Genomic DNA, 125,404 nt, shown 5'->3' with positions numbered 1-125,404 from the left:
GGGAAAAGATATGTAACTCAGTGTGAGGAAAAGAAAATGAGCTCTGCGTTGAGTGTGGGATGGTGAATCTGCAAGGAGCCGGAGAGCGACGGCTCCCTCAGCAGCTCACTCTGCAGTCTGCAAACATTTCACGGCAAGTCTGGCTTAACTGGCTGGCATTACAGCTTGCCTAGCCCACTAGGGAGCAAATGTGCTGCTCCCTTCCTCCAGGATGATAGAAGAGTGTAAGACATAAAGAGCCACAATTATCATGGGTTTAAGTATTGGGAACCAGAAGCAAAGGCTCCATCACCACCTCAAAAGTTCTGAGGAGAAGAGACCCATTTTTCAGGGGAGCTGAGGGTCTCATAGAGCTCACTGATGTCAAGGAATGATGTATGGGGCAAATCTTTCTGGGTAAAGAAGACTGCCTGTATGCAGCTTTTGGCGTTGGGACACTTTCCTTCATTATTTTAGCTATAGAGACCTCCAATAAAATCATTTAATCGGATTTATCACCTACGGGTGGCATTGGAAAGAAACTTTCCCAGCTGTGTACAGATTTTGCGTTTAAACTGCCCTCATGCTCTTCAAGGCATATCCTCAAGGACAGCAACCTAACAACTGCATTTCCTAAAAACAGAGGCCTGGTTTTGAGTATAAAAAAATTCCACAATGCCAAAGCCCATTTGAAGAGCAGCACGCACAGAGCAGCTTTGCTGGTGGAATGCAGCCACATTGCACCCCAAACATCCTGATGAGGATGGTGTGAGGGGCTGGGTAGGGAGCAGCTGGAGCCCACTGCTGTGGCTGGATGCAGGGATGTTCCCAAAGCATGGGGACAATATGCATGCATAAGGCAAATGCAGCCCTGTCCTTATTTCCCTCCATAGACCACAGCAAATTTCCTCATTACCACGCCACACCTGGGACCTAAGATGGCCCAAGAGACACCAGACATGGTACCTTTGCCCTGCTTATGCCAAAAAGACATGACCCATTATTTGGGCTCACTGAAAAGATGCTCTTTGCCTCATGTGGGGTAGAAATCATTCCACTGCTGCTCAGAATTTCAGTCTGGATCAGAAAGGCTCCTTCCTTGCTGGCAGCCTTTGCAGTTGCACTGTCAGTGCCATAGAATCTCATCTCCTCCAGAAGCCTCTGAGAAAGTGAGAATTGTCAGGATTTTTACTGGAAGTTTCAGCTTTTATGATTACTGAGAATATCTATAAAATGGCATTAGAGCAGGCCTTAAAGCTTCAGAAAACAAAATATAAATAAAGATCAATCCCAATTTATTATTTTTGAAGTCTAAACCCTGTTGATAATTTTAGTGGCCCTAACTCATGGTTTGTGAATGTCTTGATGTGTTGTTACTGCTCCTGACATGAAATAACCCTATACCGGCTTTGTTTACAGGCAAGGATTTCCTTCCCTAATAAATGATTGAAAGTGTTCAGTCAATTAACTCTCCAGAGTTGTTAATTTAGTAGTTTCCTGATCATTAACAACCAGTTCTTGAAAAGCATTAACACCAAACTACCCCAAGAGCGGGAATTTGTGGTTTAGACCTATGAAGACCTAACATCAGTTTTCTAATGCTGCATTGTTTAACTGAGCAGTATTCCTTTTCTCTCTGTAGTCTCTTTGCTCTTTGCTCTCAGATGGAGAGATATGGAAGGGAGATATGGAAATTTACTGCTTCAGACACATATTGATATGAATGTTAAGGTAGGCTTATATACTTCATATAAAATATGTAATATAAATAATGATTTTTATATAGAGATATACATGTGTTTTAGGTACATGTAGCACAGCTTGTGTACAAGGCTTCAGTCACAATTGCCAGTAGTGATGCAGCTGGTCCCCTGAATGTACTGACAGCCAGCTTTTTGTTCTCCATGCATGGATTATCCAATTTCACAATTAACTGGGAAAGGGTACCAAAGCCCCTGCACAGAAAATTGCCCGTAATCGCAGACTCACCTCTGTCCCAGTGACAAAATTCTGTTTCTCCAGTTGCTCATTAACATGGAAGGCAAAAAATTTCCCATGTGTTTCATGGAGCTCTGAAGGGAGACATAGGCAGGTGCATGTGTATCCATGTAGGAACCAGGCTGTGGTACTCTTAAGGAAGAGCCCCCTGTGGTCAGTACAACAAACCTTGTCATGGCAAAGGCCTATCAGTCTTGCACCACTTGTTTCGCCTCCCAATGGAAGCCAGACTTCAAAACTCTAAATACTGTCCAAGTGGCAGGGCCAAGCAGGCAACAGTGAATGCAGAACTCATTGTAAAATGCCTTTTTTTACCAGTTGTTCCCTTTGCTGTGTAGGTTGTTGAAGGCTCGATTGGTCTTCTTTAAAGAAGGAACCAGCTGTCCCTGGTGTCCAACCACAGACCTGAAGGACGTTCTGCACCCTGCAGGTATTTTCTCCTTGTTTCCATCCTTCTGTCTTTCACCCTGCATATACACTGCACACACAGATTTCTTCTCAGTCAAGTTTGCATGAGACAGCAAAACAAAATATCCCAGGCAATTTTGCCTCTTCTTCGTGTGTCATTTAGTTCGCAGTCCCTACAAGCCTCAGAAGCCCTGGGTAACTACTGAAGGCAGACATCTTCAGCTCCAGCCAAAATTATGTTTAACATTCAGCACTTAGCCTTTCCCATCTGAAAGCCACCTTTAGGCCAAGCAGCATTGACTTAAACAATTTATCAAGGTATGTGGCAACTCAAGAGGGCTTTCAGGGCTCTGGAGGCTAAAATTAGACGTGGCAGTTACATCCTGGCATTGGCATGATGCCCTGCTCTGCTCCAGCTGGCCCTGCTGGCTGTCATACTGGGATGAGATGCTCCACAGTGGGGTGACTACCAGAGCCCAGCAGTGCCCCCCTGGCCCAAGGGGATCTGCTCTGCAGGTCGCTGTGAAAGCTGCAAAACTGGCCTTCGCTGGGACACCATTAGTGGAGAAACCTCATTACTGCCTCTGGGCAAGGGGCAGGATGTTTAGCTGTGTTTGCAAAGGAGGTTCAAAATAAAAAGCTATGAATCCCTGAGTAGAAAGTGCACCCAGGAGAAGCTCCAAAGCTGGCTCCAAATGTGCACTGTGGCAGGCGTTGTGGATGTGCTGCCTCTCTTTCTGTCAGCACGAGCACCGCTGAAATGCCAGGTCTGCTTTCACTTGGAGGCACAATAAGCCCCTGTTTTCCAAGCAGGAAAACATTTCCATTTCAGGGCAGCAACTGCCTGCCAGAAACACAGCACACAGAGATATGAGGGCGAGTGCCCTTGCTGAGAACTGGGAAGCACCCCCTGAGAAAGGGCCACCACCTACACACAGCTGGGATGTGTGTGTCCTGAAACATCTGTGGGCTATAGAGAGCTCTTTCTCAGGCATGTTTGGCAGCCTTCTTTGTTTGCAAGTGTATTTTGAATTTAAGTTTCTCCATAAACTCTATTACTTCAGCAAAGACTTGCCTTTATTGCATACCAGTGGGTGCCACCTCTGCACAACACCTCAGTGTGGGAAATTATTTGTGGCTGCTGGGGGTAGACTGGCCAGCCACAATTTCATCCCACAGCAGCATTCCTGTTCAGGTCCCAGCATGGAGCTTATCACAGTGTGGGGATATTTACTCCACCACAGCCTGTGCCTTCAGCTAGTGTCCAGAAAGGCATCTTTGCCACCATCTCAAGTGACTTAAAAATGTCTATTTCTTGTCCTTCCCACCATGAGGCTGCTTCCAAGTGACTTCAGCTGATGTTTTTTGCAGCTTTTCAGGAGTTTAAAATGATGCTTTGAGCTGTGTGCTGGCATTCAGCTGGAGGTGATGCCAGGATCAGAGCCCACTTCTTTCACTGGAAATCTCTGAACAGGAGTCTTGATGTACTTTGCACAGTCAAGAGAGTATTCAAAGGATTTCAGTACAGAAAAGTTCTTTGGAATAACTTCAACACTGGAAAAAAACGATGTCCTGTAATAACAAAATTGGCACGTTCATTCATTGGGCTATACCTCATACAGTCAGCTGAGACAGGGGTGTCCTCTTTGGCTGTTCACAGAGAAGAACTGTGGGCTGCAAGTAATTTGGGAAGGCATTGCCATCCATCACTGGTCTCACTGAGGCTGAGACAGGCCAGGGGGGCCATAGCACCTCATCTTTACCATGGTTATTAGCAACTGCTCCAGCCAGGAAGTTTTCATATTTTATGTCTATTTTAATTTTCTATTTTATATGTAAAAACCTAATTCACAGGCCCCCATGATCTTTATCTCACTGATCCTCAAAAGATGACAACAAATGTCAGGGTTACTGTCCTTGGGCTTGTATGTGTTTACACACCCACATGACCAGCATCCCTGCAGGACAGCCTGTAAGGACATCTCTAGGTGAAGTGAGGGATCTGAGGTCACGCCAAGTTAGCATGCAAAGACTTCAGCAGAGGGGTCCCACAGCAATGCCTCAGTCACTGCAGCTTGGCTGCCCATGGCTTCCATCCCAGGTCATTCCTTCAGCATCAGAGCAGGAGGAGGCGCTTCGGGGTGGAGGCCTAGTGCTGCTGCCAAAAGGGACAACAAAGAGCTGGGCTGTGCCACAATCTGCTCTGGAAACAACATGACAGATGGAGCTGACTCTGATTCTTGGAGTTTTGCTGAGAGCAGAACCGCTGGCAGATTTTCAGTGTTTCAGTTGCTGTTATAAAGAGTGAGCATTTCTAAGCCCCAGTTTCTTGAGTTTAAAAATATATGTATGTCCTTGTTCATATCCTGTTGATACTTGGTGTCCTTCAGGACTGTGAATGCCCCTTCCCTAAAACCACCACTGGTTTTGAGTCGTGCTGTCTCCTGCAATGACTGGGCATGGAAAGAGAACACGTGTTACACAAAAATGAATTGGTTGTTCATGAGGTCTCGAACTGACCACATTTTGTAGGTAGCTGGTTGCAAGTGCTGAGGCTGTTAAACTCTGAAGTGATTTTAAACGTGGCAAGAGTAACTTGAAGCCTATGAATTTTTAAAGAGCAGAGCTCTGGATCAGTTAAAAATCTTTCAGTGCACCTCTCCAGTAACAAGTTGTTTATGTGCCATGTGCTTTCCATCTCTCTTTAATTGGGTTATAATCACTCTCTTTACAAAGCTATGTGTGGTGCATGCACTTGTATGGCTTGCCTGCTCTTTTTGAGCCAGTCTGCCACCTGGCACCTGGTCCTCTCATCTCAGGAGGGTCACTGCCCTCACCAAGGTGGGCTTGGAGTCTCTCAGCCCTGAACAGCTTCAAGAGTAGAGGAGAGACTGAGCCACATCACCTGTGTGCCAAGAGGATGTTGGAGCAGTTGGGTCCTTTTTTATTAATTTAAACTGTGAAGAACCTCAGCCCTGTCTTAAGGCAGTGGGAAGCTCTGAAATGTTGGATTTTCCCCTTTCATGGGGCAGGAACCTGTTTTGCTCCCTCACCGGTTGCAGTGCCCAACTTTTGTCTCTCCAGGGTGAGTGAGGATGTAGGGTGGGTGCTGGTCTGGAAGCTGAGACTCCACGGGTGCTGGCAAACACCTTTCGCAGCCCTGTGGGAGCCACTGGCAAATGCAACTTCCCTGGAGCCCGTGTGTGTTCAGCTGGGTGTTGGCCAGGTTGGGCTGAGCAGCCTCTCTAGAATCTCCCTGTGATGGACATACAGGGAGGCTGCTGCAGAAACACTGCGTGCAATGTATCCTACAAACCCAGCTTTTAAATTGGAAGTTTAATGATTTCTTCTCTAAGTATTTCTACTGCCTGGCCAAAATAAAAGTGCCTAAAATTAGCTTCCTCAGATAAAGACATTTTTGTCATTTTTGGTGCATTCCTATCCGAACACTGAAAGCCAGCTGTTTGGGCTGGGTTACAGAGAGCAATCTGTTTGTAACTATACCGATCTGGCATTTCTGGCCTTGGAATTAATAGCTTTTTTATCTTTCTACATCCTAGGTTCATTTTTTCCATGCTAAGAGAGCGCCAGAAGAAGCATTATAAACACTATATAATTAAAACCAGAAGTGCCTCACAGTGAAGTTAATTGTAAATGCTAATGGCATTTCTAGCAAAAGTAATACCCTGGGGGACTCATTGCAAATTAACTATGAAGAACTCTATGATGTTGCTTCTATGGATTTTAACTGAATCTGTACAGTTAAAAGGAGTAAGGAGTTGGATTTTTTTCATGTCAGTTGAAATCCTCTGTAACTGGGGTCACCAACAGCTGGGTAAAACCTGTGAGACCAGATTCAGAAGCCACCCCTGATTCTGTTTTTTATTATTGTGTAACTTCCCTTATCCGGACATTACCATTACAACCCAGTTTTTCCATCTGCTCTTCTGGCTCTACACTGGTGAAAGTCATTTGACTTCAGGGAGTGGTGTTGGAGTGAGAAAAGAGCTGGGTTCCAGTGTGAGGAAATGGCAGGGGGGAGGCTGGGACCTGGTATTTGGGCTGATGCCAGCTGAGTGACCAAGGGTGCTGGGTGCACCCTTTAGAAAAAAAAAAAAGATGTTGATAGAGACAAAAATAACATATTTAAAGAATGCCCACAAAATTCCAGTGGTCTCTTAATGGCCATGCTTTGCAAATACTTCTGTGCCTGATTTTCCAGGCATGCGTGAGAAGCTCGCCCAGGGGTTTTTAAAGCCAGTGTTTTAGGAGATTTTGCTGTAACTGGTGAAGCCTTCCTGTGGCCTCTCCACCGAGGTGCTTGCTTCAGGGCTGGCGGCTTTGGCAGGAAGGCAGAAAACTGGAGAGTGAATAACAGCTCAAGATGAAAAGTTTTTCTGTGCTGAGGGTCACGAGGACGGCACCGGTGGGCTTCAGGTGGGCTCTGGTGCCTGGCTTATGGGCTACTGGCAGCCAAATGCCTCGTAGGGAAAGCATCCCATCCTGGCACAGGGCCCTTTGCTAAGCTGCTGCTGCAACAACAATCCCTGCTGCTGGGGAGCGAGCCTGGGGGGGAAAGCTTTCTTTAAAAGGGCAAGCCCAGTGCTGGAGCAGGCTGGACTGGAGGCTGACAAGTTAGTGCCCACCTTGCCAACTCCTGATTCTTGCTCCATCCATCAACAACAACCTACGCCTTGAGTCCTGGAGAGCCCCGACAGCCCTAAAGGGACAGCTGTCTGCTAGGAGTGACCTAGACCAGTGACGGGGCAGAGAGATCTCTGTCCCTGGCTGTAGGCCTGAGAGGCCTGGCTTCATGCTTTGGCACGTTCATGCCATGCTGGGAAGGGGGAGAGCGAATGTCATTCCTGGCAGAAATGTGCCAGACACATCAGTGACAAGGAACTGCCTGCGGCTGGAGGGGAGAAGTTGCTTCATCTAAGTCATAAGCAAGATTTGCTTGCTCCCAGCCAGGGCTGGTTTTGAATCAGGTGGTGAAAAGAACATATAGAAGGGTACTTTGCTTTTTGCTAAGCTTGTTCCTAGTCACTAGTGCTCCTGAAATGTCACTTGTGAAACCTTAGTGATGAGAAGCTTCCCTGGGACTGTTGTGGGATTTCCACAGTCAGATGATTTGACGCCAAAGTTAGCTGGCTGACTCAAAGCTTGGGTCAAGTCTGGGAGCAGAGATATGGTACAACTTGGCCAAAGATTGGGCATTCAGAATTATTTGATCTGGGATTTTTTTCCGCTTTCTCAACTCCTTTCAGTGGTTTCTGGAGGAAAAGCAGACAAAAGCTCCATGAAATTTAACATGCCAGGTGTCCCCCAGTGAAAGCAGGTCCCTGATGCCTCGTTATTAAAATGTCTTGCAACTTTACGTTTTCTCACTAATAAGACACTGCACGACTCTTAGTGACTGCTAAACCATTCTCTTGGAGATGGGAGCCAGAGAGGATGAAACAGAGGACAAGCAAAAAGCAGTACTCCTGTGTTGGCAGGACGGTGGGCCAAGAGAATTCTCATCTGTCGGTACTTTTGCAGGGACTTTGGCCAGACTCAGTTTCTGGACCCAGCTCAGTGTGTCTCAGACTGCAGGCCATAGGATGTGCTGGAGGGCTTAGAGGCAGTGGCACAGCCCCAGGCAGCAGCTTCCAGCACCTCAGTCCGTCCAGCAGTCGCTGCCTGCACTGCTGCCAGCCCGGTGGGAGCACAAAGGTGTCCTCCTACGTGCTCTGACTCACTGGCAGCAGATCAGTTTCTCCAGGATGGAGAAGTTACAAAAAAGAGCTTTAATTACTGGCCACAAACATTTGCAGTATTCTTGCCTTGGAGCAACTGAGCTGCAGCCAAACGGGTGGAACCCAAAGGGATCAGTACAACACTCAGGCCAGAGCAGGGTTTCTTAAACATAAGCTTATAGGCACACACCAGAAGTTTCTTTCTTGGCAGATGTAATGTCTGAAAAATGCGGCAAGGAGAGCAGGATGTTCAGTCAGAACTTTATTAACAAACAGCTGTAATAAAGCCTGGGCTTCCTACAAGTCAAAATAAATTTTGCCACCAAGCTAAGTGGAGCCAGTGCTTCAGATCACATAGCTTGGAAATACCACGGTGGAGAGGACCCATGTGGTGAATTTTCTCCTCCCAGCTGAACTTTGTTTTTTCTTCCATCACCTTTTCTTTTCCCATCATCATCGTGATGCCACTGCATCTTTTCATAGCAGCCGGCATTTCACAGCAACAAAAAACTTTCTCCTGAGATAATTTGCACCTACTGCAAGTGGGAGAGTTTCTAAGACTGCATTCAGCTCTGGTTATTGGACTTCAGAGAACAAGCTCAGGAGACAAATGACCCATTGAACTGCAGGGTCACTGGCACCTGGCACTTTTGGTAAGAAGAGAAGCTAGGGCTCAGGTCAGGCCCTTGTTTAAACCTCTGGTTGGTCACTGAAGTTGAACCCCGCAAAAATCACAGAAGACTCTTTCTTTCCCCCAAGCTTTTAATTTTATTCTTTATTCCATTATTCATTTTGGAGACAAGCATTATAGGAAAACTACAGTAAGCTATTTTCAGGGCAGCTCTGGTTTTTGATTTGTTGGCATCCCATCCTGACCTGCCAAGGGCATAACGCCCTGTATTTTGATCCTGTATAAGGTCCAAGTTTCACAGCCATGTGCCCAGCCACCCTCTGGGTGAAGAACTTTTTTCTAATATCCAATCTAATCCTCCCCTGACACAACTTCAGGCCATTCCCTCAGGTCCTATCACTGGTCACCACATTATGGCTTTGATCTCAGAGTAATATAAACATACTGATTCAAGTGGGTGATGGGCAAACTTGGACAGCAAAGCCCAGGGGTCTGTCTGTAAATAATGCCTACAAAGTTGGGTTTGTATCTCAGGGACATGACTTGCAAGATCTTTGGGGGATGCTGTTGCTGAGTGATCAACAGGACTCTGCCTGCTGGGTGCTACACCAGCATCCACAACCATGACCTCAAATGCTGCCCCAACCTCAGCAACTACCACTAAAGTCACCACTAAATCAATCAATCAATCAATCAATCAATCACTATTCTTCAGCAGGCAGCCACAGCATCTTTTCTACTCTGCCCTTACAAGCCTTCACTCATACATCAGACCTGCTGGCTCCTCGTGCTGAGACAGTGCCCAGATGCTGTGGATTTGCCTTTAGTAGAGAGAACTTTTAAAAGCTGAGAGAGAGCTTAGACAAGATTGAAGCAAATTATGTGTAGGCCAGATCCTAAATATAGTTGGAATACCACCCTCACTTGGCTGTGGAGTCTTCCCAAACCAAATTCTTCTTCAAATGCCTTTTTAGCTGTTGGAAATTCAGCTCGGGTATAACCAAATTGTTTTTCCAAATACATTTCTGGAAGAAGTAGATGTGAGCATACAGAGGAAAAGCTATCCTTGTAGCTGCACATTTGATTCTCTTACAATTTGAGAACTGGCTGCACAGGACAAAAGGCAGGAAGTGAGACTACCCAGTGGCCTCTGCTAGAACCTTCATTTTTGTGAGATGCTTTTACATTCTCTCCCCCATCCTGCTTGGGGGAAGTGAAGGAACAGCTGTGTGGTGTTTAATTGACAGCTGGGGCTAAACCACAACATACAGTTTTCAAATTGCTCCTGCAGTAATGATCCAGATACTGCTTTGGATTACTGGGAGATACTACTGGGAGAGTGTATGTGTTAGGTTTAAGTCTATTACAGTGAAGTACAAATAGGTTTTAGTCTTTTCCAAATGTCATCCTGTCCCCGGTTGTCAGATGAAATGATAAAGCAAGGATACTTCCCCAAAGAGATTCACTTAAAGGCTTGAAAAAACAGCTGAAGCGTGTTGATTTTTTTTTTTTTTTCTGATCTAAAAAATTAGTTTTCTAAATTCTGGGTCAAATCATTCTTGGCTGTCTCTCAGGCAGATTCAAGATACCCCAAACAATTCCAGTGACACTGAGGAAAGCAGAGTATTAAGGACAACACACAAAGCAGCACAAAAACCTTGACAGTTCTATTTAAAGTGACTTTATTAAAACATTGTTAATATAAAATGTGACCAAATACAATTTTTTTTTGGTAAGAATGTTTAATAAAAACATATTCAAGAAAGAAGGAGCATCAACTCTTGTCAAAGCACAGGAAAAATCTACCAGGATAAGTAAAAAGTTCTGCAGCATGTTCTACCAGCTGGTCCCAATGTGTATTAGGGTTGAGTTAGCCGATGGAAGAGACAGGCAGCCCAGGTTCTTCCCTAAGAAGCTTTAAGGTATTACCAGAGATTTGAAGTAATGCTCCTCAACAGTAGGAGACTTTGTTTTCAGATCTCCCCAAATCAGAGTAAGATTAGAATGTGCATCTTCATTTTGGATTTACAACTTTTCAGCAGCTGAATATACAGAAAATCAGATTCACTGGTAACTGTAAACCCCAAGATTAACATTTGTTAGCTCTAAAAGGAAGGTGCAAGTCAATACTAATGATACACCTAAAGAATTTGTGCTAAAGTTGTTGTAAGCTGTATTAATTCTGGATGCTTGCAGCAAAGGCTACAAAAGAAAAAACAGCGGTGAAGTCCCGGATGGTAACAACAAATATTTTCTGAACTGCTGAATGCAGAGATAATATCCACGAATTACAGGAGTTTGAACATCTCAGGAAGAATGTAAAGAAGCTTTCAGAAGCCTATAAATAAGAGTATGCTATGCAATGACTTCTACTCTGTGGCAATCTTAGCCTTTAGCTAAGGAACCTTTGAAGAAAACACTAGAAAAAGTGGAGGTTTTTGCCTTGGTGGTTCTTTTTTTTTTTTTCTTTCCTTTTTTTTTTTGGTGGGGTGGGGGGGGCAAGAAATTGGGGGGATATGCTTACAGCATCTTCCTTGTCCAACAAGTAAATTTTAATGCTCTATCAGCATACTCCGCTTGTTCAGAGCAAGCAGCACACCAATTAGAGGTAAGGATTCTTCCAGGACATTGCAAACTCTTCCTGTAACAAGCAGAAAAAATCCTGCTGCATCCAATTCTGCACATTTAACTGCCCCTGGCACTGAACCAAATGTCAAGTGCTAATCCATGAGAAGCCTAGCACAACTATGGCTTAGGAGATGGTGACCTTCTTACAGCCTTGGCTGGGACCCATTAGAGCCCTGTGTTTTGCCTTCTACCCCAAACAAATGCTATGGGACTATTGCTGAGGTAAAGGGAAAAGTCAAACCTTTGGCATTGGAGCAGACCAGTCACTGGCTGTGCGTAGGGGAATTAAGGCTTCAAGGTGAGGTAAACACAGTGAGAATCAGTGTGTAAATCATGCTGCATTTCAGAGACAACAGATCCAAACGACAGCTACTCTTGTTCTCTATATTTTAAACACCAAAGATCATTCAGAAGCAGAACTGGAAGCAAGACTGCCAAGGGCCACCTTGAGACGCCTCTCTGCACCTTAGGAATAAATGTAACCCAGATGTTGAACACTAAAGAGGATGTACCCACAAGGAGGAAAAAGCACCAAAGTTGATGAGTCCTTGAGACAATAAGCTGCTTAAAAAACAAAAAAGCCTCACACTGCTATGACCTCCCATAAACATAGTGGTTTACTGACACAAAGGTAATCTACACTCCAGAAATTCTCAGTGCTGTAGTTCCAGCACTAGTGTTATGAAGAGTTATGCTCTAGTAACGAGGCAGTGAAATTGTGTTCCCTGAAGAACTTCTCCAATTCATTAGGTGTTGTCCCATTCCCCTCTATCCACCTCCAAGTCTTCAATCCAAAGACCAGAAACACCAGTTCCCCAGATCATTTTCCTAACACTCTGAAGTTATTTTAGCAGATTTGTAGGGTACAAACACAGTGCTTTTTTGGATCCATCATTTTGGCAATGCCTTTGCCTTCTTCAGAAGAAAAATGTTTTCAGTAAGTGGTACAAAAGATACTTTCAAACTAAACAAAATCTACAAATCAATGCAATTCTGGATGCTTGCTTTTCATACTGTTTTTGCTAGCTATCTGAAGTATGGAATGGTTTTCTTACTTGGAACCACTGCACGTGCAACACTATTTCTTACAAGCCATGCTAGCAAGCTTTCAACTCAAAACAGCAATCGGGTCCTGTAGGTTCCATTTCTAGGATACAGAGACTCTCATTTATATTTCTTTAACATGTGTACAGTAACCTCTCTCATCCTCTCAATACAGTAGCTACTAAAAATTTTAACAGATATTAAAAAAATATCCAAATTAAACCACACTTCTATCACTGTTTAAAAAACAAAAACGCATACGGTATTACAAAAGTTTATACAAAGGCAACATTTAAGAGTTTGAAAGTTACTTCTAGAAAAAGACACAAATGCTAGTAAATTAACATACAAGGAGAAAGGTATTCCACTCCTTCCCCAAAATTGGTTTGATCTGTTTTGAAGTATCTTTTACCAGTTGTCTAGAAAATCAAAGCCAGTCTTCAAGATAACATTGCTTGTACTAGTCTGCAAGGTAAAAAAAAAAAAAAAAAAAGAAATAAGATGTAGTTGTTAATTATGTAATTTGGTATTACAAACTCAGTGCTTGACTGCCTATCTACAAAAAAAAGCTTAAAATGTTGCCTGCCAATATTTCAAGGTCTTCTCCATGCCCTAGGATACCTAAGTACCTACACCATAAAATGCAAGACATGACATGGAAAAATACAGTGCCCAAAAAGGCAATTACAGATAAAAATACAATTATTCTAGTGGTCTACAGGCAAAATGTTATTTTTTTTCCTCATGGAAAAAATTCATAAAGATCAATTTTTTAGACTACAGTAGGAATTGCAGAGAATGAAACAAACACAGAAGGCAAGCATCACTAATTCAATGGATTGTCTGTTGCAATTAGAGCCAGTTGTTTCCAGAAAACTACACAGATTAAACTTTGATGACAAGTTATTTACTATGCTATCAAGAACATGCTCACTCCTGCCAGTGTTAGCCGTGACATTTAAGGTGATTTTAGTGTTCAGGAAGAGTATTCAAGAGGCACAGCTGAGTCTCTGGATTCTCTTCCTAAGAGCATGGCTTCCCAGACCAGGGAAGATAATCCAGAAAAGAAGAAAGGAAGAAAATTATTATCATACATAAAATTCTCTGCTACTCTGTTCACATTTTGACATGGGAGGGTTGTTTCTCCACAGAGAGAAAAACCAGGCTTTTCAAACTATTTCACTTATCTTGAAAACGTTCACAGAGGAATTAAAACTGCTAATTTGTAAGAAAACATGATAAAGCCTTTAACTTTAAAATTAAAAGATTACCATGTTCACGATCTGTAGCTAGACAGCTCAGGAAGCATTATCCCTCAGCTTCAGAAAATGGTAACTAAACACAGGGCTTCAAATACTGGAGTGGCTTAAGTATTGTTCTCTCCTAAGTGCTGCCACTTACTGCTCTTGCAACTAGTTACCTCACCCTGCATCTTTCTGACTTTACATCATCTTGTTTGGAATTCAAACAATCACAGTTGGGAAACTACAGTAGAGAAAAAGCTGTGTGATGTGCTGAAGGTGTACAGTAATATGTCAGGCTATTGTCAAAGTGATGCCACAGATTTCAAGCAGAACTGCACAGCTCTGCTTGAAGTACCACTCCTCTACTTCTCAGTTTTCAAGCTTTTGATCTCTTTCTTTTTTTCCCCTCACTATATCATATCCTGCTGTTCCCTTTCTTTTCTCACAGATCAGCATCTGCTTTTTAAAATAGCTTCAATTGGCGATTGAGCTGCTTAAGGTTATTTTTTGTTGTTGGGTTGTTTGGGTTTTTTCATAAAAAAAAAAAAACCACTAAGAAGGCTAATTCTGGAAGCTCATTCTATTTCTATTCTGGACTTTAAGAGAAAACACATTTGAAAGCAGCCCAGCTGCCTGGGACAAAGCACTGGGAAGTGGCTGTCAGGCTACTGCTTAGAACAGCTGAGGAAGTAGTTCACCATTCACCACTATGCTCTGTGTACCAATAAAGTATCCTAGACCCTAGCTCACCTACTTTTCAAGTTAAAAAGCTTATCATTTCCATTAAGTGTTTTGCTTTTTCAAAAAAAAAACCCCAAAACCCCACAACCTCTTTTATGTGATACAGCAATTTGCCAGGCAGCTTGCTGTCAATTAGCTACTTGGTGCCTTGTCAGCATTTCTGGTGTTGTATTTAAATTATGCCTTTATCCTATGCGTTAAAAAGCACTTAATTGAAGTTAACATGTTAAACAGACTGTTACATAACAGGTTAAATAGACTTCTTCACATTTGAAAGATAAAAAGCCATCAAGCTTAGCTATGGCTTAGTGCTTTATGGAGTCTCTAAACTTCCAGAGTGGCCCTGTCAGATGTTAATGTGTTCTACAGTTTTTAAATATAAGGACAGGGGGTATAGCAGTACTTACCTGTCCAGGCATTTGTGGGTCTGTAAGTATACTACCATCAGTATCTTCTTTGTTTGTCCTAGAAGATGCCAGATCCTGTGGTGGATCAGGAAGAAAGAAGTCATCTAGAGAACTAGTAGGGAGTTGAGTAGGTCGAGGTTTCTCCCATTCGAGAGATACAGAAGGTGGGCTGGGGGCAGCAGACTTCTCTGGTTTGGTTATGCTGGGCTTCTCAGCTTTGGTCATCTCCTTGGGAGCAGACTCTTGTCTGTAAAAAGAGGGAAGGGGCTTCTCTCCTTTCTCCATGGACTTGATCTGGCTGGGGGTCAGGGACTGGAACTCAGACTTGTCTCCTTCAAACTTCGAGCGTTCTGCATTTATCTTCCAGAAAGACGACTCCTCTTCTTTTCTGGACGCTATCAACCCATCAGAGCCAGGGGTCTTATTGGCCTGAGAAGATTTAGGGACTTGGATGCCAGGTGCTGCTTTAACAAGCTGCCTCTGTTCGTTCTGCAGCTGGGCACCACCTTGCTCTTGTATGGAGAGAGATGCAACGCTGAACTCCATCTGACTCTGTTCAGGGACAGAAAAACAGTATTTCAAAGCCCTTCACATGATACAGTTTTGACTTTCTGACCCTGGTGCATATAGGTAACACCTCTGCCCACTGCGAGACTGCTCTCAGACAACAGATACCACAGCAAAGCTGACTTATTTTCTCCATAAATGTCTGTCTTTGTAGTTTCATAAAAATAATGATTTTTGAAAGTCTGAACTGCAAGCAAACATAAAAGTCCCAGACCTGCTGCAGAGGAGTCAGAGAAAGCAATTGTATTGGAGTTACTCAGTGCCATCTAAGGTAGCAGTGCACAGCATGCACAGCACTGAAACATTAGAATAGTGGCACTAAAACATTACAACAGCTGCAGATGCATTTTGAAAGTCAGAGATGCTTTACATGAAAATTTTAAGCAAAAAAGGCTTTAGAGTGTAGTTCAAAAGGCAATCTTCCATTACAGTCTTTGAAATAGTTCGCTACAATTCCATCTATTTCCAAGATAAAGGATCAGATGTAATGGGTATGTGTGGGTAAGTAATTTTATAATTCTAAAGCCCCTCTGAAGGAAGAGAAACAACTCCAGCAGGACCAGTTCTTCACCTATTCCAGAGCCTTGGTTTGTTTTCACTTGCAGTGCAGATAGCGGTACTCATTTCTGAGAGGTAACACTGCACCAAGGAAGCAAGTGACCACAGTTAATGCACAAAAAGAATCTTCCAAGTCACAGAAAAGTGAACATGGACTTCAAGATGTCCATTTTACTTACCACCAGTAAAATGATTCTCAACTAGCTAGACACTCTTCAGGCTAATAAAAGTTAAGCCTTATTTTACTCTGAGAAACATGTTAAGTGGATGTGCCAGGAAAGAACAACCTAATGCCTAGGCTTGTGTTTGTAAAAAGGAAAAAATAATGCAAGGGAAAAAAACTGCATTTACTGTTAAAGCTATGCTGTTGCCATCATGGGCCTGATTTGGTTTGAAAAAACTCAGAGGACTTGGTAGCTTTTGCTACAAATGGTTAAAAGATACTTCGGAAGTTCATTACAAATTTGTGATGTTTTCATTCTACTTTTGTGATGTTTTCATTCTACTTCATTGCTCAGCCTTTCCTGAACAAAACTGCAATACCATCTATGGGCTTCAGTCTAAAACAAGTCCTAGTTGCATATCATTTTCACTTAAGTGTTTGATCTTGAGTCCTTCATTATTGTGCATGTTGAGTTCAAAGGGACTCTAGATCTAGCAGGACTCACATGCCTACCAGTTAATATTCAGATATCTCTTATCAAAGAACAACTGTTAACCCAGCAACTGATTATTTATAAAACAATTTTTGTTAAACAGTCAGCAGCTGACTACACATAATTTGATTCATGGACTTAGATCTGACCTTTCTAAAGAATTAGATGCATCATTTTTCCAAGATTGTAGGCAAGAAAGCACCAAGTTCTGTGTTTTCCTGAAGGATATACTGTGCTATCAAAAGATCCAAAACATAAACAAACTGCAAGTAATTATAGGTCAGCTAAAATAAGGTGAGTACAAGGATACACTCAAGTTTTACCAAACTACTCAACACCCCACCCTGCCTTGCAAAAAACTACAACGAAAAACCTAAGTGCTTTATTTTTTTTAAACAAGTCATGACGTAAAATTAAGAGCAGGACATTTATCCGTGATAAATTTTGTATAAAAAAACCATAGATGCTATGGTGCTGAGGATTATTTACAGTGACTGCCATTCCCTATATTAAAATACAGGGATTTATTTCCCTAAGCTCATTTGGCAGAACTACTGAATAGTGATTTACCACCCTGAAGTTAAGATGCTTTAAGACTTTAGAACTGATAAAATCCCAGCTTAAAAAACCCACAACACAATATAAAATAGACCTGCAATTCCCCAGTAGCCAAGAGAAAAAATAAAAGACAGATTTAAAAAATTAAAGGCAGGCTAAAAAAAAAAAAACATCTTGGAAGACTTAAGTCATGTAAAACTTGTCATGTAGGAATTAAAAGAGTGCTACTTTTTGTCCTTCAGCAGTCTGCTGTCTTCTGAATAACCTGTCCCAGGGCAAACACTGAGGATGACAGCAGCTAAAGGCCACCACAGCAGCAGTCACTTTCAGTAGAATGACTCCTTCACCCCCCAGCCCAAAGGAGAAGGAAGATCAGTGCCCAGAGTGCAGAGCAGCCATCACAACCCCCAGGTCCACCAGGATAGTGCTAGAAATAAAATCCAGGAAAAACACCAATGGAAGGGAAGCATGTTAGAACAAAAATTGTCTGTTAGAACCAAAATTAGAAAAAGTAAACCAAAGAGATGGGTCTGCATTTCAACAGCAGCCAAATAGACAAGCAAAGCCAGGCCTTCTGAGAAGTTCTTAGGCTGGGGAGCTAAAGTCACTGACTGTGCTGATATTTTATGTTCTTTTTTATGGGTCAAAATATCAACTCAGAGATGTGGTTTGGAAGTGGCACATCACTCCTAGTGTAGAGAAGAGCGTGGCACTGCAGCAGCACTTCAGGCAGTTGTACCTTTCCAGCCTGCTTGTGAATGCATGCTCTGGAGAGGATGTCCTCTTTGCCCTTTTGTACAGAGACCACGGGGTGTACCCATTTCAGAAGACAGCACCACCTGACATTTGATATTGCGTATTTGTGTCACTGTATGCTTTGGAGATCAAACAGTTCATAGCCTGACACGGAATAATCCAAATGAAAATACTTCTTCAGGAGTTTTCATTCTCCCACAAGGAAGGCAAAGAAGACAAGACTACCCCGACAGGTTCTGAAAGCACTGTGTCTCAGCGTGATGTAAATACAGCTCTAAGAGGTCAGACGGATAATTCTGCTCCTAGCATTTAACTCCAGAAGCCAAGAACTTCTGTGGACCAGTCACAAGATATTCTGTTTTCCCTGAGATATATAATGCTTCTATTTGACTTTTGAGGTTATTTAACACATCTAAACCCCTAAGAAATGTAACTGACGAAAGAAAATGATTAATAGGCAGTATCTTTCCAGTCAAAAAATTGGCAATAAAACACCCTCCCCCGCATGGAAAAAACAAACCAAACAACAGAGCAGCAGCCTAAGTAGGAAGATAACTTCACAGAGATGGAAAAGGCCCATGTGTGAAACACCCTATGCTGACATCTAAGTAATGAGTAGTACTGTACACTCTAATGAGTCACTAGACACTACAAATGTGATTTTAATTAGAGTTCTGCTCTCAATTTCTTACATCAGATTGCAAACTGGCAATTGGTTGCGTCAGCAGGAGAAGGAAGGAAATGATATTTAAAAGACAGTAACCTCCTCCTCCTCCCAAAAAAATGTCCTTTTCCTTTAGGTTTGCCAGCCATGAGAATATTTTGATGCACATCTCTCCTGGCCCCAGCCAAATGTAGGGTAGCAGCTCACCTGTAAAGGTTTGCCTTCCCCAGGCTGGGGCAGAGTTGCTGTGAGCTGCACCTGCACCTGCACATGCAGTGCTCAGCAGCAGAGAACAGCACTCGTAGCACTCTACCAGCTGCCACCTTGGGGAGGCAAACACTGAACAGTGGGATGTGATTTCATGATCAAAAGTAAATAGTCTTTTAGGCACAGTTTGGGATTCTAGAGAGAGGGTTTCAGTCCCCCGCTGCTTTCATTGATTCTGCATTACTTTACATGAGCTGCAGTTTCTGTACGTATAATTCCCCATCTGAGGAATAAAATAAAAATATTTTCTTCTTCCTACCATCTGTCCAAATGATATTCTGGGAATTGTTCAGCCCAGAAAGTCTTAAGAGTTTACAGACAGACTAGACAAGTCCCAACTGTAATTCCTAGAAATCATTGGAATTCAAATAGACACTATTAACAGCAGTAGTATTTTCAAGATATTGCATGAGCAAGTCTTTCTCAACACATTAAGAGAGAGGTGGGAGAGAGTGCACGTGAAAGCATGCACAAAATAGTATTTTGAGGCAGAGCAAACCTAGAAGTCTGTGTTCTTTTCAGTCTTATCCCTCTGGTCCCAAACCACTGCAAGGGTTCAAATAAAGGATGCCCTGTCTTGATCATTTTTCTGTATCATAAATATAAATAATATTATAAATTGCAGGTTTTAGGAGGTTGCATGTCCATCTTTCCTTAAAAAGATCTTATGAAGGTATTCAGAAATGTTGTTTACTGGATTAAAAAATTTAGACCAAACTTCAGTCTCAAGGCAGCAGTAATCCACTGAATCCTAACAGTGGCTGTATATACTCATGGGAAACAACGTTTGCTGAAAGAGAGGCACCCGACACTGAGAATGCCACGACTTAATATTCCTGTAGGACATTGGGTCTCAGTTCATAAGTATATATTAAAAACAAGATGACCACAAAGAACCCAGGAACTTTTTAAGCATCTTATTCACTCATCAGGAATGTGTAGTATTTTACTGAACAGTCACGCAAATACAGCCAAAACAAACTGTTTTGCTTGGCAGGCTGAAAAATCCAAATTGTTGAGACAAAGACTACAGAAACACTGTCAAAAGCAACTTGTTTTAAGCACAGCCTGATAAATGCAGAGGTAAGAAAGCCAACTTTAAAGGATTTAGAAGATGATTTTGCTTTGCTGAATGGACAAAACCAAAATAAATATAGGGCCCAAAGTAGCTGCAGTTTTTGCTTTGTTTCCTGTGCACACCGTGAGTGTTTTCAGGATCTTTTCAGAGTCAGAAAGAAATCCTGAGGTCAGCAAATTGCAAGGGCAAAAAATAGAGCAAAGCACTCAAAAACCAATCTAAGTAATTTTAGTCCATACAGAAAGACAATGCCAAAGTTATATAGCACGGAGCTTTGGAGGAAATTCCATTATATATTCTGGTGATATGAACTCAATCAAGTCTGCCACTGTTCCTGGCTAGCTTGAGCAAGCTCATACTGACAGTGCCTAGTTTTATGCTCAAAACCAGCAAAGATTGATGCAGGTAACTGAATCCTTACATTTGGCCATACAGAATAAAATAAACCCTGAAGACAGCTTTTATTACCACAAGTTGCATTTGGTGGGGTTTCTTTTGCTCAAGAACTAATAGTCAACAGAAGTTTTACAGCACTGTGTTTTAAACATTTGTAGTCTAAATCAAAAAGGGAAGGCTAATCTCAAAAGCTCAGGGATCCCTCTCCTTCCAAGGAAACATTATCATTTATGTCAGCTTGGTAAAAATAATCACACCAAATTATAGTTTGTAACAATTATAATATCATGCTGCTAAGGAACGAAGGAAGGAAGGAAAATGTTCTCTTCTGCCACCGTTTTCCTATTTAAAACAAAACAAAACACCAATTAGGACTCATACAAAGAAGGATGATGAAGACTGCCTCAATTTTAGATAAAGGAAACGGTTTGTAAACCATGTTTATTATAAGTGGAACATAATTTTTTTCTTCCTAAATCATTGCTGGGATTAGATCACTTCTGTACCAATATAATTAGGGAATTCAGACAGGGAGGCAGCAACCAGATTATTGAAGGGATCGAAGCTTGTCATGTCCTCATTTTGCCTTTTTTTTTTTGGTTTGTTTATTTTAAACACACCGCAGAGACTTCTTTTTGCAACAAATACCTGAGGACCTGTTGAAAATATAAGAGAGCCGGCAACTATTCTACCTGTATCAAGAAAAAGAAATCTTTAGATATGCATGTGTCAACTTCAAGCATCTGGAATAAAGCCTATTTTCATTAATACCATGAATTAGAAGCAGATTGCAATTTATTCCCACGTTGCTCAGTGCATTCCGTGTGTTAGCTCAGGTGGCAGACTGAAATATTTTCTGCCCACTACTAAATTAATTTAAAAATACCCCAAATCTAAAACCCATAAAGTTCTGAGTTCAGGAAGAGTTGCAGAGAAATTTTACTTCCAAGCTCAGGCATGGTTCTTGTTTTCCATTTATATCTTGAGGTCCGTGCCGAATTTCACTGAATTTTTACTTCAAACAAACCAAGAAACCTCAAAGGCTAAACTCAGCCAAAATGTCATCTTTCATCTCACGTAAACCTGAACCCATAAATAGAATGCCCTGGATTCATAAACCTGGCTAGAGCTCCAGTTAAAAATGTAACCCACATTTCAAGACATGTTATGTCCATGATGGCTCCACCCATGAACCAAATCACTCCCTCCAATTCAAACTTTAGCTTTAAAATGTCAGCCCATTTGCAGTGCCAAGAGAACTTGCTGCTTCCCAAGTTTTCCTTCTGAGAAGTGTTATCGTTATCTACTAAAAATATTATTTTAAATGCTGTCTAACAGCTAACTCGGCAATTTACATAGTATTTCTACTTTGTTTGCCATGTTTGAGGATTTAAAAATAAAAAAGTGAGACAAGAAATACTCATCTAACAGCTAAAAATAGTGGAGATATTCATGCAAGTGTTTGTTGTGATATGAACGACTGCAGCCGTATCTCACATTTGTATTTAAAATAAGAATACAGAAAGTTTACTTGTGACGCAAGTGAAGTTATCAAGCCCTTCAACAATGTTCTGCACAAAGTGACAGGAATTCAGTACACTGTTCTCTGGGTAAATTTGACTGCCATGGAAGTAGGGAATCCACTGCACTAGCTACTGAGAGAAAATTTTGTCCATACCTTATCAACTAGAATCCCCATTGGCATCACTGTCACAGCTGACAGGCTTCAGAATACATGCCCTCCCCTCTTCTCTACACTTCTCACTACCCTCCCAGTCTCCCTCATGTTAGTTATAGAAAATACTCATTTTGCTGCTTTATTCTTCTGAGTCTCAGTGTTTAAAAAAAAAAAGCCTATTGGTTTTACTAATTTACATCTGTACTTTCTTCTGCTCTGCAAAATCCGCATTCTCTTCCTTGGGTGAGCCAGAGCACACTCATGCACATTCAGGCAATAACATGCTAAAAACCCAAACCAAACAAAAAACTCTGCATTAAATGGAGATCAGGGAGAAGAATATTGTGGAAAGAATAACCCATCATGGGGAGAGCTCATGGAATGGAAAGAGCCTGACAACCTTAAGCAACAGTGGGAACAGATCTGGCTCACAGGACGTTGAACATGCATTACAACACATCAACCTTCTCAAATAGCTCACTCAGGTTTCCTCACATGGGACCACTTGAGTAAGGCTACCTTTTCCTCAGCTGGTACCTCATTAAAAAATTGCCTTCCAATATTATCTCATAAAAGTACTGGTTAGGGAAGATCAAAGAGTAAGCACAAAGCAAGATCTCCACTTTAGAAAAGGGAGACTCAGCAGTGGAAGCATTTGGTTGAAAGATTGGTACAATATAAGGCACTGGGGAAAAACCAAAAGGAAGAACCCACAGGAACCAACCAACCAATCCACATCTCGTAAAGCCAGACAAAATGGATTCTCTAGACTTATGCTAAAGGAAAAGGTCATGCAACTTTTCAGCCTACAGCTGTGGCACAGCTTTTATTTCTGGTCCACAAGGAGGGAGAGGGGAAAGAGGGAAACACAGCTTGATAAGCCGTGACAATTACTTCTAAAGCAACCTCCCCCCCCCACCACTTCTCTTCAGTGACCACATGAACGTTCCCATATCATTCTGTGCTCCTCGATTCATTGCAGTAAAGGATGAAACTAGTGCATTCATCCACTCTGGTCCCTCATTTGGAGACACCAGGAGGACAGTAGAAATACCCTTCATCAGCAAGTGATAAACCACAAGCTGAGTTTAAAAACACTTCAGTAGACATGCAAGCATTAAAAAGAAAAGAGGACTATCAATTAAAGGGAAAATCCATTCAAGTGCAGATGTATTTCATCATGGATCAGTCGTCAGTCCATTACATGAAGCATTATCTCTAGGAAGTTCAAGTATTCAGAACTTACAAAATCTTATCAAGACAGAGCTTAAAAATATGATTACAGCTGCCACATTTCCAATCAAGTTTTGGGTTTGGACCGACAAGGGAGGGAGAGACAACACTGCTGTCTCCAACATATTATTTATTTCACCTTACTGTCAATGAGGTCAACACTTTTCTCACAATTTTTCCTTTCTTGGCAGCTTCACCCAATTATTTCCACGTTAAAAACCTCTTCAATATTATATTAAAACCCAGTGGCTGCTTCTTCTAAGGGTCCTGAAAGACAGGAGGGCTTGCCTGAGTGACCAGGCTTCCACTGCAGGAAATCCTCCACTGGTTCCTGAACCATCACAGCTTTTAATGGACTTTTAAGGCAAGTGAAGGCTGGCACTGGTTTCTCTTAAACCACAGCACTGCAGGCAGACCTAGGAGTCACATCAAGTTATAGGTTAATCAGCTTCTGCAAAGCACAGATGGGGTGCAGCTACAGGCAGTGACCTTGAGCAGGGAGGCCTAAGTCTTGGGTCAACTGGATTAATTTAGTATTCACTGGCATTTCCAAATAATTACTCTGCATTAGGCTAAGATTATATTCATAAGGTCGTACATGATTATCTACATAGTTCAAGGGCAAAAAAAAATAAAAAGAAAGAAATAGGGAACAGGGCAGTAGCAGCTTTCTGTGGTAGATAAAAGCAGAAAAAAGTCTGAAATGTGTGATTAAATTAACCTGCCTGCCATACCCAGTTGAGAAAGACAATGGAGCTGTGATTTTGCTCCCAGAATTTCTTCAACAAGAACAACTAAACTTGATTTCCCACCACACATATGGCACAACTATGTTTCCTCACATGGCAGGTTCAGAAAGATGAAGAACTCTGGCTCTGTGTTAGCCATATGAGAATCCCATCATAAATAATGCTTTAACAAAATACCAGAGGTAAAGTGAGGTGTAAAAGAAAACCCCAAACCAACCCACCACAGAAAAACATGTAATGTTTTTAAGAAGCCTTTTGGAGAGGAAATAACATAACGCTTCTAGCACAGCCTCAGGTTAACACGTTTCACTACATTTGTCCTAAGACAACATTCTAGTTCATAATAAAAAGATGAAGTACTAGACAGGCTTTCAGAAAGAATCCAATGAAGCTACTAGATACCTACACCTTTCTCACACCATTTTCTAGCTACTTTACTCCTGACTTCAAAAGTGAAATGCAGCTATTTTTACAGAGTATCTGAGACATTGGTCTTACTAAACATGGAAAGTTGATTAAAAAGTTTGCAACAAAAAATCAAATAATTTGTAATGAATTGGTTTTATACCTGCACTCCAAGCCAGAACATTAGTTCTTGAAGTACAGTTTGTGTTTCTGCTGATGTAAATCAAAGCATACCAGTCCTGTTTCATTTCCAGGATGGTCACTTTGTACAGCTTTCATAGAATAAAGGTGACATTAATCTATCAAGTATCAAAATGAACACAATAAATGCAGAAGGAACAGTATAAAATGACAAACCAACATTTTAAAAAATTGCTGTTTATTTACCTTTGTTTCCCAGGAGAACGGAGCTGAGTGTTCATCTTGCCAAGTTATGTCCTGAAATAAAATTCAAGAATGATTAAAAGTCAGAAGAGCAGCTTCATCTTCTCAGAAACATCACACAGATGACATTATGTTACACTGCTGGAACTGTAACAACCACTGCTACAGAACTGACTAAAAAGTGAAAGCACTACTTAAAGATGGCACTGATTACATTTCAAGACTGACTGAAAGCAATTTCTCTGAGGGGAAGGTTATCAATACTATACCAATTTAATCTACAAAATACATGAAGGTTTAACCTGGTCTAAATCTCCTGAAATGGTTTCTCCACAAATACCTTTAAAATGTATTATATTTCCAGTTTTCTACCAGGCATTTCTTTGGTAGCCACTAGCAACACACAGGGACAGAAACAACAAAAGGAGAAGGGGCTTCAGGGAAATAAAGTCCCATTTCCTCCCTTTGGCAGACCAAAGAGCACATCCACAACCAGGCAGTCATGGCTCAGTGCAACAGCTGCGTGGCCATCGGGCCAAGCCACAGCTGGATCCAGCCCCAAGAGGACACATCATTGCACCATGCCAGTGACAGCCACTCTGAAATACATGGTCAGTGGTGTTGGAGGAGCCACACGGCATCCACAGCACAAAATCCCCATCCGAAATCCATTCTTTTAAGAAGATCCATTTCTGAAAATAATCCCAAACTGAGAAATTTAAACAATCTCCTCATACATGGCATGCCCTCCAGAAATACATATGACCTGCACTGAAAAAGAAAGGGTGAAATATAATTTGAAAAATGGTTGTTGTTCATATTTATTGAAGAATTACAACAAAATGATTGCATTTCTATTCCTTGTCGGGGCTGGGACTCATTGGTACATTGGATGGTCTCACAGGTAGAGGTAGTGAGCTGCACCCTCCATACTGAGCACATCACTGCTTGTGGACGCCGCAGCACTCCAGGGAAGGAACAGGAGGTGGAACACTGTATGGAAAGGGAAAGGCCAGGAGTAACCACGCAGGACTTTCCCACTCCTGCTGTTCAGGGAATAACAGAACTCGACCATGTTTTAATACAACACAGGAACCCCACATTTCACTATGGCTGCTCTTTTCCTCTTATTTCTGATCTCTGCCTTTCTAGGAATATCTTTCTCACACATCTGATAACATTCTCCTGATCTGCCATCTCGTATTTCACCGTAGGCAGATTTTCATGGCCGAGAGCTATGAGATCATGATTAGAAGTGTCTAAAACCATCTCCTGAACATAAAAACATGTCATACTCCAACTATTACTCATCTGTGAAATACAGGGTTTCTAGCAGCAAAGTATTTGTGGTATACATGAGGGTGATCCCATGCTCTTAGAAAGAACTGGGCTGATAGAGCTCATCTAAGAGGAAAGGCCTGGGCTCTGCTCAATCACATTTTGTGGCCAAAAGGAAACTTGGTACAGGAAATTTTTGCCTAGAACACAAATTTAATACCAGGTTCTCTCAATCCAGGAAACAGATACTCAGATATATTAACATTTAAAGGAAAAGAGGGAGTAAAAGTCTGCTTTTTACGATCTATCAGCATTTGCACTGTGGTGTGCTGCTGTCTGCATGGGGACACTACATCACTCAATGTGTGATGCCTCACAGCAGGTGTGTCTAATTATTTCAGACTCCTTCTAGGACAATATCCTTTGCCTCTGAAATGGGAGTTGGCACTTCATTTCGGAAGCATGCATGAGACGGGAATCATGGCCCAGAAGCGAAGAGAGATGGGAGAACCTAACCATTGGAGTGAGTCTCACACACAAGGCAGGATTATAACACTTCTGTCTGCATGGGGTCTGGATAAATCAGGCTTGACTTCAACCACAGCAGTAAAGGACAGAAGTGAAGTCCAGAAAACACTGTTACACTCCTACATGCAGTCACAGCACCTTAAAGCTCCAGATGTGTAGGCATAGCTGTCAGTCGGTTTTATCTAAGGAGTTTAAAGGAAGCTCTGTCTTCTTGCCATTTACAGGACAAGCAAACCAGCTGGGGACCAGTTTTAAACTTGGCAGGGAGCCAAGTTCATCCTCATCCTGGATCCAAGATATACAGTTCCTTATTTTGCTGTATGTGAGGCAAGAGAAGACAGCATGGGGAGGGACACCTCTTCACCCAATGCTCCCTGCACACCCTCAACTCAGCAATCATACCGCTGCTGTGAGTGAGCCCTGATGACAAAAGGCCGACAACAGAGGGATAAAAAAGCAGCATGGGGAAGGCAGAGTGAAGGTATGAAGCTGTCATGCAGCAGGATACATTACTCCCTCCAGGATAGAGCAAGTCAGCCTCCCACTTCACAGAATCTGATGTCTTCTCAACCATCATTGCCCTTGATGGCACTGCAACTTGTAACCTCAACCTCCAGCACAGGCGAGCAAGAAGTTCCCGAAATTAATTAATTTTGGTAACAGTTGTTAGAAGTTCTGGTCAGAAATAGAATCTAAGAAAGTTTCATACATTATAGAAGATGGAAGTAGTAGACACTTGTTAGGCAGCAGTTCCCTAAAAGAAAAGAATTTTTTTTTTTTTAATTTAAAAGGATGGCTCATTGTATCTTGGGCTGCACAGCCCAGCACTCCTCAGACCCAGTAACTCTGAGAAGCTCTGTTCACATTCAAAAGATCTTCCATGGGATATAGCAAAGAATAAAACAGGGTAAGACATGTAGGAGGATACAACCTTCAAGCAATTGATGTCTGTGGTTATTTGAAGAGTACTTGAGGCTAGGATGAAGGAGATAGTTAAAAACTTCCGTCCATTGTAAGGGAAGGGAAGGAAGTTTGTGGCCACCACCTCTTGTGCCCTCACACAGAGGACCAAGTGAGAAGATAGGATACTATTGAACTGTGTTGTTCTATCTAAACTCTTGATTCATGTTTATCACCAACAAAATATGAGAAGTAACTTTGATTTTTTATAGAATAAACAAGTTCTTACATGCCTGAAGAAACTGGGAGCAAAAAATCAAGTATTTCAATAATAACAAAAGTGAATTATGAATGGAAATGCTAGATAAAAAGGCCTCAAGGCTATTTATCATCAACACGGATTAAAAAAAATCCATATCTGATCATCTTTTGTTTTCAGCACACAACAATGCCTTCTTCCAGACAAAAGGCAAATAAATAAACTTTTGTTCACGAGGGTTAAAAAAAGAACCTATTTGTAAGAAATGGGGCCTCATGCAACATATTTCAAAGCGGAAAAAGATGAGTGAGAAAGAGAGGCAAAAATCTGGTCATACACTTCACTTCAACAACCAGCTGCAAAATATATAAAAAAGAATCACAGATTACAGTTGCTGTATGTAGGCAGCTTGCTGCAAAACAACATCTGAATTTCAAAATGGAAGACACTGGTAGAAACGTGTCTGTGTATCTGACATGAGCATTGTTCAGCACAGCTGACAGTAGCTGGGCAAGACACAAACCCACCAATAAATGCATCTCAGAAGTATTATTAGAACAGGACTTGCTGGTTACTGAGATTTTACTGCACTCAAAAGCTGCCTTTCATTTTTGGGTGTTTAAAAAGCACAAGTTTCTAACAGGCCCAACTTAAAAGTTCTTGCTATATTGATTATTTGTTGCTTTAAAGCAATTTTAAGTAGGGAGGTAAAAGGGTTGATCCTCTGCTTGGTGCCAAAGATCTTAAGGCTAAGCAAAACAAATCCCATCTCTGCCTGACGGCAGGTAAGTCAAACTTCCCTATTAAAACACAATGAATGAAGCTAACCAAACTCTCTTACCTGTCTTTCCTCCACATAAAATTTACCACTTCCTAAAGCATATGGCATTTTCTCCAATGAAAAGTTTAGTTATTTCATGTCCAACTCTTTTACTGCTCAAATACTGATTATCCAGTTAAAGAAAAAAGAATTTAAAAAATAAGGAAAAATCAGACCTTGATTCCATGTGTATGTCACATTTTTATGGATAAAGAGGGACAGTATTAAGAGAACAGTGAGAACTTGCTGTAAACTGAATATCTGAACTATCTTTCAACTGAACCAAAGAGAACCCAGTGGCATGAAGTGACACCAAATCAGGTGCATTAGCGAAGGCTGGCCACTACAGTGGGCAAAGGGTGGTAGCCTGTCACATACTGCTGGTTTTCCACCTATTCCACTCAGGTTTATGCCATATTTCAAAAATAATCCATCTATATTACATTCATGTTCAATCTCAGCTTGTATTTCCAGATTTCTCTCTGCTCAGTTAACTTTCATTTCTACCACTATGGCCCTTAGAATAAAGAAATTGTAAATGGAGAAATGCCAGCAACTGGAGGCTTGTTAGAAAGAGGAAGGTCTGTTGCAGCATCCAAAAGCCCTTGATCAGGAGGCCTGGGCTGTCTAGACACAGAAAATTATGGTGAAGCAACCAATAGTCTACTGGTGCTGGGCTTATGTGCACTGATAGCAAGTCAATCTTCAGTAAACAGGACAAAACTTATTTCATGGGTGTGTGAAATGACCCTGTTACCCTAATTCTCTTTCAAAATTGTGTTCACAGTGCCTGCAGAGCTTCTGCTATTAACTCCATGACTGGTGATACTGCAATAAGGATAAGATGAAAGAGAAGGAGCAGTGGCACTCAGCTGACTCTAGGCATTTGCTAAGAGTCACACATGGTGCTGCAGTGCTCCAGCGTTATAAAATGATTGGATCATGGCTACAGGACGCCACGGTCCTGTTACTGCACGTCTATTTTCTGTAACACCCTTCCCACACAGCCAACATACTCAAAGGTGTTTTGAAAATGTAAGTGATGTTTATAGTTTGAGAACTATAAACTGGGCTATGAGTTCAGGAGATAAATTTGGTTTTAGAAGTGATATACGAGAAATGGCGGGGGCAAGAAACAAAGAAGCAACTGTCCAGAGATACAAGACCTATATATATATATATATATATCCTCTGGACCACCTTAACATAATGGTCAAATGCATGAAAACGGGACTGAAATAGTGAGAGGCCTGGACCAGTAAATCAGTATCTTCAGTATTCATCCTTGGTTTGCTTTCTACCAAGTCCTCCAGAGAACATGAGGTGAAAGAGATCAAATTTGCATGCTTAAGCAAGCACAGGTAGATCACTACAGATTTCAACATCAGTTAACAGGGAAGATGAGCTGTGGCTGGAAACATGAAACCTTTGGAGCAGGTGTATCAGCAAGAACATCATCAGACCAAAACATTCTCACTGAAAGCGCTGCAACGTCCACAAGTGATTCTGAGACGTGCCGGCTACCCTCCGTTTCCTTGCCTTAGGATACCACACATCAATAGACAGGGAGAGCAGCCAGGACCGATCTAATTGCCCTGAGAGAGGGCTGGGTGACCATGGTGCGTGCAGCAGCTGAGTCTCACAAAGCCAGCAGGGGCACAGCTCCCTGAGCCGTCTGACCAGGAGACAACGAGATAACAGAGTTCTGCAGGCCAAGTGCTTGCAAGCCTGGAAAGTTGAACCAAACTGGCAAGAAACCGGCAGCAGTGGCTCTGCAACAGCAAGACAAGGAGGAACAATTTGTCAGCCAGGGCAAATGTCCAACAATCAGGTTGAATGCCAGCAAGGGAACCAGGGGAGAGGAAGCTATCAAATGAAGAGCCAGGAAAGGCTCCAAGGCTCAATAGTACAGTTGGAAGAACTAAAATGAAAATGGAGAATGCCAAATGAGTGGAATCTCTTTTCTTCAGAGGAACAATTTATATTAACTTCTGCTTAGATGTCAAAGAGAGAGTCAGTTGAGGCAGATGCTTCCAAAATTAAACACTTTGTATCAAGTATATGGATGAACCATGCCTTCTTTGGTTAATGGCTACAGAAACGCTAACATTATGCATACTGTAACTGTATTTGGGGAGAAAAGGGAAAAGAAAACAATTTGCCCAGTTTCAGATGGACTCTAGCTGCTTTGTCAAGCGGGAAATTATTATTTCCATACAGTGCAGCACAACAGCCTACAACATGCTTGCTTTCCTTCCAGATCCACATAATTCAAAGCAGAAAGCACATCAGAACTCTCAGAGACTGGGAAAACTCAACAGATTTATTTTCTACACTCATTAACCTAAATTCTTTCACATCTAATTTCAGATTTAAGTTTCTTCTCAAAGGTTGTTTGCACAACCAAATTTGTTGTCTTGTGTCTTTCTACACCTCTTTTTTGCCGTTACTATCAAATATTTATCCAGAATTTTGGGTATCATGGACTAAAAAAAACTGAGCTACACCCTATGCTCTCTAGCTTTAGATACGATGTGTGTGCAGCACAGCATCACACCTCCCTGACAGGGGAAACACAGGCAGCAGTCTGTCTCCTGGCACAAAGCTGGTCAGGAACCACGATGCCCAATACCAGCGGGCCCCTATGCTTCTTAGAAATCCCATTGCAAGGGATATTGGAGAGGAGGCTAAAAGTAGCACTGCTCTCCTCAAATTGGATTGATGATTCCAAATGCAGAAGCAGATTATTTTTTCTTTTCTGGTAGAAGCCACGTAACTTAATTAACAATAGGTCACTTAAAGTTATTATAGGGACATAGTGAAAGAAAACAGCTCTGTAATCATACGAGAATAAAAGAAGAGAATAGAAATGTAAAAGAATAGAAAACAAAGGGAATCAATACACAGAATAAAAGACACAGTATGTGAAGAGTACTGTCATGTCTCTTCAGGGATTGTTAAGACTTTCCTCTTCAGGGACTCATACTCGGTAACATGACCTACTGCTCCAGACAGGGTACTCGTATACTATGGATTTCCAGAAGGGCTGCCACGCTTCACCATTAGATAGATGGCTCTCAGAAGGTTCAAAATCCATACTTTCTGCCATCTATCTTTCCACTCCCTTGTTTTTCCTGGCATGTGACATGGAACAGGCTGCATTTTTTTAAGGTGTCAAACATGCCAAGAGCTGGAATGTTTTCAGTGTTGTATTTTTAACTGTGTCTAAAACTAGAAACGAAAAGGAAGAGATTTAATTCAGTGTAAACATTCCCTACAGCCCATTTTCAGCAAGGGACTATGTCCAGCGCCAGCCACGGTCATGCTCCGCCGTCGGGGGAACTGAGACCATCCTCTTCTCCAAGTCTCCTTTCCGCAAAATCCACTTCAGCGCTATCGCTGCTGGCGCCTTCCCCGCTTTTACGGTGTGACCCAGTGCCTCTCGCGCGGTGAACATCCCGCCCTCCCGCACAGCCAGGGAGCGGGGGAAAGGAACAAAGCTCATCACCGGGGCAACTCGCCCCGCTGCCGACGGCGCGGAACGCCCGCGGCCCCGGGCAGCCCAGCGCCGGAGGCACCGGCGGGCGGGAGCGGCAGCCCCGCAGCCCGGGGGAGGTCGCGGCCGCCCCGCCCTTGCGGCGGTGCCGGGGATGGGGAGCGGCGCTCACGCCCGGACCCCGCCGGCGCCCCTTCCCCCCGCCCCGCCATGCCCGGTACCTCGTCTCCGAAGCGCACCACCTTCTGCCCGGTGTTGAGGCGCAGGCTGGGGTAGGAGGCGGGCGGCGCGGGCGGGCGGGTGGTGCCGCGGTGCGCGGCGTAGCGGGCCTGGACGTGCGGCTCCACCAGGCACTTGTCGATGATCTCGTCCTGCTGGCGGGGCGGCAGCCGCTCCCACTCGGGCCCGTAGCGCTCGCGGATCCGCTCCTTCTCCGCCATGATCTTGCGCGCCATGGGGCTCAGCGAGGAGAAGTAGCTGAACCGCTTGCGCTCCCGCTCGTCCAGCGGCCGGTTCCCGTTCATCACCGCCGTGCGGGAGGCGGCGATCGCCGCCGCCATGGAGGCCATGGCCACCCCGCCGCCAGCCCCGCACTCGCACGGCGGGAATGGGGATGGAACCGGGAAAAGAACCGCCTCCTCCGCTCCCCTCCTGCCGACACCGCCTCCCCTCGCTCTCTATAAAGCCGGGCGGCCGCCGCCCCGCGCTCCCCGCCCCCCGCACGCCCAGCCCGCGGCAGCCCCTGCCCGCCTCCCCCGTGGCGCCGCCGCCCGCCGCTCCCCGCGGGGGAAGCTGGCCTTTCTCCCACGGCCTCGGGCCGGCGAGGGACGGAGGGAGGCGGGGACGCCGCCTCCCGGCCTTGCTTCGGTCTCGGTACCGTCGATAGCGTGGGGCTGACCGGGCCCCGTGGCTCTCAGGTGCTCCTCCCCGTAGCGCTCGTGTCCCACAGCCCTTGCCCTTCTTTCCCGAGGAGGGAAGCTAGAGTAGTCCCACGCTGCCGGGGCCAGGAGCACCAGGAAAGGACTTGCCTTCTCTGCCCAAGAACCTGCGTTTCCTAACTCCTAAATAAATCGTGCGTGTTTCTTAACACGACAGAAGGTCCAGCAGCTGCTCTCAGAAGAGACAGGATACCTGGCACAGGTTGTTTTGTCCAACTCAACCAGTCCGAGGCTTCTGTGTTAATTTGATAGTAAAGCTGCAGCCTAAGTGTAACAAAGTCCATGCAGTAGGCATTAGTTATATTAGTAAAAGAGATTTCCTACAGGCTGAAAATTACTAGGCTTTCTGGTCTCTTCCTTTGCTGTACAAATGCTCTTTTCCTGTAAAAAGTCCTTATTTTGGCAAAGGATTCACCGAGGTCCCACACGCAAACTTCCAAGAGTCTCCTGGAGTGAGGGAAGTATAGCTCCTTTCCACAAAAAAAAAAAAAAAAAAAAAAAAAAAAAAAAAAAAGCGCAAGCTTCCCTAAGATAGGCAAATATGTCAGAAGATTTATGTGAGACTAAAGGTACTTTGACTTTTGGCCTAGGTAGTTGCAGGGGAATTTTTATTATCTTCAAAATATATTACAAAGTAGCACAAATATTGAGGTTCAGATTAATGGTTTTTCATTGCTTAGCCTATTTTTTTTCCTCATTCTGCTTTCTTTAGTATCATTCTTAATAGATAAATGATTGGGGTTACAACACATTAATGTTCCCATTTAAGAGTTCAAATGGTATCGCTAGACCAGCTGTCTAAGATGACACAGAAGAGGATGGAAAATGATAATTAGATTTCTCCACATACTTGGTTCTTAGGAGGTAATTACAGTTCCCCAAGTCATCACATACCAGCCCAGTTATATAATCCTGTTTTGTTTGTTAAACTTGTTTGAGAGCGCTTACTTGAGCTCGCTTTCTTAGTCATCTGCATCACGCCCAGAGAAACAAGCCTTTTAAACACGTTTGCAGGCACACACACACTCACAGAGGTGTAATACAGGTTACACCTAACCCTCCCGTGATCTCCCATTAACCTCTTCTGTCCGCCACCAGGGGGTGGGTACGAAGTCAGTCGCAGGAGTAAGAAATGAGGACAAGGAAACCCAGACAATTGTACATGGTTGGTTTGGACAAGCAGTTTTTTTCTTCCCCACCACCCCTTCTCCACTCCCTCTGGTCTAATCCCTAAACCAAAACCCCTCCTTTTCGTAGTTCCAAAGATTGTCTGGTCAAGTGCCAATGCTGATTCCCCTTTCTCAATGAAAAAGACAAGGCATAATAAAACTTACAGGCTTACAAGACATTAGAACAAAATGAAGGCATAAAGCTAGGCACATTTTCCAGGCTGCTGTTCTTCCAGGAAAGTAACAACTCCTTTCCTCCTTAATGAAATGTAGTAGAGGTTTCTTATACTTCTAAACAGAAGAAGCAAATAGTGCTTATTTCTAGTGGGATAGAAGAAGGTACTTAAGAACAGAATGTTGGGAAAATGTGTGTGTCACAAATGGACAGTAACCCAATTATTTCAAAGAAAACTCCAAGCCTCCTTCATCCTTACTTGCAAAGAAATACCTACTTATGCCCTTTATAGAAATTCTGATCAACCAAGTTTAGAATGCATGTTCATTGGTACTAAACAGGTGGTCAAATTTGCCTTTGTTATGGTTTGGTTAATGACCCTTGGGTCTGCATAGGAAATTCTGCCTTTTTTTTTTCTCCTGATGAGTTTTACTTACTCAGAATCACACTTATCCTTCCAAAAGCATAGAAGCATTACAAAGTGTGTCAGTGCTTACTAAAGGCTAAAATCTTGGATTCCAAACAGCTATTTCCCCACTTTTCTACATTTCCTTGTATTTAGGGCACTCACCTATTACGCACCCCTCATCAGATATATGGACCTGAACTTAACAAGCAAACAAGGAGAAGAGAAAAACAGGCTTTAGGAAAAACGGGTTTAGACATGGGCATACCATTTGCTTTCTGATATTTGCAAAGCAAATGGTGATTTCTACAGTTCAAGATATTGCACATTAGATCATTCTACCCTTGGCTGGATGTTGGGTCACAATTTTTGATCAAATCAAACCATGTTATTATTACCAGTGTAGCTCCAGTACAGTGCATGCAAACTTTGAAATACATTCTAAGCCTACTTTCAGACATACAAGAAATAGGATTAAAAAGTGAACAAAAAATCTGCTTCATACAGTGTTACTTCCCTGTGCTAATAAATCTGGTAAACAGTACCATAAATTAAGGCAAGAAGTTAGTATTTTAAGAGTCTGTTCTTAGAGAGGAAGCAACAGCAACATTTGTTTCATGTGGAAGGAAAGCATGTTCTTTCCTTACCCTTGTGTTTTCAATGTACAATCCTAGGATACAAAAATTCATGAAAAAAGACTTCCATAGGTACATATGCACCCTGGACTAATTTAAATTGGAAGCACACTTTTGAAGTGGGTCTTCTCATTTTCTCCATTTACCACATTTTGGTTCACAGTGCTGAGAGATACCTGTTGTTTCATCCAATAGGTAAGTCCAGACTGGAATATGCATTGCTAATATTCAGCCTAAATGCAACAAGCAGCCAGTTCATCAACTAGACAGACAAAAGTAAAACTCCAAAATGCCTGTAATGTGTCTGGGATGTACTGCTTCCCAATGAAGATACAGTATGCACCCATTTTCTGGGATTCATTTTTTACCTCCATGAAAATCCTGCATACAGAAACTTTTAGGTCTCTAGCTACCCATATCTGTCCCATTCTGCAAATAAGGTAACAAACAGTGAAATCTAAATCAAAAGAGCTTTTCATATAATGGATGTCAGTATTCACCACAGCTTCTAACCTTGTGGCACTTCCAGCCCCTGTTCTTAACACACAGAGCCCACTTTGAATCCAATAAATACTTTCGTGGAATAATCAAGGAGAAACCCTCCATTCCATAAATTCACCCCATTGTCAATCCCACTGAAGTTAAGTCACCTGTATCAACATTCTTGATGCTTTGCTGCATTCCTTTCTTCATTAAAGAGGGGACTGAGATTGCACTGCACTGTACTCAGAGAAAAGCAACCACACCACTGCTATTGGTACACTTGGGGTATATGCAGGATCTTTTCCCCTCTTCCTTGGTAACTTATTCTTTTGCATATTCCATGTTACCTGGTTAGGCCAGGTACTTGCAATTGCCCAGCAAAGCCCAAACCTCTGGGAAACTGGAAGAATATTCATGTAGAAAATGACAGCAACAGAATCAAATTTAAGCAGTTGAAAGCTGTACCTGAAACAGAACAATTCTGTACATTTCCTGAAATAGTGAATATTCAGGTAGGAAAAAAAGTTTATCAAAGCCACTAAGGAAACCAGATATTTGACCCACGATTGCTTGCTGTTTCTGCAATCACTTAACCTGACAAAGAGCTCTAAGGTCACGGAGCTGAAGCTAAAATAAGAATAATTCAGTAAGGACTCACCAGAAGTACCATCATCACTATTACAACCAGAAATTGGTTCATGGTACTGTCCATGCTATTTGGACTGAAATAGCCCTGCCCTCAGGAAACCTGTCTTTCCAGAATTCTGCCAAGTCTGTGCAACAAACACAACTCAAGGAACCCCAGCTAGTGCTCCTAGCATACTTCAATCCTGTCAATCCGTTGAGAACTTTTGCCAACCACCACCACCAATGGGTACTTGGAAAGGGAGATCATTGTGTTTCTGACATTTATTCACCAAGAGCGTAACTCCAATATGTAATATGTATTTTGTTTGTAGTTATATGTAATTATATGTGATTTGTTTGGTTTTGTTTCCAAATGATGTTTCCCTGAACCCCATTCTTTTAAGCTGACATCTATTCCTTCACTGGACTGCACTACATGAAATGCCTGTGTATTCTCCAATTACTCACATATGGTACAGCTCTAAAATTTCTGTGCAAAATTCAGAGGTTTTGAAAAAAAAACAATGAGAAGTAGTATAGCATTATTTCCAATGAAGATTACTTTTCTTTTTTTTTTCTTGAATAAATTTTCACCTGCAGTATGTTCAGTTCATAACTGTGATCAAGCTTCTTACTGCTCTTCAGTTTGGCCCCTGCATAACTATTTCTCTTAGAGTGTGACTTAATATGAAAAATCAGTTGTTCTACTTCTTTTTTCCTTTTTTATATTCCTGGTCACAGAAAGATTTCTTTTACTTTGGTGATAAATAGTCAAGTAAGTTTGTTCTATTAAAAAAAAAACCCAAAACAAAATCAAACCATTTTGACCATAATTTGCCGTTCAAAATAATTTATGAAGCGGAACCTCTTGGCCTTTTATTTGTATAAATTATACAACAACTATAGTTTTTTTTAGACAGTGAGATGAGTCTGTATTTAGTACTTCAATCATTGTTCTCAGGGTTGGAAAAGTCTCTGTTACTGATGGTAGACTCTTGTAAGAAGGTGAAATACTGAAAGAGAAAAAAAAAAAGTTATTTTTTGATGAGTTTTATAATTTACCTGCAAGTTAACACATTAACTTAGACTTCTTTCTCCAACAAATTTGGGACCTGTGTCAAGAATCAACCCCATGCAACAGGCTTGGGGCAAAGTGGCTGGAAAGCTGCGGGGCAGAGAAGAATCTGTGTGTCCTGGTTGACAGCAGCTGAACATGAGCCAGCAGTGTGGCCAAGAAGGCCAATGGCATCCTGGCCTCTATCAGCAATAGTGTGGCCAGTAGGACCAGGGCAGTGATTGTCCCCCTGTACTCGGCACTGGTGAGGCCACACCTCAAGTCCCATGTCCAGTTTTAGACCCCTCACTGCAAGCAGGACACTGAGGTGCTGGAGTGAGTCCAGAGAAGGGCAATGGAGCTGGTGAAGTGCCTGGAACACAAGTCTTAGGAGAAGCAGCTGAGGGAGCTGGGGTTGTTTAGCCTGGAGAAAAGGAGGCTCAGGAGCCACCTTACTGCTCTCTACAACCACCTGGTAGGTGTAGCCTGGAGGGTGTAGCCAGGTGGGGCTTGGTCTCTTCTCTTATGTTAACAAGGGGCAAGACCAGAGGAAACTGCCTCAAGCTGTGCCAGGGAAGGTTTAGATTGGATATTAGGAAATATTTCTTCACGGGAAGGGTGAAGACATTGGAATAAGCTGCCCAGGGAAATGGTGCAATCACCATTCCTGGAAGCAATAAAAGAGTGTGTGGATGCAGCACTTGTGGACATAGTTTAGTGGTGAACACAGTGCTGCTGGATTAGCAGCATTGGAAGTTGGACTCTATGATCTTAAAGTTTTTTCCCAACCTTAATGATTCAATGATTCTCAGACTGTTGTTCACAACCAGCTCTTGCTTTTCATGATGCCTCTGTCACCATACAGAATGAAAACAGTGACTACATAGAAGAGCTTTCAAAAGCAGCAGAAGTTAAAGAAGAAATGTATTGCTTTAAGTCTTCCAGCCTTATTTAGCATATCCACTATTATTTGTCTACTACAGACAAATTAGACACTGAGGCTAATTATCTTCATATTATTACATCAAGTCCTTTGGGCTGTAGTTCTTCAGATGTTTTTTTTTCTCTCAACAAAGTCAACTTTAGCATTTTCTCCACTTTGGCTCATTTCCTCACCTATTATACATCTCTAATTTGACCCAGCAATACTCTAGGTTGTACTATCCTACAAACGGTATTGATTAAAAAGAAATTGTTTTGGCAAGTTTATTTTTAACACAAATGAGCTCCGTGATCTGGTTTGACATGGATTCCCATAAATTTCAACACAGCTGAGGGAGTCAGAAACACATGAGTAGCACTGAAATGGCTTAAGCTGACTTTATTCCCAAGAGAGAAGTTTCTCTTTGGTAAAGATATGTCTTAAAAAAAAAAGAAACCCACAAAACAAAAACCAGCATGACTAGAGGATTAATAAAGAAGAGTACATAATTGAGAGAATTACAGAAAAAATTGTGGGAACCATAAATATTTTACATTTCTAAGACAAGCACGTCTCAATATTTGTGCAGACTACTTTTAATAAAAACCACAACTTGGTACACATATAGTTTTGAAATGTCAATCCTTAATGATTACTGAATTTGACTCATTTACAAGTAGATTTTTAGCCTGAGTTGGACAAAGATGTCCTTGAATCTTATTAGCCTTCTTCATTTAGGAAGGGATTTTATAGTCTAGTGAAATTCACCAGGCTCAGAACCCCTGATAATAAACAACACTAATCAGTATGAGATACTCGGCACTAAGAGCAGCTGCTGAGTTCCACAGTGTCTAGGAAGCTGGACCAGACCTCAGGAGATGTGATCTAAGATCATGTTCAAAGCAAGGTCAACCAAAAAGTCAAATCAGCATGTCAGGGCTTTATCCTGCCAAGTCTTGAAAATCTCCAGCGGTAGAGACTGCACAGCCTCTTTGGGCAGTCTGCGAATGAAAAGATTATGCCAAGTCTAAACGTCATTTCAACTCATGCACATTTTTGTCTTCCCACCAAACACTCACAGTTCCTGCAGAGCTGCTGTTAGATCAAAGCCTTATCTTCTCCAGGCTGAACAAGCCCAACTCTCTCCACCCATACAGGTGGCTCTCAACTGAATTTGTTCTGGTTTATCATCTAGTTTATCTGATGCGGTATTTTAGGTGTGGTCTAAAGTGCTGAATAGCCCCTAAATCTGATTATCCAAACACCTTCTTAATCCATCTAGTTTGTCCTGACCATAATGTGCTATCTTGATATGAGAGTAGTGCAGGACTCCTTGCTGAAGTAAAAATAAACAACATTGATTGCTCTCATCATCCCCAAAAGTCAGTTTTTACCACAGAGAACCATCACTGGGTCAAACATTTCGTAAGATGACATTGATTGCTTTCTGTGACCTTTTCCTTCATATAAACTGAAATGCTTTCCTAGAAGACTCACTTCATGACTTTCCCAGGAACCAAAATGAGGCTGACCAGCCTACAGTTTCCCTGGGTTTCCTTTTGGCCTTCCTGACAAGGAACTCAAGACTTCCTTTCCTGCACTAACCGAGAATGTCCCCTGATGTGCACCATGTTTCCAAGATTATAGATGGCCCTGTAAGGACTTTGGACAACTCTCTCAGAACCCTTTAAGTGTCTTGACCCTGACTTGGAAGTATACTAGAACTGATGGTGTGTCTGGCCTGATTTTTAGATTTTGTGTGGTTAATAACCAGTAGGGGACCAATCAAATGCACCAGATTCATAATATTAATTCCTTGTCAATGCATGCAGTATTAAATTATAAATTCACATGAAAATCAAAATTTTAAAGCATTGCACAAAAGTCATGCACCTATACTAAGTAATGTAATTCTCTGTACTCAAAATGTCCATCTACTTTGAAAACACTTATTCTCTGAATCAAAATAGCACTAAAGGATAAGCAAATTACTGTGGATATGTAGTTTGAAGAGATCCATAAGAATTTTTAAAAAAGGTCAAAATTTCCCCTTGCTTTGTTCACTCATTGACAGAGCTACTAATGATAAGCCATAATATAAAAAGACAAATTTGACCCACTGGACAAAATGAAGAAAATATTAACCCAAATAATTTCCTCAGAGGATAATACATAACTGAACGTCTGGACTACTAACTACTCTGTTAGACTAGAAATACACTACTCTGTGTATAAATGCAAATCTTGTCTGATCAATTCCAAAGAGTGTTAAAAAATACACTGAATCCTTTACTAAACTCATAATTTCTAAGTAACATTTCTTAGTATAGGTTTGAATTTTACACATAGTCTTTCATAGTTTATTTCCCCATTCCCCATCTGAACAAAAGGATTTACCTTTTTAGATTCATCCAGCTCCTTGCTATTTTGCTAAAAGCTTCAGACCCTGGTGCGGTCATGGCTTCAAAATCAACCAGCTGAAAATGCAAGAAAACAAAAAAAATATTAAGAAATTACAGAATTTTTAAGTTCTCTAACTTGAAGAATGGCTTTGAGGGCTTTGCTACCTATGTTCTTGGTAAGACATGAGTAAGCTTACAAACCAGTCTGTGCCCTGACTGCTTTGTCCCTCACCATCAGTTTGAAATCAGCATTCAGGCCAGGCACTAAAATTCTCTGTGGGGTTTGCACACCCCACCATGATACTCGAAGCTACACTGGCCATGGCTACTGAATGACCTGCCAGGCAACAACAGGACTCTTGACTACTGTGCACCTTTGACTTCAGAGCAGCCTGAAAATGCCTGCTGTCATAAGCCTGGGACCAGCTTAGCCCTTCTAACAACTCTGGCAAAAAAACAAATTCCAGTTTCATTCAACCGGGGAAAACAACCTCTTCCACACTGTGAAAACTTTCCTAAAAAACAGGTTTATTCAGATTCAGGAACTCTGTTTCAGTAAAAGCCATCAAATGTAAAGATGTCCCCAGTGTTCCTGTAAGTCAGAAATCCTGCTTAGTAGTAATCCTGAAACTGCTTGCTGGCATAAAATCAGTCAGCAAAATACTACTCTATCAAGTCCTAAGAAACTGCTTAAGAAAGCCCACGTAAGTATTTTACCTTAGCGTGAACTCCCTCAGAATGGGGAAGATACCAGCTTCATGGTGTACTGAAAAGCTTTCTTGCTGCTAAGCAAATGCAGTTTGCTCCTAAAAGCTACTAGAGTTCACTGTACTCAAAAGGAGTACATTGTTTTCAGGGCTTTCCAGAACAAAATAGAAAGTCATCCTTTCTTCAGTTATCCATGCAGGATATTTTCTTCAACAACTTGGATTCTTTTGACAATACTTTAAAGAGACAGGGGTGTTCTCACTCCTTTCATGCTGTAAAGGTAATACAGCTAACAACCCCCAATTATTGAAGAAAAGGAATCCTTTACTGAGCAAGGTGGTATAATACTCAAATGTAGTCACTTTATTGAGCACAGTGGTATAATATTCAAATTTAGTCACTTAAAAATTAGGACTTAATTCAAATTCAGCAGAATACAGAGGGGAAGGAGAAATCAAAAGAAGTTGCAAATCCATTTCTACTTACCAAGCCCTAAAAGCTCTACAATACACTGAGAGTACAGACAGAAAATCTCTGCTGTGTGCCAGAAGAGTGACTTTTCCTGCCCCAGTATTCTCAGAACCCTTCTCAAAGCAAGCTGAAAAGAGCATCTCAGCCCACCAGAAATGCTTCACTAACAGATCTGTAATTCCTATGAGACCATACTGCTACAATTTGACAAATCCAAATTATTGCACATACCATCTCCAAATTCACCTGCTGTCAGAATAGCAATGGAATTTTCAACACTCTCCGGCTGCAAGACATCACAGACTGCAGCTAACCCATCTCCAGCAAATAAGCATGCAATTTCTTTTTTTTTTTTTGTTCTTACAGCTCTTTCCCCACACTTACAAGTATTACTTCCTCCATTAAGACTGAACTAGTGTATTTAGGTATTTTGATACTTGCCTTTCCTTTAGGAATTTTTCCTGATACTTCTTTTCCACTTGCCATTAATGCTCCCATTATCACTGAATAAGCTATCACACTAAAAGAATAAAATTAAAGACAACAAATGGAGTAGAAGTCTTTCCATAATGCTATTTAAGACTACAAAACAAATGGAACATCGCATTGTTTCATAGAAGGCTAGTAAAGATTACCATGCTAGTTATTTTAGAAGAAAAAAAAGCATGAAACACGTAAAAAGTGAAATCACTGAAGTTATGAACCTATGGGGTTTTACTACTGTTTCTACATTAGTTAGAACCATATTTTTAGACTTCAGAGTTCTTAAGACTCCACATGGCTGAAAACAAAGCAAGCTCCTGTTCCCAAGAAGATTAGCTGCAGCCCAGAAGAGTTTATGAACTCTACTGCAATAGAGCTAGAGGCACTGTAAAGCTGTTCAGTTATTTTTTTTTTGAACTGTGGATATCAGACAGAATTTCTCTTCATTTTTACATTCTATAAGAAAAATGGAAAATCTGATTATAAAATCCCAAAATCTCAGGGTTTTTTTCATATTGAACTGTATCTAGTAGTAATATTAAAGATATTAAGTGCTTTGTGGAACAGAAACTCCTAAGTCTTAGATGTAACCAGGTTTGCATTAAACTAGAATTCCAGTTGAAGAGTTCTGAGACATATGGAACTTTATCCTGTGGTTTCATTTAGTGACCCAAACAGTTGCAACAATTTACTAAAATAGTATTTTAGTGTATTTTATTAAAATAAGTTATGTCAAGTATATTTCATCTTAAATACACATTTCAGAAAAGCCTCAAGTGAAATGAGTGGTGTAACACAATATGGATTAGAAAACCAAGCGTTACAATTTAAAAATGACGCTTCTCAATGTGTGAGCTGATGTCTATAAATACAGACTACTCATCATTTTAAATATACATGCAGCTATGAATAGTTACCATCAGCAATTACAAACTAGCTTTTAAAACAATACTAAGTCAGTTCCCATTGTCATGGCAGCACAAAAGGAGAGACTGCGAAGGGCACACAGGTCTATTAAAAATAATATTAATATTAAAAAATATATTAACATACTGCAACACATGGACATTGTACAGCATGCATCCAAGGTAAAAGACATGATGAATACAAACACTAACCTAGATCCTCTTGAAAGTGGCATTAAATTATAGAAGTAATAAACTAGTGACAGGATCAAGTTGCAAACAGCATCTACTTCCTAAGAGAAAAAAAAAAAGTGTGAATCAGAGGTAATTTAATAGCCAGGTAGTAACTTATAAAGGTAAACATATTGCAAAGTCTTACGTTACTGAAATTACTGTCTTTTTAAGAACCATTTCAAATGCAAAAATGTCAAATTGTGAAGTTGAAGTCTGACTAACAGATGTTTAATCAAACTACTTTGTTATATCCCAAATGTAGTCAGATTCTCCTCGCACATCAAATCAGCACAAACACAGTTCTAGTGCCTGTCATGAATTCGTGTTACTCATGTGTAACCACCATGTGCCAAATCCTGAACAGTACTTACAGGGATGATGACGAAGGTGAACACAGACCCATGAGAAAAACAAGAAAAAACCAGGACACACTGTGATATTGAGACCTTGCCTGGACACTCTGGACACTCTCTAGTACTTCAGGCAAAGCACAGCAAATTTTACAGCTACAGACAGAATCACAGCAACTTCTTATGGTATTCATCATAACTGGGTTTAAGTAACTTTATTACTTAAGAACTCTGTCAAAAAGTATTAGAATAGGGACTACAGAAAAGAGAGTATAAAAGCATAAAAGGATTTTTTTCAAGGAATTAATAATTCCTTGAACAGCCTTACCCCCAGCTCTGCAGACAGAATTAGAATTTTTCCTTTAGCTGTTAAATCCTTATATAGCGCATCTATTTCTGCATGATACAGCTGTGTCCTCTCTTCTGTCGTCTGAGTTTCTACTGAAAATAGTATGTTCCCCACTCTATTAAGCAGATGGAAAAGAAAAGGAGGAAAGAAAATTTTTGAACAGAACTTGATGCATATCCAGGGTAAATTACAAATCTACTACAGTTACACATCACCTTTTTCCTATCATCTTCCCTAAGCAGGAGATACATGCATTACTTCCCCAAAATTCACTGAATTAAAAATGCCACATCACATTCTAAGTCTGAAAGAATATCTAAAGACTGCCACCAAGACTATCTGACAAGCATTAGTGTTTCACTTAAATTGTGGGTAAAAAATAAGAAATATCAAATTTTAAAATATCTTTACAGACTTAGGATTTTGGTATAGAATCTAGAGTGTAGTTTTTCTTCATTCCTAAACTACCAAAACGGGATTGTTTTGGTATTAAAGCATAGTTACAAACTATGGATCAAAACAGACTGAGTGATACTGAACAAAGGTTGTCCAGAACAAAGTTAGGCTATTTACTGACAACAAAATATTTTCCGCAAAATAGTGAGGCCATACACTTAATGCCATTTCACTGTATATAGGCCTGTGATTTAGAATGTAAAATGAAAAACAAGAGATACATTAACATTCTAGCAGGGAAGTTTGGCTTCCATGCCACTCATTGAAAGCAGACAAATTCTGGGAAAAATCCCAATGCATAGAATTTTAATTTTTAAAAGTTTTTATTTAATAGTAGGACAGCACTTCTAGCTTCAGACTTGCTCATTGTTCAGAAAGACAAGGAATCAGAATCCATAAAGTGAGAAATTTACTATCTCATCCAGAGAATGTATTCTCATACATGCAGGTACTATTTAAATTTTCACTTGCAGCTAGAAGGTGTGCAAACATCTGAATCATAAAAAAGGCCAAAATCTCAAATAGAAGAGAGTGTCTTCTACTCTTAGACCACAGAAATTTCCATTCCATTCAGGATTTCTCAGTCAACACAAAAGACAAGGTCTCACAAGAAGAAATGAATTTTGATATGTATAAAGATTGAGGTATTTGATAGTTTTCCCCTTCAGGCATTTTATAGTTTAAGCTGAAAAACAAGGTCTCTTTTCAATTTCGTGCTGTATGTTAGAGAATCAACTCAACAAGGCTTACGCCATCAGTGTTACCCATATTCCCCTTCTGTTTAAAACACAAAAGGAATCAAGTCCTCAAATGAATAAACTTTAGTTACTCACAAAAATGCCACTAGTGAAAAACAAAACCCACCTTATGCACACAGAAATGGCATTTCAGACAATTAATTGCTAATTAAGTTCATCGTTACTTCATGTACCCTAAACCCTGAAAATAGCAAACATACTTATCTCCCGTTATTGTAATTGTGAATCCATCATATTCTTTCCCTTGATCCTTCAAGCTGGGGACTTTTGTGTTCACAGTGAATCCATCTCTGGTTTTACTGTTAAACTGCTTTCAAAAGAAAAAAACCCGTAATATTAGAGGTAGCAGAGACAGACTGCCTACCTATTGCTTTGAAGCACCTAAAATACGTGGAGTAGAAACGAAAATGGACAAACTTAGGGAACAAAACAAAGTTTCTGTCAGCAACATTATTTCATTCATCCTTTATTTCCTTCTGAATGAAAACCAGAAATACTGAGTAAGGCATTCAACTTTATAACTAAATGGTGAATAAAAAGCGCTGTTTATGAAAAGCAACTGTACAAAGCAGTTCAAGTTGTACAGATTTCTCCCCAAGTTGCATGTTGATGGTAACCTTTTGGTGCAACAGTGTAAATGCAAAAGCAGGAACTTGAGACCCCATTTTATGTTTACACTAAGAAGTGTCTGCATTAGTCCAGGTGTGAATTCCAGAATACAACTCAAAGCAAAAGTTTCTTAACTGTGATCTAGTTTCAACTGATGTTCATCCTCATCAGGTGGAAAATATCTCTAGGTTTAAGAATTTTACAAAGTTACATTATCTAAGAGTAACACTGTAGCCAGAGACTTGTATAAACCAGGCAGAACTGCATTTAAGTAAAGCCAAAAGCCCAGCTTTCCAATACAGCATTCCCCAGCTACCCAAATAACCAGATTACATCACTATTAGAAAGACTTTCATTTTATATAGGCACTAATAACGACTAGCATGCACTAGTGTTTACTCAGGCAGTTATTTATATTAACCCAAAACCTGTGATGGAGGATATTTTGTTTTAAGAGAATCTGCATTTATTTTAAAGAAACTAAAAGCTTCTAATGAGACAGCATTCCACTTCGATACAGTTTGGAATGGGATGCAGGAGACTCAAACTGGACTGAAATGTACAGGTATGGAAACTGGGAAGACTATTTGCTGCCAGCTGAGACATTTACTTTAAAATAATAATGTACAGTGCACTATGTTTATATATTTTCATCATTCTGTTGGAGTAACCTGTATTTTTAACTCCACTAGTAGCTTTTTTTCTGGCCTACAATTCAAAAGTAATCATATTAGATACTCTACAGGGCCCTACTTGCACATTTGTGTGTCAGTAGGGAATACTCAGTTGTTCACTCAACCCAACAAGACTACCTCTTCATCAAAAACTTTTGTTTAGGTTCAGTTTGTATCCACTGGCTTCATCTTTCAAAGCCAAGAACAAGACAGTAATATAAAAAGGACCTCTGAAATTAGGGTGTCTTCAAAGAACATACTTTCACAACACATTATAAAAACCCATAGAAAAATTTAGTGCTTAAGCCACGTAGCCCCTGCAAAGATAATTGTAGTGCACGAGTGAGCACTAGTACCAAGAACACATCCAAAGCCAGACAGTCTGTCAGGAGTAGCAGCAATGATGCTTCAGAGAACTCTGCTCTATGGCAACCCGGCTGCTTTGCTTACATACTAAATTCCAATGCGGACACACAAGATAAGAAAGCAATGAATTTCTCTCTATTTAGCATGACTGTTTCTTCCCAAATTTTACTCTGCTCTAGTTAAAATCTTGTACAATCCTTTAAAAAGACATACTTTGTAACATAGTTTCCCTAAACCCAAATACGCACTGCTCACCCTAGATTAATTTGGAGGAAGGGGGGAATAGGTGAACACCTTTTACTTACCCAGCTCAAGCCTTACTATTTAAGTTAAGAGTATAAATCATTTTGCAGGTCATATATCCAAAGCCCTTCTACAAAGACCACCACCAGCAGGAAGAAAATCTGCAAGTTTCCCACCTCTTTTTTGCCAGGTCTTCCTAAGCACGAAAATGTTATCCAGGATTTCATTTTAGCTATCAGTCACTAAAGGAAACTATTCCCCCACCTCCCCATGCCAGCCCCACCACATACTGACCTGCACCAATGAACCTAAGTAAAAACAGCTTCCATATTCCTAATCTTTCAGGCACATTAATCAATTTTTTCCTCCCTATTGTACAGGCATAGAGTGAGCCCACTATGGCAGATCTGATCACAAACCCTCTTGGTTGAGAAGGCTGGCTTCAAAGAATTACATTCAACATTTTGTTCTCCGATCATTTTGTTACCAATTCATAGTTAGGCCAAGGATTTCAAATATACATCACCCATTTGCACATATCAAAGGGAAGGTCCAACCCTACATATGCAGATTTGGAGTAACCTGAACTACTATTTCCAGTTACTCATTTTAAGTTTATACACAATGGTTTTATTTTGAGGAACTGAATAACTTCCAGAACACCATATATTGAAGTTTTTCTATAATTTACCTTCATTATGGGAAGAAGATCTTCTACTTTATGTACCTTTTCCAAAGCTTCTCGTACCTCTAGCAGTCCTTTTGGATTATTAGCACTGCAAAAAAATTAAATATGCAATATAATAGTTGAACTTAAGTAGCATTTCTGGAAATTAACATACCTTTAACCGAATCAGCCATAGTGAAGTAAGTTATTTAAAGTTAATTTTTATTTTCTGGAAATTAGTTCCTTTATACTTGCCCACATTCTCTCCTGTATTTCAAAAAGTATATCAGCTCAGCTTATTTTTTTCAGCTTCAAACCTCAATTTGAGTATTCAGATTTTTGTTACTCTAATCAACTACTCTGTCTTACTTTTGCTATTGGCCACTCTAAAGCATCAAACAGTGTTTGCATGTGTGTGTGTGGGCAGGGGGTTCTAGATAAGGAAAGATGGAAGTAGAAGAGAGTTAACATTAGAAATATTCTTCACAAAATACACGCATCTGTGTAGCCTCAAAGGCAAGTAAATACTTCAGATGCAGGCACAGCTGGATCATGAAGAAACCTGTTGAATTACTGCTCTAATAAGTATTAATTACACTATACCAGTTTTTAAGAACAGCATTATTTTAGAAATCACAGCACCAGTTGGTCTGGTTTAAGGTCAAATGCTACTGGGCGTACTCTGAACAAACTTCCTAGCAACAGAGGACAGACTGCCAGTTACCACAGAGCTTATGTATTTTCAGCAACTACCACAAATTTTCTAAAATGTAAATGTTTTCAGCTGTTGCAAGGATTTTCTACACTTTCATTTTTTGATATTTAAGTAGTATAATGAGATTGAAAAACAGAACTCAGTATTTAATATGTTACCAGGCCAAAGGAAAATTATAGGATTTAAAGCTAAAAGAGCTTTTTATTTTATGTTATCGAATACTGAGCCACAGTATTCAGTACAGATGCCAACATCAATTTTCATATAACCTTTAGTCACATTATTTCACTCAAAAGTCTACAACTCTCTTCAGTTCCAGGACAGCATCTACCAACCCATCTATGTAACAGACAGTAAAGGTTCTCTGCTCATTTCAAACTACTTGCCAGAAACCTGTTTCAATGAAAATTACCTTCCGTATCTTCTTTTCTCTTTTTTCCTCACTTCTTAATAAATTAATCTCAATAGTCAGAGTAACTGTACTTGATTCTACCACGAGGAAACCCAACATCTTTAATAAATCATATGCTTAGAAAGAATAAAGATCCAATCATGACAGAACCATGGCTACAAATTCAAAACAGTTATTAGTTTCTAGGTACACTGTAATTCACAGTGGTTTTTTCCTATTAGTTTAAGTTTCTTTATGTGGCAATGAATAGGATCTTCCATCTCCAACAGGAATTAAAACAATTATATCTACTAAGGAAACCAGAACTGAGTAAACTAAGAAAAAAATCTTTCAGACTTTCTGAAATTAATATTATGTAAATTTCAGATCACTATTACGAGGGGAACGAAGCAGGGGGAAAAAAAAATTGTAATTTACCCATGATAAACAAGGATCCTGTCTTTGATAAAATGAAGAATTTTTTCAAAGTATTCCAGGTACCGCATGTTAATGACCTGTCCCCTACAAAGGAAAAAAAAGGGTTTTTTGAAGTCTTGTTCTTCAACCCAACATTCCAGGACACAAATATTACTCATTAACATTTGACACCATTTTATTCACAGTTGCTCTGTAAATTAAAGGAATGAACCACGTAGGGTTTATCTACATGGTGAATTGCCAATCCCCCATTTTAAATATGGATTACATAGTGAACTTGCTCAAACTCACGTATCATTAGAATTTTTGTTCTCTGATAAACTACATTCCATGCATATTTCCCCATTTTCAGTGTGCCTAATTCCAGTAAATCTTATATATATATATTTACCAATTTGTACTGATGCCATGAAGATTTTTTGCCTTTGCTTTTATGCCCCTGTTATACCTTTTTTACTACTTCTGTATTCTTAGTGCTTTTTGCCTACATTCTTGGACTTGTTTGTCAAGCTGAGAGACTCAGCATTTTAGAAGCTTCGTAGCTAGAGATCAGTGTGCCCCAGACCCCAAGGTCCTCTCCAGAACACATTCTGTAAACGAAGATAGAACCATCCAGGAGAAGGCTCCTTGGGGAGGGGGGCTCACTTGAGCCTCTCATTGGGGAATTTTTTATAGATATGCTAATTAGGAAAACCTATAATGTTATACCCAATCTTCTGGGGTGTGCATTGCAGTGTGCATTTCAGTGCATTTGATCTGGACGTGTGCACCTAAGGATCCTTAAAATAAATACCAAGGTAAAATCCCTTTTTCCCTTCTAACTGTGTTTGACTCCTGATTTTAAGACCAGGAAAAGACATCAGTACAAGGTATAATCTTGCCTAGACTCACAGATACAACAAAACTAGAAAAGAATTCTCAATTTGCACATCTGGAGAACCAACACTCTCCAGTTTACATATTTGGCAATATACATACATGCCAAACATGTTGACCTGCTCTGACTGTCCACATATATTTTTCTTTATTCACCTATGTCCCTCTATATTGAATTAATTTTGCCTTGAATCCCAACAGTTACAAGTAGTAACTGAAAAACAAAAACATCGAAAAGGTGTTGCTTTTTCCCTTGGACAACTAAGTAAAAGAAACTCTATATTAAAATGTGGTAGAAACTTGTTAGGATTATAACCACTCTGAGAGGAAAAATTACATACCATTACTGCATTTGTAGGAGTCCTTCCTCTTCTCCCAGTCTACAAAACAAGATTTTATAAAGCAAGCGTTATCGCTCTCTGAGGAAGCAAAACCACTGTCAATCACAGGAAGCTGTGTACAGCTAGCTTTTTCTTTCCACTTTAAGTGATTTTTGGCAGCTCAAGTCCCTGCCTAATGCCTCACTTGACAGTCTCTCACCTTAGGAGGCCTAGTCTCAGAAAACCAGCAGAATCAGTCATCAAAAACTGAACAGAATTAGAACACATACACGAATCTGCACAGAGGAAAGGGAGGCAGGGAAAGCGGAAGGATGAAGACAAATCTAATATACATAATTTGCCCTTGTTGTACGTCCCATCATTTTCCATCTGTCTTAAAAAAATATCTGTACAACAGGCAGTAGTGTGTCAGTATAAGAAAGTGGATTTTCCTTTAGTGTCATATTGGAAAATATATCCAAAGCAGACCTATCATTCTATAAGGCCATCTAGAAGCTGTCGTACCAAAAAAGAATTTTGGTGGGTGGCCAAAAGTGATTTCTGTTTATTCCCACTCTTTCTCCTTGTTTAGTAAACAGTACCACCAAGAATTCAAAAGTTGCAGTGTTCCAGAGTGTCTTTTTTTTTAATAAGAACATTAAGCATATCATCAGTGTTTAGCTGATCACAAATCCTTGCTTTGTCTATGAAAACAACTAAAGCTTTCCAAAACATTTTCTCTACTTTAAATCAAACTTACTAGCTTTGATCATTTAAGCCAGAAAGAAGATAAGGGAAATTCACCCTTGTCTATAGATCAACAAAGAAAGTGACAGCTGACACACTTGCATCTTCAGAACATTAAGATCTGAAAGCCTATCAAAAATTGTGAACTGCAAGATGTTTCTTCTATATCTTTTAAAAAAGGTCCCCAAATTGACACAAAACAAACAAAAAAGGTTTTTGTTTTCTGACACACTCCAAACATTTTGCCATTCTGGAAAAGAAAAAAAAATCCAGCAGACACTGAATGCTAATGCCTCCATGAAAAGACTCATTTGACAGGAATAATTGAACAATACTGGACTTCCAATGCAGAGAATCTGAGTAAAGAAAATGGTTATGCTAACAGAGAGGTAATCCAAGTAGTTCTGCCCACAGAAATTCCTGGTATCTAATTCAGATGAAACAAAACCTACAGACAGCTTGAGCTCAGCATGACTAGATCTGTTACAAATACTAGAAGAACACCCAACTGCTGTTGCTGTTCTGGTTTGACTGAGCAGCTTTTATCTTAATATATATTATAACCATGCAAAGTGCTAGCTGCCAGTCTAAATCTATTGTTACACCTGGTTGTCAGGTAGCCATACTATTATAGAAAGAATTCAGCCTTAGTCAAATGGGTATGGGATAACTTTTGAATCATAACCTAACTATAAAACAAAGTATATCTTCCTGAAGGACAGTCAAAAGACAGTCATAAAGCCATCTCAGTTATCAAGAAAAGGGTATTAGCTCTGTGCCTGATTAGTCTCTTCAACCAGCAGCCATTTGACAAGCTGAGTAATGTAAAAAGGAAATTATACAAATCTGCATAATTCGTTAAGAAGAAATTATCATTTAGAAATCATAGTGAACTAGAACATGCTTCAAAATGAAAATAAATTTTAAAAAGCAACCATTACCACTTAATATGTTCATTTATTTTTATCCCTCACGTCATGTGAAATCATCAGGATGGAGCCAAAAGCAGAAACAAATCACAATAGAAAGTTGATCAAAGAAAGTGGCTATTACTTAAGGCTGGAGAATGACCAAACCAGAAGAGGTTTCCAGAGTCAAAAAGAATGCAATCACCATCCAGTACTAAAGCATGATCAACTCCTAAGGCAGTGGTATTTAGGCTGCTTCAAATCTATTGTTTCTTCAAAACAGGTGCCAAGCGAGTATTTTTCAGAGAACCACTACTTAGCTATCAAATAAGCACAACCAAAATGCTGATGAGATCCCCAAAAGCCAAGGCTGAGCCAAACCCAAAAGGTTAGAATTAGGTTCACTGTGGGCCTACAATTCTGAATGTTCACGAAGCTTATTTCAGACTTCTATAAAATGACTGAAAGAGCTCTGACAGTACACTGCCCGTTTTGCCAGCGTTCTCTAATGAAAGGTAAACAAGTACAGTACTTTGTCCACTGCAAAACAAGAGTTCCTGACAGATTCTGTACAGGGACCTATTTCCCCAGGTTAAACGTTCAGTATTAGTTTCAGGACATTAATTAAGTGTTGTTGCATTAATGCCTTTCTGCCAACACAGATCACCTAGAAGTTAGGCTTTTACTCTCCCATTTAAAAATAAAACCATGAAGAGACAGGTGAAGTATGGAATGCATCTCAGTACAGATGGCTGTGGTTTCTGCTGCACTGTACATATGACAAGAGAGAAATGCAGCAACAGCAAAGATGGAAACAGCTTGCAGCCCAAATGTAACACTTGGCTTGAGTGAAGAGAGAAGCCTGAGCACAAGACTGTTCAAGAAGCAGCACATCTTGCAAAGTAACTGATCTGCACTGGAGTTCAATGCATTAACCACTTCATAAAGTAAAGCAGAGTCCCTAGCAGTGCTAGGGTCCATTTCACAGAGTGGAAGGAAGAGTGAGGACAAAGCCTCATTAGCCTCTGCATATGAACATTAGAACATCACTGTTTTTCTCTGCCTGAAATAATTCTTGAGAAGGCTTTGTTTTCCTTATCCTCCTTTTTCAGTACAGCTTCTCAAAGAATAGAGATAGACATATATAAAAGCAGAATGACAGATCAAAGATTCAGTATTTCCCATGAGGGGGTGGAATAGGATGAAACCTGGCTACATATTTACTTACACAAACACACTCTGCTCCTGTGATTGACAGTGATGTTGCCACATCGAGTCTGTCACACTTGCACCACTTCAAGGGAAGTAGCACTGTCATGACTACAATACAGAGTTTTGCAGCATGGGAGAAGATGGAACGTACAACAGTGGTTGAATCTTTTAAATTTTACCTTTATTTGAAAGTGTAACTGTTATCTTCCACAGGTTACTTATTTTGTCATTTTTGCTTTACTCTGGCCTACCTTGAAAATAACTATAAGAATTATGTTTTTCCTCTCCACTGTAAATTGGTATTAAAGCTAATATAACAGCATTGTTTCAATACTGATGCCACTACCTTTGAGAGGCAGCATTTGCAAAAATTACAACTATGATGAACTTAATCAAAATTTTACATTTAAGGTTATTTGGGAAACAAAAACAGCACAAGAAAATAATGCATATTCTGGATCCTTGTTAGATACTGCTATAACTCAGTTGTACAATTGAAATTCAGGAAAAAGAGGAAATGTCAAGAGGGAAAATTATGCACAAATGCCAAATGTTCCACTAGAAAACATAAAATAAATATTAAACAGTAAGTACATACACATTCAATACTGTAAAATGCTGTTTCACAAACAGCTGGTAATTTTTGGTACAATCCCTTAGTGTGTGTGGGAATGTTGTTTGGTAAAACTCTCCTACCTGATTAAGTTAATGTGATTATTGAAACCTCTGCTAAGGCTCCGGGCAGGCATTTGGTCCAACCAAAGCACAGGCTGGTCAGGGTCAGCTATCCTACAAAGACAAAGGACATCAACACTGGCACACATTTCAATCCATGTAATATTTTTAATAGAGCTCTATTCACAGACAGAACAATTTTAGGCAAAAACTAGAATGCAGAGATTACGAAAAATAACTTTTCCTGAAACATACGGTTTTTTCTTATAAAAACCATACAACTCAAATATTTGATGTTTCTGGAGCTGAAACTGTTAGTTTTTGTTTCCCTTAGCTGCAATGGATCCTATGGTCTCTCACAGCTTTGCTTCAACTGGAAAATGCTATTCTGAATTTTTCCCTCCATTATAGAAGAAGAAAAATGGAGTATTTTCAGAAGCGCACACCATCCTTTTCTTTTACCAGAACCTTTCTAGTTACAGAATGGAAGCAAGAGTTCATTTTCTTCTCCATGACTCCAGCCCTTTGGTTAGCTGGAGCACTCATCACTATTAAAACCAATACAGGCTTGCTCTGTGACCATTACCTTCGCCACTTCACAGCAATATCAAACATATCTCTCCACTGCATCAGTCTGGTTTTCCCATTCATCCGAACTTTGGAGTTTGCCCAAGTCCGCTGCACAGCCTGCATTACTTCTAGAGTGGCCAATCCCATTGCTGAGGTGAGGCACGAGGAAAGAGGTACCAACAGCAAACAGAAAACCAATTAGAGCCAAATACTCAGTTTTGCACAGACAGGAAAACTGACAGGAAAGCAATGTATTTACAGGAAAAGAAAGGACAACATCAAAAAGTCTGGGACATCCTGATTTCCAGTCCCCAGCTAGGTCAAGAAACTGCTGACATAATGAATATTTTAATTTTAAACTTTCTATTTGATTTGAAAGAAACAGAGAATTAAACTAATTTGCAGATTGCGAAGATATAGCATTCAATCATCATAACATTGACTTTTTTCCCCCACTCAAGTTTACAGAGCATTTTCAGTATACCTCTATGTATCCTTTTATTTGGAAGAAATCCTGGCGTCTCATACTGCATCATGGAACCCAGATGATCAGCTACACATATGAGTTCTTGCACATCAGGCTTATAGCTTTCAAAATTCTGAAATAACACATCTCTTACAGAGGAGAAAAACGTGCATCAGACATAGCTTGGCTATAAAAGTCCTGAAAGCATTTGGCAAACAAATCTCTGTTTTACAAATCAATACCATTTGTATGAGAAATATTTAAACACAGGATGAAGAACACTCATTACTCCTCCCAGCCGACTGAACATACACAGTATGTTGCAGTTACACCCAATATCTCAAGTTAATTCACTCTTAACTGAATTCAGTGGCAGATCTTATTACTGTCACAACCAGTATTTCACTTCAGACTTGCTCATAAGTGATATTAAATAAAGCTCATAAATAATACATTATTCTTCACTATTACACTCACCCAGATTAACTAAGAAAAGGAATTCTTATTCCATTACCTTCTCCCATAATTCTGTAAAAACTTCTTGTGCTAAAAAGGTGGATTCTATCCCATATACACAAAAGCCATGAATTTTTAATGGCAATTTTTTACACTAAGTGAATACATGACAATGTATTCAGAGAAATTGCTGAGAAATTGCTATCTTTCCTTTAGCTAGACAGTTTTGAAGTCTGTTCTAGTAAATCCCCTACTTTTTGACTGAAGTCACCCTCCTCCTAAAGTTACTCCAAAGTTACTCCAGAGAAGATGTTCACCCAGTGAAACTGAGCTGCCATTAAGGATATATTAAGTATCTAGAAATTACACCTGTAACAAAATAAAAACCTAAAACACAACCAGAAACTGTAATAAGGGCATCAGGAAACACTACACTGAGCATCTCAAACTTATCAACTTCTTAACATTAATTACAAAATAAAAAGAAATACAAGAGTTAATCAGTAAGGCCACAGAATATGAAACAATATGTGAATATTACTATGTGAAGAGAGAAGTGAAGAACATTGTCCTAAGTTTAATTCTTCCTCCTATGAGATAAACCAACTCTTATGATGTACAAAAGAATTTATACACTCAGTGAAATTGTACATCCATATAATACTAAACATTGTAAAAAAGCCTCAGAATGGCAATTTAAAACTGAACACACACCCCCACACCCCCCCCCCCATTTAGAATAGGCTTTAAAAAATAAAAATTCTCACTTTATATGTGGCTGTAAGCCTGGCTGTTCTTCATAATTTTCTATAAGAAAAGGAAGATTTTTGGCCCAGTGATCCTTGAAATTTCCAGGAAGATCCATATCAGTATTATACTCTGTAAGAGGGGTATCCAAATGTGCATGCAAGTATCTAGAATACTCTGGAGGAAAGAAATAAAATTAAATACTGTTTGCATAATCAGTTTACTTATGCCATTACATAAAAACAGTAACCAGGTTATATGCTTGTCAGTTAAACAACATGATTTTCACAAGTCATTATTTTTAGATAATATAATTTTGCTATTAGCCAATTTCCAAGAATGCAATAAGTCTTTTTCAACTAAGTATCACAACAGTCTTTACCTTTATATAGAAATGTATGTTCCATTTTTGGATCTAGGTTTTAACTGTATGAACAAGAAGAATCAGTGTACTTTTTTTTTAACATACATACTCAACAGTGTTTATGAGAATGTACACTGGTTTGTCTAAAATGACCATAACTTCAAGAAAGCTTGCACTGTTAGGGTCCTTGAAACATTTAAGCAAAAGAAAAAAAAAAAAAAACAACCAATCCCAACTTACCTCGGAGGTATTTCACCTTCAGATATTCTGGACTGGCCTTCTGTCCTGGTAGTGGATCATTTAACATAACTTTGGTCTGAGCTTTTATGCCTTCATAAAACTGTCCCATGGCAACATGGCTGAGACCCTTCATGTACTGGCACACTTCATTGTATGGTTCTAGCTGTAGACATCTCTAGGACATTAAAGGAACAAAGCACCCACGAATCAAGAGACAGAAAGAGTACCTTCAAATAACCCAACCTGTCTGGTCAGAAGACGTGTGAAAAGACATACTGATTATTAAGATCCACTTCCCTCATAATTTTCTTTCCAATGCTGCTGAGCACTTAAAATGCTAGCAAATGTGAGAAAAAATATTTTCAGCTTTATTAAAGGGGAAAAAACCTGAAAACCCAAATTCTGCCAGTGCAAACATGCTTTGCACACTTGGCTCTAACAATATTAGCTCAATGTTAGCTGAGTGAAATTAGACAAAATATACTCCTGACAATATAACAACTCATTTCGGGTTAGTTATATAGATACGTATCTTTTCTGTCATTTCACCCATTCATCTCTTCACTACTCCATGAATTAGTACACTCTAAGTCAATCAGCTATTTACTGTATGTTAAACACACAGCAAATTCCTGTTTATGATTCAGAAATGAATGCTCCTATTCTTCCAGCAATTACATGTCTTTAGAAGAGCATCTCCATCTCAGAAGTTGAAGTATCTTTTCAATTACACCAGTATCTACAAATTGGATTACAGAAGGTGAATATGTAATAACGCACATAAAGTGTTCTCCTTGGGATTAGCACAGACTCGTCTGGAAAGGGATCTTACTTCATTCCTTGTTTTAAGAATATGGGCATACAAATAACATCTGCCTTTTTTGTTCTTTCTACAAAATAAGGCAATTATTTAATGCCAACGGAGATAGGCAAGATTTTGGCAACATGAAAATTTTTGCAAGCACAATGAATCACAACATATGCTCAATTTTTCAGAAGAAAATACTCCAGAAAAATTAGATAAACATTGTAACTTATTTTCAGCTTAAAATTACAGAGTAGTACATTTTATCTTTCATCTGATATGAAAAGAACTTTAGGTTTCAAGTCAAAGTATTAGCAAGAACACAATTACCAGTTTAAAAAGAAAAATAACACATTTCAGCCAGAGCTTGGTTTTACAAAAACATAAAACAGTTAAAGAAACCACCTTAGTTTTAGCAAAATTAGATTTTTAATTACAAACTGTTAAGTTTTATCTTTTAAGATGGACTTCACAAAAAATACTTCTAGTCCAAATGCACACATATTCACAACGAAAAACTTTGAAATTTGTCCATTTTGTTGTACTTGTTGAATACAAGTCCTCATTAAAACATTTAAATTTTGTGTTTACTTACAGCCTGCGTACCTTAAAATTCTTTAGTGCTTCATCTAAACTACCATGATGATAAAGCATCATTCCTTTGAGCTGTAATGTCTGAACATGATTTTGATTCAGCAGTAAAGCCTTCTGGAAGCTCTCTGTAGCAGCATCAAAGTTGCCAAGCTCTCTAGGTGATTCAGTAATGTGGAAAGTGAAAAATACAGAAGACAACAGTGACAACAAAATTACTTGTTAAAAGTTGCTTTAGGGTGTCCAAAGGGGATATCATTGAAGAGAAACACAGTACTGATGGAAAATTTCTATAACAAAAGCAGTAATTTTGCAACTATTCTTCTGTGGTAATAACAGAACAGCTGCACAGAGTTTGTTACTCCCAGAAATATGTACTCTGAAATACAACCCCAGACCACAAATCTTCACAATCCTTAGCAAACATTAAACTGTAAAAACACATACCTATGGTATTTCTTCAGAAACTAAAGTAAACAAAACTTCCACACAAAGCATTCTTGGAAAACACTATCTTTGAGAGGCCTTTTTAACTTCTATGTACAAACATGTTTTTAAAAATTTACCAACTACTTAAATGCTGAGTAAGAAAAAAGCATATGGTGTTTGAAAACTGTAACTAACTAAAAATGTATTGACTGGAATTACTCCATGTGCAAGGACAGCTGTACATGTAAAAACAGTCACAGAGAAACTGTTGTGAGAAAATTAAAACAGAAATAGTATACAGCTTTTCTTAATTTTTTTAATCTAGTACACTGATTTCTTTAAGATTACTGAATTCTTTCCACATCAAATTATATTTGACAAAATTCATCCAAACCAAAACAACACTAGAAAAACAAAGAAGATCTACTAGTTTTAAATACATCTGCTAAAAAAGTTTTTAGCAAAATAGTGATTAACCAAAGCTCTTTAGTTTCAAATAAATGCATGAGCACCAAAGCCACTACATTTGAAGCAGGATTTAATAGGCAAAATGCTATAAGCTCATGTTGTATTAAACATTTCCATTATCTAAAAATCATCTAGCATACCTAAAGAACATCTTACTGAAAACTGCCATTTAACCTTCGCGTCTGGGAGACTCAAAGAGATACCAGAGATGAAATTAAAAATACAAAGCAAACATAGAAATTATTTATATTAAACATATTCTGATGTAGCCATACCAGCTGCTGGAGCTACCAAATACCACATTTGGTTCTGCACAATTTTGTAACAAGTGTGTAAAACTTAAGTGCATTTTCAAGAACACAACCAAATGAAAAAATTAACTTTAAAACTACTTCTGAATATGAGTACCTGTAGGCTTGTCCCAGACTTTTATATGCATCTATGAAGTCTGCTTTCTGCTTCAGAGCTTCTTTGAAGGATTCAATGGCTTCCTGCAGAAAGGGGCCAACAGAAAAACTTGTAACTTACTATATTCATTAAATTTCAGCATCCTCAGTAGTTACTAGCTATGGGTTTACAGTTATATATCAAAACCTTTGGAAGGAACAAACAAGGCATGAATATATTAAAATATCTATGGAGTAAAAATTATTACATAATAAATGAAATGCCGGAACATTCTTTATAGTGCTGACAGATTTAGCTGGAATTCCTTTGTCTAATATGCAGTGGGAATGAGCAATTCTTTTAGCATTTTAATAGAGTTCAGAGATGAAATCCCTTCAGAGTTTGCTTTCAAAGCTCAGTCTGGTCCCTAAGGTAAAGCAGTCTCTCCTTACAGTCTTCCTTCTTCATTCATACTACACGTCTTAAGTTTGGGAGGCCAAAAGACTCCTTCAAATCTGCACTCTGCCTTTAATTGTCTTATTGCATTCTTTGTTACTTCCATGGTTAGCAAACATTCTCTTGAGGGATTACAGAGTAAGTGATCATTGTCACACAACAGCATATACTGTTGCTATTATTGCTATTACTGTTGTGAGGAATGCAAGGTAATAAAAATAAAAGCTAACAAAAAAAGCATATGGTTAAAGAAATATTCCTCTTCAAAGAGTCTGATTAAGAACTCAGCTTTTCGAACTGGCATATTCAATCTTGAGACCTAGAATTAAGGATGGAATAATCAATTAATTAATATTACTAAGGAATGCCTTAAAAGTATCTTGAAGTCTACAATGCAATAAATTAGATGCTGTAAGGAAAGAATCACTGGTATTTTCAATCGATTTAGAAATTCTTATTTAGAAAAGCTATCAAGTATATTCTGAGCACTACAACACGCACAAAAATATACATTGAACAAAAATGTAGCACAATCACCTACATCTACTGATAGGCACATATCCTATAGGTAAGTTTTAAAACCACAATGATTATTCCCAAAAGCAGTGATCCAAATCAATCTCTTTTCACTCAAAATTGAACACAGCCACCCTCAACCCCAATCTTCAATTTTCAGCAAGCCTTATAAAACCTAACAGATGACATTTACAGCTTTCCTTTAAAATGCAGCCTGAATCTGGACTGGAAGCTAAGGCGTACCTGGGGATGAAAAACCCCAGTGACAATCTCTCAGAACGTGAATATTAGAGAGGGAAGATGCTTTCTTTGAGAAAAGAAACTGGGGGGAGAGAGATGGTGGTGCAGAAATGTGCTGACCTGTGTATCAGAAAGAAGAAAACTCTGCTTCTATTCAGCAAACTGAGACAGCATTTATTTTTGTCAGCTGTATTTTCACTATCACTTTTTGGGGTCTCTGTTGTCTACACCAAAAATCAGAAATTCAGACTATTATTTGCAAGTATCTCTTCAGACTACAAGAAGATAACAGATAATAAAAATTCAGTGACAATCTGATGTTCTCACAGCATACAGTGAGACTGTGGAAAAAAATACCTGCTTGGGTACTAAAAAAGTGAGGAAGCAGACAGCAAAAAAAAAGAAGAGAGATAAAAAAATAGTGATTGTCTGTGAAAGATAGTGGGCTGAAACTCATGAGTCCTCAGCTGTCTCCAGGTTCTGCATACAACCCTTAATGAGCCCCAAGCTGTTATGATAGGTCAAAAGACAGCTTCCGATGTTGGATTTCAGGAATCACACCACTGCATCTTCAGTTTTCAAACTGAGGATATCAGACAACTTGTGTAATTACTCTCCTCTATGAAAAATAGCAGCAGTATCACTAAATACTTCACAAACAAGAAATGGGCAATATTACTACACCTAAAACAGAGAGAAGTTTTGAGTTACAAAATGTGAAAACTTAAAAAAGACAGGGGAAGAACTTACTTTCCTGATTTTAGAAACTGAAGGAGCAACTATGTTCCCTCAAGTTAGATATCAGCCTTCCAGAACCAACAGATAACTGAAATAAACTTGTATAAATGCAGGGCTTCTACACTTCCCTTAATTACTTCCTAGCTCATTCAAGGAAGAGTTTAAAATTATTTTCCTCTTCATCCCTCTTCCCTTCCCAAAGCCTAGAAAATCTCCATTTAATTTTGAAATTTTGAACATAACCATACAAATACTAGCAGAGGTGCCAAATACAAACATCTTTCAAAGCACTCCTTAAACATGACTGTTATCACTGATCTACTGAGATTCAGCAACAACTGCAGATTTACATATCATATCATGGAATCTTTATTTTGCTTACACTCTTTTGCCTTAAAAATCTTCCTTATGTGAGAGAAAATATAGTATCAACACCTATGATATTTCTACTATTTTATGGAAGTAACTTCAAATAAAGGGTATTGTTCTACATGAACTATTGTTTAATATAGATTTACCTTCAAAAGTCCTCTGTGAAAGAAGGTTAAGCCTTTATAAAGCATAGCTATAGGCTGATTTTTGTTCAGTTCCAGTGAGTGCTGAAAATCTTCATGGGCTGTCGCATAATCCTATGATAAAGGAGATTGTAGATGACAGTGGAAACACAATACAAATAAAGAGGAATACATACTTTTATTTTCATAAAAGTAAACTACAGAATTTTGTTTAATATATGAAGTCAGTCTCAGGGCTAAGCAGCAATGATTATCAACTACCAATCAGAACATCAAAGAATGCACAATACACTTCCAACTTTTACAGGAAGTGCTGTATAAAACATAGTAAAGTAAATGGAAAAATAGCTGGAAGCAAATGTGAAATCAGAAGAATCAAGTAGGAAATCAGCCATCAAGTATTCACACAATCTTTGAAGATAAAGCTACTTGTTCTACATTAAAGCTTTAAGAACAAAACACACAGGTCACATAGCAAAATGGGATATTAACATTTTGCTACAGGTTTTTTATTTGTTTATTGTGAGGAGTGTTTTTTCTTAAGTATATAGATGACTTACTACCTTGGCCATAAGTATTTTCCTTTTCAAACTGGTGTTTATCAATGTTAATTAAATGCAGCCACAGGTTATAAATCAAGTCAAAGTCTTTATCCACATCCTACTCCTCAAACACAAAAGAATCTGAGGTGTGCATGCAAGGTACTTGTCCTCTGATTCTCTGCACTAAATAAATTTGCAAATGAAATACTCAGAGAATACCTCTGAACTGTCAGAAAGCCAGCTAGAGGAATCAGGGCTTTTGTTATATATATAGTGGTTTGGGGCTTTTTAACTAAATAGGAAAGAAGCTCTAGAACAAAAGGAACAGCTAGCACAAAAGTCAACAAAATAATCAACAACATCCCCACAACAAAAGTCAAAGAGAATCCCCCAAATCCACTAACCTCAGATATGAAGTAAAGGGTACCTCTGTGCCTGTAGAGCCTTGCTGATGGTTGCAGCTGAATAGCTTTGGTGAGATCAGATAATGCTTCACTGATTCGTCCCAGTGGGGACAATATCTAAGAGTATAAAACCAAAACACAGTTTAGAGCAGACAGACTGAATAGATTTGTTCTAGAAAACTGAAGATTATTCTTTTCCATGTTCAGCTGTAACAGAGTAATTGTATTTGCTAGAATAGGCTGGAAAGTTCCACTATAAATTTCAGTACTTATCGCCTTTAAACCCCTATGAAAGAGTAAATCTGGAATAATTTTTCTCAAAACTATCAGTGTACATAAACATCACCAATAACATTTGCAGAAACCCAGTATTCCAAATTAAAAACAAATTGGTCAAAGCAAAATACTCAATTTCAAGCTATTTCACATATTCAAATGAAAATGTAATTAAAGTATTCTCCTAAGCCTTATGTGAAAAAACATTCCCCCAATGGAAAATGGTCCATTTTCCAATTATCTGAATGCCTTTCACATTTTTAGGTCAAGGTTCACAAACGTACTACGAGATCACTAAAAACATTAAAACTGTGAATGTTATGGCAGCTATCATTACACACTATGCTGACTTTAATATTTATGCTTTTGGTTTGCCTACAAAGCTTGACATCCATTTTCTGTAATTTAGTTGGCAAAACAAAACTTGATTTTCAAAATAAAAAATATATGTGGGCTGGAATGATATTGAAATTACATGCACAAATATAAACCCAAGACATTTCAATTTTTAAAGTTTGGTATTTTAACAACTAGTATTAATAACAGATTTACTAAGTTGACAGAAAGTGCAAACAGTAAGGGTCAAGTGACATTTTGATTCATTTTATAAAAAAAACCCTAAACACAAATGATCCTGCTATTTAGTATGTCAAAGACTGAACACTTACACATATACGGCATTGCATGTGCTATAGTAACTCTGTATGCTCTATATTTTATTTTAAAACTAAATATTCCACAAATTACACTGAGAGGAAATGCATATATTTTAAAAGAAAGGAGGAACATTCACAGAAGAGCACCAAGCTTTAGTCATTAAATCAGTTAAGACGTAATTGGAAACACTGTCTAATTGAAACTTCTCCAAAAGTCTGAAAAGACAAAAAATGCTCACTTCTGCTCGCTGTTCAAATACTTCAGGATGATCTGGTTCTAGACTAATCACCCTACTGAGCTCAAACAGAGCAAGTTCAGCATTTTTCATATCCTGAAAAGGAGAAAAATAAACAAGGTGAACAACTGTGCACACTTAGACTAATATGCTCTCAAGATGAAGGACAACTAGATTGGCTAAGTGTCCAAAAGTACACCCATTTATATTAAAAGCCCTTCACACCTTGGCTAACAACATCAAGATGCAGTATTCTGCAAACAGCTGGAAAAACCATGTCTGCTACAAACAACAAAACTAAACTTTGTACACATCATCTTTGTGTTGTACCTCTAATAATAAGTTATTAGTTTAACTCTGTGAATAAACATCAGGTTTATGGCTCTAGAGGTGCCTTTCTTGGCAGCAAAGCTGGCTCAAGCTCCCACATGAACTCCAACGCATAGGCACACTCACACCCACCACTGCTGTCATCATTGTCTGCAACTTAAGCCAAGCAGTACTGATAAATGGGTTGATGCCAACAGCATTCTGCCCATCTAAATTTTTTAACTGTCCTCTATGAAGTGTAGGATGGAAGTAGTTACTTAATTAGAAAAAAACCTAAGTAATTATATAGCAAGTCCTGTATTAGATTCCATTGATCTTTTTCTTCTTTCTCAAAGCAAAGAAATTTTGTGCTTAACATCATCTTTGTGTCTTGAAGGTGCCACACAAAACCTTTTATGAAGTGAAGCTGTATCAACACCTAGCTAAACTGAGAAAACAAGGTGAGAAAACAAACTCATGCTGATGTTAAAAACATCAGCATATGAGGGACTTCAAGCTCTTGTCAGCACCCCTAAATAATAAAATGTTCTGCACAAAGAAAATTTTCAAGGAGTTATTCAAGTACTCATTCTTCTAGAACTCTAGCAACCATTCAATCATGATTCAACAGGCCACAAAGTCAAACTACAAGGACCATTGTCTACTCATAAATTTCTTTCTGCTCAGGAAATTATTTGAGCAGTAAGTATTGCAACTAAGTAATTTAACTTTGAATTTTATTTTGTTTTAATAAATTCAAGGTAGTATACTTATCAAGAGGCATAAGCAATTAAAAAGCAGTCTACTGTATTGGAAGAGCTGACAATGTTCCCAAGCTGCAATAAAAGACTTTTTCATTTCCAAATACACATTAGATGTGAAGATGAATTCAGTGGGACTTCATAAACCTGTCTCAGAGGCAAGATACTGCCTGTTATTGTAATAGGCAACTCTGTCAAGAAGCTGGGACTCAGCCTTACTATCCACCACTCACAATAGTGCCTTATCTTCTCCTTTGGCATACTTATGTCATGCAGCTTTACTTCCACAGTCTCACAAAGCAAACGTATCCATGGCTTGAGCAGTATGATCTACTAGATCCCTCAACGTTATACAGTGCACCTACCAAGGGACGGACTCATCACGGAAGTAGGACAATACAAAGACTTTGAAGTGTACTCATCACGTTCTAATCAGTCTACTTACTCCTGCTACAGGCTTTCTTATAGTTCAGATTCAAATAATTCAGTTGGATATTGATTTAAATAATGATCTACTCACATGTAGTCCTTTTTTTCCGTACGCTATCCCTCGGCCATAAATTGCACTAACCAGCTCAGGTTCTTCCTGTTAAACAAATAAAATATTAACTTGTGGTGTGGGTTTTTTGGTTTCTTCAATATGTACTTCATTCTAGCCAATCTAAAGTAGTAAGCAATGAACAACCACAGCTGCCAGGCAAAGAAATTTATTGTATTACAGTCCATTCTTTCATATGCTCACAACTTCCAATTCAATTTAATGGAATTGTTCTGGAGTATTTGTCTGATAAAAAAGCCAAACAGAATGCAGATGTTGTGCCAGTGACCACCTACCAGAACCTATTACACAGTATACATTAGAATAGATTAGAATACACAGTATTCATTAGAATACTCTGTTATCCATCTTCATTAGCTGCAACCTCACTGGTGATTATATAACTTTTTCCGTCTCACGTCACTGAACTGATAAGAAACATACAATTTGGCCACTCAGAGCTTATTTTGTATGCAACTTAAATTTGAGATTTAATATTTGGAAGCAAGACATTGTGACATCCTGATGAAATTTATATTCAGACAGCAACTAAACCCAGAAGTATTCTACCAAAATAGTTCTGCAAAATTCAAACCAACTTTCCTTGGGTTAGATTTAATTTCATGACTTTCCTACTTAGGCACTTAGGGGGGATGCACCCTTCACAGTGAATCTACTTCTTGTTTGATGTCATTTACTCCAACGACAGTTTCCCATACAAATTTCAAGAACTACACAGCAAAACTGTTTTGTCAACACCACAATGCCTATGCAGTCAGTTTCCCTGAAAACCAGCCAGGAATCACACCATCTTCACACCTGCAAGGAACACAGCTGTGCTACAAAAGTTTGTAGCACAGGCTTGGTCTTATAATTGGGACATCTGCCAAGAAACAAACTCTTCCATGGATAAAACAACAGAATACGTGGCACATCAGTGCTGGCAGCTTGCCAGACTTGAGCTGATTCCAAGTTTACACTTGGCAACATTAACATCAACAGTAGGTAACGTCCTACTTTTAATACCATGGCTAAGCAAGGCTGTTTTATTCAGTTAAATGTTTTAATGCTCACTTTATATGTATTTAAAATTGCCTTATGGAAAACAGAGTGAACAATCATGATCACTTTACAGCCTTTCAGGCATACTATAGGCATGACATTAAAGCCTACATTAAACTGACATGTGGGCATTGCAGAGGTACTCTATTACATAAACACTTCTTCCACTATCTTTCTACTTGGGTATCTTGGTTATCTTCACTTATATTAAGTCTCCTTCTGAATAAAGACAGGAAACAATACATAAATCCAGTGGTTTTGGAAGCAGGATTTCTCACTAGGGTCAAAAAAATTCCTCACATTAAAACAAAACAAAGACAGGTATCACTAAACACCTATATCAAACCAATGAAAATAAAAGCACACAAAAAGCCCAACATTCCTGTCCTCAGATAAATTCCCTGGAATAATTCCATTAAATTGTCACACTTCCACTCAATTTTAGAACAAGCCATATGACACTTAATACATGCTATTATTTGCAGTATTGCTTTCAGCTTGCATTTGTGTACTTCAAACAGTTTAAATGAAAAAGTATGTCCATGCTTCTGCATGTTCCAGGTTTTTAGCCATAAAAATACAGTATTTGAAATCAGCTTTAGTTGAAGCTTATAAATTGTTTGGGCTGGTTTTGTTTTAAATGTGACTACCTCCTACTTAACTGCCGAAGATTCTGAATTCTTTATTTTGGTCAGGAAAAACACCCCCAATATAAGTATTAGTTATGTTTTATTTATATATTAAACTAATCAAAAGCTTACCACTGAAAAAGGATAAAGCCAGCATACAAAATCATTTATCATCGTGAAAGCAATGTGTTACTTGCCACTAGCAATAAACGATCTCTGTCAGGGCTTTTTTTCTCATGTTACTGGCAACATGCTGTCACCCAAAAAAATCTACTTTAAAATATCTCAGCCTACACAATAAGCAGACAATCTAAGAAACTTCAGCACCGCAGAGGTCAAGTTTCTGAAGACACGTGCTTTTGTGGTGAAAGTGCCATAAAAACTTTATGCCTACAGATGAGAAAAATACTCACCAAATAACCAAGATACTGATCACCCAGTTCTAAGAGCACGCTTATGTTTGGATGGAAAAAAAAAATGAACAAACAGCAGAATAATTACTCTCATTTAAGAATCCTTAATTTAATATTTTTTCTATTAAAGTGATATGTGGCAATGGATAATTTCATTAAGTTATTTTTTGGGGTCCAAGCAGAAAACTTACCTGCAGCATTGTTGAAAAATGTCGTATAGCTTCATCATACAAGCCATTGCCAATCAACACGTAAGCAATTGCTAACAAAACATTAAAAATGTTAATAAAACAGAAAAAAAATCTGACTTTTTTTTAATATTAAATACTACCAAATTGTAAAATGTTTAAGTTCCTACATTGCAGTGAAGATTAAAATAGTCAGAGGATTCCTGAACAGCCACCAAAACGACATGACTTCCCTCAGCCATTACCTAGCACTCATTAATTACTCAATTCATACTATGCTTTTCAGAGCTGCTTTGGGGTTTTGTGATCTGTTTGTGGGTTTTTTCTCTCCTTTTTACAAGTTGTTCAGGAAAGTGCCCATGTTTTCTTCTAAAGTACTTAGGATCAGGAAAGGTACTATGATCCCAATATAATAGCCCTGGATTCTTTCTCAATTTAAAGTGCTACCTAGCTATCACTAACTTTTTTTGACAATTCCATTAGGGTTTTCCTTCATTTGAATTAACTAGAAATACCTTAAATAAACTGACTTCATTATTTATGAAATTGAAGCTGAAAACCAGCCAAGTCTTTACCCATGTTATAATTATGAAAAGCTTTAAAGTCCTTGCGCAACCCCCCATTTTGAAGTAGAAGCCAAGTGTTTGAAAAAGAAACAGACCATTAGAAATACATTCTTGTAATCTCCATAAGATACAAAAACACAGTCAAATCACAAGACTGGAAAGCTGTAGTTGTGCTTGCATGACCAAAGTTCAGTTCTGACAGCTGAAGAGCTCAAGATTGTTTCATTTTTCGTGTTTTAATCTCTCACAGTTCTTAATTCTGAACTAAGCTCTGTCTACACTGCCAGCAAAACCCATTATCTTGAAGACCACAGCTATGAAAGTTAGAGGGAACTTTTCCCCAGGCAGTTTGTTCAAACAGCTGGCAGTGGAACTACGAGCAGGATTTCACCTTTCCCCACTTACAGTGAATTTAGCAGTCATCCAAACAGAATGGAAGAGGCACCTCTTAGCTTAATTATTTATTCAAACATGAGAAGAGACAAATAAGTCAGTTAAAGCAAAGGCATTTTTGATAGGACACAGACACTTATCTTTCAGGCAGGCAGAGCCACATTGTTTTGGCAGTGTTGCTAAGCACAGTTCATTAAAGAAGGAAAACAGTTAAATGAAAGAGAAATGAGAAATGTATTTAATCCAGAGCTTGTCTCATACTCAGAGCACTTCTACTATGAAGAAGGAAATATTTGTATGTAACATAAGCTTTCTCCTCAATACATAAAGAGCTTCACTTGGCACAAATACATAGTATTGCCAAAAAAAGGGAAAAAATGGGCAGGGTGAAAGACTGGATGAAGAGCTCTTGAACTTTCCTCATTTCATTCTTCTATAAGACTATACTATATAGTATGTTTAGGGTTCCAATCTCAGAACACAGAAAAGCTGGCATGTAAAGTAAAAGCAACTCAACTATTCCAGTATTAAAAAAAAAAACAACTGCAGGAAGCAAGGTAATGAAGACTTACACAGTCACTCAATTGTCTTGCTCCTAACAACTGTATATAGTTTATACAAAACACTTAGCAAAATGCCAAACTGAACTATGAACTATGTCTGCAAAACTATCACAAGTGGTTGACAGCTACCAGCTGATACAGTATCAGCTTCTTTTTAAATTGTATCTTTTTGATTTTTTAATCTTTAATATTACAAAAATACAAGTATGTACTTCATTATGAAAAATCTAATGGTTAACAATGGTCCATTAGCCAAAGTATTTCAGTACCAACATGGCTTCAGAAGGCCCCATACATTCTGCATCACTTTTCCTCAGAACAGTTCAAAGTAACATGCACAAACTAGAAGGACCAACCCAGGCTCCTCACACCGTGGCATTCTTGGACTAAAGTGGGTAGATAGTGCCAGCCTACATGCCAAACATGAGGACAGAGACCTTCTAGCATAGCCTTCCAAGTCTACAGAACAGATACTAAAAGTATCAGATATTTTCATCTGAATACAGTTTGGTATTCTTTGCAGGATTCTATGAACATAGCTAGGTAGTCTAGGAATATGAAAAAAGATTATGCCCCCAAGTTTTCCTGGATAAATCCATGAAGGTAGAAATTGTGTCCAAAAAAATCTACTTAATTAAGTTCATTAGAGGGGAATAAAATCTCTCTTTGCTTTTGTATAAAAGATGGTCTGCTGCCTTCCTTAGCACACATCCTCAACAATCTCTTTGCTGCCTCGTAATACCTCTGCATTTGAAGAAGCAGTGCAACTCCCATCTCAAGTCCTTTGAGAAAAGTATTTCCTGTTCATTTATTTGAAATGCCCCCATTTTTTTGTGCTGAGTGTGCTTTGAAAAAACTTCAAGTAGCAGCCTAGGGCATAATTCAGAAAGTCTTCCTGCAGCCTTTAAGTGTTGATGGGAGGAGTGTGGAGAGGGGCAACAGATCCAATATCTATGTTTTACAGAAAGCATATTGCACTGGTAAAATTTTATGGATGTTTGAAAAGTTTTAGTCATCAATAATGACAGAAAAAGGGAAACAGGAAGTAGCTGAGCCTGTTAAAAAAGACTTAATCGTAACGCTTTTTGAACATCTGCTTAAGCAGACATGGTGAAGAATTCTAGTGAAGAAAACAGGAAAGGTTTTTAGCAACAGAAATAAATATCTGCTTTATGTGACCAGAGAAAACCTGCTGTATTTCCAGATGTAAGACCAATCTGAAGTTAATGCATCACTTCAATCATCAATTTTCAAAACATTTAGTGCTAATAATAAGCACATCATTCACCTGCACAAACCTTATATAAAACATCTTACCCAATTCTTCATTCGTGTTGTCATTATCAGTAGCAAATGGAAATCGTTTTTGCTCCGCAAGCAACTTCGCTTGGCTCTGTAAAACATCATGTTTTAAGTCTTCAGCAAACAACAATACAGAATTTAACATTTAAAATCCACATCTTAAATCCTTAAGAGAATGCCTTAAACCACAAAGTTTAAACTAACGTGATTTCACTAAGGTAACTGAAACCGACCGAGTCTTCCACAGGGAGAAAAGCTTCTCTTTAGTCAGATGCTGCTGTTTTCTGCTCTAACATAAGGGTAGCCAAGCTTCAGAAAGAACACTGTCAGCATGTCACCAGGAACTGATGTTTCTGTACTGCACTTACTTAAGGTGAAGTTTTTAAGTCTTTTTAAGACGCCTTACTTCGTATGAAAGTTTATACTCTTTACCCTATAATTATTCCTTTATCTCCTGCAAAGGGAAGGGTACTGCAGAGGAGTAAAGCACTGAAAATAAACACTGAAGAGAATATCACTCCATCAATATAGGAAAGTTTAACTTCACAATGCCATACTAAAGAGCCTGTCCTTTTAACAATGACATTCTATCAGTTCTACACTTTGTTCAAATTGTAGCCTTATCTAGGATGTCTGTTCCTTAAATAACGCACCCATAGAAACCAATAGTGTCAAAGACAAACCCCTCAGAAATGCAGGGATACTCAGCTCTGTTTATTTTCACAAGTAGTTTCCATAGATAGCTGTAAGCCTACCAGAGTAGTTTATGTTAGAAAAATACAAAATGTTCATTTAAATTAATAGGTCTTTCAAACTGTTTTAGGAAACAAGGGGGAAAAATTAACACCTCTCTCCATTCAGTTCTCTTCTTTCAATTCAACTAAACAGCTCATTTCCTCTACTGTCCTCCTTTCAGGTTGTTTTGCCTGTCCAATCAAAAGTAGCCACAATACTTGTGTCCACGACATGGACATCTTATTTGTCTGCAAGGTGCAAAAGTAGAATGGTCAAATCCCATTGCACAGTTTTTGCCCTGTATGTCTAATGATGAGGATAATGTTTGGTCTGCTCAGAGAACTTGAGTATTTTGGAGAGCATGAATGATTACCAAATGGATTTTACAAACCTTTTGTTTTCTTTACTGCAATTAAAGATGATGTATAAGCTCTACATTATACCACAACACTCTGAAAATTGTTACTCCACCTATATCTGCGCTTCTACAGTAATAGAGTGCAGCAGTTATTTCCCTTATAGAGAAAAGTCATTAAAAAGCAGAACAAAAACGAGCAGGGTTCAACAGGTATAACAATAAGAAAACTAAATCTCCATTGCAATCTATATGCATCTACAAATACAGGCTCTTTATATAATCAATGGCCTCCGTGTAATTTCCAGAAAATCGACTTCAGAAAATACTCTTTAACACTTAACTCTGCAAAACATTATTCTTCTATAACTGTCTTAATATTAGGAAAAACACCACAACATTTTTACTAAAGGACAACCTCTTCCTTGGTGGATTTACAAAAATAGGTCTACATAACTTTGTCTGCAGACAAAGATAAGATATAGCAAGATTCCACACTGAGTATTAGAAAATAAGCCACAAGCAAAAGAATCTTACAACAAACTTCCTATGGATTACTGAGCTGCATGTGGCAGCAAGAGAAGTACCACTACCTCACCTGTTTTGTCATTACAGAGTAACAGAACAGTTGGGGTGGCAGAAAAAGTGGTTTCACACTTCCTCAACAAACTCTGAGTTCAGGTATAGGTTAAACATCCTGCAACTCTACATGCAAAAAACTGTCAGTCATTCTGCCTTCAAGACACAGGAGAATTTTCATCATAGCACCATAACCCAACAGGTTTAATTGTTGCTTGTTGCTTTCTTTAAAACCACCTTTATTTTTTTGTTTGAAACAGGGAAATTTCTTACCAACAAATACACATTCACTGTGTTAGAAAGAACTGGTACTGTTGGACTAGACTAGACAGATCTTCTGACCAATACATGATGAAGTCTAAGGAGAATATTCAAGTTAAATAATTGGCTTAGTGGATTTGCAGGATAGTAGTTTTAATTCCAAGTGTCACCTTTGGAGAAGTTGCTTCCAGTTTTAATATTGCTTCCACACTCCCTCATAGCCAATAATTTCTAAAAATTTGCCAAAGCTTCTTTGAATATTCACATGGAAATTACTTGAAGATTTTCAACACCTGTACTCTACTGGACTGAAGATGTAACATCAAACCTGTGTTCTGATGTATTATATTTGTTCAAGATCAAAAGACTACGAGTAGTGGTGCAAGAAAACCCAAATTCCAAAATAATCCCCTTGAAGTCTCTCTACCAAAATATACTCTTCTTTTGTTAGAATATTCTTCACATGCCAGGTCTGTATTACATTTAGTGAAATATGGTCTGAAGCCTCTAACTCTCATCTTTGCACAATGTTACTTCTGTAGTAAGTAGAAGTCATTACTCCCTACTTCTACACGTTTTGTGGTAAACTTCAGGAAGTTATTCTGGCTAGAAACTACAGCACCTCCCCTTTTTATAGCCCCTGCACCCCTCAAACCAAAAAATTAATTGGTTGTTTAACTGAGGTGAAAGTTAGCTCTCAGTGACAACATCAGCTTAGTTGACAGCCCTAGAGACTCATGACAGATTACTACAATGTAATACTTTTATGAGCAACTTGAGTTTATTCATACTTGAGCCTTTTGGGCAGCTATGCCTACTGATTAATAGATTCTATTTGCAGATATTTCCCTGAACTTCATTCTAAGTGGTTATGCAGCTGAAGTGATCTGCAACTTCAACAATCTATTAGAATTGTTTTCTATGTTATGTTCTTGATAACATACCAGAATTTTTTCTGTATTCAGGGAAAGCATAGATTCACAAGATGATGACCCTCCTATGTCACAATCCGATTCATGGAAGTGCAAAAATGATGAATCTGGGAAAAAAGAGAGAAAAAACCTTTAGGAGCTCAGAGTTACATACATGCCCTATTAGCACATCTCCCATTTTGTCGTGTTTGGCAGAACAGCTTCCCCACTGGGCATCCCACAGGGCAGAACTTTCATGAAGTGCTTTCTGCCCATAGCACTACACTCGCACAGCCAGGGAAGCAATAGCTGACATGACAGCTTTTATACAATTAGTTTTATCCCTACTTATGCTTTTGCCTAAAAATAGAGAAATAAAACGACGTGCTAAAAAAATGGGGCAGAGTTTAAAAAGGAGGAAGCTGGAAGCAAATAACAAAAGCTTGGGGTAGGCATCTCCCCTTTCAGCATTACGATTCCATTCTCTCACCCAGGAAATAACAGATAGAATTATCATTCCAATCCCAGAGAGGAAAATAAATGGAATTGACCATAAAGAGGTAGGGAAAAAGCTGCAGGAAACAGAGGTATAAAGACTGTGAAAAGCAGCCAGAATAGTGAACTGTAATTGACTGAACACATACAAAGTTACGCTACTAAGAATGTCACTACAAAAAGTGTAAGACTGATTCATTTCTATAATAAGTCAAACACAGCTTGTTGGCATAGCAGAGAAAAAGCTTAAGATATCAAACAAATAAACAAGTAACAATAATAATCAACAACACCCCCTCAGATTGATAGACTATAGAAGCTACTACTTCCCCTACATGATGCTTTTAATTGCTATTCCAACAATAACTTTTGAATCTTTGGATCCTAAAGCTTCTATCTTCTTTAAATATTTCAAGAGTAAACAAGAAAAAGAAAATATACGGTATTATCTCCTTGAATCCATGCCACAAATACAAAATTTTTTAATCTCCCTTAATGTTTGTAAATCTAAGCTTGAGGCTAAGTTTGAAAGGCTGGGGGGCAGGGTGTGCTCTTATATTTTGACTTCTTAAGGATCGCAGTTAGTTCCCTATCTCTCACAAGCACAGAGCTAGAACAGAAAAAGAAACAGTCTTCTTATAAAGAGAAGTCAAAGTAGCATCTAAAATCATTGCCTGTAAAAAAGAACTTGGATCTACATTGAGCCATAAATGATAACCAGTGGGAGAAGTTTTACAACAAAAGCAAGAGTGGTAAAAAGCAGAAGGTCAAAGTTTAAAGTCAGTCCTGTAAGAACAGTGACAAACCACTCACAGTTCCCAAAAAGTGTGTTGCCAGCATGAGGTTTCATCACTGCCCTTTGTTCTTCACATTGGCCAAGCCCTCCTGTGCTATGGCAGCGTTATTAACACGTTGCTTGTTCCTGATGGTGCTTGTGAATCAGTGACTTAAGAGTTTTGGCTGCAGACTCACTGAGAAACTTTCACTTCAGAAACCAAAACAAAGAGGTGCAGGCATGGCCTACCTCCGGAATAATTTTCTCCACAACAGCAAGGATTTAATGATGGAATTTTTCATAAGGTGGTAGGGAATAAGACAGCCAAGCCACAAGCTTGACACAAGCTACAGCAGGGAAAGGCCCCCTCAAATCTTGCAGTTCTTGGGGCAACAAACTGCTTTACTCATAGGGAAGAATGGATCTACCTTTGTCTGCAAGTCAGACACAATCAAAACTGAACTACATTAATAACTTCATAAAAACCTAGAAACACCAACCAGAGAAAGTACTTTGGACCTTGTAGTAGGCTACAGGGAAAACTATTTGAGACAAAAAAATCTCAGCTTCTGTGCAAATTGTACTAAAACAAAGGACGAGAGGTTAAAGGAAATTTTCAACTGGCAATTCATTTAATCCTAACACTTAAACAGCAAGGAGTGAACTAGCATATAGCTATTTCAAGGTAAGTATGTTGTTCCATAACTAAGGGCTACCTTATTATCAGTGCATGCAAGGTACCTGAGATACCTGATGATTTAACCAGAATTCCTTGTATCAATCCTAGTTACACTGGTTTCTTTAAAACAACATCCACCATTAAATTAAAATCTAATCTTCCAAATCTGCCTCTGAAGGAGTACCTTGACTCAATCACTCATGTCAGGTCTAGTAACAGACGTAATCAAGTGCTTTGCCATTTATTAACTTGTAGGGTATACAGATTTTTATCTCAACACTGGGTGAAAGTCTTCTTGTTTTATGCTTAAGCTTGAGTAATTTGTAGCAATGGCTACCTGAGATAACTTTCACCATCTGATTTCATGTTTGCGCACTATGGCTCTCAGCCATTTGAGCCAGACACACACACAAAAAAAGATGGTAAAAACAAATCAAAGAACTTTATAATGTGAAGACAAAAGCACATACACGGGGGAGAGGGGAAAGCAGAAACACAGGTGCAGGAAACTCATAAAAAGTTATTTCCTCCAAGTCTGTTTTTCAAGTGGATTATACTAGTTTTGTATTAGTTGTTAGGGACCATGGGAATTGCTGATATGACCATAGGCTTTATGAAATAAAGGGTGGAAAAAATCACAAAGCCAGGCTGACAGCTAAGAAGTCATGACACATCATTGGTTATTCTCTGATATATAATTTAGTGTCACATTCCAAGCAATTGGTAAACCTTTTTCTTTATCTGCATTATGTGTACATTGGGATTCAGACTGGCATTTTTGTATGGCCCATTCACACCATGCTCAAGATCAACAATTGTAACCGATTAAATCACATGATCCAGATACAAAAGATACTCAAGCATATAAAAATAGTTTTAATTATGCCTATATTAGAAGACATCAATTAACCTGAAAAATAGCAGAAGATCTGCTACACAAACTTGGCACTCATAAAGAGAAACATCCAGTTCACCAGCAAAATACATATAACTGTAGCTGAAATTAAATCAAGCCACATCCCACTCATTGAAACACAGAATTGATAGGGTTGGAAGAGACCTATGGAGATCATCCAGTCCAACCCTCCTGCAGGGTCACCTCGAGCAGGTGACACAGGAACATGTCCAGGGGGGTTTTGAATGTCTCCAGCTGGGAAAATCCACAAGTTCCCTGGGCAGCCTGTTCAAGTGCTCTGGCACCCTAAACATAAAGAAGCTCTTCCTCAAGTTGAAGTGGAACTTCTTGTGTTTTAGTTTATGGCCACTGCTCCTCATCCTGTCTCTGGGCATCACCAAAAAGTCTGGCACCATCCTCTTGACACCCACCTTTGAGATATTTATACACCTTAACGAGATTCCCTCTCAGTATCCTTTTCTTTAGACTAAACAGGTCCAGCTCCCACAGTCTCTCTTCGTGAGAGATGCTCCACACCCCCGGACTCTGTCCAGCAGCTCCTTATCTTGTACTGAGAAACTCAGTAATACGAGCGCGGGGTGCTGGCATATCCCCATACTACTGAATGCAGCAATTAAAAAGCAGGTAGAATCCAGCTGCTGGGCTCGGGAGGTGAGTGAAGCAGCAGGGATCCTCCCGTGTGATACCTAAGGCTTGCCCGTCCCAGGGGTGAGAGGTTTTCCTCGGCTCGCTGCCACAGCCTCTGTGGCTCCGCGCCACACAACGGCATGGCGCGGCTCGTCGGTGCAGCTCACACGCGAGATGCCTCGCTGTGAGTCAGCTGAGCGGCAGCGGCGTGCACAGCCGAGGGGCCACCGGCACCCCGCACCGCCCCGGGCCGCCCACCACCGCCGCCGCCGCACGCCGGTCCAGTGGCCTCGTCACCGCCTCCCCGGGGCTCCGGCGGTCACCGCGGCGACGCCCCCGACTCACCGCACTCGGCCGAGTACTGCTCCGCCCACTCCCCCGCCGGGCCGTGGCGCTGCCTGTGCCGCTCTTGCTGGAGCAGGGACAGCGCCGGGTAGCGCTCGGTGAGGGCGAGAGCGACCCGGGCCAGCAGGGCCAGCACGGCCAGCAGCACCCACGACCCCCGCGCCAACCCGCCGGCAGGTGCCATCTTCCCAGCGCGCATGCGCGCCGCTTCGGCCGGGAACACGGGGTGCCCCCGCCGCCCCTCCCACGGGGCCGCCGCCGCACTGCCCCCTGGGACATGGAGTTCCCCGCTGGCGCAGCCCGGCGGACGGCGGCAACAGGAAAACCACAACTCCCGGGATGCAACGCGGCGCGGTCCGGCTCGGCTGCGGTCCCGAACGCGGAAACGAGGAGGCGGCTTGGAAGCGCTGACAGGGTCGGGGCGTACTCCCACGCGCTATGGCGGCGCTGGGCGCCTACCGCTGCATCGAGTGCAATGGGGAGGCGACGGAGCTGTACCGGGACTACCGGCGCGGGGTGCTCCGTATCTCCATCTGCGTGAGTTGGGGCGGCGGGCAGTGGGTGGGGGAGGCGAGGAATGCACGTGGGAAGCTTTGACGTCAGCAGGCGGCCGTGGCGGCGCGCGGCACGTGGTAGCGGGCCCGGTGGCACGCGGGCGCCTGAGCCCGTTGGAGCGCCCCCTGCTGCTGGACTCGGGCTGTGCCCGCGCGTTGGGTCCGCTTTCCCTGAATCCAGGTGTCTTAGGAGCAAAGGCTGAGGGACCGGGTCCTGTTCGGCCTCGAGAAGAGATGACTGAGAGGGGACCTCATCAATGTGTATAAATATATAAAGGGAGGGTGTCATGAGGATGGAGCCAGGTTCTTATTGGTGCTGCCAAGCAATAAGACAAGAGGCAATGGGCAAAAACTGATTCATGGGAAGTTCCATCTGGATATGAGGAAGAAGTTCTTCACTGTGCAGGTGACCGAGCACTGGAACAGATTGTCCGGAGTGGTTGTGTTGCCCACCGACCACAAACACAAACCAACAGAGAGTCAGTTTATGCGGTGCTTTATTCAGGGCCCGGGGACCTGGGGACTGGTGTCCCAAATCAGGCTTCCCAAAGGCCTATCGTTTCACTCAGCTCTTTATACAGTTTCAAACATTGGCACACATACATACATCACAAGGATTAACAATTGATAATCATACCCTACGCCATATCTCTCCATGGTTGTCTAGTCTTAGATAATGCTCAACGAGCTCCTACCACTGAAATCCCCCTTGCATACAACATATATCAACCCAGAACAATTTACTTTTAGACAGGTTCACCATGCCCAGCTAATTCACTAACAGGTTCACCATGCCCAGCTAATTCACTATTCCTAACCTTCCCACCCAGTACATTCTATTCCTGTTTCCCCAGAGAACTATTTCTACACCTGAGGCCTTACAGCCTAGCAGAGCCTTAGCCTTACTACTTCTAAAATCCAATATCCTATCCTTTTTGTAACAAGTCCCCCCTTTTGAGCATCCTTCGAGCTTCTTCTGGGTTCGCAAGGATGCTCAACAATTCATGTCGCTGTTTCGCGATAAGCAGGAGGTGGAACGGCTGGTTCTGCCAGGACTTCTCTTCGCATTATCGCCTTCATTATTCGCCGAGTATGTTGACCTTTTTTGACAATCATTCTTAAAAGACACTTATATACTATTAAGGCAACTAAAATGATTATAACAATCATGATTCCATATTGTACAATTGAGGATATCCATCCGGACATTTGAATTCCCAGGGAGCTGAACAGTTCTCCAACCCAATTGTGTTCTGCCTCTTTCTGAATATCATTCACCTTTCCTTCAATCCGTTCTAATTGACTTATATCCTTTTCTACTTCTTGTGTAACATTCGGGATGTGAATGCAGCAATGGTCGTCTCTACCATGCAGATATCTACATACGCCATGCTCTTTCAACAATATCATATCTAGAGCCATCCGATTTTGAATTGTCATTCTAGACGTAGCTTGTAACTGCAGATTTAAGTCCTTGAATCCCTTCTTGGTCACAGACGCTAACCTTTCTGTTTGTCCCAACAATTTGTACAACATTTCCCTGTTTCGATATGATGATATTTGTGCAAAGAGAGATTCTAATACCCACCCAAATTTAATTCCTGAAGAAGGTTCATGCCAATCTTCCCCTTCTTCTAACCCTATGTCCCCAATTTCCTGACTTATATCTCGCTTATGTCTTATTTGTATTTCTGAGGCCGTCAATTTTGTCGATTTCCAGAAAGGACAAAGAGTTGGAACTCCTAAAGTAATTTGTGTAGTTGGACCATCTACCGGCATATGAGTGGTCCAATGTCCATGACCCATTACCCAAACTAAATTTCCTGGAGCTCGGATTGATGTAGTTTTACAGTTTAACTCTCCTTCTGTATTTTTGTCTGTTATTGTGTGGTTATATCCCCTACATTCACAGCCAAATCTCAAAAGTACCTTTACCGGCAGTAGACTCACAGACTCACTTGGGCTGTCACAAGTGAAGACCTCAGTGCAATTCCAATCGGTCATCCTAGGTGCATCTTTCCTCCAACTATCCTGTTCTTGATAGGTCTTTGAGTAAGTTTGATTTTTCCGTCCCTTCCAATGAATACACCATTGAACTGTTCCTATATAACTATAAGTTTCCAACAAACTAGGTCCCCAGATTGTCTGCCATTGTTCCATGGTAGTTGTGTTTGTAACATTCTGGCATGTTATTTCAAAATATTGTTCAGTTGCCGGGACTTCTCGTGTTTGCCTCTCATCGTATTCACACCATCCTACTCCCTGGAATCTTCCGATTCTGGTAAATACAGCATTCGGAAGCTTATAACAATCTGCTCGAGTCCTCGGGGTTTTCCTCCTTATCACATTTGTCCGATTAACCAATTTAGTTCGGCTCCTAATCTCCTGGGTACAACTTAAGGTAACTGTTCGATTAGATTCAGGCATGTCTGGAGCTGGTATAATTCCCCATGGTATAGGGTCTCCTGCCGCATGGGGCAAAGGCAGACATGCAGTGATTGCTGATACATTTTGTGTTTGCCCAAAATCCCTAATTAAACCCACAATCAGATTCTCTGGTTTGGTTTGGATTTCATCCTCTAGTACCTGCCGAGTCACCCTTGTTCTTTCAACATAAACACTAATCATCCCGGCTGCCCACCAATCATCTCGAGCAACCCAACACCAGTATTGTCCATTATCTTGCTGTTCTAGGACTTCTTTAATTACTAACACTATTTCTTGGGGTTTTCTTTTAATTTGATATTTCCCTTGAGCCACCAAGCTTTGTCCTCCAAACCACCATTCATACTCAGTATAGCTTTCGGTTGGTATCTTACATCTTAAAACTAAATCCTGCCTTTTCTTTGCATTATATATTTCCTGTTCAGGCTTGATTCCTTGCTCCTGTTGTAATACCACTTCTACCTTCCTGACCCCATAACCTCCACTATCACCACAAACGATAACACAAAGGTATTTACCCTCCGATCTACCAATCTCTGAGTTCGTTATATTCAACCATCCTCTGCTCTCATTTCCCAGTGTCCACCAACTTGTCCCTTGTACCTGTGGATTCCACATTTCCTGTGTCGTGTTCTATTTCCACTATTTCATTCTAATCTGTTTCTGACACCCTGTCTTAAACCTATGAGTACATTTTATTCTGAGGGGAGGTCCGTCTCACATATCTACTTTCCCATTTGGGAGATTCACCTGGACTTTATTTTCTGATTCTGTTTGGGAGATATTTAAAATGTCAAGATTTACGAATCCATAATCATAAGTCCCTTTTATCCAAACCACACAAGCGTATTTTCCTGTTCTGGCTTTTGTTATATTGGATATCTGCAGGGTAATCCTACCTTTTTGCTGCTTCTCATCCCAGACCGTTTCTACTCCTTTATCGGGAATTTGATCCTTGGTGATCCATTTCCATTGTGCCCTGACTCTGTCCCATCCAGCTCCCTGATCATTGACAAACAAACATGTAAGATTTACATTTGAATTCTCCGGTACCCACACCCTTGATTCAGGTATTGTGATTTTAACAAAGGTTTCAACAATTATTATTTTACTCAAGAGTAACAACAACAGCATTAATTTTTGGCTTTGAACACCATTCTGGTGGGAGATAGGGGTTCCACCGACCATCGGGAGGGGACCTTTTTGACCCGTGTGTAATGGATCCAGCTGTTGATCCCGTCGACCTTGACGGCGGTGTAAGTTGTCATTATCACTTGATGGGGGCCGTCCCATGTTTCCTTCAGAGGCTCCACTGACCAGTTCTTCACGTAAACTTGATCTCCTGGGTGAATATCGTGAGCAGGAGTGTCCAGAGGTAACGGTCGATTCCACTCCAGCGTGGATCTCAGTGCTGCAAGGGTCTTATTTAAAGACAGAACATAATTTACAATCATCTGATCCCCAATTACATGTGGGTCCCCTTGATAGGTTACAGCATGATATGGTTTGCCGTACAAAATTTCATACGGACTTACCCCTATCCTTTCTCGTGGTTTAATCCTAATCCTCAGAAGGGCTAGAGGCAATGCTTGGGGCCACTGTATTTTAGCTTCTTGACAAATCTTTTTAATTTGATTTTTCAGAGTTTGATTCATTCGTTCCACCTGACCACTAGATTGAGGTCTCCAGGGGGTGTGTAAGTGCCACTGAATTCCCAGAATAGTAGAAACTTCCTGCACGATCCCTGCAGTAAAATGTGGTCCTCTATCTGATGATATTCCTAAAGGAACCCCAAACCTTGGAATAATTTCCTTGAGAAGGGTTTTCACTACCTCCTTGGCCTGATTCGTCTTGCAAGGGAAAGCTTCGGGCCATCCCGAAAAGGTGCACACATAAACTAGTAAGTACTTGTATGCCTGAGATTTTGGTAACTCGGAAAAATCTATTTGCCAATAATCCCCTGGTTGTGGCCCTACACGTATTTTCCCCATTTGGACCTGTCTTCCAACCAACGGGTTATTTTTAATGCAAATCGGGCAGGTGGCATTTATTCTTTTGGCCATTGTTATCATCGAATTAGAGAGTACTATTTTCTTTAGATATTCTACCAATGCTTCTGCACCACAGTGGAGTTTGTTATGTTCAGTTTCCATGACTACTTTCATCAATCCTACTGGCAGTATAACTTGTCTGACCGGTGTTACATACCATCCTACAACATTCCTTCTTGCTCCAGTGATTTGTGCCAACCGTTCATCCTCCGGAGAGTAGCACGGTTTCTCTTCTAAATAAGGTGCAGCGGGATTTTCTCTTGTCGGTATCAGAGCCATTTGAGTCCAGACCAATCTGGCTGCCCTTTTCGCAGCTTCATCTGCCATCCGATTCCCCTGAAATTCTTTCCCGGAGTCTGCTTGATGACCTCGGACATGCATGATCGCTACTGCTTTAGGTAAGTGTACAGCTTCCAGCAACTGAATTATTACTTCCTTATGTTTGATCTGTGAACCTTGAGAGGTTAAAAGTCCTCTTTCTTTCCACAAAGCCCCATGGATGTGAACCACACCAAATGCATACTTTGAATCAGTCCAAATGTTTACTTTCCTGTCTCTACTAAGGACCAATGCCCTTACCAACGCCCATACTTCTGCTTTTTGCGCTGAAGTTTCTGGAGGCAGTGCTTTAGCTTCCACTATTTCTTGGAGTGTCACCACAGCATACCCTGCATACCTGGTTCCATGCTCCATAAAACTGGATCCGTCCGTGAACAGCTCCACATCAGGATCTGCCATCGGGACATCTTTCAGGTCTTCACGGCTGGCATACACTTGTTCGATCACCTCCACGCAGTCATGCTCCAGTTCTCCTTCCTCTTGGGTGGACCTGAGGAATTCTGCTGGATTGAGATGGTTGGTTATTTTTAATTCAACATCATCTTGTTCCCGCAACTGAGCCTGGTACTGCATCATTCTGCTGGAGGAGAGCCAATGCCCCCCTTTTTGTTCCAAGACGGCTATGACCATGTGAGGTACATATACCGTGATGTGTTTTCCCAGCGTCAGTTTCCGTGCCTCCTGAATTAGGATTACCGTAGCAGCCACTGCTCGCAAGCACCCCGGCCACCCTCCGCTCACCATGTCCAGCTGTTTCGAGAAGTACCCCACGGGCCTCTTCCATGACCCCAATCGCTGTGTGAGTACTCCTAAAGCTAATCTCTGCCTTTCATGCACATACAATTGAAAGTCTTTTGTCAGGTCTGGCAGACCCAGGGCGGGGGCCTCTTTGAGTGCTTGCTTTAATTCCTGGAAAGCCTTGTGCTGTGTCTTACCCCACTTGAATTCGGGTTCCTTGATTGTTTCGTACAGTGGTTTGGCCATGAGTCCGAAATTCGGAATCCACAGGCGACACCAGCCGACCATCCCTAGGAAAGATCTTAATTCCTGATTATTTCGTGGTACAGGGATTGCACAGATGGCTTGTATGCGATTCACCCCTATTCTCCTGACTCCTTGTGATATTTCACATCCCAGATAAATTACCTTCTGTCGCACCAGCTGCGCTTTTTCCTTGGATACTCGGTATCCTGCCTGACCCAGCATGTTTAATAGTTCAATTGTTAACTTTAAGCACAGTCCCCGCTCCTCTGTTCCCAGGAGTATGTCATCCACATATTGTAAAACAACATAAGAAAAAGGAGACTCTTTTACCTTGGTAGTTTTCCATTTCTCTAACTCCTTTGCTAGCTGGTTTCCAAAAATGGTGGGTGAACACTTAAATCCTTGTGGCAACCTGGTCCATGTTAACTGTCGCTTGCGGCGAGTGTCTGGGCTTTCCCATTCAAAGGCGAAAATGTATTGACTCTCGGGGGCCAGTGGGATGCAGAAGAAGGCGTCTTTTAGATCAATCACTGTGAACCACTGAAAATTCTCAGAAATCGATGTTAACAATGTATATGGATTGGCCACCACCGGGTGTGTATCTTTGGCAATTGCATTTACTGCTCTCAGGTCCTGCACCAACCTGTATTTCCCATTTGGTTTCCTTACCGGAAAGATTGGAGTATTAAATTCTGATTCGCATTCTTGTAAAATCCCTAATGCTATAAATTGTGTGATCATTGGGGCAATTCCTTTCCTGGCTTCCAAACTAATAGGGTACTGTCGAACTCTTACCGGGTGTGCCCCTTCCTTTAGTTCAATTTTTACAGGAACGGCTACCCTGGATCTGCCCGGGGTCCCTGTTTCCCATACCCACGGGACTACTGCCTGCTCTATTTCCTGGGGTATCTCCTCTGTCTTTGTCTCTTTAATCACAAAAAGTTTTGCCAGATTCCCCTCCGGGATTTCTAGTTTAGCACGCCCTTTCTCGAATATGATTTTTGCATCCAGTGCCGATAATAAATCTTGCCCCAACAAGCATTCCGGGCTGCTTGGCATATATAAAAACTGGTGATCCAATTCTTTGTTTCCAAATTTGATTTCCAGTGGCTGCAAGAATGACCTCTCCACCACCTCCCCCGACACCCCTACTACTTTCACAACTGAATCACTTAACGGTCCTATTTGTTCATTGATTGCAGAGAAAGTGGCTCCTGTATCTACCCTAAATTCCCTGGGCCCCCCGTCAACTTCCAGGACCACTTTTAGATCTTTATCTAGTCAGCTCTGATTTTGATAGTTCCCCATCATAAAGGCTTGAGCAACACCTTGTGGTCCTGGCGCGAAAGGGTTTAACCCATCATTCGCGTTCATTCCCTGATTTATGGGATTCCTTCCTGGAAAGTTACTCATCGGTGTCTCCATCCCCAAATTGAGGGGGCACTCATTCTTCCAATGACCTTCGGCGAAGCATCGGGCGCACTGATTGGGCCCCAATTTACCTCTACCCCTACGCATCATCTGGTTCCCTACATTCTGATTCACAAAACCTCCGAAACCACCTCTTCCCATGCCCCCGTTTCCTCTGCCAATCCTTTTTTCCTATTAGCTGATAGAACAAATCCAAATAGGGTATCTCATCCCACTTCTCATTTTCCCGTAGGTACCGCATCATGGGGGTTATAATTTCAGAATTAATAGTGCCATTCCACGGCCACTGCATCCCCCCAGTTTCATATTCAGGCCATACCTTATTACAATAATCAATCAATTCCTTTTTCCGCAGCTCCCGTCCCAATTTACCCTCCTTCCAATGACTTAGCAAACACCCGAGGGGAGAATTCTCCGGAATATCCTTATCTGAACTTGACAAAACCCGAAACACCCGCAACGGCATCATTCCAGAGGTATGCAACCACACAATAACACACACACACCTAGTAACACACAGACTAATACCAATACTAATTACCACAATATCCAATTCCCTCCTTGCTTATCTCGTCGCCGCGAGAAGCAAGGGCTGGCTCTGCAAAGCTTTCGCTCTGTCTGACGGCCAGCGCCTAGGCTTTATAATCCAAACCAATGCCCCAACCCTGCGAGTAGAGACTCGTCTTACCGGGCAGGCTACCACCACCGGTTTAAAAGGAATAAAGCACCTTGTGGGCTTACCTCACAGTTGTCCGTCGGACGCGGGGTCGGGCACGGGCTGATGGCTCCCCAGAAATCACCTGGTGCCGGCACGGAGCAGATCACCCCGCGAACCGCCCCTACGACCCCCGGAGTCCTGCCGCGGTCGCCAGAAAACTGTTGCCCACCGACCACAAACACAAACCAACAGAGAGTCAGTTTATGCGGTGCTTTATTCAGGGCCCGGGGACCTGGGGACTGGTGTCCCAAATCAGGCTTCCCAAAGGCCTATCGTTTCACTCAGCTCTTTATACAGTTTCAAACATTGGCACACATACATACATCACAAGGATTAACAATTGATAATCATACCCTACGCCATATCTCTCCATGGTTGTCTAGTCTTAGATAATGCTCAACGAGCTCCTACCACTGAAATCCCCCTTGCATACAACATATATCAACCCAGAACAATTTACTTTTAGACAGGTTCACCATGCCCAGCTAATTCACTAACAGGTTCACCATGCCCAGCTAATTCACTATTCCTAACCTTCCCACCCAGTACATTCTATTCCTGTTTCCCCAGAGAACTATTTCTACACCTGAGGCCTTACAGCCTAGCAGAGCCTTAGCCTTACTACTTCTAAAATCCAATATCCTATCCTTTTTGTAACAGTTGTGGAGTCTCCCTCGCTGGAGACGTTCAAGAACCATCTCTGTACAATCCTGTGCCAGGTGCTCTAGGATGACCCTGCTTGAGCAGGGAGGTTGGATCAGATGACCCCCTGTGGTCCTCTTCAGCCTGACCCATTTTGTGATTCTCTAGGTCTTCCGTCTGCTCTGCTTCCCAGTGTCATTTTCTCCCATTCCTTGAGTGCGCCTGTGTGGTAGAGCTGTCCCGACTGGCCTGTGTCCTTCTGTACAGGGCACTGCAGTGCGTCTGCTGCTGTGTGTGCTTGGCCTGGCTCTGGCTGAAGGGCAGATCTGAGCATGGCTCCATGATTGAACACAGCTCCCATGCCATTGGACCTGAATGTCAGGATCTCAGTGATGATCATTCAAAGGGACCTGGGGGTCCTGGTCAATGGCAAGTTGAACATGAGCCAGCAGTGCCCTGGCAGCCAGGAGGGCCAACCCTGTCCTGGGGGGCATCGGGCTCAGCATCGCCTGCTGGGCAAGGGAGGGGATTGTCCTGCTCTGCTCTGCACTGGGGCGGCCTCACCTGGAGTCCTGGGGGCAGTTTTGGGCAAAACAATATAAGTTAGAAAGATGTAAAGCTATTGGAGAGCATCTAAAGGAGGACTACAAAGTTGTTGAAGGATGTAGAAGGGAAGCCGTATGAGGAGTGGCTGAGGTCACTTGTGTTCAAGCCTGGAGAAGAGGAGGCTGAGGGGAAACCTCATTGAAATCTGCAATTTCCTCTTTGCTTATTAATCTGGTGATGGTAAGCACATCTAAGGGAACCTGGGAGCCAGTAGATGGCACTCGTTCCCCTTAGTGTTTAACTATTTCCGGACCAAAGATCCTGGTAGAGTCAAAAGACTTAGGTCCCAGTTGCTGTTTTCATCACAAATGCCAAACTCATATAAAAAGAGTAAAGAACTGAGTAAAAGAAAGAGCAAAGAATCACACATTCCTAGCAACTTGGAATGCTGTCCACCTTTCTCCATGCAGTCCCAGATCTGTACCATTTTTCACTTACTCGTTCCAGTCTGTTTCCTCTGCTATTATGTGGGTTGTCATGGTTCAGTTTCAGTTCTAGTTGCTCTTATGTGGTGCATGTCATATCATCTCAAAGCTTTCCCTCAATTTCTGGCCACCCAGGAGGTGCTGAGAGCAGGAGACATGTTAGCTCAGGGTATATAAAGTGGAGATGAGAATGTTAAAAGATTGCCAAGATCAAAAGATTCTTTCAGTTGAACTGATGTGACTTCAGTTTTATCTGTGTATGGCAGGAGAGCCCTACTGTTGTCTCCAGCTGCCTCACAGTTTCTAATAGACCAATGCTTGGTTTACTTTTTCCATTTAATCTGCAAGAATAGTTTTGTCACTGTACCAACTCTCTCCAGACATTCTATTCCATGCAGGCAAGGCTGTGCTCTGGCCAGAGACCTGGAAAGTTGTTCATCCTCATGCTGCTGACAACAAAAAATAGTCAAGTACCAAATGTCATTTGATACCCTTCACAGACTTTCATGAGTAGTGATATGTACTGAGACATGATATAATAAGTGTGTCAATGTTATGAATTTTCTTGATGATAAAACCTGAAAATAATGATAGCTTAGAAGTCTTCACTTAAAAATACATGAAGATCCCACTTATCAGTGTGAAACATCATTTATATCAGTTATGTATAAAACTTAGTGTAGACCTCTAAAAACTTAAGAGAAGCTGAAGGTATTCAAGAAAAATTGAAGGTCTGAAGTGACATTAGAAGGTGTGATCACTCAGCCTGAGAATATTTTTCATCTGTCTTTGTGGAGTGAGAGCACTGAGTACTGCTACTCCACTGCAGCATTAAGAGAGAAGTGAAGAATTCATAGAAAGATTGTATATTGATACTCAAAATGAGGCCAATGGGCATCATCTAGATACCTTTTTTTTGTTGAAAAGTGTTTATGTTTCATTCCCATTTTCAAGTAGTACCTGGAAATACTGACACTTTAAGGAAAAAAGCCAGACAACAACCCATTTGTTCCATATGGTAAGTAAAACAGAGGGTTCCAGAAAACTGGGAACAAGCAGAACATTGTCAAGACCATCACTGTTTCCTACTGACCTACAGACTTTCCCCAATACTATTTTAAAGTTATCCTTGATACATTAATAAATCTGCATCTAAAAGGTCTTTGCCATTCTCAGGACAACCCTGTCATTGAACACTTTTTGGAAGATTATCTCAAGGTTGAAGAAGCTAAGTTCTCCCAACAGCAATTTCTGTCTACCCCTACATTTATTTTAGGATGTGTTTAACCTGATCTGGGTGTGATTTTTGAGGTGAAAGATTTAATGCCTAAGCAACATACCACAATTTTGTATTCTGTTATTAATTTGTTGAAGGGAAGAATGAATTTTTTCCAGAGGCAAATACTAAAAGTTTCCATTAAGGAACATGTGCTTCCAGCCCACAATATTAGAGTACAATTTTGGAAATTCAGCCTAATGCTGCTTTCGTTTAGTTCCCGCAGCATTTTTTATTGCTCTTAATATAATTAAAAGTTTCTTTGAACTCCATATTGTAATTTTCATGTGGGCAAGCACTGAAGACCTCACAAGTCTTATTATCCACCCTGGGAATAAATTTGCAATGCATGCTGAAGAAACTAAAGAAACTTTCCTCTATAAAACATAAAAGTCCACAGAGTACAATGACACTTGGGTTGGAAAGGTGATATATTTCCTTACTAACTCTGCAAGGTGGCTAACTGCTACAAATTCCTCAAGTTCTGTAACTTCTTTTAAAATCTGTTTTGTTTAATTAAGACCATTTTCAGCTGAAGCCTAGCCCAGACCTCTGGCATTGCACATTCCTTCTTGCTCGAGATTTCCATTTAGTGGATGAACCATTTTCTTGTCCTGCATATGCTTTGCTGTGGAAGTACCAGTACAAGGGACAGATGGACCTCTTCAATATGCTTTTTGTTCAGTAACTGGGGAGCAACAGGGGAGGGTGTGGGGATGTGTGGGCATGTTAGGATTGCCTCCAGTGGAGGTGATGTTTGGTGGTCACTTTGCTTCTCATGGGTCTGGGTTTAGTCCTAAGCTGTGAACGTACTGATGTTTTCCCTATTCTGAGTGAGAAGTGATGGTGAAAGTAAGCCTAGGTTGCTCTTTCTAGAGAAAACTTTTGTTAATTATTTTGAGAGCCTTACAATTTAATTGATCTGTAAATAACACAGCAGATCTTCACTGAATATGTTCCAAACCAACCTTTAAGAACAGTAAGAAAAAAATACTGTTCCATTAACACTGCTACTACAGTAATAATGCTGGGGTGGGGGGTGGGAACACACTTGGCTAACCTGGAATAAATTCTGTGAAGCAATGAATATAGAAAGAAATTAGCAAACTTCACTTATTCAACAATAGAAGGCGAAGTATGCGAACATTTTTAAAATCTGGTTTGCAATTTCATATATGTTGTTGTGTTTAAAAATAAAATGTTAAAAATGTTCCAGACCATAACAAAGGAAAAGAAATTACCCATTGCAATATTTAGAGCTCAGTCAGGATCCCCCTTGTGTTTTGTAATAAGAAAGCCAAATTGCATGAGCAGTGCACACTTCATTTAGCTTTTCTGCAATTAAAAAATAATTGAAAAGCTCTTTTATTGCAGCAAGGCAGAGAGACCAAATGCTTTGAATGCAAAGCATTTATGTGGTATGGTAAGAATCTGTCTAGAGTACAAAGATCATCCTGGAAAATAACATATGCTAATTTCAGAACTCTATTTACAGACCAGCTAACTACTGGAAAATATATTATACAGGAAAAAATTATAAAACAGTATTTTCAATTTATTTTCTGAAATGGAATGCATCTGAAACTGGGCTGTTTTGTTTTTCAGTCTATTATGACACTTGGCTGCATCTCTAATAAAGAATCCATTCCTGAAAGCAGCACGGCTAATGTGTTTTATTATTTAAAGGTGCAATTGGGATTAAGGGCACTCTCACAAGAGTGTTAATTTGCCTTATGAACCTATGTAAATTGACCCGTGTGCATGTGATATCTATGTAAATGTTGTTACAATTTGCTGTATATGTAGTCCAGCAAAAAATTGTAGCTTAATTTTGCCAAACTCCAAACTCTGGGGAAAGGAATACTATAATGAGACTGTTTCATTGATTTCTAATTCCCAGAGATTTGCAAATGTATTCCTGATATGGTTTGCATGGCATTTTTAGATCAGGATGAAGCTTTATTCTTCAGTGTGTACTTTTACTTTCTGTCATGTCCTATGGCTTCCTCTTCAAGAATTCTTTTACTTTCCACAAATCCCATCCCGAAATATTTTTATTTAAAAATAAGTAATGTTTTAATATTGGAGAGATGACTCCAAAAAAGTCATGTTCATATACTTTAGGAACTTTATCCTTCAGAGACAGAAGGTGTTTTCTCAAATGTTTGTACACTGTATTGTATTAGGCACACATTTGTGAACACTGTTTGCAAGTTGAGTATCTTTGATGAACAAAGTAAGAGTTATGTCTTTTGAGTAGTGTTTTATAAAAGGCTGATGAATATGCAGTTTGAATTAACATATCAGTACTTTTTTTTGGTCATATTTAATACAACTGAGATGTTAAAGTGTATGTTACTTTCCTTAAATGTTTTGGATTGCTTTGATAAAAAAGAGTCTGATACACTACACTATGAAGAAGATGGTTGCACTAGCTTTTGAAGATTTCTTTTTTCTTTAATCTGCCCTTTCTAATTGGTTTTAATTTTTTTTTAAAGATAACTAAGCAAACTTCTAAGTTATGAAAGTGGAAGATTTGTTTTTTAAAATGACAAGCATAGTCAAATCTTCCTAAATATTTGATTAGTCAAACAGCTCCTAAAGTAAGATCTATTTAAATTTTCTAGAATATTGATATACTTTTAACATCCTTTTTTAGGAGAGCACAGTATCTGTTGGACTTTCGTATGTCAGTATTAAACATCCATAATTTTCCTTAAATTTACCAGATCAGAAGAAGATGTGTAAATAGAATTTATGGTGTGAAGCTTGACTTTTTTCTTCTGCAACATGATCTTAAAGTATCTTTTAATCAAACTAGTGTCTATTTTTTCAAGAAAAAATACCAGTTACTTGTTTCTGATATCAATTACATATTTAAGGCAGAAGTTGAAAAATGGCTAAAAGCAGAGAGAAATCCAGTTCTTTTTATCGCTTTAGAACTGGTTGTGATAACTGAGGCACATCTTGGAGACAGTCCAAAGAAGAGGAAAAAGCTCAGGTTTCTTGAAGACGTGCCTTCTTCACTCGTGCTGCCCAGGCCACTGACTACAGCTGTGCAGAACAGCAGTGGGGAACAAAACATGAGCACCAGTTCACGCTAAACTACCTGACTAAAAATTAAGTGTGCAAGCAGTTCTCCATAGCTGAGCTGCTCATACCAATCTTCTCTGAAAGTCTCAGTGATTATCAGTGTCCACGAGCTTACATCCCTTTAACTAGCTGAAACTATCTAGCGAAACAGATGTGTGCTTTAAGTGCATCAATCCTTGCTTGCACTGATTTTGCTGAAGTCAGGCTTCAGTCACACATTTCCTTCCTAGGCATTTAAGGTTGGTGTCAGATGTTTTAGTTGTATAGCTGGAAAAAATAATGAAAAAGCCAGGTATGGAAAAAATTCTTCCTAGAGGGCATATTAATTCTGTAGTATACTAATAGTATAGCAACCATCATCCAATTAGTCTGTAGCAGTGCGCACATGAGCCTTTTGCAGGAAGGGTGGTTTGTAGGTCTCACAAATCCCTGGATGAACTCATGCTGGGTAGGTCACTGGCTGGATAAGCACAGAGGACTTTTCCTTCTTGCAACAGAGACTCAGATAGAAAAAAAGGTATATTAGAAATATAAGATATATGAAAAATAGGGCTCTCATCTAGCTCTAGAAGACAGAAATACTAAATTTAACATCATTTTCACAGCTGCAGAAGATTTGGTATAAGGCTGCCAGAAGCTCTGGTGCAGAAGACACCACTATTTGTGTATTCATTTGTAGCAGTCTCCTTATATATCTGCAGTAAATTTCTGTATTGTTGGTTTTGTCTGGCCAGATGGTCTGATAAATTTTCATTGTCTAAAATTCATGTCAGCTGTTGGTGAAAATTTTTTGGTACCTCTTAACTGCGAATTTTTTGATCAGTGTTTGATTGGCATCTTCCAATTGAAAATACCATTCTTTACTCAGAAGGATTTTTGGTCCTGGTCAAAAAATGTTTTGTTGTAGGAGAATTTGAGAGCATGATAAAACTGGGGGTATGTAGGATATCCTTCATCTAACCTTTATGACACCCATTGTGTTGAATAATCTTATTTTGTATGGACTTGGCCAGTGCTTGTGGGAATAAACCTATTAAAAAAAAAATTACACTTGTCCAGTGCTACATCAACACAGAGATTTGACATATGCAAATTACCACCTATAGGAATATCTGTTCATGATTTCCCAGTAGAAAGAAATGAAGCAAAACACTGCTTCTAATTAAAGTAGCAATTTCTTTTTCACTCTATTAAATCCTGTAAGTGTAGTCTTTTGTTAATGTCCTTTCTTCCATCTCACTCGCTTTAATTTTAGACCTATCAAACCCGTGTTTAATTCAGTGAGTTTTTTAATTCATTACCTCTAACTTGTGTACTGTCATACACAGTGTTTTCTTATCCAAATGAGTTGAGTTTTTCCTTGAGCTGGACCAAGAAACACTGATTAGAGGTTGCAGCATTCCCTAGACACTCTCTTCAGTTTATGCATTTGTTTGAATGTTTTTCTTGACATTGATGTTGGACTCTTGAGTTAATTTGCTGGTGAAATTTTGCATTCTCAGATTCTACAAAAATAATTCTGTTAAATAGCAAGGAAATGTTAACTTTGGACACTGTCCTAGTTTTGGCTGGTTTAATTTTATGCCTAGTAGCTGGTACAGTGCTGTGTTTTGGATTCAGTATGGGAATAATATTGATAACACTGATGTTTTAGTTGTTTATATTAATGCTTATCCCAAGTCAAGGACTTTTCAGTTTCCCATGCTCTGCCAGCCAGCAGGTGCACAAGAAGCTGGGAGGAAGCACAGCCAGGACAGCTGACCCAAACTGGCCAAAGGGATACTCCACACCCCATGGAGTGTCATGCCCAGTAAATAAACTGGGGCAGTTGGCCAGGAGGGAATGATCACTGCTCAGGGATGGGATGGACATAGGGCAGTGGGTGGTGAGAAACTGAGCACTTGTTTCTCTTGGGCTTTATCTCTCTTTCTCTTACTATCTTCCATTTCATTGCTATTATTATCATATTTTACTTTATTTCAATTATTAAACTGTTCTTTTTACAACCCATGGGCTTTACCTTTTTCTGAGTCTCCTCCTCATCCCATTGCAGGGCGAGTGAGCAGTGGTGTGGTACTTAGTTGGTTTTTGTATGACAGACACAATGAATCTCTATAAAATTGAAAAACCTTTATGTTCTTTCCTGGGAGTTTGTCTGTAGGTGTGTGTTGTCTGATGATGAATTTTTGACTGTTCCAGCATTTCAGAAAGTGGTGTGCCAACATTTCTCTTCTGGTAGTGCACCACCATGCACTCACTAAAATGGAAATAGAGATAATTTCTGTGACTGTTGTGTTCTCAGCATGGCAGCTAATGTGAAGGCCCAGGGGACCAAGATTAGCTGAGGACAGCTTGGAAGAAACAAGTAGCCAGACTGGAGGATTAGTAGCAGGAGAAAGCTGACCTGCAGAAGAGCACCCTTCTGCAAGTGCACTTGTGTGAGCTGAAGCAGTGGCTGCTGCTGCTCTGCTGCTCCTCTGCTGCTCTTCAGTTCTCTGCTAGAAGTTATTTCCCCCTCAGGTCTGCTAGATGAGTCTTTTGTAAGATTGTTATTTAACCCTCCTGCTTACAGTATAACAGCCTTTTATTAGCTCTAACCCAAATCAAGGAGTGATCAGCCACGCAGGTAAGTCAATCAAGCTGGAGGGGATTGATGACAAGCAGTTCCCAGTGGTCTGGGTGAAATAACCTCTCTAGCAGACACAGCAGGAACCAGCAGCTGTGTTGGAGAAGTGATGGTCTAGTGTCCTACCACTGTTCAGTGGCAACTAACTCTTTGGCTGTAGATCTGTGTGAAAACTACATTATCAGTATTCTGAATATATTAGTGTTTGCTCAGTGATGGAAAACTAGTTGAAACATTCAGAAAATTTAACAGTATGGAAGAACAATGCAACAGCACAAAACATTTACTTTCATCTTGAAAGAAAGAAAAAGGTAGGATAGGAGGATAAAGCATCTCTGAAAAGAAGGAAGTGATAGAAGAAACTAATTTTGTTTCTAAAAAATACCCAAAATAACACAAATAAAATACCCAGTAGATGAGCCATGATCAGTTAACCTTTAGCTTGATACTGGTGCATTTCTTGAGTCTTGGGAAAGTAGTTTGGTTTTTTGCATCTGTGGAGCATAAAATGATAACAAAGTCCATTCCTGCATAGTTCATTATTGATCTTAATCCAAAGCCTGTAAAAATCAATAATAAATCTTTCTATTTTATAAGGGAAGCATGTGTGTCAACTGTAGTGTCAAGGGAAGAGAAGCAATTTTTCTGCATGGATATAAACTGTATTGAAAATGAAGATGACATTAGAGAAAGACTCATAATAATTGAATTGCCAGTTAGTATTTATCCAGTTGTACTAAGATTAGAGGAAAATTTCATAAACTCTTCCTTTCTTTTTTTTTCCCTAATTCTTCTTATTTTGTGACTTTCAGAAATCCTGCCAGAAACCTGTGGATAAATACATTGAGTATGATCCTGTTATCATCTTGATTAATGCTGTTTTATGTAAAGCACAAGCATACAGGCACATTCTTTTCAATACAAAGATAAATGTAAGTTGCTATGTCCCTACCTTGTGACTTTTTTTGTTAAAAATATATTGATTGTAATAGTTGTAAAACTTCAGAGACTCGTTCATCTCCCGCCCTTCCACAGATTTCAGCAAGCTGAACCAGTTATATCATGAATAGAACACATGGAATCTCAAACTCCCTGTTACTAAGACAGCTTCTGTCTTCACAGAAGTGATGCCACAGTACCAGCAAGTACACAGTCCTCTTACATGTTAACGAGAAGGAACTGCAAAGAACTGTTCATGCAGTTTTCTACACTCTCTAATCTGCCTTGTTGGGGAAGATGAAACAGGAAAACCTTATAAATATGATTGCCTGATAAAAGATTTTGAGAATATGAAAACTATAAGCGACATCGAAATGAAAGCCACCTTTGAGATATCAAATCTTAGTTACTGAACAACTGAAAAACAATGGTGTGGCCAGCTGAAGGTAATCCCCTCTTGATTGAACAATACCCTCTGCTTGCAGACAGGTCCAAGGGTCAGAGCAGACCCTACTAGCTCAGCAGAAGGGGTCCAAAGAGTAGTTTTTAGGAGTTAAAATATAACACTCTATGGTAATGTAATAACTCTTATAGGCTGTATATAAATGCTATAGGATTTTTACCTTGTATTAGATTGGCTAGTGAGAATTAGAATATTCAGTACAGAAGAGGATTTATTGTATTGTAACAAGGACTTCACGCTCTTAGCTCTTGCTCTTAACTCTCTTCTTACCTACTGTCTTGCTCTTGCTCTCGCCCTCTCTCTCTCTCTCTTACTCTGCTCTTACCTTGGGCCTGCTCCAAGCTGCAGCTGGCAGCTCCAAGCAGTGCCCCTGCACCCACGCCCTTTGCAATAAACCGCGTGTTCCAAGATCTGACTTCAGAGATCTCTCGTCTCCATCCGGCCGGCCGGGCCGCACCGACCCTCCAACCAACCCACAAGCTCCTACACTGCCTATCATGTTAATTGGTGTTAAAATGATGATGTGCTAAATTGCACTGTAAGAGAAAGATCTAATTGCAAATTAATTTCCAAATTAAATTTCTGTTGGAAACTTTTTTTTTTTTTAAATGAGCAATAGGAGTATAAAATACCAAATTAACAATACTATGTCAGTTAAACCTACTGTACTAATTTCTCACAAGTTTCTTCCTGTGTAATTAACCATGCCCTCAAAGCCAGAACAAAAGGTGGTGGCTTTCATTTGAAGTGTTGTTGATGCAGAATTACATAGCTGGGCTGGCCAGGCTGGAGTGTGGAGATAGGACTTTTTAGTATTGCATATTTTTACTGTAAGGACTGATTTCCTAGGAGAGGGAAGCTAATCTAGAGCAAAATCTCTAAGCATGAGTGTATGCTGTGTTCATGTTGGTATGTCTTAGCCAGTCCAGTTTAAGCAGTGTAGATAAATACACTTGCCTCATCTTTCAAGCATGAATCTAACTAAGTATTTTTAATGAATTCGGTGCTTCTGGAGACTGGTAATGATGTTCTTCTGTGAGGATTCTGTCTGTGAAAACTTCATCTATTCAAATGAATTGAGTTGAATTTTTAACTGGCAAAGCCCTGTGCATGTATGTGCAGTTGGCATAATTTGCCTCTAATGGAAAAAGTAGAATCTATGCACAGAAATTGTTATGGCTTATTTAAATCTGTATAAAATATCACCTCATATATGCACTGTCTTATAGACTGTTTAATGTGGAAACATGCTAACTATTGGCCCTCACAACATAATTTTTGCAGTCACTTCAGAGGATATTTTAAAGTTTTGTTTGGTTATATTTCTCCCTTTATTTTTGATGCCTCACCCTTATATTAACTAAGAAATATTTTGGTATAACTACACTATCAGTTTCTTCTAATGGAGATTGTCCCAGGGAAAGAGAGAAACAAGGGTACTTAAACCAGTTTGCTGAATGGAGTAGTTGACCTTAAACTGAAATTTTAGATAGTATAATTCTACTAGCCATGGCACCATTTTGGTTTTTCATTCCTAGCTGAACAGCCTTCCCAATTTTAAAATAGTATGGATCAGGCCTTAGAAACCACAGTTCTATACCTTCTTCTATACAGAACTGTTCATGCAGTTTTGTACATGTTGTAAATTGACTATCATGTTAACAGTTGTTAAAAGGATGATGTGCTAAACTAGTGGCTCAACAGAAGTAATTTTGCTTATATTCTAAAGAAAAATAATACACCTACAGACTTTTTGTGTAGAGGCATTGAAATGTATTTTAAATACTGATTTCATACTAATGCTTTAATTTATGCTGATTTAATACTAATATTTTTATTATTCTTTAACTTACCAGATTCATGGGAAGCTCTGTGTATTTTGTTTGCTCTGTGAAGCTTATCTCAGGTGGTTGCAACTACAGGATTCAAGCCAAAATACAGATCCTGATGACTTAATCAGATATGCCAAAGAATGGGATTTTTATAGAATGTTTGGCATAGCTTCTTTAGGTAAGATTGGTGATATGTATTATCTACTCTTTAAGCACTGAAGAACTTCAAGCCCATACTGCAAAAATTGATACAGAATGGATGTGATATCCATTACACAATTTACATACTCTCTGATTTGCCTGCATGTAATGCAAATGCCTATTTTGATCCTCATTACAGTTCAGACTGATATTATCAGCATTAGATATGAAGAAACTGAAAAGTGGCAATATTCAGAAATCTTCACCTGAAATCTGTTGACATAGTTTGAAGGTCAATGTAGAGCTCAGCCTTATTCTACATTTTATGTTGACTTCAAGGTTTATTATTCATTAAGGTGATACAACCTTACTAAAGTAAACAATTGGGAAAAGATGTATCTGTTTTGTGTTGTTTTTTTAAACAAATACACAGAAATACAGACCAGTGTCATCACCAATAAAGAGTAAGTAATTCTGTGCTCTAAGACTACACTTGAAGGCAGGGGAAGGATTTTGTTCTATGCTGCTTAAAACATTTTTTCTCATACTTTTTCAGATGATAGTGTTTAAATCAAACTTGCATACTAAAACTAGTATTTTTCTTACACATTCAGAGCTTAATTTAAATCCTTTATTGTCTAATGTTGTTTTAAGTAGGTTTTTATAGCATGTCATTAAAAATATTGAACTCATTTTTCAGTAGTGACTCATCTATTACAGTTATTGTGGGAGTTTCTTTGACATCTGTATTAATGCCAACATATCACAGGAGCGGTGTCAAAAGAATTCTGGTAGCTCAATGGTATTTTCACCTTGGTGTTCTTTCTCATGCTGGATGAAAAGGGTTCATTGCTGGTGACCTTTTGCAAAGAAGACAAGTATTGATTTTGTTTTACAGCCTAACAGACAGTTGAAAAAATCCCTCTCCTGTTGCTAAAAAGTGAAGAGGTTCTTATGCTTAACTTCCTGTGCTGTATGGAGTCAGCAGTCACAAGTAGGATAATCCTACAGATAGAATTCTGTGACAGAACTGTTCTGAATGTCATGATACTGAATTGGTTTAAGTAATATTTGGCTATTAAAATGAACACAGATGGAGGATGTTTGTATTTGCCTATGGCTTTTAAAAAGTGACTCTGTCGCATTTTCCAACTTTCCAACTCCTCTTATTTCCTTTTAGAACAAACTTCATTTTTCATTGGCATTTTTATTACCTTGTGGTGGATGACACCTGAGACGCTGAAAAGAAAGTCTGACTTCATTTTACTTCTCAAAGCACTGCTGTTGTCCACCTATGGAAAGCTTCTGCTAATTCCAGCTGTTATTTGGGAACACGACTACTCACCTTTGTGCCTTGCGTTTATAAAAGTGTTTGTCTTGATATCAAACTCTCAGGCAATTAGAGGTACATTTTTGTATATGTGTATATGTGATGTTACAGAAGTCATTATTGTTGTTATCTTTTTTAATCTGTATCAGGTATGTGACTGAAATAGCTCTAGCTTAAAACTGTTTTACTTAAACTTTAATAGAAAGGGATTGAAACAAAAAAAAAATTAAAAAATAAGAAAAAAAGCACCTCTTATCTCACCATCATCTCTTTGTAGATATGGTATTGTATCCACCAGATCCATCTGTTACAATTTGAAACATAAAATAGAATTCTTTTGAGTTTCTGAAAAATCAAAATTTCGTATTAATTTTATTCATGTCTTTGGAATGCAGACTTTGAACAGATTTGTGTAATTTCTTATACACACAAATTAATATGAATTCTCACATGATTTCTATGATCTTCTTAAATGGTACACGATAAATTTGTTCTGTTTTCTTTTGCAGTTACATTGAACTTGAACCGAATACTCCCTTGGTTTGCCATCTTCTTTGGATTAATTTTTGAAAATGGTGTGGTCTGCTTGTTCCAGAAAATGGGATGGGATGTTTGAAATGTCAGCCCAGATATGAAGAAATACCAACAACATGATGATAATTTTCTAAGGATGATCTCTGCCAGCAGGGTCCAAAAACACTTTTCATAGGGATAAAGAAGGTGACAACAAAGAAACATTAGAAGTTTGGCTATTTACTGTGCTGAGCCATAAAACTTCAGCTTTATGTTGTTTATTTTCCCATTAAAAATATGAATGTCTCACTATCCGAACAGTTTTATAAATCTAGCTGCATAGCTGTGGCTGTAAGAAGAAAGGTACATAAAAACACCCAGCCCTGCTACCAATCACTGCATTTTGGCAGAAAGAGGAGGATGAATTGTTCCCTGAAGAGGAAGGGAGTCAGTGGAAAAATGTAAAAGCCAAAATTTATATTTCCTCAAAACCAGATTTTCAAAGAGAAAAGTGAACATTTGCAAATAGTTCATTAGAGAAAAGGCAAGTATTTCAGAGTAAAACTACAGTGGAAAAACCAAGCTGCATTCTCTGGAAAGTTTATGTAACAATCCAAAGTAATAAAATATCTAGTTCTAGAGTAATCTCTAGGAAAGATAGGTTTAAACTGGCTTGAAATTTTGTGTGATCTCATAAATGCCGCTTAGTTCTGAAAGCTGAAGAGAGAGTGAAAGGACTGATCCCAAACATGCAGGGTTGTTTGGGATACTGCTTCTTCTGCATTTAAGTCACATCCCCCACACCCAGTCCTCATCTGGCTGCACATTTAGTGGAAGCAAAAAGTGAAATATGAGGTCATTCAGCAATAGAGAGGTGCTTTAAAAAGACAAACAAACCAAAAGGTTTAGGCCTAAATTGGTGAAGAAACATCTATAGAAGTTCTGCACCTTCTTCCTCAGCAGGCAAAAGCAGAGCTAAATGGCCCACAAAGGAACTGACAGAATCGGTGTCCACAAGACAGTAGTAAGGACACAAACCCACTTTTGTGCAGACCAGTTTCCATTTGTTCCATCCAATATTTAACTCTACCGCTTGAGTTCTGGAAGGGTGTACTATCCATAGGGATTACTTCCATTCTTCATTTTCCTCAGATGCTGTCTCATGTCTATGTTTTCCAGAACAAATCAAAAACGTTTTGCAACATCCTCAAGTTAATTCCCAACAGGTTTAGAGTAAGCCTAAATTATGACCACAGAAGACATTAAACATTTGTCTGATGCAACTGCCCGTGCTATGCAAGTTACTTCATCAGAAAAGCAAATGGTTGCTGATTCTTTTTTATTAAGTCAAAGGCTGATAGCACTTTTGTCGTTTGTGTTACACTTTGCAACTTTCTGAGCATGTCAGAGAAAGCAAAAAACCCCAAATTGCAACATTTTTAAGTATGCGAGAATCTTGATTTGATTGGTAATAAATTAAATTCCCCAAGTTGAGTCTGTTTTGTCCATGACAGTAACTGGTGAGTGAACTCTCCCTATCCTTACCTTGACCTGTGAGCCTTTCCTTATATTTTCTCTCCAGTGCCCAGCTGGGAAGTGACAGAGCAGTTTTGGTGGGCATCTGACATCCAGACAGGGTCAATCCACCACAACTCTGGCTGTCTCTTCAGAAAAATGTGCATGATTTCTCATGCCAGTTTAGATGCAACAACTGTACTTTGGTTTATTCTTAGGTTAGATTTTTTTTTTTTTTTTAATATTCATCATATGTGTCATGGTTATATATACCCCCCCACAACGGGCAGTTTTTGTTTGGTTTGTTTTAGATACTTGCTCTGGCACCGGTTTCAGTCTTAAGGCTGAGTGAAGCCCATTTAAGTGTAACTAATGCAGGTTATTATATGTAAACGTGATCTCGTCAGCAGCAAAATTGTAAATACTATGTATATAAATTTTATTGGGGGACAGTTTTCTGAAATTAAACTTTATTTTGAATTTAAAAAAACTGATTTCAGGTATTTTCTGAGGTTTTTTTTCAGAACATCTAGAATGGACATGAACACATTCTGAAAGAAGCAGTGTTTACCTATTGTGTCACATACACTGATAACCTGTCAGTTATGTGTTCTGTAATGCTGCCAGGAGCCACCACTGCCCTTACACAACTTTGAAGCAAGAGAAGACAATTAAGAGCTACAGAGCTGTGGAACAAAAGCAGGTGTGGTACAGGTTCTCAGTCTTCAGAGGCATCATTAGTAATGTGGGGCATTCAGCATTGTTCGGTGTTAAAGCTGTTCATGTACCAGAACTAACATGACAAATACACTAATATTTCATAAATCTACAGGGAGCTTAAGGACACCCTCTGGGCGGGGGCAGGTGTGTGCATTTTTTATGCTTTTGAAAAGGTGTTCATATGGTGCTTCAGAGAGAACCAAGACTATTTTAAGGTTCTGCCTGTTTAAAACCATCACATCTCTCTTCCTTTTACTCCTTTTTGTCTTTTGAACTCATCTTTTTTCCATAAACTTTTTGTAATGAAACAGTTACCTGTGCTGGAAGATGGATGGCAAATAGCTAACCTTTTCTATATAGCATCCGTTGCTTCATTAACTTATAGGAAAAGATTTGAGTTTAAAATACACCAGTCTGCAAGTGAACCTATAGAAACTCTTGAGTTTTACTTGGAAGCAGAAGGGGTATCGTGGCCTATGGAACAAATTCAGAATGCTGTTGCATGAAATGCGCAGAAGAACCAGGGGTGTTACTGAAACTTGGACTGAGCAATGGTTTAGTGATTGCACAGTCGGAGCTGGGAACTTAAGCTGGGTCCACAGCTCATGTAACAAGTATTTAGAAATTAGTGTATGCAGAATTGGAGAATTACAGTAAAAGCTAAGGAGGGTTAAAAGAGAAGGTAGGAGTCTGGCAGACTTCTACAAAGTTAAGATGACAATAAAAACCAAGAAGATAGCATCTCAAGAAAAATATGTAAGAAAATATGCAGTATAGATGTTTATGAGTGTATCATTAAGCAAATAGAGAAACATCCTATTCCCAAGTTTACAAATGATGAACATGAAAGAAGAGTCATATTTAGTGTAGACATTTTTGTAATGGTCTAAGAGACAACATGACATATCAAAAGATGTCTTCCAAGCAGTAAAGTTTATGGGTTTCCCTAGAAAAGGTACCAGTAACCTCATTACTTCAATGGTTTGCACTACAGCCTTGAAAATACACTTTAACAAAGCAGAATTACCAATTGTGCAGCCTTAGAATTAGTCACTGAATAGGAAGAGCTGTGCAACAGCAGAGTTTCTCCCTTCATTCTGCATTAGTGTGTGCTGCATTAGGCTTCGCTGGTGCAGGCAAGGGCTTGTGACCTCCTGCACGTACAGACAAGGGAGCCCTTTCTTCCACACAAGTCCTATCTCAGAGGCATATAAGCTGCCATTTGTTACCCCAGTCTTCACCAAACTGAAAGTAAAGTAGGACATCTGCACTGGAAAACTATTAGCTGATTTCTCATAAAACAAGCAAGCCCTTGTTTCTCAAAAGCTTGCCTGCTTTTGCATTCCTTGAGCCCTCCCCAGCGGGGTGGTGTTAAGCACTGCAGTGCCATCTGGAGCTGATAAGGAAACCACTATTGATTTCAAAACTGGAAGAAACAGATACTCTTACACACATGTTCTTTGATTAATTTTTGTTTTTTAAAATCACAAATTCAAGCTTTTAAAAAATGAACATCCATCTTCAGTTTGGAGAAATGTGAGAATGAAATTAGTGATGAAAAACAGGTCACAAAATACTTGTTTTGGTGACTCGGTATCAAGGTCAATTCAAGATACAAACCATGGATGCTATAAAATACAAATTATTTTAGAACGACATCTCTTTAAAACCTAACTAGTCCTACCAGCTGGGATTATTCTGAGTCCTGTTGAGCTCTTCAAAAATTCATGTGGCAAAAGAGAGAATGAATGCATTCCTCCAGTGCTAAAAATCAATAGGATTTCTGTTGCTGAATTAATCTGAAACTCAGGTTTCTGCAGTTAAAATTTGCAGGAAGCTGTACATAACAAGATTCCCATTTTGTCTCCTGCCTCTTAGCTGTTCTGACCTTCTTATTCTTTCCAGTAATGCTTACTGTATTACTGAGGTGGCAAGAAACAAGATATGAACATAAGGAGCTTCATAAAATCTTTTTCCTAAACATGATCTGCTGTCCTAAATTTGTAAAGCTTTTTTTGAGCTCTGCATAGACAAATGACAGGTCTGCAAAGCAACTAGGAAATACTGCTAATGATGTTTTAATTGCTATTCATTAGAATAATATATATTGTTTGGGGTTTTTTTTCCCTGGGTAAAAATGTGCTTTAAATTCCTTTACATAGAAGTGTAAGAGTGTGAACCTAAGAGTTTTTACATGTGCTGGCTGCTGCTGGAATAAATCCAGATGATCCCCTTGATTTCTTACAATCTCTAATTGTAATTCTGAGGACATTTTTAGGCAAAAGAACTGTTATCCATAAGCTGCACAGAAGTGCATGCCATTGCTCTCTGAGCACAGGACTGGGGACCTGAATTAAGACCTGAATCCTAATCCTGGCTCTAAGACCGACGAGTACTGTGACCTTGAGCAAGTCATATGTGTGGCTTCATAAAATGATTGTATCTCCACCATCATAGGATTTGGGGGAGGATTAATTTGTTCATGTCTGCTTAGAAAGATGAAAAGCATTAAGTCCTTTCAGCTGCAGGTTGTTAGGAGTCAGTCAACACTGAATGTCAGATATGAAGCAGACATGCCAGGAGCCAGAGAATGTGAATATTAAAGGTGACATGTTTAAAGTCTTTGTTGTACTAAGGGAAGCTTTAATTCTGACCCTCGCTGGCATGCAGTTCTGTAATGTACACATCTGAAGACTTCTAGGGGTATATACAGCAAATCACTAACCCCTTATTATGATTTTGAAGTTATTGCAGCTGTTGTGTGCCAAAATAAATCTGAAATTAGTTGAAAAACTTGGAGCAAAGGGAACTGGCACATTAGCTGATCTTACTTTCAGCTGTCTAAAAGAAAAAATAAGGTACTTAATATTTGACAGTTTGAGACTTTGAGGTAGAAAACAGTGGTACGTTTTGCAGAAAAATATTTCTTAAAAAAATATTACAAACCATTGGTAATTTTCAGTAAACAAATTCAATAACATTTCATAGATTTAAACAAGAAAACAAGACCTCAACAACATAGAAGCACTTATACTCACCTTGCACTCCTTCCTCAGAACTGCTTATTCACTCTGTAAGCATCTGTGGGTGTTACCTTTATAGTGATTCCCTGCCAGGGAAGCTGCAGCCCATCTGATGCTGTCATACATACATCACTCCTTAACTTTGATCCTTTCTTTGGTCTCTCACTCCACTTCCAGAATAAAGCTTTGGTTCTAACCTTCAAAGCCACATATGTATCATGTCTTGGCTACAGCAGAGATAGTCTCTCTCAGTAGGACTACAGCGTTCTTTTGATCACTGAAAATCAAAAGCCAACAGAAGTGTAATAATAACTAGGAAGAAAACATTTCCCATTGAGAACATCCACTGGATAATAACATGCCACATACCAGCACCAGAAAAAATGGCTTGGATTTTGCAGGATAGGGACCAAAAGTGAATGTATCACATTGAGCATACGCCTTATAAATTCTTCCAAAGCAGGAATCTGTTTCCTTCTAAGGACATTTCTCCTACTTAGTAGTGTGAAAATGGCAGATGGATTGCACAGCAAGGAAAGCACAGTCCATCTCTTACTCATTTTGTCCTGGGAGAGAGCAAAGTGGAAATAAAACACTGATGATTAATGAAGAATTTTTTCAGGAATGGTGGACCTTATTTGACCCCTTTTCTTTAGAGATGAAATTAATTTTGCTGTGGATGAACACAGTGGCAGGTATTCATTTCCTTACACAACCACATGACAAGACTTCGTTTATACTAAAATTCTCATCTTTTCGAATGTATTTTGCACTTCTTTAAGTGGATTTCTCCCAAAAATAGTTTCCTGCTCAACTGAATTGTGCAATTTATGTAAATGATGTGTGTGTGTGTGTGTGTGTGTGTGTAGATGGAAGGAAAGGGAAGGTCAATCCTGTTCTCACAGCCTGTGCATTTTCTGCCTTATCTATGTATAAAGTTGTGCAGCTTCTGTCTGTTTAAAGGTCCCACACTGAAAGAAAAGGCCACCAGTGAGAAAGGCACCTTCTTCTCACAGTAGTTTGATTATTCTGCAACAGAACAGATTGTATCAGTTTAAAAAAAAAGTCATGTCCCTGATAAAAGAGCATCAGAGGCATGTAGAGATCACGTCTCCCTTCCCTCATTGTTACTCAGCTACTTTCATGTAACAAAATGCCAGCATGGTGATTCTAATCTAATTCAGCTGCACAAGCACTTTGACTGAAAGTTCAGAGGTGTTTTTAATCCTCTCCAACATATCCCAATAGAGGATGGCAAAACAGGAAGCCCTCGTGCACAGATCCTTCCCCACTACAATGGCAGGGTGGAAGGTGCCATCTGTCATTTCATGCCATTATATTGGAAAGTGCTGTCTTCTCTAAACTCCTTGCAGCAGCTGCTCCTGAAGGCTCAGCTCTTTGTCCTGAGCAAGCAGCTGCCTCTGCCACCCCCTTGGGAACAGTTTTGTTTTCACAGAATCAGACAGGGCTAGAAGTGATCTCAGAGGTCATCAGGTCCTTCCGCCAGCCACTTGGATGGATAGGCATTCCTGACAGATGTTCTCCCTGGCAGGCAGATATTCTGGCTCTCAGAAACCAAACCTAAGCTGCCTTTCCTGAATTAAGAGACCTATCAGCTCCTACTGCATGTAGTGACAGTTTGATGCCTGGTTGTTTTTCAACTACAACCATTTATTCAAGCAATATGATTTTGTGAAAATACACGATTTTACTTGAGGAATCCATGGTGAAGATGGTGACTTGGTCTTTTAGAAAGTTTCTGTCCTCCACTTTTATTCTCCTGGTTGCATGCTTCCTATTCCCTCCTACCCCCTGCTTAGCCTTGCTAAGCCAGCGACATAGAAATCCATCAGGCAAATTCCTTGGCTGCAGGACCACAAAGCATTAAATATTTCATTTTAAATGAACAAGGCAGCCTGCACATCTCAGATCTACTACAGACTTTCTGGAAGGACATAGGCACTGGGTAACACACCATTAAGCTGAAACAAAAATACAATCAGTGCCTACAAATGAAAGTATTTAACTCAGAGGATGAGAGAATGGACGATGCATTGAGATCTCTGTTTCTGATGCATTGAGATCTCTGTTTCTGGAGAATAAATGCATCCATACAAACTCCCTCCTAATTTGCAAAATAAATTGTAAATTTTCATTAGGGGGCACACTTTAGCAGATGCTTATATAAATAAACGTCTGCGGTGGTATGCTTGGCTTCTCTAACACTGATTGATGTATTCTGCCCATACACACCTGCATTTGAAAGCACAAAAAAGAGTATTATTCTCTATAAGAAGAAGGGACATTGAAAGCCTAGAACAGTCCTACATTTGCAACAGAAACAGAAAGGACTTTTTGAATGACTGGCTAGTGATAAGTGAAAAAAGTCCTATTGTGTAACCACACAAAGCACTGGAGACAAGACAAACCTATTTACATATGAGAACACAAGCAAATCCTGTAAGAAAGGACATGAGACAGGATAAAAGAAATGCATAAAACAGAATTCCTTCTTCCCCACAGAGATTTCTGCAAATTTCTACTTCTCTCATTTATCCGTAAGGGTTAATATTGTATGCAAGCAACTGTGCAATGACAGTCTCCAAAATACACTAGAACTCTGTTCATAAATGTCTTTCCTCTTCTAAAAATGCACTCAAATTACACATTGAATAAGTGGTATATATTCCATTATCTCTACAGCTTATATGTATGATGCAAGGTATTTAGGAAAGGCTTCTCCAACTTGATCATGATGAAGTATCAGAAAGAGCAAGGGTATTTTGTAGATGCAAGTCAAGATCATGTATGATTTGTACAATACTAACAGAAGAAACAGGAATAGCAAGACCCTTGGAAAGAATATAGACATGCTGTGTTCATACAGGACAAAAACCAAATGGTAACAGAGCTTTGATACTGTAATGCTATGAGAAATTAATTTTCTCTCTGATTTGATATACTATTTTTTTCCAGCTGATTCTGATAAAATGTCCTTCCCCTATACCAAACTATTTTAATATTTCAGTCGTTTACCTTTTGTGCAATGTAGCATATAATAAGTAATTTTATTCCACAATCAAACAGCCTTTGATGTTGCGTAGGAGTAATGAAACAGGTTAAAATGTGGTTCCATTTAAGATTGTACTTTACCTGTTCAAAACTTCACTTGTTACCGCACCTCTGCGTGCAATGTTTGAATTTTCCCGTGTCCATGAGGGCTTTCAGTACAAATAATTAGTGCTTTGTTAAAAATCTATATTCAGGTAACCAAATAATGTAAAGGGTTAAGAGAAAAAAACCCAACAAAATGTACTGTCCCTGTCATCCAGGTGCTTTTGTTACTGAAGTAACGACCTTATTACACTGCCTCCTTGTAAATGATTTAAAACGTTCTGCTGTTTGACGAGTCAGAAGAGTTTAAGCAAGAGCTGGTAGGGCTCAGACAGGCAACTTTATTGTTTGTGACAGCGCCTGGTATCTTGAGCCAAAAGGAGCTCACAAGCCCTTACTCATGTGTCTAGCCAGGTAATCACAAGGACGTTTCTGACCTGTGGAAGAAATGCTTGTGATTTCTGAAAGTGAGTAGTTAGCACTGCGAGGAGGATTGAACTGCTAAACATGAATTTAAGGCAGTGGTTTGACATAGAACTGAACTCTCTGTGCACTAACAATTCCAAACAGTCTGCTTTGGCCACTGAATTTTAACAATCCATTATTTGCATAGGATTTCTTCTCTCATATTAAACTGAGGAATTCTGAAAGATTACATTCTCTCGAAGACATTAGCTTAATAATGTCTTAGCACAAGTGCATTTAAAATCTGTAGCAAAAGTCCAGAGAAGAGCCAAAATAGTCACAAGTGTGTGTATTTCAGTAGCAGATGGCTTTGTCTTTTTAAATTGCATACCAACCTTATCTGAAAAATGTAAATTCTACTGTTAAAAGCACATTCCTCTGAAATCAGATGTGGGCTTCATTACTTAGGGCTGGTTGCTTCCACATTCATTTAATTAAGTTTTCTGAATAGAAAAGATAAAACAGAGTGGGCCAAAAAAACTAAGGGAAAGAGACTTTTGCAGTGAATATTTATCCCCTCCAAAGTTCCTCTGTCATTTAAAATCAAATAGCCAAACTCACTTCTGAGTGAGTCATCTGAGTGAGAACCCCTTGTTAATCCTCTTCATTCCTTACAAGGTGCAATTGCCCCACAAGCTGCAGGTGCCAGTCCAGCACACATCCAGCCTCACCTAGGCTTTAATCCTTAGGGCACATCTGGGTTTTGTGGGGCCATCTCTGCTCTTCCAGACCACCTCAGCTCAGGAGGGTTTGTCCCTTGGCACAGATCCCCCAGGCTCTTTGAGCCATGGCAGAACCTAGCCCTCACAGCAGACCCTGGCTGTTTGTAAAGCTACCTGCAGAGTTGGAGTTGCCAGGATCATAGAATAGGCAGTTAAGAGGCTTTACCACATAGGGAGCTTGGAAACTCACAGAAAATGTTAAACTCAATAGAAGATGACTTTGCAAATAAGATAAATCTTTTAACTACTTTTCTAAGAAAACAAACAAGTTATTTCCTTAGGTACTGCAGTGTTGTCTAGAGTTAAATGCAGTAACTTCAGATAAACCAAAGACAATGGATGGAAAAATGTACTTCTGAGGAGTTGTTTTCTGAGAAAATGCATGTAGTATATGAAAAAAGTATGAACCTCAAACTGCTGTGGTAATGTATCCTCTACAGGCAGGCATCACAAAAACACAGTAAATTCTTTCAAAGTGACTGAAGGTCGCAGAGCAGTACATTGGAGAAAAGACCTGTTGTTAGGGCTCCCTTTGGCATGTACCTGATTAATCCTTCCATTTCACATTCCTCCCCAGCGGTCAGCTGAACAGCACAGTGGGGGAATTAGTTTTCTCTACCCTAAGAGCAATCTAATTCCTCAAGGCAAATGGATGGCTTTAGCTAGGCAGCTAAATAAAGTCAAATAAAGCACGTTCTTTCCAGTTGAGCAAAAGTGCATACCCGCAACAAATGACTGTCACGTTAAAAATACGTGACAAGTAGCATAACCCCAGCATCTAAAATGGGTCAAAAAAGGACATGAAAAATCCCCCAAGGTGTCAGTAGCAGAACTAATCAAACATGGGATTTTAAAGAACTCATATTCCAGGACCTCAGCATCTCCTTCCAAACTGTGCCAAGCTCCCACATCCAGGACCTGTGACATTCCTCCCCACCGCTCTTCCCTTCCAGCATCCCATTGAGTCCTGAAGGCAGCACCTGGGGCGTTCCCAGGGCCCCCTGTTGTATCTGCAGCTTTCATCCTCATTCTCTAGAAGATGTGCCAGGACTCTCCTCCTTCCCAGACGCCCCAGTGGTACCCAGCACTGTGGTGCCCTGGCTACTGCAGAGCTGCCAGCAGGCGTGTGACCACCCGGCTTTTGCCTTCTGGCAGCCAGGTGATCAAACACAAGCCAAAAGGGGAACTCTTACCTGTGATCCTGTCCAAGAAAGGAGCAGTAAGTCTCTCTCCTCTTCCAGCTCCAAATATTTACAAGGCTTCTAAAAACAGAGCAACTCTACAACTTCTGTCCTATCAGACCTAGTTTACAGCAAACAGACAGAAAATGCCAGGACAGATTTCCTGCATGAGCTTTGTTTCCTTAGAATGAAGGCTAAATGTGACACAAAACCTTAGGCTTGTAAATAAGTACTAAGTGGATCAATTATAAAGACTGGGGGGGCTTTGCTACTCTCTTCATTGCATTTAAAATTTTGCAAACTGTCTTATTTACAAGAAATTGTAAACATAATTTTAAAAAAGTCAACTTATTTTAAATGTCACAAAATTATTTGGTTACCTATGATTAGGAACTAAATTAATTACAAATACTATCATAATTTTTGCATAATTCTTCTCCTAGTCTTCCAATTTCATGACTACACCAAATATTGTACTGAAGTCTCAGCTTTTAGCAAGCATTTAAACGATGCATAAACTGAGTGCAATTTTGCCCCACCTTTACTGGAAAACTCTATTTGAAGCAACATTCATGCTTTTTACAAGTTATTCTTATGATTGCCTACTGCATTTCAGTGCATTAAAGCAGTACCTTTGAGTAGTACATTTGTAGAGTGTTATTTGAATATCTCCTGTATCTTAGTATTTAGCTGTTCCACAGTCTTGGAAATAAAAGACACCAAGCAGCAATTCTGGTTTTAGGAAAAGATGCCTGCTTTGAAATCCATCCCCACTAAAGTCAATAGCACTGACAGTAACTTCACCAGGAGCTGAAGCTGAACCTAAATGCTCATCTGTTACATTTGCCATGGTATCAGCCACCCATTACCTTTTGGCACCCACTTTCTCGAGAGTGGAGCACTCCTTCCAGACGCTTCTCTTTTTGTAGACTAAGGCAATTGCCAGGGGACTAAAGTGTAATGTAATTATGACAGTATGACTCTGCAGTTGTCATAGCAATGGAATGAGGGTGATATGCTGTTGAAGTAAAAATAAAACTTCCAAGTACAGCTAGTGGAGACCTAACAATTATTTCTAACTGCTTTACCACATGTATAGGCCCTTTGGAGAAAGGCCAGTGAAGAGTTACCCAGGGCAGATTGCCTTCTGAACTGCTGTACTCAGAGTTTTCCATCTCTGGGCAGCAGGAGCCTGACTGTTCTTGTTTCCTTGTAAACCTTTCTTTTCCTGGGCCTGCTCATTATTGGGTGTGCTATGTGGGACTGGGAAAGTTCTGCAGTGTTCACTGGGTAGCAGAGAAGTGTCCAAGAGTTTCTTTCATTATATCCTTAAAAGGTACCCTTAAAAACTTACGTGTTAAGATGAACTGGGGTTATGGAATCAAAATGGAAATGTGTTGGGACGTGGTTTGGACCACGGGTAGGAAGCTTTTGTACTAACGTGACTCCGTTCTGTCATGTGCACACCGAACTCGGATTTGAAGCTGCCTGTAGCAATTACTCAATATTTAAGCTACACTTTCCCACCAAGCACCTCTCTTCCAGAGCAATTTCCCTGCTTTGTGCTGCTGTAATGTGGTAAAGAGATACAACTCACAACTGCAACACCAGACATAGACATCAGCCTCTGGAGCAACTGCTTATTGACTTAAAAACAAATTTCTTCTTTATACAACCTTCATCTGGCTAGCCAGCCCTCATGGCATTTGAGTTTTCCTTAGGAATATAGACTGTAACTTCTCTCCCATGCAGGATAGTGTTATTAAAAGGGACAGGGTGCTGAAAACTTAGCAAGTCCTTATAATCCATCCTGTTTTTCAGTCCAGATGTTGTGGAGTGTTGTTTTAAGACTTTTATGCTTCCCTTGGTACAGGGAATACCAAATATTCCATGGTGCCCAAATCACGAGCATGATGAGAAACATATATCACTTTTTAATTTTTTAAGAGAAAATACTGTGAATTTTGCTCAAGTCCATTCTCACCACTGCAACTATTAAGGAATGACACTCTAAAGATCTGTAAAACAGAATCATTAATTTTAGTAGTAGAAACAGGATTTTCTCCTGAATTTAAAAACAAGTAAAATCCAATTAAGACAGAGAAGCAGTAAATTCCATTCCAAACAGAGGTAGGTGGAACCTTTGCCACTGTAATTTAAAAATTGCTTGCTTCAGGTGATAACTAGTCCTAGTTTTCTTATGGGAGGGTTGGGAAGGGGGGTGGCATTTGTATTCACTGAAAAGGTAAATTAAAATACACACAACATTAAAAAGTTATGCTAAACATCATGCTTTTTATTTTTGGGGAAAGAGCAAGAAAATAGCAGTACTTCAACAGACTAGAAAAAGCCTCATGTAAATACCAAAAGCACAGCAAATTATACTAAAAGCTGATACATTCTTAAGTCAAAGCATAAAGTTGCATGTAAATATGTGTGTGTATATATATTTATACATGTATACACACATAGGCACACAACTTTTTAATACAGATGTAGCTATCTGGATTATCTGTGTTTTCCTTATCATTCAGTTTAGTTTTGAGTGAGTAAAGCAATTAGACCAGAATTAACATTAAAAAAATATCCAACCATTGCCACAGACTAGATTAAGAACTATACACATACACAATTACAGCACAGTCTTTACTTTTGTGGCCTTTGAATTCCACTAAAACAAGCCTGTTTTAGAGGGAATGCATCCTGGAAGTCTCTTGGCTTTTATCACTGCAACATCCTAGCCTTTGCTAAAAACAGAGGAGCTACCCCAGAATGTGATCTCCAATTCTTCCTGCAAACTGCATGCATGCCAGATATGAACCATGCAAAAACCCTTTGAGGTTTAAGCCCTTAATTATTACCTTGTGTCAAGATTCAGGCACTGTGCATTATAGCAATCTTCAGAATTAAATTTAAGAAACAAAAATCACATTGAGAGTTGATTTTACTTAAAACAGAGAAGGGTGAAGACTCAGATAGTTGGCAACTCTCAGCTGATTAAGCATCACATGTACACACTGCGAATTAATAAAAACTTAACCAAGTGCTTTAGTAAGTTCTGAAAACAAAAATAAGTTATATTTCAAAGAACAAGTTAGTATAAAAAGTTTTAACATATGCAAAGTATGTGCTCAAAATACTTATTTTGCATTTTTAAAAAGAGCTGTCATCTACCTTGCAGCAACAAAGTTCACCCAGTATAAAATATTGCAATTTGTCCCATTGTGTCATATGAGAGGTTTCCTTATTCTTCATATGATCAAGAACACTTGCACAAGAGTTCATGTTATTCCAAGCCACATAGTGGCAGACAGACTATGTTTGAAAATGTGCTTTTACTATGCAGTGCAGTAAAAGCTAAGCAAACCATTTCAGAGCAGCGTTTAGCAGGTCAAAGAGCTACATCGATGCAAGAAATCCAGAGAAGAGTATAAAAGTTAATGCCAAGTGGCAGTACCAAGAAAGTGAATTAGATCAACAGAAAAAAAAAAACCCTGCTGGTAACATTCACTATCACATGTACAGCTTGCAAGCTAGGAATAAATTAGCTTCAGGAGAAAAAAAAAATTAACTGTGTAAACAATTCACCCAGTACAAAACTGGATGCAGCCGGTAAGAGCAGAACTAGCTTAGTAGTGCTGAGGATGTGCGTGCATCCAGATGCCTGTTCAAAATGCATTTATCAATGCCACTGACCCCCCCAAAAATCACCTATAGCTATTTACACCACAGCGGAGGCTTCCCTCCCCCCTTATGAAGTTATTACAACTCAGGAAGTCGCTGCTGTCTTCCACGATTAAAATTCCAGTTATAAGCTACCAATGTTTGTAAGATGAAAACACCCACCTTGCAAATTAAATTGAAAACTCTTGTCAAGCATGTCTGAGGACTCTTCAAAAATTAAAGTACAGCACTTTGCTCAAGTGGTATTTGCATGAGTAACTTGTACTGACAGCCTGTTAAAATAAGAGAATTTAACACAACTCGGGGTAGCTGGGTGTTCCTCCTCAGGAAGAGGGATCCATACAAATTCCAGTTGTTCTTGTTGAGGTTACAGGGAGAGAAGGACAAAAGAACTTCAGTTCAGTCAGCCTCAAGGGGAATCTTCCTGCTTCTAGAAGTATTCCTCCTCTTCATCAAAAAATCCGTTCTCCAGGGCGTACGAGCAGTCTGCGTTAGAGTCAGCTTGGCAGGCACCTTTGTATTCTTGAATGGATTCGTACAGGGAGTAGAGCTGACACAGCAATGACATATCCAGCTGCCGAAGGCCAACCTGAAGGGGGAACAATTCAATCATTACTACAATTGCCTTTTTATGGCTGTATAATGCTGTATATATTTTGTTGCTAAACAAGAGGTTTGAGCTTCTTTCCACCTTGAACGGTTATGAAATATGAAAGTAAAATTCATTTTCTAAGGTGGCAGATGCCCCACGGGATAAACTGGACAAAAGAACAAGGAACGATGTGATGCAATAGTGCAGAACAAATGCAAAGTGTTCTTCAAAATGTTGTATTACAACACTGTGCTAAACTTCAATAAGCAGGTCACTCCTATCGGAACCATGGCAGATAAATTCATAAAGTCTATATTCCTCACTATGCAAGGGAGATATTTTTCCAGAAATACTGTGTGTCTTTCACACATCTTTCTCTCACAGCATCACAGGCACTCTGTTTTTCTTTAAAATGGCCTGGAGTAGAAGTTTTAAATGGGACTCTGGTTTTTCCACTTGCCAGCTGAGTAGTTGTAGTCTAATTTTCTTTTCTATATTGACATACATAGGCATCTGACAAACCCAGGTACATCTAGAACAATACAGCACGCTACTTTCAGGCAGCAAAACTAAACAGAAGTGACACAAGTACATATGACATATCTTGCAAATCTTCAGACTATTTTCATGTGCCACTCAAGCATAGGCTTGATTATAATTAAGCACCTAATATTTTGGTCCTTAAGCTTCTCAAATATTAGTTCCAGAGCTAATTACAGATTTGGAGAACCATTAAAAAAAGGCTACCTTGTGGTCTGCATCTTTATGTCAGGTACAAAGCCAGTATGTTGCACAGCAAAGTGAAATAAAGCTATTCATTTAACTCAATTCAGCCTCCCTCTCTGGCAACGAAATAGAGAGTTCACTTGACATTGTCACCTATCCAAGTCAGATCAAATTAAAACCACTACCCAAATAGAGATTTTAGAGAAACAGCCATTTTGGCCTTATTTTTCAAGGAAGTGTTAAGCCGACAGGCTGTTCCTAGTGAGCCTCAGTTTCATCAAATAAAAATTTTTGCCACAACCTCATGTCAAGAGGAAATAAATAAATAAATAAATAAATAAATAACGTTAGCAGCCTGTACTACAACCTGAACACCAGACTGTATTTTACTCAGAATGAGAACTCTTATCTCAAAAATCTCTTCTTATGCTTCTAAATTCTCAGGACAATACACTCAACACACAAGAAAATCACAAGAAGCTAGCATGATGATCTTACTTCGACACTGCTGAACTATCCTACCAGCAGCTCTTTCTGAAGGTGAGGAGAAAAAAAAAATCATACACCACAATGCCATTGAGAAAAAGAGGGTATGACATCTTCCAGGAACACCACAAATTCCTTGGTGTAATCATGAAGCCAAAACATGATGTCCTGCACAGGCTAAAGAAGATTTTAGGACAAGTGATGGGACACTGTGCTAGCTGCCAGGACACTACTGCTAAGTCTTTCCACCACCTCAGATCTATGCTACTTTTCTTACCCATCTTCCTTTATAAGCTAGACAAACTGCTCACCTCAGGTAAGAAAGGATGCTGTGAAGCTGGACCTAACACTATGACATGCAAACATGAGACCCACCTGGCAGACCTGCATGAGAGCCAAATGTTTGAGGGACAAGACTGCAGTCCAGAACTGTTCAAAAATCAATCAGGAGTGAGGTGAGCCAAAAAAGTCAACCTGGAGACAGGTGACCTTTGTCTCCCAAGGAAGGTGGGACCATTTTCACCAGCAGCTCTCCTGTTTCAGCTCCATTAAGGACTTCAGCACTTTCTGTGAAGTTCAATTCTACTGACTGCCAAGCACAAACTTTAAGGGAAAAATTGCTTTGCAGAATTAACATAACAGGTCTTAAAACCAAATGGTTATGTTTACTATCTTATTTTTCTATTGCTGCCACTAGTATCAAACAATCAAACAAGAAGCCTACTGAGAAAAATGCAGCCTCTTCAAAACTTTCATGTATGATCCCTGAGGTAGGAAAAGCCTGAAGAAATGTCCAACCCTGATAGCATTAGCACAGTTTTTAATGCCAGCCAAGCTGCATTTGACTCTTGATAAGGCAACCTATGGCACACAGTTCCATGCAATCAACTCTGTTCTTCACAATCATAGTTCTGAAATGACTTCTCCTTTCCTCCCTCCCTCTCCAAAGCATCCAAATCCATCCCTTTCTCAGCTTTAAAAGCTTACATACACAGTACCTTGCTTGACCCTGCAGGAAAAGATGGTGCTGTGCATTTCTTCCTCACTCACTATGGAAAATTTAAAGCCAACCCATTACTCAAGAAAAATTGTATCTTTGCTGCAAAAAGAGTGTTCAATATCAGTAATAAAGTGCTTTTATCTTCTTGATGAAAGGCAGCCTTTCAGTACACAAGAATCTCTAATTTGTACAGGCCACAAAAAAGTACATCTGGAACCAAGGAGCCTGTTGCTTAAAAGTTTTTGATGTGTTTAGAAGTATCTTTTTCTTCAGAAATACTTTATCAAATTATCAAGGATAGCAGAGTATTAAAGGAAAGTTTAAAAGGGAAGTCTACTTATCAAGTAACTTTGAGAAGTATCTCATTTGATTTCCCATTAGGAAAGAAATAGATTAGACTTGTTTAATGAGTTACCTTCGCTTTTTTGGAAAAGCTTAAGACTAAGACCACATGTCCTCGTTTCCCTTCACAGCACTGCAGAAGAAAGCCCCGGCAGTCGATAGACCCATCCTTCCTGAGCTTTAGTGCAAACTGGCAATTCTAATACACAGTTTTAAGAATTATCTCTAACTGTTGAAACACTGGTGGCAGACTAAGATTTCAGCACACTCCCATCCTTCTAAATCCACAGAAGGACCTTTCAAAAAAGCTTCTTGTCCTCACGCACCTTTTTAGCCCGAGAAAAACAGTCTTGAACCAGGCAGATTTTCAGCAATATCATATTTTATATGCTTCATAGAGTTTTTAGAGTTGGAAGAGAGCTCTGGAGGTCATCCAGTCCAACCCTTCTGCCAAGGCAAGGCGGGGTCACCTCGAGCAGGTGACACCAGAACGCGTCCAGGTGAGTTTGAATGTCTCTAGACAGGCAGACTCCACGAGCTCCCTGGGCAGCCTGTTCCAGTGCTCTGCCACCCTCAACATAAAGAAGTTCTTCCTCTTGTTGCGGTGGAACTTCTTGTGTTTTAGTTTATGGCCATTGCTCCTCATCCTGTTGCTGGGCACCACCGAAAAGAGTCAGACACCATCCTCTTGACACTCACCTCTGAGATGTTTATATACATTAATGAGATTCCCTCTTCTCTAGACATAACAGGCCCATCTCCCGCAGCCTCTCTTCATAAGAAAGATGCTCCAGCCCCCTAATTATATTTGTGGCTCTCCGCTGGACCCTCTCCAGCAGCTCCTTGTCTTTCTTGTACTGATTCTTCAGAATCCTCAGCACGTAAGGCTTAGGCTATTATTAGTCATTACAGCTGCAGCTTGCACCAGCAAAGCACCAACACCCAATTAGTATTTAATCAAAAGGTGCGCCAGGTCGCCCGGAAGAATTTCGCTGTAATAACGCTGTGCTACAGGATCAAAACAGAGTCCTGTAGAAAACTACGCCTAATCACAGCCACTTGGGCTGCACGAATCAGTGCCGACACTGGGGGTATTTTTTAACACCAGCCTTTCAGCTGGGTGCCGGGTTCCGGTGGGTGCCGCAGGGCGCGGTAAGCGGCTCCCCATCCGCACCCGGAGCGGTCCCGCCGCCCCCAGCCCCCCTCCCGCCGCCGGTACCGGCAGCCAGGCCGGGTTACAGGGGCTGCACCGGCCCGGGGCGCCGGTCTGGCCCCGGGGAGGCGGCGGTGCCCAAGCCGCCACTCGCCACGTCCGCCGCCCCCGCCGAGCCCCAGCCCGCCCCGCTCACCATCTCCTTGCGGAGCAGGGCCAGTGCCGCGTCCAGGTTGGGAGGCTTGGGCGGGCGCGGCGAGCCCCGGCCGCCGCCGCTCAGCTCGTCTTGGATGCGGGACTTCTGCGCGTAGAGCCGCTCCAGGTCTCGCCAGCGCCCGCCCTGGCCGCTGCCGCCGCCCGAGGATGAGGAGTTCAGCAGCCCGCTCAGGCTCTTGGGCAGCGGCGGCAACCCCGCGCCGCCGCCGGGCCCCAGCAGCCCCGGCCCGCTCATGCTGCAGCCGCGGCCACCGACGGAAGGAGCCGCCTCGGCCCCGCCGCGGGAGGCGCCGCCCGGAGCCCGCCCCGCCTCCGGGCCGGGCGGGGGCGGGGGAGCCGCGCGGGGCCGGCGGAGGGAAGGGAGGGAGCGGAGCGGAGCGGGCGCGGCGGAGGGGCCGCCCCGCAGGTGCCCCGAGTCAGGACTGGGGCCGCGCCACGGCAGCTTTGTCTGAGGCGAGGCGAGTCCCTGCGGGCGCGGCCTCAGCCTGTGCGCCGCAGGAACACCCCCGCGGCAGCGCACTGCCCCCGGGCAGGGGGAGACAGAAGGGCCCTGCGGCAACGGGGCTGAGCCTCCGGGCTCGGCCCGGGGGCTGGGGGAGGGATGAAGCGCAGTGAAAGCAAGCATGAAAGCAGATTAACTGCTAGAGGCGGAGGGTGACCAGTTCTTCTGTGGCGATGGTGTTACATCAGTCGCCTGATAACACGCGACACTGCTCTTCCTTTCCATCAAGATGTTTCTTTCTGCCCTGGTTTGGGCTGGGATAGATGTCTTTTCAGTAGCTAGTACAGTGCTGTGGTTTTGGTTCAGAATGAGAATAATGTTGATAACATACTGATGCTTCGATTTTTGCTGAGTCGTGTTTATATTAAGTCAAGGACTTTTTTTGTCCCTGTGTGTCTGTCTCATGCTCCACCGGGGAAAAGGTACACAAGAGAAACTGGGAGGGAGCATAGCTGTGACAGGTGACCCCAACTGGCCAAAGGGATATTCACCTTTTTTTATTCGTACTTCGTTTTCAATTATTAAACTGGTCTTACTTCAACCTACAAGTTTTACTTCTGATTCTCCTTCTCATTCCACTGGGGTAGCGGGAGGGCGGGGGGAGGAGGGCTGAGAGAGCAGCTGTCGTGTTTAATTTCCAGCCGGGCTTAATCCATGACACTTTCACATCCCCGCAGCCAAGTTTTGTACCAAAAGTGTTTTATCTCCAAGCATTGCAACTACGCAAACCTAGGTCTATCTGCTCTTTGAGTCAAATTTCTCAATTTGTTAGCTCACTGTCTGTCTCCCAGCTTTATTCACAGAGTGGGTTATTGCTCTGCTTTACGGAAATGCCCAGGTGCTTTCCTGAGAAGACTGTGGAGAGGGAGCCATGCTCCAGGATGGGGGATGTGGCACAGGAATCCCCAAAACTGCCAGTGCAGCCACAGTTCTGGTACCACTGCAATACAACCTCAATGTGCCAACTCTGATTTTGTGCCTTTTATGTTTCCCGCCTTTCTCCTTGACGTGTTTGCATCTCTGGAGTCTCTTGAAAAAAAATATTAGGGCAGTTTTGGGTTATTCAAAATCCAAACCAAAGCAGGGTATAAAATTGGAGCTCTGTGCATATACTGCCATTGCAAAGCCAGATTGTTTTACAGATGCATCCCTATTCCCATGACCCTGCTTTGTTTGTGGGGTTTTCTCTTCAAGAAATACCCAGATATGGTGATTTTGAGTTAAGCCTCTACATACTTTCAGTTTTGTTCCCAGACTTGCATGGCTTTTTCATGGTTTAAATGTCATCAGACCCTGTGGCAATTGTTTGCAAACTGCTTACAGTGGAGGAAGCTTTTGCCAATCTTTGTTCATGTTTACATGCCACTTTAGGGATTGATTTGTCAGACAACCTGATGTGCTTTTTAATGCTTTTTCCACTGGTGAATATTTTTCCCCCCCCTGTTAGGCATGATGCTACTTCTGCCCAGGTTGATTGTGAAAAATAAAATTGTGCTGATAGCTTTTATGAAACTAAAGGCATTTTAAACCATCCTTATTGTAGAGTAAAAGTGTCAACAAACCCCTCATCCTTCCAGGCCAAGGGTGGAAAAGCAAAGGTGACTGCAAAAGCATTGTTTTGGTTTGCTAAAGAAGTACACACTGTACTATTGTCCTGCTTATTAGCAAATACATTTATTTGTTCTCCTCCCACCATCCCCCCCTTTTTCTCCCAGATGACAGCTATTTGGAAAAGCTTGTGTTATTTTATCTAGACTCCCTTATCTTAATTTTTTTTCAGTTTGCCTGATCTCATTAAATTCTGAGTGCATTTTCTTCACACTTGTGTCCTTTAGTCACCTTGTTGCCATGTTTACCACTGCAAAGATCTTTATGCTGTTTTACTGCTCACCTTTGTAATCTGACAAATAATAAAAAAAAAAAATTTGGGGAGTTTCCAGTGCCTCTTCTCTCAACTGGCAACCTTATCTAGCCTTCATTCATACTAAATTTATGAGTATCCTTGAAAATCTAAATCTACTGCTTTATTTATTCTGACCCAGTTATAACATGGTGATAATGGAAGCTGGAGTCTTTTGCAGTTATGTCTTTTGGTAATGAAGCAAGCTTTTGTTAGCTCTATAGACCTCTTGGTCTTTGTTGGTTCCCAGAATTGAACTACAGAAACATGTTACTTGTCAAAACTGATCTTTGCTAAGGATGTTACCTCAAAAAACCCCACATTAAAAATACATGTTGCTAGATCATAAAGAATTAGGAAATTCCAGAAGAGTGGTGTCCCATACCATCTCCTTACAGAAATGCATTACAGCATAGTTTTAATTTACATGTTCATATGTGATGTTTTACTTTTCCTAATTCATTAGGAGGATACACAATGCCCATGTATCATTTGTGCATCATTTACTAACAATCCTCTTTTCAAATGTGGTGATCTATATGCATTACAGCATACCTTGAACTGATACATCAAGACTGTCCCCTACAGCCTTTTCTCTGATGCTTTCTCCTCTAATAACCGAGTTATCTACAGACGTTAATGGAATTCCTCATAAGGACAGCCCTGTGTTAGAAGGTAGTATTGTTATCCACATTGGCACGAGGACACGAGGACACGGTGAGCTGAAGGTAGGTTGTGGTAAAAAATATCGACTAATTTTAAGTGCCTGGTTTGTGCTTCCTAGGAATGATTTTCCACCCAACAGAACTGACAAAAGGACATGTGCTTCTGCTTCAAGCTACCCTGCACAGAGCAGTGCCTTTGCTTAAAGCCACCTTCATAAGAAATTTAAAGTAATACTCCAGAGTTTGCAGCAAAGGGGCATGTGTCACATTTTGTCAGCTGTGCATCAGGGATATCTTAAAACTTGCTAAACAATACGCACCAGAGTCAGTATCCTTTTTGTATTGGGAAGATGCCTCTCATTGGGTGAGCTTGCAGTCAGAATTACTTGTCAAGGACCGGTCAGGATCCAGATATCACAAACTGGGCATAAGCAAGACAAATTAATAATTAGTTACATGTGCTTTACTCTTCCATTTGCCCCGTAGTTAAAGTGCCTGAACACACTGTGTTTCTCATGAGGCCTGTGGCTTTTATCACTGATGTGGAGGAACAGAGATCAGACTGTTCTGTGGTGCTTTGGGAATGATGTGAAACTCAGCCACTTGGCGGAAGAGAATTTAGAATATTCTGGGTATAATTGGAACCTAATATATGGTGCCATATAGTGGTACATCCAAACAGAAATTAGATTTTCAGCTAAAGATCATTCAATTCTTATGCATCATTTTTCATCAGTTTTAAATAAAAATGGTCCTAATTTGGACACTTTTTTCCAGGTATATTTTTTTATTCCTGCCTAAAACGTGAAACCCCAAGTATATTCTAACACATATTAACAGGGGCTTCTAGCTAGGTCCCTAGAAAAGTGGTGTCCTTAGATCTAGAGCAGACATCCTCCTATTTAAGCTACCTGAGTAAACAGGAGCAACAGAAGGCTCTTACCTTTTTTATAGGTCTGCTACCTCGTAGATACCCAAGAAAGACTCTTCAGCCTTTGCAGGGTTCAGAACGAAGTGCTAGAAACACAAATACGGAGGTTTGGGGATCCAGGATCCAGTTTAAAGCTCTTGATGAAATGTATTCTTGTGGCTGTAAACCCTGGTACACACCACTTGCTCTCTCAGCCTGCTGCTGTTGCCCTCGTTGGTTTTTCACCAGATCCTGTCCTTGTCCTGGCATAGCCCCTGTTCCAAAGCAATGTCCCCTAGCTATGGTCTCCAATGCTGTAGTTCCTATCCCTGTCTTTTCTTGCTTCAGCTGTCACACATGGATGCTCGATCTGTGTGTCTCTGGAGAGGGATCCTGGACAAAGAAATCCCTGGCCCTTTATAACCTCACAGTCTGTGCACCAGATCTTCACGTGGCCTGTACCTCTGGGTCCATTGGCAATTTATGGGGTCTGCCAACACCTCATTGAAGTCCTTCTCCATGCCCACGTGGGCAGTTCTTATAGCTTGGGCCAGCCTTGAGGCTCTCCAGGATCTCACTCCTTATCTGAAGATAACCAGTCTTTGTTTATCCTCTGTTTAGCCATTCATGTTAAAAAACAGAGTTCATTTAGAGTTCACCTGTGCTAATTTTTGAGCAGGACCCACTCATGCTAAGCAAGTTACAGTTAAACTTATATATACACATTAATTTCTAATATTCTATAGGTAAACTTATTCCTCAGCACTCTTGCTGCTGCCTTCTTCAGCTTCTCTTCCATATCTGATGCTGCTCTTTAGCCTGCTGCAATGAAGTCAGAGTGCTAATTCTTCCTTTTTTGTGGAGGACCAAAAAACCAAAAATCTAAAATTTGACAACAGGAGAAAGAATGTGTCTAGGGCATGAGAGGTAGGTATGACAGAAAGGTGGTTAGGACTGGGCAAAGCAAGGGCAATATATTCAGCAGGAATCAGAGGTTACACGGAGTGACGGATCTGTAAAGATTTTACAGTGTGTGTTGGTAACTGTTTCATCACTGATGGCAACTCCCAGCCAGCAATAATGCACATGCAGGGTTTTGTTTTTCTTGCAGGGTTTGGTTTTTTGTTGTTGGGTTGTTGGTTTGGTTTGGTTTGGTTTGGTTTGGTTTTTTTAAGTGACAGCAGCTCAAAGCAGAGCTCCCCTCTCCTTTTCACAATGAGGATGGTATGGATTTTTGAACTAATTTATGCCCATCAGTTAAAGCAGTGAGAAGCAGTATGGAATCTGAAGAGCATGTGCATGTAGCAAATAGGCAGTTACATTTCTGCAATGATGAGTGGTCTAATTCCTCTCTCTCACTGTATTTTTTTACACTGCTGTCAGTTCCAAGCGCTGCTGTTTTGTGTTATGAAGGGGAAAAAAAGACTCAAAGTCTGTACTTTCATATCAAAAATTCTGGTTCAGGATTATAGGAAGGATTATGCTAACGAGAAATAAGGATTGGATCTGAAAGTAAAGTTGATGGGACCTCCAGGTGCGGTAACCACCTGTTTTCCTGATGATTCCAAAACATGGTTTGTTCATATCTCTGTTTAACCTTAGATCAAACTATAAATCTTCTCCACAGTACATCACTCAGTGCACTGCAACATTGGTTTTAAAATCCCCTTATCCTGTCCTCTCACCTTATTAAATTAGGTGTAGTGGTATCAGTCTTTTTTTTCCCCTGCCTTTCCAGCCTCATAGATTCTTCCCCATTATGTGAACTCTAGAAAAAAAGAATTGTAATTTAGACCACACCAAATTCATAATCCTATAATGTATCATTGTTTTCAGGATTTCTGTTGTAATTAAGAAAGCAAGCCATTTTAGTATTTCTTATGAGCTGGTAAAAGTAAATCCCCCAAAATGAAATAAGAAACAATGGTAGGCTGTAGGAACTTATAATTTCAGTATCATATGAAAATTCATAGCCATGAAAGAACCCAGCACAGTTTGTGAGATAATTGCATACTAAACTAGCCTCATGCCCACAGCTCTTAATGGCTCTGAGCATCTTCCCTTCATCTCCTTTTGCTGTGTCAAAAATACAAAAGAAAAGAAGGACTCCAAAACACTTTTTCCCCCCTCTTTCCTGTGAGTTCAGTATAGTTTTGATAAGC

At 40.1% G+C, this 125,404-nt stretch overlaps 4 protein-coding genes across 5 annotated transcripts; 1 reads left to right on the top strand and 3 right to left on the bottom strand.

Moving 5' to 3' along the window:
- Window positions 1–10,255: 10,255 nt before the first annotated feature.
- C3H1orf198 (chromosome 3 C1orf198 homolog) lies at window positions 10,256–32,708 on the bottom strand. Its single transcript, XM_069010238.1, has 4 exons — window positions 32,270–32,708; window positions 24,771–24,821; window positions 14,819–15,370; window positions 10,256–12,891 (listed from the first exon to the last, which is right to left on the bottom strand). The coding sequence occupies exons 1-4, from the start codon at window positions 32,615–32,617 to the stop codon at window positions 12,835–12,837; spliced, it is 1,008 nt and encodes a 335-aa protein (XP_068866339.1). The 5' UTR covers window positions 32,618–32,708; the 3' UTR covers window positions 10,256–12,834.
- Window positions 32,709–37,314: 4,606 nt separating this feature from the next.
- Window positions 37,315–78,117, bottom strand: TTC13 (tetratricopeptide repeat domain 13). 2 transcript variants are annotated; one of them, XM_069010235.1, is made up of 23 exons: window positions 77,919–78,117; window positions 74,115–74,209; window positions 71,256–71,331; window positions 68,420–68,490; window positions 66,107–66,172; window positions 64,520–64,612; window positions 63,349–63,465; window positions 62,406–62,516; window positions 59,959–60,041; window positions 58,669–58,810; window positions 57,258–57,432; window positions 56,674–56,830; window positions 55,469–55,599; window positions 55,001–55,133; window positions 54,436–54,528; window positions 49,677–49,760; window positions 48,157–48,241; window positions 45,774–45,883; window positions 44,339–44,474; window positions 43,640–43,719; window positions 42,480–42,558; window positions 40,855–40,934; window positions 37,315–37,494 (listed from the first exon to the last, which is right to left on the bottom strand). In XM_069010235.1, the coding sequence occupies exons 1-23, from the start codon at window positions 78,115–78,117 to the stop codon at window positions 37,371–37,373; spliced, it is 2,520 nt and encodes an 839-aa protein (XP_068866336.1). In that variant the 3' UTR covers window positions 37,315–37,370. The 2 variants fall into 2 exon arrangements, with proteins under 2 accessions (XP_068866336.1, XP_068866337.1); XM_069010236.1 differs by lacking the exon at window positions 37,315–37,494 and adding an exon at window positions 37,507–39,458.
- Window positions 78,116–102,331, top strand: ARV1 (ARV1 homolog, fatty acid homeostasis modulator). Its single transcript, XM_069010237.1, is given in 6 exon segments — window positions 78,116–78,331; window positions 78,333–78,455; window positions 95,921–96,040; window positions 98,367–98,520; window positions 99,664–99,888; window positions 100,323–102,331. Coding segments are annotated over 6 exon segments (945 nt in total). The 3' UTR covers window positions 100,430–102,331.
- An 11,010-nt stretch (window positions 102,332–113,341) lies between these two features.
- On the bottom strand, window positions 113,342–119,537 carry FAM89A (family with sequence similarity 89 member A). The gene is made up of 2 exons (XM_069008512.1): window positions 119,246–119,537; window positions 113,342–115,339 (listed from the first exon to the last, which is right to left on the bottom strand). The coding sequence occupies exons 1-2, from the start codon at window positions 119,498–119,500 to the stop codon at window positions 115,181–115,183; spliced, it is 414 nt and encodes a 137-aa protein (XP_068864613.1). The 5' UTR covers window positions 119,501–119,537; the 3' UTR covers window positions 113,342–115,180.
- Window positions 119,538–125,404: the final 5,867 nt, after the last annotated feature.

Source organism: Aphelocoma coerulescens, chromosome 3 (genome assembly GCF_041296385.1).
Source record: "Aphelocoma coerulescens isolate FSJ_1873_10779 chromosome 3, UR_Acoe_1.0, whole genome shotgun sequence".
NCBI classification, from domain to species: domain Eukaryota; kingdom Metazoa; phylum Chordata; class Aves; order Passeriformes; family Corvidae; genus Aphelocoma; species Aphelocoma coerulescens.
This window is presented reverse-complemented; position numbering and strand designations above follow the sequence as displayed.

Excerpts from the sequence above, each read along its gene's own strand:
- C3H1orf198 (XM_069010238.1), bottom strand. The coding sequence starts at position 32,617 with ATGGCCTCCATGGCGGCGGCGATCGCCGCCTCCCGCACGGCGGTGATG. Across the intron at positions 15,371-24,770 it reads CGTTCTCCTGGGAAACAAAG|AGTCAGATGGAGTTCAGCGT; the intron begins GTAAATAAACAG and ends GTCCCTGAACAG. Across the intron at positions 12,892-14,818 it reads ACCCACAAATGCCTGGACAG|ACTAGTACAAGCAATGTTAT; the intron begins GTAAGTACTGCT and ends TTTACCTTGCAG.
- TTC13 (XM_069010235.1), bottom strand. The coding sequence starts at position 78,117 with ATGCGCGCTGGGAAGATGGCACCTGCCGGCGGGTTGGCGCGGGGGTCG. Across the intron at positions 68,491-71,255 it reads CAACACGAATGAAGAATTGG|CAATTGCTTACGTGTTGATT; the intron begins GTAAGATGTTTT and ends ATGTTTTGTTAG. Across the intron at positions 60,042-62,405 it reads TTCACAGAGGACTTTTGAAG|GAAGCCATTGAATCCTTCAA; the intron begins GTAAATCTATAT and ends CCCTTTCTGCAG.
- FAM89A (XM_069008512.1), bottom strand. The coding sequence starts at position 119,500 with ATGAGCGGGCCGGGGCTGCTGGGGCCCGGCGGCGGCGCGGGGTTGCCG. Across the intron at positions 115,340-119,245 it reads CCCTGCTCCGCAAGGAGATG|GTTGGCCTTCGGCAGCTGGA; the intron begins GTGAGCGGGGCG and ends TTCCCCCTTCAG.